At 45.4% G+C, this 142344-nt stretch overlaps 3 protein-coding genes across 4 annotated transcripts in view; all 3 read left to right on the top strand.

Annotated features, from left to right (window-relative positions):
* Window positions 1-7220, top strand: part of PPP1R2 (protein phosphatase 1 regulatory inhibitor subunit 2) — a 15258-nt gene extending 8038 nt beyond the window's left edge. Inside the window, exons 6-7 of one of the 2 annotated variants that reach the window (XM_059822519.1) lie at window positions 2385-2435; window positions 3781-3818. In XM_059822519.1, coding sequence (XP_059678502.1) covers window positions 2385-2389 — 5 coding nt within the window. In that variant the 3' untranslated portion in view covers window positions 2390-2435; window positions 3781-3818. Of the gene's footprint in view, window positions 1-2384; window positions 2436-3780 lie in introns of both variants that reach the window. The other variant, XM_059822518.1, reaches the window with a different exon arrangement.
* A 2651-nt stretch (window positions 7221-9871) lies between these two features.
* Window positions 9872-78081, top strand: ACAP2 (ArfGAP with coiled-coil, ankyrin repeat and PH domains 2). The gene is made up of 23 exons (XM_059822613.1): window positions 9872-9924; window positions 29764-29821; window positions 32499-32618; window positions 34000-34053; window positions 37569-37627; window positions 38128-38311; window positions 40529-40573; window positions 41621-41716; window positions 46170-46244; window positions 53017-53129; window positions 59590-59641; window positions 61049-61149; window positions 62369-62474; window positions 62889-63097; window positions 63313-63382; window positions 64733-64827; window positions 66139-66323; window positions 67138-67230; window positions 68539-68726; window positions 69066-69175; window positions 69471-69581; window positions 69829-69890; window positions 74713-78081. The coding sequence occupies exons 1-23, from the start codon at window positions 9872-9874 to the stop codon at window positions 74814-74816; spliced, it is 2343 nt and encodes a 780-aa protein (XP_059678596.1). The 3' UTR covers window positions 74817-78081.
* A 1119-nt stretch (window positions 78082-79200) lies between these two features.
* On the top strand, window positions 79201-117494 carry XXYLT1 (xyloside xylosyltransferase 1). Its single transcript, XM_059822767.1, has 4 exons — window positions 79201-79638; window positions 85737-85884; window positions 101294-101426; window positions 116291-117494. Exons 1-4 carry the CDS (start codon window positions 79201-79203, stop codon window positions 116685-116687), a joined length of 1116 nt encoding a protein of 371 aa, XP_059678750.1. The 3' UTR covers window positions 116688-117494.
* Window positions 117495-142344: the final 24850 nt, after the last annotated feature.

The following is a 142344-nucleotide window of genomic DNA, read 5'->3' on the forward strand; positions in this document are numbered from 1 at the left end:
ATGGGACTTTCAGCTGAGAGCTGTTTCTGGAACCTGCTTCAGGGTTGTCTATTGATAGGAAACTCATAAAACTATAGAGGCTGACACCTTCTCTTTCATCTTTAAGCTTCTCTCTGGGTGAAAAGGGTAGACTGTGTAATAAAATTCTTTGATTTTTGTGGTGCCCTTCTGGTGAATAACTACAGCTGTGCACTGTCCACCTCTGTGTGTAACAGCACTTCAAACAAGTTTTTTGCATTAAAAAAAATAGACATCTGTTGCTCATGAGACTAGTGGCAATGAAGTTTGTAAGCCTCATTCATCTGTTGCTTGGCAAAGCTATGAGAAGTTAGCACAATCTGCAGACTTGGGAAGATGCTGCATGGGTTAACTTGGTTCACATTTGCTTTTCACAACCATGTGAACTAGGAACTCTTCTAAAATTAGTTTAAATTCCAGACAGTAAAAAGGTGACTTGCAACATTCCGTGTTTTTAAGTTCTGTGGATTGCACATTTTAGTCCCATTATTTATTACAGGAGGACTAATGCCTTCATAATTGCTCCGAAAGGGTCATTTGGTATGTGTCTGAGACCCATTAATGGACTGACCTTATCCAGTAATTTACCATAGGCCTTATAATGGCTATTTACTAGAACTTCACTCTCCAGGGGAAAGGAGGGCTCCAGTAGGCAACCTTATGACCTTTCTCCATGGCTTGAAGCTGCCATCTCTCTGCACTCTGCTGTAAAACAGAGGCAACTCCGCTCCCCAGCTGCATTCTCCAGTGGAAAGAAGGCACACCTTTGCAGCATTTTTCCATCTCTATTGTTGAAGTCCATTCCACCTTGCCTCATAACCAGCTTCAGAGCCACAACTGGTAATTATCAATTTTAGACTGCTCATGGCCAATAGATTCCATAAATGTTACTGTTTGCCAGTTTATCCACCCATTAACTAACTAGTTCACCTCCACATCACAGCATGTACAAATACTTTCAATTAACTTGATGTAGTTCTCAATTCTTCATTTTTGTTTCTTATCATTCTGCCTAACGAACCTTGATGTTTCATTATCTCCTAATCTCTGCATCAGTTATCATAGCTTTTGGTCTCTGTACTTGATCGGGTTTTCTGAGGTTAAGTACTGGTCTCACTTTTGTAGCAGTTGGGGAATTGAGTGCCCTCAGACTGATCACGTGTGATTCTTTGTGGCAGGGTTGGTCAAAGGATGATGGAATATGGACAAAACTGTTAATAAACCTGTCTTCTGCCACTGCCCACGTTTTAAGAAATTCCTACACTGATATAAATGTTCAGCAACATAGCTGTGTTGAAGTAATGTCAAAGTTTACTGAAATAACTTTTTTGACATGACATTTCTTTATCACTCTCATCTATATTCTGAGAGCACAAAAGAATCTCCTTATTCATAAATGTTAATTCAACAGATACCAGAGCTACGAAATGTTTTTCAAATAGCTGTTTTTAACACTTACTACTTGGTTTTTTTGCTAGTCTGCTTTTGGTCACGCCATGCTTTTGGCCATATTAAGCAATTGGGTATTTAAAACAGTATTTCAATTTGGTTGTTTCCTTCATGGAAGTGGATCAAAATGCTATTAATATTCTTGTTCCTGAGATTCCTGTTAGGACTCTAAGCATGTGGAAAGATTATTCATATGGATAGCTTTCAAAGACCTTGTCGACTTCAAATCATTGTATTTTAAAGGGCTTTCTTATAAAGCAGAAAAGGAGGGTTTTCTTTACTTAGTGTATTGGGTGATGGAGGAGCTGATTTTTGTGATGGCTTATTTTGGCTTCAGTCTGTTAAACTGACTAACAGGTCTGATGCTTGCTTTTAACTGCACAGGAAATGTCTGTCTTTTTGTGCACATTTTATTGTAGCTACATTTTGATAACTTCTTCCATTTGACTTCAGTTCTTCTGAAGTTGTGGAGATCATCTGGTGATGTGGCTACCACTCACCTAATATGTCTGAAACTGTCAATCTATGTAAGTGAGAGCTGGCATGCAGTGTCTTTTTATTCCAGTAACTTCTATAGTACTGATGATCATTCCAGGTAAAGATGTGACGTAAGAGGCATTTTGTAGTGGTCTGTTGTGACTCGAGGGCTCCACTGGCTCCTGGGTTGGTTTTCAGGCAATTTGAGACCCTCTTCTCACTTGGATTTTTTTTTTTGTCCTTGAAGATCCTTTAAAGGTTCTATGCTTCTCTTATCCAATGCTCCTTTCTACCCTCTAATCCTGTCTGTTTCATATTTGAGTAAAACTAACAGTATTCTCCTTTTGAAGAAGGAGCTAAAGACTTAGGACAGGTTTTTAAGAAAGCTTCTGTCAGATACCACCAGGTCTGCTAATATGAGTTGCGCTTCTTGGTTACAGACTGAGATTTCTTGCTGATTGAAATGAAGATGGCCAGTCCAGTCAGTGATGGTGAGAACTGTTTGTATATTTTTGCCCCTGTGTTCGTTGTGGGCTACCAAGTGTTTTAAGTGGATGGGTCATTCCTTTCTTGCCTCAAGTAGCTGTATCTTATCCCATGCATATGGATTCTAGCAGCCAAGCTTTTTGGTGGAAAAGAAAGTTCAAGTTGTAATAGACTGCTTTCGGATTGCTTGCTTCAGCATTTCAGCTTCTCAGGAATTTCTCTGGCTACTCCCTATTTATGACTCCATGAATGGCGTAAATAGACTTTGCCAGCGAAATAGTGACCTTTGTTCCTCTCCACACTTTTCCTTTAAAAATTCTCTTTGAAATCACTGAAGGAAAGATTCCTGATGTAGGTAGATGTAAGCATGATGATTTCAATGCAGACGTGTCTTCTGCTACACAAAAGTATCACATACAAGGGTGTGATCTATAGCAGTTCAATTGACAAGCAGTAAAACTATTGTTCTCTCCTTATGGTTCATTTAGCATTCATTGCTGTGATAACCCTGCTCAGATAGTGCTGATCAGCTTAGCTGTCAGCTGACTGGGTGTGCTCTTTTGGCCTTTGGTAGATACAGAATACATTGTGTTTTCTTAACCAGGGTGAGCATCACCCTAAAGATGACTTAAGTGAGAAGGCTGGGAGCATACACAAATGGTTCTACTTGTTAAATTGCGCTTGCTACCAAGTCTAACTTGTGCTGAAGCCTAGCTGGCCTTTTTTAAAGAAGATTATCATCTGGATGTGGTTTTCTCTGATCTTTGCTTTATGCCGCTGAACTTTCAGGTGCGCAAATATATACACCTTTTTATATACACACATATGTAGTGGGCTTTTTCATATGAAAAGCACTAACGAGAACGAGCTTTCTCTGACTTCTTGCTGTTCTTTGGCTCAAAACCATGAGTTTAGCAACTTCCTGAAAAACACAACAGACTGTCCTCCTTCATTTATAAGCTTGCTTTGTTTTGAAGTGTCTCATCTGGGATTGAAATTTGATCTGAAAAGTACTATGCCTGCTTGTGTTTCAGGAACCCCATATGTTAGTTTTGCAAATTGATCTCTTTCTTAACTTGAGGGTTAAATCCTCCCAGTTCCAGGGGTGGTGAGCATTCAGTGCTTGGTATGCTGAACAATGATGTTAGCCATTTCTTCAGAAAATGACGGTGAAATAACTATTTTGGAAGTTTCTGCACTCTCAAACTAAAAGCTTGTAGGTTGCTAAAATGGGTTGGCAAACTACCTTTGGAGAAGCAAAGATGATTTCAGCAGGATTTTTGTGTGTGTTTTGAAAATACTCAATGAGTGTGACGAATTACCTATTTTTTTGTGATCTTTCTTATGCAGCACATGCTACTCGTGACCAGCTGGAAAGTAGAGCGCACAGCATAGAAGAAATCTGTCCAGAACTGTAACTGCTTGTCAAAGACACAAATATAAACATTGCTTCATGATTTTTGCAATTAAGGCTCTTAAATATTGAGAAGCATATCAGTTACAATGTTGTATTGCCAAGAATGTTAATTTTAGACTTGTCCATTGGGCAGAAAAACCTGTCTAATTGATTTATTCTTGTGCCTAGTATTTCATGGAGAATACTGCTTCCTAATCTGTTCAACCAGAATGGCATTCCTTCTGTGTAATGCTGATTATCTTGCGTAATGTACTGTTACTCTTCATGCTTTGAAACAGACAGTATCTTTTGGTTTTTCACTATTTATTTGATAGTGTTCTAGGTGTGGTATCTCTTATGGAAAGGTTTGGGATTCAAAAGCCAAACGGTACAGTATATATCAGATTCACATGCAAGCTATTTATCAGGTGTGTTAAGCAGTTTAAAAAGGGATTATTTAAGTCTTAGAACTTTTTTGTAAAATGTTGACCTGTTAATCTAAACTTCAGTATGTCATTACCAGTACTTTCCCAGTCTTTACAAGAAGAGCTGTATTATTTAAGAGTGGTGTTTGGAATCAGCTGTTAGTTTCTGACTAAGGCAGTACTAATGTCTAGTGGAGGGAATGTTTTTACACTGGAAATGTGCTAACTTGAACTTTGCATTTAACTTTCATTGTCTCTTCCATCGAGACTGGATGTTTTGTGGAGCTCTCTGGCTTATCATGAGAACATGGAAGTTCCCTCCAACTTTTCTCTTAAAACCACATCCACTGTCACTCTCCCAGCTCTTGTTTCAAACTTCTGGTCCTTTCCAGTTGCATGAAGAGTGCTTGTGCTAGTAGCACCAGAAGAACACCCAACCATGAGCAAATCCACATCAGGACTGTGAAGATGAGCTGAGTTTAGGCTCTGGCTGTTCTTTATATAAAGATAACTGCTGATGAGCTCCTACTTGTTTGGCATTGGTAACCTGCATACTGAAAACCACTGGTCTAAATCTTCCTGTATCCATTGGAACTTACAGCAGCTGCTTTGGTAAAATGAAGGCTGTTGGAAGAATAGAAGGGAAACTGCCTAATTCAAATACTTGTTTACAGTGTGGTTGTATAGCCCCTGTAAAGAGGGATTCTGAACCTCCAAATTGCTGTAAACAACTTCCCACTCGGTGGAATTTGACTGGTGATTGTTCCAGTATTCAGAGTAGTTCCTGGATTTTATTACAGAAATGAAGTATACACTTAAACTTTAGCTTGGTTATGGAATACAGTGTATATCTTAATTTTGATCTGAATTTGGTATGTTGCAAAAATCCATATAATTATATGGATCTATTTTAAAATGTCTTTTTGTCCACTGTATATGTGAAGTTTGAATAAAGGAATGAACGTTATTTTACAGTTATATGCATTCTCAAGTGTGAGCTTTCCTGAAATCCCAGAGAGATTGAGCGTGAATAAGGAAATAGATGCTGTCCTTTGAAAAACTTATCCATTCTAATGAATTACTCCTGTATGCATTGCCAAAGATACCTGTGAGTTGTGCTAATTGGCTGTTGTAGTGTGCCTTTCCCAACTACTCCTCTCCTTAATAGGTAACAGGGTTGTCAGTTGTGGTATACTTCTTCTAAAGGCCTGAATCAGGATTAATAGCATCTATTCACAAGAAAGTTGAACTCTTGATTCAGTCCAGTGTGGTGATGCTAATTTTTCAATATGGAGAATGCTGTTTCTTCTTAGATCAAACGTGGTCACCTCTATAGAATAAACAGGGGCAAAGAGTAAGCATTTAGATACTTCTGATGCCTGAAGTCACTCACTGTAGCTTTAAATTTGGCTCCCAAGCATAGGATTTCAAAACTTGAAGTTTGCACCCTTTATGTACCAGCTTGCAGTGTTCAGACTGTTGGAATGCCTGCCCTGACCTGCACTGCAAACTGACCGGCTGATGGCCTGGTCCACCCCAGCTAGGGCAGTTAAGTCCTACTGAGAGAGTGGCAGCACTCGGCAAAGCTGTGTTACTTTCAGACTGGAGCATGCATCAAGATTTGACCAGTATGTACGGGTAATGCAGACGTTTTCTGTGATGCTGTAAACCAGATTACCTGTACTTTGTGGTAAGTACTAGTGGGTACTTCGTACCTGCAATTAAGGCAGAATCCATCAGAAGCAGCTCTTACATGAGCTAATGTCCTGCCCTCCTTCCCCCGCCACTTTCTGTGTTCAAGACCTCATGTTCATTTTGGTGCTCAGCGGGGGTACTTTATACCCTACAGTGCCTGCAAAGCATTTTGTTTAACAAACAAAAAAACCTTTGCTAACTTCCAGTAAAGACCTTTCCTATAACGGCTTCCAAAATCCTGGATGAAATAGGTATGTAGCTTTGAGGGAGGTACAGCTATGTAAATGTGTGAAGATGGTTTTAAATGAACCTCAGAATGTATAGTAGGTCCCTTTTATCAGTCAGATGGTTTTGTGCTGTCTGGGTGATCTCCCTTCTTCTGTGCCACCAAGCCCCCAAGTTTTAGTTAAATGCCATTTTGGAACTTGTACTGGTTTTAGTTACGGGTTGCACTAAAGGCTTTGTTCTCATCTTCATTCTCTTCAGTGCTAGCAAAAATTCTGTTTGTGCTTCTTCATCTCACCTGGAGTGCAACCTGATGTACCTGACACTGCTTTTAACTGAAAGGCTGGTTTACTTGATTTTATTTGGGCTTACACCTTCATGCATTTTAAAAGGTAAAATGGGCAAGTTTAGTTTGCAGTAACTACAGATGCTCTATATAGCTTTTTTTTTTTTTACAAAGGGATGTCTTATTTCCTTCTATTTTGGAAATATCAATCATAGTTCCCTGCTGAATTGGGGACGAGAAGAAATGGCTTTTCTCTTTTTACATTTGATGGGGACTTAGCTTGCATGTACATCTTAATCTTGGGGTGCATATGGTAAAGGCTCATTCATACAGTAAAGAGTGGTGTAAAGAGGAAACAAAAGACACGCAGCCTTTACTAATGTGGACATTTTGCTCCACAGCATTATAATTGTGAAGCTTCTTGTACAGGTTTAAATTCTCAAGCTGCATCCTGTTTAGAGAAAATATTTTCGATATGCTTCCAATAGGAAGATCACTTGCAAATAAGAGCCTTAACTCTGTCTTTAAAGGTTTTTTTTCTGTCCTTAAAGTTTCTTTCATACTGAGTTGTACACAGTTCATGGAAACTGCAAATATTTTTTCCACAGCTTGCTCTCGTGTTAAACTTGTGTACCTTACCAGAACTTTTTTGTTTCTGTAACATTGTTTTTGTGGTGTTTATTATGATACCGCCTCACAAACGTAATTATTCTGTTTGAAACCAGTGTTAAGTGTCACAACACAAATAAAACCATTGTTTTCATTACTGCCTTATAGCACTAATACTAGATGTATTGGTTTGACTTCTTGGAGGTTTTTAGAAGAAACTGACAGCTACTGTAAAGTTTGCAGGTGTGTTCATAGATGAATACTTTAACCAATATTGCAATTTCCTCATCACTGCAAACGAGGAAGTACTCTTTAGTGTAGCTTTGATATACATCTGTTTGTATACACTTCCACATTTTGTGGTTGCTTGGCTACCTTGACATGAGGTTAGATCTGGGAACCTGAATCATTAATTTAAGACAGCAGCAACACAGAAGAGGTTGCATTTCTCAAAGTAATTTTCTTTGTATGTTGTAGGATTAAAGCAAGACAGGTCTGTCTCTTCATGGTCAGCATTGAGTAATCGCTCAGTAGCATTGAGTAATGGAAAATGACTAACACCAACTACTCCTTAGGAAGTAAAACTATATTCCAAGAAAAAGAGCTGGGCTCTTTTCAGTTGCACACTTCAGTTGAAAAGTGGATTTCACAACACAAATGCAGCTTAAGTGATACAAAAATTTCTTAACTTGCTGGTTTTTCTATGTGAGTGTGACAGATGCACTTGACTCCTTAACCAAACTAGCACTAGTTTGGTTAGTTTTGGTGAGGAACAGCTCACAAAAATACACAATTGTTGCATCTGTGTAACTTGTAGTTTGGATCCAACATTTCACCAGTCTTAAGAAAAACCCCAAAACCATAACTGACTGAACCAAAAAGCTTCCCTTTGCTTCTGTGAAAAGACACCTTAACAGAGGGAGGGACAGTAAGTGTACAGCCGGTATTCAACTTCCTGGAAAGGAAAGATGTCTTACATTGCTCTCCATCCTTCCATGTTGAGTGTTTCTCCTTGAGAGGCCAAAAGGAAGTCAGGGGAGAGAGATTGGGTAGGATAAAAAGGGAAAGAGATAAAATAGAGGTGAAGCATGGTGCAGGTGATGAGGCACTGGAGGGATGGAGGTGTGAAGACTGGGGGGGGTAAGCAGGCTCACTGGGAGCAGGTACAGCGGCTCCTCAAACTCCTGGAGGAGCTGAAAGTGAACATCAACTTATGTCAGCTTCCCAGCACGGTGTCTGTGTAACTGCAGGACAGAGCCTGTGACTTGGTGTGACATTGCTTCATCTTTGCCTAGTTTAACTTGAAGAGTATAGTAATTTGTACTCCTGTCGCTGCCTTTGAAGATGAGTGGGAATGGCTGATGCTCCTTTGCCTTTGTCATTTTTTTATCTGGGAACACTAAGCAGTGCCAAACTTGTTAAAGCTCTTTTTCTGGTTTCTCTTAAGGGATCAGAAATCCACTATGCTCTGCAGTCCTTCACTACAAAGTGGGAGAGGACCAACATGGTCCTTTTCACTCTATAATACAGCCCTTTTGCTGTTCTGAAAAGTCTTCAAGAAGTATTCTCAGGCAATCATTCCGTACAAAACCCAAACACGCACACTTGATATTCTTTGTACAGAAAGAAATCCGCTGTTCACGTTTCTCCTTCAAAGACAACTTTCAATCTCCCCCAAGTAACACAAATCTACAGTTGTTTCCAAGATCTATAACTGGAACACACTGGAGAGCATCCGGAGCTGTAACTTCTCCGCGGTGGCTCAGAAGTGCTGCTGCACCCTCAGCACGCGACACCGGCTCCCCGCGGGAGCGGGAGTGTGTGTGACCTCCCACCGCAGCGGCTGCCTCGCTTTCTGCGACGCGACATGACGGCGCCCTGCCCAGCGCTCGGCGGGGCCGGCTGCACTCCTCAGCCGCCTCGGCTCCTCCAGGCGGGTGGCTGAGGGGCCGCTCGCGAGCGGGCCTCACCTGTTCAGGTGGGCGCCAGGCCGGGCCTTCCCGCGCGTGTCCCATCCCCGAGGGAAAAGTTCCCCTGCTTAATTAATGGCTTTAATTTAAAAAAATTAAACAGTTAAAAACGACTAGCTGGGTGCGGCCTGGCGACCTCCTCACGCGCCCGCCCGTCGCCACACGGCCCCACCCGCCAGCAGCAATTCCGACCGCCACTGCCGCGCCCCGCCCCCGGGCAACGTCATCCGCCGCGAGCGACGGGCCGACCAGCCTATCGCAACGCTGGAGCGGCCCCCTCAGTGTTTTTGAGCGCTGGGATTGGTCTTCCGGGTAGCCGTGGCAATGGAGCTTGCCAATTGGTGGGAGGCCAACGGCGGTTTTCCCGTTGGCTAACTACGCTGTCAGTCTGTAGGACGCCCAATGAGGAAGTAATCCCTGCGGCACCCGGCGGTTGGCTGCCTCCTCTGAGTGGCCCACTTATTGGGCGGTCTTCCTGTTATGCCCTCGCCTTGTGATTGGCCAGGCCGCTCCCCTCTTTCTGCGACTGGATGGGCTGGTTGCCCTTCCCCCGCCCTACGCCGATTTGGGGGAAGCTCCACCTACGCCGGCGTCTTGTTGGCTGTTTCTGGCGCTGGCTCCTGTCTATTGGCTGGCTGGGCCGTCAGCCGCGGTTGGGCGGAGGTGTTGCTCGGCGCGGCGTTCCCGCAGCAGCCGCTCCGCTGCCAGGCTCTGCCGCCATGAGCGCCGCCCCTGCCTAGCCCCGCCCGGCGGCCGGCCTCGGCTCGCCTCGGGCTCGCTCCGCCGCGACTAGCAGCAGCAGCGGAGGCAGCGGTGCGTCCCGCAGCAGGGGAGGATGAAGGTGACCGTGGACTTCGAGGAGTGCTTGAAGGACTCGCCGCGCTTCAGGTGCTGTTGGGGAGGGGCCGGGCCGGGGTCGTGGCGGGGGACAGGCCGTGGTGGAGCAGCAGGGTGCTGGGGGCCGCGCGGGGGGGGCAGGAAGCGGGGTTGGCTGCCTGCAGGGTGACAGGCCGCGCAGCAGGGTGGGGAAGGGGCTGCTGGGGCGGGCCGGGCGGTGGGGAGGGGGCTTGTGGAGGCCCTGGAGGGTGACAAGTGGCCGCGAGCTGTGGGTAACCGGCTCTGAGGAGAGTGGTGGGCTGGGGCGGTTGTGGGGAGGTGAGGGACAGGGTGTGGGGAGTGTAGGGTGGCAGGGCAGGGGCAGCGTGTATGGAGGGGGTGGCTGTGAGGGGCTGTGTAGGGAGGTCAGGGGGCCATGTGTGAGGAAGGGGCTGTTGTGGGGCTCTGAAAGGACGAGGGTCTTGCTGGGGTGTGGGGGGGCTCCGAGGAGAAGGGGGATGTGGGAGCTGGAGAGTGCAAGGAAAGGGGGCAGCATGTGTGGTACGTGGGAGTGGGTGGGCAATGTGCAGGGTCTGGGATTTATGTGGAGGCAGCACAGTCTACGGTGATCACTGCTGGGGTCATCTGCCTTTGGGCAGATAGGGGGGTGAAGGATGGCAGGCAGCTGGTGCAGAAAATGCTTAGCAGCCACAGCAATGCCTGCTCAAGCTTAAGAGCGTGAACTCCCCGGTGGTCCACCTCTGATTCTTCAGAGCTGTGCTTACACTTCAGCTCCCAGTGTCTCCTGCCTGCGTCTGCTGCATGTGTCTGTACTCAGTCTGCCCACTATTGGGGTGCCAGTACTAAACAAGCTTGATATAATATTACTTTCCCTTGTCAGACCAAAGCATGTACTCTTTTGTTTTTCCCCACTCAAGTGACCACTTGCCTGTCACTGCTGTAGGCTTACTCCTGCTTATGTTGGGCAACTTTCCCCTTCATTTTTCCCTGCACTTTTGTCCCTTCTATATATACATTTTGCACCATTGTATCTACTGAACATAATTCTGCCTCTCTGTTGGACGTGTGGCTGGTCTGTGCACACAGGCTCACTTTCTGTGCCTGGTATCACCCCGCTAGCTGATGGAGAGGCAAACAGCTCTGTGACTTGATGTGATGTGTCACTGCTGTGCCCCTCCTGTCCCATGCCGAGCCTGTGTTTGGAGTGCCTGTGGCTCTGTGGTTGGCACAGGCTGGGTGAGGTCTTGCTGTTGAGGGAAATAGTCCTGCTCTTCCTCTGGTCTCTGACTGTGTTCACGCCTCCTCTTTGTGTCAGCTGTAGCAATTGCGTGGTTCTGGGATGTGGAGGAAGTTGAAGAAGGTTTGAATGGCTTACCCCTGGCAGAAGTTGGGTTTCCTGTTCTCTCCTGTCTCTGCTGCCAGCTTCTCCCTGGCCGCTTCTGCCACGGGTTTTTCTGGTGACTGTGACATGTATTGTTGGATCCTTCAGTGAGCTAGCTGCCCTGGCAGAAGAGGCTGGATGGTTTTCTGCTGGATTAGTGAGTTGAGTCAGCATTGCAAGAGGTGTGAAACCCACTAAAGCTTATGGGGAGGAGGAAGAGGAAACTTCACTGCCAGAAGCAAGGTTGGAGGAAGGCAGTGGGGAGTGAGACCTCCCCTAAGGAAACAGAGAACTTTTACATTGGCTTAGCTGTTCCACAAAGCTTTGCCCTGAGTGGGACATGCTTGCTATTATATGTGCTTTCTGGCACAACTATGTTTAATGTGGGTCCATCCCATTTGGTGACAGTGCAGTCTTAGACTGGCTTAATTTAGCCAAAGAACTATACCATTAAATATAGTTTGTTTGTTTTTTAATTACTGATACACTTGAGAAAGCAAGAAATTGTGACCAAAATTTGTGAGTGGAAGTGTGCTGCTATTTCTTCAAGTTAAGACATACCAGTTCGTTTGAATTCTCATCCTATCATTTTCCTTTCTGCCCTCTTGATTCCTTTGCTTCAAGGAGAGAAACTGTGGAAAATACTTTGTCAGGGTCTTCTAGCACATTATGGTCTTTCTGACAGTCTCTGATGCTACTACCTTTGAAGAAATAGCAGAAAACCTTTGGTGTAACCACCAAAACATCCTTCCAACCTTTAACTGATAGGAAGTGGTTAAAATCATGAAGCAAAAATCCTGTAGTATTTCTGAAAAATTTGCTGTTATAACTATGGTCATTTTTTGGTGTTCGTATGAGTTACCTAAACCAAATGCTAGAAACCTTCTACATGAAATTTACTGCAGTGGTTTTATTAAGGGATGGTAGAGACACTAATGTCGAGCAAAGTCATTACAAAGTCCTAGTGTTCTTGCAGGGAGTAGTGTGGACATAAAGCACCTTCCTGTGCTGTGTTCCTTATCTCATAGCAAAGCAGAGCTGCAGCTTTCTCCTGAGCTTGCTGAGCAGGTGGGTGTAGTCTCTGTCCTTCCCATCAGTGTACCTGTTGGAGCAGTTAAATAAACGTGTTGGGAGGCATATAGTGTATAGAAATGTCATAGTTTATTTTCTTATAGTCGTGGAGAGAACTGGGAGGACGTGGGTGAATAAGAGTTCCTGAGTCACCAAATCCCTGTTTTCACAGGGAGCTATTTAAATCTTTGAAAACATGCTACTACATACAGCTTCAGACACATGGCTTTCTTGCTTATCTGTTTCACATGAAGTTCATGTTGATATCTTTTGGCTTTGAGTTGTAATTGGGAATATCATAGTTACCCAAATCAAAGAAATAAAGGTTTGTTTGCTTGCTTAAAATGCATATGAAGGGAGCATGGGTTGTCACTGTTGAGTTTGCTTATATGTGATTAGATAATAATGGCTGTAAAGATTCATGTCAGAAATATAGTGGGTTATTTCATAGTAAGGCATGCTTCTCCCCCGCCCTGTAGCTAAAGAAATCTTTGAATTATAAAACCTGAGGCAATGATGGCCTATTGCATCACTAGGTTTGAAAGCTTATGACATACCAAATCAGTTTGGGGTTGGAAAGTTGATGTTCAGAAACTGATTTCTAAAAGAGTAATGGAAAAGGCTGTGAATTCAGGCACATTTTTGTAAATTTGCAATCATGTTTCTTTTAAATCCATTCTTCCTTTGAAAATATTCTCGCTGAGATCACATGCTTTTCCTTCATGACTCCCTCTTGTAATGGACAGACCAAAGATCTAGCAAGGAAATGCATTTGCAGTTCTCCTACAGTGTGTAGATGACTTCCCATCAAATGAAGAAGTTGCTTGGGGAGGGGCCTTGGAGCAGTCCTTGAGTAGTAAGAACTGAGCTGTGCTGGTGAGTTCTATGTATATAATCAGGAATTCCTGGAGTGTTTTTTTGGTATGCAAAGAGTATTGTGAAATAATACTTTCTCCCTATCTAATAAGATTTCAGTTTCAGAGTTTAATGGACGGGCTTTTAAATTGCTATTTCATTTTCACGTTTTCTTTTTGTAACTAAAGAACATTTAATGAGTGAGATATGCACTGTAGCAGACACACTGATCACTCTGAACCTAAATTTTTCAAGCAAGCTTAAGTGATGTGGAAATATATCTGCTGTAAGTAACAGTTAACAATCTTGACAAACAACAAATAATAGAAAAAACAAAATTCTGTTGTTTGCAATGCGTGCAGTTATAAGAACTCTGGAAAAAACTTCAGTGTGTTCCAGTCTTTAAAAATGCATCAGTAAAAAGCTGTGTATTTTTGAGATAATTTCTCTGTCCTTATCTGTCACTGTTGCTGAAGTTAGAAATTTTTTTTGTGCTCAATTTTTTATTCACTTCTTGAGACCCCAGCTGCAGAACAGATGATGGATGAACGAGCTGGATGAAAGAATATAAATGAAACTGTTGCCAATTACCATTCTTAGTAAGGTAGTTTCTGGGTAGAACTGGTAGTTATAGTGTATTCCCTTCAAAGGGACTTCTCTGAGGAGTCTTCCATTTAGATCGAACTAAAGCATTGCTTTGTGTTGGCGGGCTTTCAGTGTAAGGAAGACTGTCTTGTCACTGAAGTTCCCTGGTATGTGAGTTGGTTTTCTTCTTCTATGGCTTTGATTCTGGTCTATCAAAATGGGGCCAGCTGAGATGCATCTCATGCCTATGTGGGGGATGCAGGCTGAATAGGTCACTAGTAAGCCATAAAGTGGCATGAGATTTATGATTTTTTTTCCTCTCCTTTAGTACAGTGTAACCAAAGTTTAGTTATTAAGCATCCGTTTCCCGGGTAACCAGCAGAGTTTTGCCACTTTAAAATATGAGTAATAAGAAAGTGACTTATTTAACTTATTTGCAATAGGTCTTGTTCAGTAGTCAGAGAAATTAGCGTACGTGCCTAACCTGTATACTTTAGTCTGCTTATTACTTTTGGAAGAAAACGTAGAAATCGGAGTATCAGTAAACTTGTCCCTTCTGTGTTGACTTCCAGTGGGTACAGTGCTGCAGTGCAGCCTGCTTCCTGACCTGCTGCGTTGCAGTACTGCGTGTAGCAAGTAAACTCCTCTTGTTCGGCATGGGTTTATGGCATGGGTAATCTGTGTGTGGTTATGGTACTGTAGAAATCACTGAGGCTGCTCACGTGGGTAAACTCAGCCACATTTAAGGTGTTAAGAGGTATGTGACCAAGAACTCTGTCTGCATACAAAATCTGTTTGTTTTGCTCAGACTTACCTAGCTGTTTTAGGAGGAATTTCCAACGAAATATTTGGGCTGGGCTTGGTGTTTAGGACTGAAAAGCAAGTTTGTAACTTACTTGGCAAGGCAGGGTGGAAAGTATTGCAGAAGAACAGAAAAAGAAAGACACAGTAAGTCAAAAGAGAAAGCTGCCAAACATTTGTTTGTAAATTTGTGTTTACTGTTTTTCATACCTATGCGGTTGTTATGTTTATAATTTCCAGTATGTGACTGTAGAACAGCACTTTTCATAGCTGAAGTGTAGTGATGTGGAGGAGAATCTCAGTGCGATGCTGGTGAGCTACATGTGTACAACATCTGTCCATACTGCTAGGAGTCGTCTGGGGTTAGGTAAATTGTGTGCTTCTAGATTTCTGATTCTTTGCTTTTGTGGAGATTAGAGTGAATGTGCTGTTCTGCTCAGTCTCTAATCAATGATTTATTTATTTTTAAATCTGTGACTACATCCTTCAAATGTACATTAAGAAAATAATTGACCTAAAGAAAGGGGGATGTATTGGAAGATAGAACCCAGTGTTAAAGCATTTTCTTCCGGGGTAATCATACTAGAGTAAAGAAGTTTCATCGAATATCCCTCTCAAATAAGTTTCGTCAAAATCTCTCACACTGAAATCTTTTAAAGCCTTTTCAAATTTAATAGTAAGTTGTTACAATCCGTCCTAATGGAGATGAGAGAAATGTGTCCTGAAATCAGGTTGTCTTGATTAGGTTAGTGCACCTGAATTGTTTTAATTAAAAATTATGTATTACAAAGGTTAGGGTTTTTTAATGGTGATTCTGATTCTGTTGCTTTGTTTGATTATGATTCATGTTAAGTAACAGCAAACTGAAATGTCTTAACTACATCTCAGATTGCTAATAGGAACTTAAAATGTTAACTTCCTTGGTTTTAGTCTTTTTATCTGGGAATGTTTAAAAAAAAAACCCCAACTGAGAAGGTAGCTTACAGTGGAAGTAAGTAGCAAAATCTGCTAGCGATCATAATGTTGTAGCACAGCAGCAGGATCAATTGCTGAAGAACTTATATTAATATGTAAGCCTGTGCAACTGATCTTTAATGAGTACTTGCAGAATTAGAAGGACAGCTTATTTATGTGTGTGTGTGCATGCAATGTGACTGTAATTATACAAGCTCTTACAGTCATTGAAGTTTTAAATATAGATTTGAAGAGGTTTGGTTCCTTAGCCTGGAGGGTCTCATTTATGTTGGCTAAGCACATCTCATGTAATTACATTAAGAACTGAAATTATGGGGATGATAGTTTTACATTTTGTGAGGGAAGGAATATCAATGTTAAAATTTCTGGAAATCAGGGTTAGTAAATAGAATATTCATTAGGAAGGTGACAACTAGGAAATAGAAATCCTGTCTATCTTGGGCTAGGTGGGCTTTGGGTAGCTTTGTTTTTTCCTGTACATGTCTCTGAAATCATTGGCCACGAAATAGCAAATGTGCTGATTTAGCAGTGTTAGTGATGTCCTGTGATCTCTTTTCAGGCTTAGCTTCTTGACAACCTTGTCCTCAGAACTGTAGTATTTAGAGTTGGCATTTTTCTCGTTATTACTTTGTGCAGTGAACAATATGACTTAAGTTATTGGTAAATTTCTACTATGGTAAATCATTCTAAAAAGTCCCCAAAGCAATATTCATCCTGCTAACCTGCTTTGGGAGAAAAAGGAAAGGAAAATATCTAATTTTCATTGATGACTACAGAAACATTCCTCCTGAAATTACGGTTTACAGAGCCAAGAACCCTTTGCCTGGGTCTTGATGCAGGTCTTTCTGGCTAAATCAATTAGTTTAGTATCTCAAGGAGATGCAAATACAGATGTTTCTTGAGGGAGTGCAAAAAAAAAAAGCAAACCCACCAAAAAACCCCTTGTGGTTACTTAATGTTATATCTTACAGTGCTTTATGTTTATGTGGACAGGAAACAGAAGAATAAATTCTGACTAATGTAATTTTTTTTCCTCTCACTTGTACATGCAGAATTCAGTTTAAAAACATGTATAGAAGTTTAAACTGTGTAAATGCATTTGTGATCTTTTTGAGCAGGTACTTGCTGTTTGTTTGCAATTTAGATATCCCTGTGACTTTAGGTAATAATTTAGGTGGTTTGCTTTTTGATAGTGGCAGTTTCATAACAAAAATGACAGCGAAAGTAGCTGTCTGCAATGGAAGACCATTATGAGGAAATACACATTAGCATGTGGACTGTAACATTATTTTAATATCTGCAGGAGCTTTCCATACTTCTCTGCATGACAATATAAATCCTGGTTTTATTGCCACCCTTTCATATGACTAAAAGATTAGATCGAGAACATGATAAATAGTAGATATTGTCATTATGATCATAAACTAAACAATTTTAAGCAGTGCAGTAAAGTAGACTAAAACATTGTTTTGCCTTCCTGATGATCTCTTCAAGAGGAGTCCTTGTATATGCTGCAGAATAATTACTTTACAGCTAATGTTTACTTTGTAAATATTAAAAGTAGCCAGGCCTCAGACCTACGGTAAATAAGTTGTTTTGTTTTGATGCACTGTACATAACTTATGCCTGCGTATACATTTTCCAGCTGACAAGACACAAGGATAGACTAAGAAAATAATTTGCTGCAAAATAGTCCCTTCAAGCGTTTTGTGAATGAGAGGAGGTTTTGAACAGAGAAAATGCCTGTCGGGTGGTTGGCAAACGTGCTTGTGTGGCATGAATCTTTCTGTGAATCATGCTTTCTGTTTGATATTCTAAGTCTTCTGTTTGAAATTCTAAGACTCTACAATATGCAGGCATGATGGTCTTGAGTAATTTTTAGAGTTCGTATATCAATAGTAAAAGGGATTTAAATAGTTGTATTGTGGTTTTGCATGAGAGAGTCTAACGGTAGTCAGTGCACACGCACAAACTACCTTTTTTCTTTTCATGAATTTATGATATGCCTTCAGTAACAGTCATTAAAGGAAGACCTCTGCTGACAATTTTGTATGGATAAACATAAAGCAGAGCTAGTGATCAGTTTGCACGATGTGATTTTGAAGTTTCTAAACCTCCAAAATGTACTTTTTTTTTTTAAACTGGATATAATACATAGAGAAATTGGAGAAGCCATATTGTAGTGAAATGTATTCCATCTCACAAAATTTAAAAAAAACAAGTTCTTTGCAAGAGAATTCCAGATTTCCATCTTTCTGGGTGCCAGATGTTAATTTAAGTAGGAACACATGGATGTCAAACACACTCAACGTTTCTGTGCATTTTAAATATCCTAGTCTTCAATTATTAGTGATATTGTTATTATTTTTAAAAATATATAACTTATGTAATGCTGTACATCATGTAGCAGATTTTTGTGTGCTGATGCTTGGAATGACATTTTATGGATTGAAATTTCAATCGAATTCACTCCTTTGGTACAAAGGAAAGGCATGTTGTATTCAGAGTCTGACTTCTGGCCTTGAATGTTATCCCTTCTGCCTGACAAAACACAGGTGTGGAATTTGAGCTGGGAGATGGGGTTTGGTTTTCTGCTCTGTGGTCTCTACCCAGGGAGGCACTGAGTCTCTTCTGTCCCCTTCCTCACTGCTGCAGTGACTTGAGCTGGGTTCAGGGCTCCCTCAGCTGCTTTGCACAGTGGTGGTGGCTGATGTGATTTGGTGCTGGGAGACCCATCCCACTCTCTGGCACCTTCCAAGACTCCAGCTCTCCAGTGAGTCCCTTGCTGCTACTGCTGCTCGTCAGTGGGCAGTAATGGGAGACTAAATGTTGCTTATTGTTAAGATAGAAAGATGCAGCTTGTGTGGGGTTTTTTGTTTGTTTAGAGTACTTTGTGAAAGTAGACAGACTCTGCATTTGACTGGGTTCTTCTGGTGAACTTTAATGTAAAAAACATGTGGTGTTATTATAGCATCATTAGTTTTATGTAACATGCTGTTGCTAATATACTTCAGGTTTAAGATGACCTAGGTAAAAGCTGGGTAGGTGAAGAAGAAAAATCATGTACGTGGAACAGTGTTTGGCCTTGTGATCTTAACTGGGACTAGCAAAAGGCATTAAAAAGACTCACTGCTCAACTGGAAAAGTAGGTTATGTCTTGTCTTTCCTAGACTTGTAGTGTTCATGTGAATTGGTTGGAGCTCCTGTCTGTATAAAGAGTTCAGTAATTAGTGAAATAGGCCCTTTCTTTCTTAACTTCCTTAAACAGGAAGAGTTCATATCATCTACTGTGTAGCCATCTCTCTTAAGGCAGATCTTAGGCTTAGGCTCCTTCAAACCTTAATGAAGATTAATAGTTGTATCCCAAATGCCTCTTGATTTGTTTTAGCCATATGTATCGGGATAAGGTGAACTGCACCCTGGAAATAGTGTGTTTCTGTTCTATTGTTTCCAAAGGTGATTTCGATGAGTAACTCGGGTATCTATGCATAGATACCAGTATTTGATCAGATAAGGCACACTGCAAGAACAGAACAAATGTATTGGCTTTGCCAGTCAAGGTTGTTATTGAGGATAAAAACTGTTTTAAGATGACTGAGGAATCTCTGATGTTTCATTGAGGATGCAACTTCTGGCTGAATTTGTGTGTTGCTAAATTGGAGTCTGTTTAAAAAGTATACGCACACGTGTGCACACCCTATCTACAGGATTATCCTCCAGAAGAATCTCCAGTTTGTGGAGAATGATTTTTAAAAGTACTCATTTAACTTCCTGGAGTGATTTCTTCTGTCAAGTGTCTGATTTTGAAGAATATATCTGCCTGTTTATTCTGTCCTACTTGATATATCCCAAAATGAATGATGAAAAATGACAAAACGAAGTGTTAAATGTGTCTACTATTGCAAAATATCCACTATATTGTAAGTATCGGTCTTGCCATATTTTGTTTGAAAATATTTGCAGTTGATTTGAGATGAAAAATCTTTAGTATGTAATTAATAAAGGATATGTAAACTTCTGTTTGGCTGAGAAATAGCTTACCTGCAATTAGTGTCGATAGATGAAGGAAAGCCCAGGGTCTTTAAAATCTCCTGATGACTAAAAGTAGTGGGAGAAAAGATACTAAATGTACCCAAAGAATATTTAAACCTTTTTCCAGGGCTGTGGGTGTACCATATGCATTTTGTAGTTTTTATAATATTCCAAATGCTTATTTTCTTAATAGATCATCCATTATTATTTGAGAGGGATGAGGAGGAAAGGAGACTGGCTTTTCCAAATGTGAAAACAGTAGTTTGAGGAAAAAACCACTGCACTGTATTTCTGTATTCTCTGTTATCTTGAGGTTGGATTCATTTGATTGGCTGCTTCAGTGCAAAGGCATATAGGGCAAACAAAGACTGTGCCTTTTCAGTATGAGGGAACAATAAAACTACACAATAAAACTATTAATCTACATGTAAAATATACTTATGGTAACTGAGATACATATAAGTGTATACACCTAACTGCGAAACAAAAAATTCAAGTTCAGAATTTGTCTATTGCTGCGACAAAGCTGCGACCTCCCCTCTGATGGTCAAATAAGAGTATTCTGATTTTGTGAAAGCTCATTACCAAAACATTCAGCTTCTGAAATGAACAAAAAGGGTAAATATTTGCTGAGGAATCAGTCTTTGTAACAAATCTGAAACTTTCCTCTGGTTTTGGTAAAGAAGATCCACCTGATGTAACTGAAATTTTAGAGAGCTCATGGCCCTTCGCTCTTCTGAAACATGGTGAGCTCTTGTTATAAAAGCTTTGCCATCTTATGGTGGTTTGGACACAAGAGTACTTTTCTACTTGTAGTAGGTATAAGTTAGCAACTAAGGAAATTACAAAAAGAAAGGGAGAGATATTGCCTTGTTTTTTCTGAAATTGAAGCAAACACAAGACTCATAGTAAGCTTATATGATATCTGTAAAGAATGCTCTTTGGTTAATTACAGAGTACTCTGATCTCCAGTTGCCTCTACTTTATAGGAGGTTTTCTGTACAGGTGGTTAAGTCTTGCTATATCAGTTCTGGACATATTGATACTGAGAATCCTATACTGGGGGAATCTAGTGGTATTTACTCTTTCTGTTTTTCAGGCACTGCTACCCTGTCTTTTATATTGGCTGCATTTGAGGTAGATAAGGAGTACCTTTCCAAATCAGGGATTAATTTCTTCATTCTTCCTCAGATTGTTATTACTTACAGCTTTTAAAAGAGAAGTTGACATGAATCCTTAGCATCTGACTAGGAACTCCAGGTCTTGAGGCTAATAGTTAGGGTGTAGTTTTTAGATGGAGGGATGTCCTATTTTGTATCCTTTGCAGTTTGTTGCTTGATGGTTATATTTATGGTTCCACTTCCTGACCTTACTACATACTTGAATTTTCAAATGTTGAAATCCTTAATTCCTTCTGTTGTTTCTGTGTTCAAGCTGTGTTTGGGGTAGTTGCTGAGATTTAAAAGACTTAAACAGCCCTGTGATGTTTGCTAGTTATCAGCAACAAGAAGTTTCTTGAGCTTGTTTCTGCTGCCCTTTTTTGTTGCAACATCTTGATACTATAGTCTTACTTCCTTATCTGATAGTAAGGCCTCCTAAAAAGGTTTTACTCATTCTTGAGATGTTGGAGTTAACTAGTCAAAGCTGTGCAGGACAGGTATTGTGATGTGTTGCATTCTTATCTGAGTTTATGTTTAGCAATATAATCAACTTCTTGTCTGTGAAGCTTTCATGGTCACCTTTGTGTCCCTGTCTTGTTAACAGCTGTCCCATAATGAACAAAACATTTAAGTTGAAAGATGAAGAAAATCCTAGTTATCAGAATCTTTGTGGAAGAAAAGCATTGCTGATTTCCTATTTAGGCTTACTACCAGGCTCTCCTGGGGTAAAAAAGCTTAGGGGAAAAATATCAGGCAAAACTATTGGGAAAAGAACACTGTTGGACACTTCTGGCAATTTACTGCAAAAGAGTAATGAAAGAAAAAGCTTGAGAATTTAGGGCCAGCAGGTAGCACAGACGTCCTTACAGGCTGTGTATGAAACATTAAATGCTGCTGCAAGTTTAGTGGTAATCAGTTTGACTTTCAGCCGTGTATATTAAGTGCAATAGAACTTGGTTCTTTTCGAAGACAGATTTGTTTATAATGTTCATTATCTTTTGAGCCATGTGTAGTCTTGCAGTAAGGAACAAATCAAGTGAAGCATGCATCTTAAAGGGATTTGTCCTGTTTCTTTGTTATATTAAAGACCATATGAATTACTGAGAATTAACTAAACTTTGTAGGTGAAGAAGACCTTAAAACTGTTACCTGCAAGCAGACTTTTGCTTTAATGATTAAGTGAATTCAGTAAATACCTTTGTCTTATTTAATTTGATTATTTTAGAAGAGGAGAAGTCTGACCTGGGAGGAATACAAGAATGGTTCTTCTAATATTGAGGACTTGATTCTTGTTTCTTTTCTCTGGGGAAATTTGATATGCGGATAGTGCTTGCTATGGACCTGAGGAAACTTGGCTTATTCATCAACATGGTAATCTTCAGTTCAGGAAATGTATTTCCATATTTCAATCCACCAAGCTTATAGAAAATTTCGAGGATTTTGGAGTGGGGGTGAAGAGAATGTCACATTTCTAATTCGAAGTCCTACTGTTCATGTTGTGAAGCTTTTCCAAGCTATTGATAAAATGTTTTGTGGCAATGACTGAAGAATTAATAATGTAAGGAGTACTAGCATGACTGAGGAAGTTTATCTCTGCATGTCAGGGAGCATTCATCATCTGTTCTTCAGCATGGAGGGGCTCTGTGCCAGCGGGGAAAAATCTCTGCGGTGCCAAACCAGGACTTCAATGGGCTCTGTGACAGGCTGCAACAGTGTTCTTTCTTCAGACCATGTTAATGGTTATGACACATCTCATAAGTTATAAAACTCTTCTTGTATGTATCTGTGCTGTTACCCAAGGTTATTAGGCCTTATTGTTCAGTGTATGACTTCTTTGTCCCTCAATATGTCATGTTTCTCTTTTAATCTGTGGTTGTCTGATGCCATTATACATGTGCCAAATGTATTCCTTGTTCACATGTTGGTTAAGATGCTTCTAGATATCATTTTATATCTAACTATAGATGAAGGAAATCAAATGAAGTACACAATGATTGGAGGGAGCAGTTGATATGCTGGAAGGTAGGTCCGCCTTTCAGATGGGCCTCAGCAAGATAGAGGAAAGCACTGGTAGAAAGCTCCTGAAGTTTAACCAAGACAAATATGAAGACTTCCTCTGACAAGGAATAACCACATGCAACAGCACTGGCAGACAGGGACCTTTGTGTCCTGGGAACAGAAAATGGACCATCGATCAGCAGTGTGCCTGTGCAGCAGTGAAAACTGGCAGGTTATTGGGCTGCATTAGCAAGAGCATAGCTGGCAAGTTGAAGGAAGAGATGATTACCCTGTTTTTAGCTGTCATGAGGCTATGTCTGGAGTGTTACAACCAATTGGGGGCCCTGTCGATAAAAGAAAGATATTAAAATGAAGGATGTGCAGCTAAAGGCAACTGGAATGGAGTACGTGGTGCTCAAGAAGAGGATGAGGGCTGTGGCCTTCTTCAGGCTAAGAAGGCTCATGGAGGGTCTAATTGCTGTCTTCAGTTACCCAGTAGATTATAGAGTACAGGTAATAGGTATAGGTGTGGGGTTTTCTTTTTAAGGTGTACAGTAGAAAGAGATGATGATTGAAAGATGCAGCAATGAAGATGACATGCACTGAGGGTGAAGCATGGGAACAGGTTGCCCAAAAGGTTGTGTTACTTCCATCCTCCATTCTCATTCAAAGTGGAGAGGATCAGGAGTATTGGTTATAAAGTGGTTACGACTTGTTTTGGGTGGAACAGCATCATCAAGTTATTCCCTTTTTTGTGATTTTGCTATAGCTGTGTTATGTTACAGCCTCTTGTAGGTGAAATGTGTGGTGATCCTTGGGTTTTTTAGCAGAGAGCAGACAGGGTACAGAGACTTGAAACATGTTTCCAGTAGAAGTGACTGTTCACTTGTTTGGTATGGTATTGCTATTTTGTCTTTTCTGTGATGTTCACAACAGATTTCTGTTTGGAGGACTTTGCTGTCAACATTGTATTTCTCTATACAGTGCACTAGTCAAGGTGTTGTGTGTGTTCCTTCAGCCTGATTTCACCTTCAGCAGTTAGTCTGTGGCTGTTTCTAAACTAATCTGTAAGCAGTTGCTTAGCGTCTGAAGTGTGATACCAAGGTGCAATGGCTATGTGTGTGGGAGAGAGAGAGAGAGCAGACCAATTACATGAGCAAATATAATATCTAGTGTGGTATACTTACATTTTAATTTGCCTTTACATCATACTTACAGCTTGTAGTCCATCCTCTGATTAACATCTACTGGCCTTTTCGCTGTCTGTCACCTGATAGGCCCTGGCATAGAGGACGAGACATTCCTGTAAATAATCAGGTGCATATTCTTATCTTGCGCTTCTGTATCTCCTCCTATTTCCAGTTTTTTACATTCAGTAGTACTTTTTTTTTTTCAAGTTGTCTTTAAGGTGCTTTGAAGTTATCTTGCTGTGAAGTCTCTCATATCATTATAAGAAACTTAGTGACTGATTTACTCCTATTTCCCTCTGTCACTGAGGATGCTGAATGCAATCACTGTCAGGAGTGGTCCATAAGTAACTCCATGGCTGATTTTGTTTCAGTCTGATAATTGGGATCAAAAGGATTAGAAGTCACTATCTTGCTGGCCTTTTCATCTGAATCTGGGCAGCATGGGTTGAAACCTAAGTCTGGTATCACAGAAAGTTATAGCATTAGTGCTTTGTAATTTTGATACAGTTTGATTTTTACACAAATCTAGAACTGTGATACCACTGTGGGATGCACAGATAGCTTGCAGCTAATCTCTACTAGGGTCTGTATTGGGTTTGTATTTAACATGAGCATTACAATGATCAATTGGTTTTACTTTAGCCAGTTACGAACCAGCTTTATCCAGCTTTGGCCCTTGCAATTAGTAAGCTGTATATATATATTTGTAACTGGTTTTCAGTTTTCCTAATGTCCTTAATTGAAGAGGACAAAGGGGAGTTAATCACAGGACCATTTGTTGGTTCATGTTCAATGTTCTCTGTCCTTCAGAGACTGAATTGTTGTCCACTGGCAGTGGAGCATGGTAATGTTTCGCTATTCTCTCTTCTGATATGCAACCGGTCTCATGAAATTATACTGCAGTAAATGAAAGAAAATGTGAACATAGTCATACTTGAATATGTGTACTCAAGTACTTTGATTTAGTTGTTGATAATTTGTGGTTGGTCTTGCACATCAACTTTATGCTATTGAATTGTAGTGGATGTTAGTTGAAAGGACATGTTGTCTGAAGTGAAGTCAAACTTGTGCATTAAGGGGCTATTCTGCATAGAATATGTACAAGTAGGAGCTGTGTCTTTACAAGATTTGAAGACAAGACTTTAGCAGTAATACTACTGAAATTGTGATGATGAGAATCTGTTACTCCCATTTTATGAGTCCAAATACATTAATGTGTTCAGAAGTCCCAGTCTGAATAGCAGGTGATTTTGTGTACTTGTTTCTGTTCTTCTGAAAGTATATTCAAGAGGTGAATCCAAGATTTAGGCTTTAAACTTTCCTCAGTTAAATTAAAAAAAAACAACTCAAACTATGGGAAGATACTTTATTAATGGGCTTCTATTCTTTTGAATTTTTTCTAGTGGGACTTGTTAATTCTAGAATTAACAACAATTAATTGTTAATTATCCATGCACCTTTGACTTCTCCAATTTGTTGTTTGTCAGCATCTAATTCATGACTACTGATTCCAGCCTCCTCACTTTCAGGAGGAGCGCAGTCTAAAAAATGCAAGCTAGAATATGATGAATGTGGGAAAGACTAAAGGCAGGATGTGGCTTCGATGGCAGTTAAACATCATTTGAAGAATAGCTTGCTTTAAAAGCATTGACCATTGCCACCTTTTACACTATAAGAGTAAACAGGCCAAGCAGACACTTCTCTGTGGCCACAGTGTGCTTGGCATTACAGTCAGCAGTGTGTAGTGGTTTAGTCCAGACTGTTATTTCCTTAGCACGTGTCTGCAGCTTGTGGCCTAAGAGTGACCGATTCTCTATCTAGAGGAGAGTTTAGCTGTCATCTTTCTGTTTTGGTTCCTGGGATTCTTGGAGTCCCATAGTACCTTAACCTGGAAGCAAATCTTTCACTGGTCATTTAAGGGGAGTGCTGTGATGGGCACTAGAGGGTTCAGCTTTCCTTCGTTGTATGCTGGGCTAGGTAACTGGTGACATTATCCTCATTTAAAAAGGCTGCGAAGTCAGGTCTTGAGTTTTTTCCATCATCTCCTATGTTTTTCCGGTATTGCAGCTGCAGCTGTGCAGGAAGCTGTATCTAGCAAACTGAACTGTGTTTTAGGAGCTGGGGTGGAGGAGAGGAGGAACAGCAGAGGAGAGAAACACATTCCTGAGAGACCTCCTTATGGGGCATGAGGGGTATGGGAGACTGCTCATTTACAAAAGTTGTCCTCCACCCTTACGCAGTTGTTCTGGTTTTGTGCGTTGCCACGCAGTGTTTGAACCTCTTGGGAAGCCCCAGATGTTTGACTTTGATTCATATACTGAGGCAGATTTGATCCTTATTCCTAATGCCAGAGCCTCCTGGCTAAGATTACCCTGACGCAAACCCTGCTCCCAGCTCCCACTTCACTAAGGAGCAACATTTTTGGTACATGTCAGGTCTGGCACTTGGTCCTCAGCTGTTTTATGACCACTTCCTGTGTTTATAGCTGGAGCTTGGGTCTTGGCTGTGGACATGAGATTTACGCGGAATTACGACAATTTTCTGTGAAGTTTAATTCCTGACACAGATGTTTTAGAGAAATGCACCTTTGTATTCTGTGGCTTCGAGAAGTATTAAATTAAGAAAAGTAAAGATAGCATTAGCATAGCACAGCTCAGATCAGCTGTTCTTAATGTGTTCCCCAATCCAGTATGAAAACAATTTTTGTGACTAGGTGGTGTTAATACATTATTAGATATATGTATTCTGATAGCCTGAGGGCATCCTCTCTGTTGTTCTTCTGCTTGTAATCCCGTGTTGGTCTAATACTATGAATACGTTTGCATGAGAAGAATTTTTATACTAGTTTTTATATGATGGGAACAGTGAAAGTAGCCAGTTCTATGCAAAGAAACAAGGAGTTGAAACAGGGTTTGGCTGGAACCTAACAGCTGTTTGATCCATATCCAGCTGTAGGGCCCAGATGTGCCTTCCCTTTGTCATGTGGTGGTGGGAAATAACCCGGAGAACCAGCCTGCTGCTTCAGGGGCCTGTGTTCATTCAAAGATCTGCAATGAATCCGGTGGTGGAGGGGCTGTGTGTCTCCCCTCTCCCATGATATCTCTTTCTGCTTTGCTTTAGACTTCTTCTTTCTTGACCTGCCCCTCATCTCTTCAGTCTTCTGATATTCTGTTGTTACTTCTCTTTCAGTTGAGTTTATTCTGTCTTAAAATTTTCCCCTTGGAATACAGCTTTAATTACTGAGCAGGTGTGTTGTATTGATGCTGCCTGCTCTAACTGCCTCTATCTCTCTCCTTCATCTTGAATCTTAGACTTTTTAGCTCATTAAGTCCTGTGGAGCTAGAACTCTTTGCTAGTTAAATACACTAAAAAAAACCCCTAAATTCTTATCAGATCTTGCTGCAGTTCTGTAAACAAGCTACTTAATCATGGTTTTATGTTAATGCCAAAGAAACAAATACGGTTGCACTGTGGTTATAAACAAATGAATACAAAATTGCAGTCTAAATATTGAGATACTTTTCCTTCCTTTTTGTTTTTTTTCCTCCTTAATGCTCTCAGAAACAAGATTTAATTCTAGAGACTTAAATGAAAGTTAGATATTTATGGAAAAAAATAAAGTAAAAGAGAAACTGATGTTGCCTGAAATCTTTCGTGGTCTGAACTTAGAGAAGAGGCAGAAGCCAAAATGTAACTGTGCAGGAATGTGCTTAGATATAAAACCTAGGATATAACTGTGGGAATGCCTTTAGATACAAATACTGGACTGCAACTATGTGTTAGTGAAATCTGCAAAAAGCTGGGAATGTCGTGTTCAGTGTTTGAGAACTGCAGGCAACTGGCAGTGTTTTTCAGAACTATTCTTGTAAAAACTGCTTTTCCTGAGTTTGGGGCCTGATCCAGTCTTTTTTTTATTTTTTGTTCTTGGCTTGAACTCATGTGAACTAGAATGGAATTAGCAAGAGACAGTAAAGCTGTGGGCCTGTGTACTCTCTCCTCAGTGGTAAAGCTGGCTTAAGAAATTCCTGCTCCAAATCGTACTTCCCTGCCTGTCTCACTTTTTCCAGGAAGAGTTTTTTGTAGGAGTGAAATGATCTGATTCAATTTTCCAAAAAACATTACAGAAAACTTCCTATTACTTTTTTTTCCCCCCAAGGCGGACTACTACTGGTGAACAGTGTGGCTCCGTGAACAGTTGTGCTGGAATGACTGAAAGAGTGAAGCACCCTGTGATGGGAGCAAGGGATGGGAATACAGCTGTTCCTACCAACTTCTGTGTAACATGAAATCCCAGCCTCGTTGAATAGGTTTTTGTAGTGTAGCATTCGTTGCCAGAAATCAGTACATTCAAGCTCTCAAGGCAATAGCCTGATGAAACAGCAATGTTCATGACCTCTCTGAACAAAGCATCATCCTTTCTCAGTCTTCTATTTTTTTTAGGTAGCAATAAAAAGGAAGGATGTGTGAAAGGAAATATTGTCTCTTAATAAAAAAAAGGTATGCTTTAGAAATGCTTCATGAAAGGAATCACAGAATCACAAAATGATAGGGGTTAGAAGGTACCTCTGGAGATCATCTAGTCCAACCCCCCTGCCAGAGCAAGTTCACCTAGAGCAGACTGCACAGGAATGTGTCCAGGGGAGTTTTGAGTATCTCCAGAAAAGTAAACTCCACAACCTCTCTGGGCAGCTTGTTCCAGTGCTCTACCACCCTTAAAGTAAAGAAGTTCCTCCTCATATTTGTGCCCATTACCTCTCATCCTATCACTGGGCACCACTGAAAAAAGACGGGCCACATCCTCCTGGCACCCACCCCTCAAGTATTGATAAGCATTAATAAGATCCCCCCCTCAGTCTTCTCTTCTCCAGACTAAAAAGACCCAAGTCCCTCAGCCTTTCCTCATAAGAAAGATGGTCCAGTCCCCTAATCATCTTTGTAGCCCTTTGCTGTACCCTCTCCAGCAGCTCCCTGTCCTTTTTGAACTGGGGAGCCCAGAACTGGACACAGTACTCCAGATGTGGCCTCACCAGGGCAGAGTAGAGGGGGAGGATAACCTCCCTCGACCTGCTAGCCACACTCTTTGATGCACCCCAGGATGCCATTGGCCTTGGCCCCAAGGGCCCATTGCTGGCTCATAGTCATCCTGTTGTCCCTCATGACTCCCAGGTCCCTTTCCACAGAGCTGCTCTCCAGCAGGTCAGCCCCAACCTGTACTGATGCATGGGGTTATTCCGCCCCAGGTGCAGTACCCTACTGCACAAATTTACTGGCAAGTAAAATTTGACTGGCCTGAAAGTTGCAACCAATCTAAGCTAGAAGCAAATGATATAAAAAAGTGTGCCATCTGAACTTACTGCTAAGTCAGTTGACTGATGGCAAATGCTACGTTTTTCATAATCTCATTGCAAGGTCATTCATTAAATAGCTGTAGGTTTGTAGGTTTGCAGGTTTGAGCCAGGAGAATCACCAAAAGAGCTAAGAAATTTCACTCAGACTTTTAGTTTCTTTCCTTTGTTACTACCTTCAAACATGTAGACTTCTGGCTAGACAATAATAGAGGAAACCTATTTCAATCTGACAAACATTAGGATTAATAAAATTTCATCTCAAATCTTTATTACTAGGCTATATGTTTTGTCAGTCATGTAGTTTTTAGTCTTTTTACTGTCAAATTTTCTGCAATTCTTGTCGTTCTCTAAAATCTATGCTGTTTTATAGTTGAAATTTAAGTGAAACTGTGATGGCAATAAATGGGTAAAATTAACATGTCCCTGCCCCTTTCCCCCAGTACCAGAGTATTTTTGTGTAAAGTTTTACAGAAAAACATTTTTTAACCATGCAGGGCAGCTTTAGAAGAAGTAGAAGGAGATGTGACAGAACTGGAACTGAAACTTGACAAGGTAAGCTTTTTAACTCAACAATGTCTGTTCTGAAAAATAAAATAGATGTGTTTAGGTTTTGGTTTAAAGTTCATAGCTGGGAAGTGGCAGTGGCTGCCAGTGAAGCATTCTGCTCTTGCAGAGGGAATGGATCTGGGTCGAGTGCACAGCTGGGCCCCAGAGACCCAAACTTGAGCAACAGCCAGTGTGAATGAGCTTTCTCCACCAGCTGAGGGTTTGGATTGTGCAATACCCTCCTGCCTGTATGGCCCCCTCACACTCATGTGACTCAGCCCCACAGTGGGAGCTGCATGGAAACTAATTCAGCTTTCATGTGAGTTAAAAGCCAGGGGTTGGCCGTTTCTGCAGTGAGAGTTCATGTTTTATGACAACTGCATGCTGCGAGGATATCTGGATACTCTTTGTTTTAGAGATTTACAGTCAATGCTTTCTGTCTTTGGTAGTCTGTGGCACAGTCACAGCAGGATAGGTATATATATCCTTCACTTGTGTCTGGAGGACTGAACTACTGTAAAATCCATCCTGCTTTTTGTCATACTTTGCGCATGTATATAAAAGGATGTATGTAGCATCTTTTTAGTGCCTTACAATCCATTTATTGGTTTCCTAACCAGTAGTATTTGGAGGCTTTTGTTCTTTCTTTGCTAGTATTTTGAGAGTGGCTTTTTTTGGTTTGCATCCATAGAAAGTCGTCTTTCCTTAGCATTTTATGCCAAATGTTTAAAATTATTTTTGTCTGTGTTTTAACGTGGTAGGCAGCTGTCATTTGTTCACCTCCTTAGCTGCTTTTTGAATATGAACTTTTGTTCGTGCAGCTGCAAGTTGGCTACAGAAAGATAGAAACAAATAAAGTCAGTGTCAAGTGTACTGTTAAGTGTGAAGACTTTTTGTTACTTCTTGTAATAATATTTCTAGGTTTTGTAGTTAAAAATGTAACCGTTTGTTCTTTCAAAATAAATTTAAGATACTTAATTTTGATTTGGTGTGAAACTGATGGGTATAAGACACATTTTTACTGGAGGGGTGATGAATTTGTTTTCGTATATTGAACCATATAAGTATTTAAAGGATCTGAAAAATATGTCTTGGAAGTTTGTGTTTTCCACCAGTCTAAAAGGGTCATTTTTGGGGAAAAGCATTCTCAACTTCCTTAAGGGGTGTTATTCAGGGCCTTGCCCCCAGCCTCTTGCAGGAGGCTGGTGCCAAATATACCATTCTATCATGTAAAAGCTGTAATAATAGTATTACTCTTTTGCCCTGAGACAGTATCCTAGTACTGTTTAAATCAAAACCACCAAACCCATTTGCTCCCCTGACAAGAAAGCAAATACACAAGTTAAGTATTTAAGTAGTTTAATTGTAATGTGAAGGATAAGTGATCTAGCATAACACTTAAGTTGAAAGCCAAGCTTCTTGTGTGAGCTGAAGTAACTATGGCCTGAGGGTAATGGTTTGTCTAGACTTGGCTGGTAACTTTTTCTGCTCAGTTATTCATACTAAACTTAGTTTTATTGTCCCACAATTGTGACTTTGGGCTACATTATCTGCATTTTTTTCCCCCTCTGGAAGAAAGGATGCTGGCTTCAGGATTGTGAGCCATAAACAAAAGTGAAGGAAAAAAAGGATCATGTTGGTAGTGATTTTTCTGTCCATTGTTCAAGCAACTTGGCCACTCATCAGAATGTGGGAGATAATGATCAGATTTCTTCTTTTTTTAGAGGATCTGAGTCAACATAAAAGTTACTGGGTAAATAAGACAGGAAGGTCACTTGAGTGGTTTCCTTGCCCCAACATAGGATCACGTACTTGTATGTTGTTCTTCATGAAAATTTGTCTAATATCTTGCAAAATCCTTCAGAGACGAAGGTTCAATCTTCTGATTTTATTCTCAGTTTGGTTTAGGGTGGAGAACTCAATTATAATATGCCTTCTCTCAAGAGAACATATCAGTGATCACACTAATCATTCTTTCTTTCATTAATGGCCCAGTGCATAAATGGTTCAAAAAGTGGGAAAAAATCAATCACAAGATACTACTGGTCTTCATATCAAACTCTGCAGTACAGTGGTAGCTAAGGTGCTGATCTAAGCAGTGAGTGGTAGGCATGAAAACCCGTAAGAGAAAGACTAGTCTGTTGTATGAGTGAAAACATGATTGATTTAATCTTCTGAGATGTAACTATCTCTCTTCAGTTGTGCTTTGTGCAGACAGCGTTTTGCTTTCCTGTGCCTGCATTATGAGTGTCTCATGATGAAACAACTGGTGTGGGTTTCTCTTGGGACTTTTTGGCTCAGAAACCACAGAACACTTATTATTTGCCTGGGTTCTAACCAGTCATGTTTTAGTTGCTGGGCTTTTTGTCCTCATATAGCCCCCTCTCCTGAAATATGTGCAAAATCTCAGATAACAGTAAAATAAATAAAAAATAATTCAAAAAATTTATAGAGAGTAGTAACCTTCTCAATGGCATATCAGTTGACCTAGAGTAGTATTTTTATAGCTATCACTATACAATAGAAAGCTTTTCATAGAATGGGGGGCTTTGTAAATTTAGAATGTAACTTTTGAAATCTTTTGTTTCTTAGACTTAATTAAGCTCAGTGTGTTTCATGTTTATATGGTGGTGTAAAAAACAAAACTCAAAACTTTGACTTCGTAATTTTTACCTCTTTTTAGCTGGTGAAGCTTTGTATTGCAATGATTGATACTGGGAAAGCATTCTGTACAGCCAACAAGCAGTTCATGAATGGAATTCGAGACCTTGCACAGTATTCCTGTAAAGATGCATTGGTTGAGGTAAGCTCTTTAAGAGGTGAAAATGGAAGGAGAAAAGCATAACTTGAGAAGGATAAAATGTAACAGTTGGCAAGAGAAGTAGTTGAAGTTTATACTATTATTTGCCTTTTTGCTCCTTTTTCTTTGAGATGTCTTAAGGGTGCGCTTTCCTGACTGTGGTGCACTGCAAGTGTATGTGCTGTTTAGTTTCAGCTTTAACTTGCAATGGCAAGGGTTCTCCAAATTCCAGAAAATACTAGGTTAGGAATAGTCATCTTCTGCAGAGTAGGGAAAGTCAGGTTGAAGCTGTGAACAGCTGCCCTGTTTACTTTGCTTAATAAAGGTGTTCTAGTCATGAGATCTTAAGAGGTGGTTCTCTGCAATTAAGTTCCCGGAGCTGATACCTTGTGTCCTGGAACTGGCACTCTCTAATGCATAGAAATTTAAATTTTTAAATAGAAAGAGCCCACTTTGATGGTGTAATCTCAGACTGATGTCTTGTTAGGCTAATTTGGACCACCTAATATTTCCTGTCTATGTTACTTTGAAATGAGGTATGAAATAGTGTAATATGCAGGTATAATTACGTGCACATCTCCGTATGTATCAGCTATATTTAATGTGTGTTATGTAATAAGAACATCAATTGCATGTATGCATCTTCACACACTAGCTGAAACAGATAATGCCTGTGAACTTCAATATAGTCTGTGTGCAACTGAAACTGTTGTTGCCGGGAAATTTACTTGCTAGAAATGTAGTGCAATGGCAAACTAGTAAAACTTACATTGTTTGATTGCAAATATTCAAATAATCATTACTTGGAGTAAAACAAGTAGGTTTTTGTTACACTTGTTGTGTAAGCAAGTTATCCAAATGTGTAGTTATCCAAATGTATGAGGGATCATTATTTTCTAACTGTTTGAGAAGTTGATTCTACAGATTGATGTCGATGTTGCTAAGCCTGTCAGCTGTGAGGCAATAGTTCCTACAGTAAATGTGTGTATACTGATGATTACATGTTAACCAGGTGTTTGGAGTTAGAGTATTAAACATTAATAAGTATTAAGTAGCGTAATATTTAATATTGTAACTTAATGTGTTAAATTATGTGGCATTACCATAATTTAGTCAACTTAATTTGCATTTTTCCTGCCTTGCTTCAGTTTGGTGCTTTATATATAGGTAGGTAGCAGTAACATTTTTGTTGCTTGTAGCTTTAATAGATTTACTTGATACTACCGCCATACCTCCTTCTAGCATAATGGTTTTAGTTTAATAATCATGCTAAGGAAAATCAATTCCCAAGTTCCTTACTGAAAGGCTGTAAACCTGAAATGTTGCTTTCATGCTGTGTATTTGGTAGGGTTTAACTTAAACCACTTTGTTTTTCTCTTTACAGACCAGCTTGACAAAGTTCTCTGACACCTTACAGGAAATGATCAATTATCACAATGTAAGTATTTCTAGCTGAAACATGACACTGATAGCTTACCTCCAGTTACATTTCATAACAGAATAATGCTAAAGCTTTTCTTGTTGATAGTATTTGCAAAGTCATGGTTTAAGTGGTATTGAATACCTCTCATTTTATACTTGTAAATACTTTATATTTTGTTCATGAAATATTTATAAATATTCCCTTTCTTGCAGATTTTTATCTCGCTTTATTTTTTGCTTGCAATTTGTAAGCTTTGCTAAAACCCAGTGCTTTAAGACAGAGTAAATACTGGATTGTTTCATCTTCTTTAATCAAACTGATGGGCAGCAGTGACAAACTATGAACATAGTTCTTTGCTGGACTGAAATAATGGTTACCTTTTCCATAATTTGTACTTTTTTCCCCTCATCTTCTATAATGCACAAGATGAAGCACCTGTGATTTGTGTGTAGTTTTTTTGGATGTATGGCAGATTTAGACAAGTGTAGAAAAAAGAGAAAATGCGAGGATTTAAGACTAATAGTGATTTCTAGCATGTCAGACTTCATCAGAAAGCTCAGTTTTGCCTGGATTGAAAACTGATTTAATTTTCTCCTCTAAAGAGTTTATCCTGAAAGCCAAAGGGTTGTGTTCATTCTTCTATTTTCTTCCTCTTCCTTTGGCCCCTACTTAAATTTTTTTTTCATAACACTAGGAGTTTAAAATGTAATGAAATACAGAGAATGCAGTTCAAACAGCTTCAGCTGGAATTAAGTTTGTTAGCATTAACTTAGCTTCCTAAAACTGTCTTATTAGGTATTTTTTTGAAAACGCATGCTTTTAGAAGGGAAGGGAAACAAAGCAAAGCAGGTTAATACTGTTGAGTTGGATTTCCTTTCCATTACATGAGGTGTACATATCTACACCTAATATAATGAAAACTGTAAAGAGGGGGGAGTAAGTGGACAGTGATACTTTGATGGTAGAGAGAAGCTAGAGCAAATGTTCAAAGCAGCAGTAGTGGGAGAAAGTGTTACTGTCATGGTGGTGATTTCTGCAGGTTAAAATGAGCAGACAGATCCAGTTGGCTTGTCCCTGTTTTACACTCTTCATCACACTTCTTGCTTTTTAACCATGTCTTTGCTATATGTTATGCTCTTTTTGACACATCTGACCTAGGTCCTATATTCTTGCTGCTGTTAACTGTCTACGTGATTGTGGCTTGCAGTGCTTTGGTAATTTGGCACAGCACAACTCTACTCTCCCTTTAGGGCAGTTTGAAGGCAGAAAGCAAAGAACGAGGCACAAACATAAGTGAAGCATGTTACGGGGTTCTGATGTAGAACTTTTCCAGGCGTGTTGTGGTCTTGTATTGCTTTTTGTAAATCTGCTTAGTTCAGGAGGACTTACTAGCTCAGAGTGTTAGCTCTGTTGTTGACCAAGTTGGCAGGAGAGCCATCATGACTGAGAAGAAGCTAGAGGAAGAAAGAGGAGAGGCAGGCATCCTCCAGAGGAAGGAGGGAAGGTGTAGGAGATGGTCCCACTGAGATCTGGATGACTGTCAATTTTCTCATATGAGGCTTTGCTACAGATAAGGCTAGGAACCAGATTAATGCAGCATCTTCACTGACTCAGCAGTGGGGGAGTAGCTCTGACAGCTTATAGCAAATAGCAGCTTGCTTAGACTTGGTTTGGAGTATGTGAAAGGTAGTGTGTTGGAAAGGCTGTAAATCTAGTCAGACCATGGTCTGGGCACTTTTTTTCTGTTCTTTTAGGGAAAAAATGTGTATATATTTTTCTGCCTAGCACTTTTTTCCTCTTTACTGTAAGCAAAATTGCAATGCTTGTATTTCTGGGAGTCCGCTAATCAGTTGAGTTCCCATCTGGTTATACTCTTTCTGTATTGATCTTGATTGGTGTACTCCTCAGGCACTGGCAAGCTTAAATGTCAGCAGTGGGAGTAGTCCCAGCATGACTTCCAGCTTGTCAAGAAGTTCTTTATCTATTCTAGTTGACTGTTTTTCTGGTTTCCCGAAGTGGGAATACAAACTGGATCTTCCATGTGTTACTGTTAGATGTAGGACAGTTCAGGTTGGAAGGGGCCTCAGGAGATGTCTGGTTCAACTGCCTGCCTAAATCAGGGTCAGCTCTGAGGTTGGAGCAGGTTGCTTAGGGTTTTATCCCATTTGGTCTTGAAAACCTCCAAAAATGGAGACTGGATGGAGGATGTAGTACCACTGTTATTGGGTGACTTAAACTCAGTAATGTTTTCTTTCCTTCAGTGTTTCTAGAAAAGAGAAACAAGCTGGTAAAGTTTTGTTGTCAGTACTTGGCATTGCGTGGCTTTTCCCAAATTTTGTGAATAGTGAAAATAAGACTGAGAATGTTTAAAGAAAACATTGTTTGACCTGAAACTTTGAGTTCTTGACTTGCTCTTTCAATAAAATTATTTAACACTTAAAGATCTTTACCTTTTGGAAGAGATTCTGTTCAGTTGGGCCAACTACTACTTCCTTACATTCTTTCACCTCTGTTTTTTGTGATTGTGCCTTGTATATTTCCGTAATGCAGAATGGGAGGTGTAGAGGAGTTGGAAATGAAGGCATCATTTGTGGTCTGCACAATGATAAGTGGCAAAAGGATTTGTCCCATAGGCATTGACCTGTTCCATTCTGTCCTAAAACTCAAAGGGCAGATGTGAAGCTGAAAGAATGTGTGTTTTCATTCCTCAGTTAGAATTTCTAGGGTCACAAGAAAAAATACAAGTTGTCTAACATTCAGGTATGCTTTGGCCTTGGAAACTTAACAAATTTCTCAAGCTTTACAATTTGAATGAGTAGATTATATTTTGCCCCCGGCCTCCCCAAATCATAAGAAATGTGAGAAGCATGGCTTAGAACACTTAATCTTAGAAAAAGAAACAGCTGTTCTTCTTAACCATTCAACTAATGTTTGTTAGCCATTCAACTGGGTGTTTTTTTCAAATGTGTTATGTAAAGGAGATGGTACTAATAGTTACTCATGTATATTACATTTCCAGCATTAATTTCAGTCTGTGGGGTTTTGCCAGAAGTTAAGGGCATGTTCTTTCTATGGTTTCATGGTTTTGTCTTTTAGTTGTTGGTTAAATTGTGAAAGTCTGTGAGAATCAAAAAAAGTTGTTACTTAACATTCAAAGTTGTTTCTTCAAGCCTGTTTGTACGGTAATATTCTTGACTAATTAACAATCATAATAAACATGTTCTTTGAAAGTGGGCATGTCTTACATTGTCAGGATGAGAGAATAAGATGCCAGGAGCTCTTGTCTCTCCTTATAACCACAGTCTTTAAGAAAAGACCAGCAAAAGGTGTTGGGTTTGTGTTATTTTCCTTATTTTATTCCTTATTTATTTTTTATTTATTTCAAAACTACTTTCTATATTGATATTAGAGACACATTGGTTTAATAATAATCCTCATCTAAGTCTGCGTAATAACCATGTGTATGTTTAAAATGAAAAGTTATGAATACCCCATAGTTATTGACTTAGATAATAATGCTTTTCTTTCAGATCCTGTTTGACCAAACCCAAAGATCAATTAAAGCACAGCTTCAGACTTTCGTTAAAGAGTAAGTTAATTTGCACTTGTAATGGGAAAATTATAGGTAAAATAGAATTTTAAAACATCTGATATGAGTGGCTTGGTGAAACATCTTTCCTGAAAATCTCCAGCCATAAACTGAGAAATGTGTATTTAAGCCTTGTCAAAAATCACCCTAAATCAGTGAGGCTTCAGATCCAGCTGCAGAAATGTTGAAATAAAATGAATTACTGATCTTAATTATATGTTGTCATTGTCTAAGCTTAGGGAAAAACGTACTTACCAGAGCTTTTCCCCAGTAAGCATGAGATACATTTATTTAAATTTCAATTTTGTCCTTTCCTCAGAAGGGAAAGACAGAGAAGCTTCTATCATATGTGTATGATTTCCATTTGATCCAAGCATTTATTGAAGAATATGAAAACAAACTAGATATAACAGTCACGAGCATGGTCTGTCTAGTGTATCTTTAAACACTGTTTTCATGCTTTGGAATTAATTTGTCATCCATCTTTCCTTTTACTTTAGAGATATTAGGAAATTTAAAGATGCAAAGAAACAGTTTGAAAAAGTTAGTGAAGAAAAAGAGAATGCTCTAGTGAAAAATGCCCAAGTTCAAAGAAACAAGCAACACGAAGTAGAGGAAGCAACGAATATTTTGACTGCAACACGGAAGTGTTTTCGACACATAGCTCTGGATTATGTTCTTCAGGTAAGTGCAGCAAAAAAAGTTATTTTGCAAAACCATCTGTTACATATAGTTAGACATCTGTCCTTTAGAAGTTCTTATTGTAAGCTTCTCAGAAGCTGTGGAAATTAAGTAAAAAAAGGAATAAAATTGTCTGCAAGTAATTTCTTGATGAAATCTGAGCGAAATTAATTTACTTGGTGCATTCTTACTGCTTAATGCCTTGGTATTCAGTGCCGTTGCTGTAATGACAGTTAAATTTTCATTAATTTTGAAAAAACAATATTTGCCTGATGCTTACCTAAATGTATATTGTGATTTGGCTATGCTGTAGTACCTTATATATTTGAAGTAAAAACTATAACCTAGCCTAGGAAATACAAATTACCTGAATAATTCTGATATAGGATGTTGGCTACTTGTCTGGAAGCCTCTGAGTTTGGCATGGTGCAGTAAGGGAAATCGAGAACAGAACTAGATCTCCTGTAGCGTGTTGAGAGGTGTTCCTTGTCCTACTACTTTGAATCCTGTCAAATAATAATAAATTTTCTGTCAATACTTAAAATTCATCTGTTTCATAGTTACCCACAACTACAGCAAAACAGGATTATTGCAACTCAGATGGTACGAGGGGTTGGGGGCTCCTAAATGGGTCTGAGGTTCTCTGATCAAATGCAGAACAGCCATTTAAAATTATGTTAGTTTTGTATTAGGTGTTATCATCTTGATTTGTGACAGTCCAGTCAGTTATTTAAAGCTTAGTTAACTGTTCTTTAAATTGCATGTATTAGCTATAAACTGAAGTGGAATCCATCTAATCAGCCTGGGCACATGCACAATATGGTAGTCAGTGGTCAATGCTGAACTCCTGCCTTTTGAACACTAAGGACAAAGTTAATTTTTATGTTTAAAAAGTCATGTGAATTATGTACCACTTGATTATTTGTACTAACATCAAATAGTAGTGGGGGTGTGTGTAGGGGGGAATCTGACAGTCATTACTGTAGGCCAGTTCCTTGTATCTGCATTGATTTGCAGATAGTTTGCATCCTGGAATTTGTTCGTTCAAAGTATGAACAGTTCCTGTGATAAGGATGCATTTAATGTAACAGGGAAAAGTTTCAGCATCTCTTAATTAATGCAGGCAAAAATGAATTCAGCTTTAGGAATTCTTTCTGCTCGGGTGACTCTTCTCTTCTGGAAAAGTGGCTTCACAACTGTGGTCTCTTTGTAGCTATATTGGCTTTAAACTGTATTTCAAAACCTTTGCTTTCCTTTTATTTTTTTTGCCTCACAAGTTGAGGGTTTGTTCTATACAAACAAATCTTAATTATTTTTGCGGCAGAAGGTTTTCGAAAATATCGACTATTTAAGTGTAGAAGTACAATCTGGTTTTGATTATAGCTTTAGTAAGTTTATTTCTTTTGCTGGAATTTTAAACTGACATAGGGGTGTTAAATTACAAAATCATGCATGTTTCTGCTAAATGGGGCTTTTAAAGTAAAATCTGTAGTTCTGGATGACAACCTTAAAGATTAGGGGACAAAGAGGATAGAGGAACTAGGTCAATGTGAACAATCAGTTATTTTTTCTATATAATGTGAAGTTCTTCAAGTTCTGGGGCAACACCATTGGTCAGTGACTTCAGCTAGCTAAAAACTGCAAGTATACATGAAAAGTTACTTGTTGAAGATACTACAATTGTGCTTTTCTCAGAGACTGGGGCTATATCCCAGTTTTGGGACACTTTAGACAATGTCAGCCTGAGGGGAAAAATAAACATGCCCCCATCCTTTCCTTTCCTCTGGCAGGAGGTGGCAGTAGTGCTGGGTGCAGCTTCTGGAAGAAGTTGGTGGGCTGGGTTGGCTCATACTGTCAGAAAGGGTATTTGAAACACGTTGAATTCAATCTCTCAAAAATGGGTACCAATTTGTCTTGCTTGAAAGGTGTATTACTTCTAGCTAACACGTTATGTCTTGTATTTTCCCTTCTAATATAAGGAAGTTGTGGCGATCATTGTGAAATTCTAGCTTCGCAAGCTTTTTCTGATTGCATCACTTTAATATCGTGACAAAACTAGCATGCATCTTTTAAAAGAAGTGCTTTGTGAAGTATGATATTGAGTTATGTTCTTCCAATGTTTTAAGCTTTGATACGACTATTTGGAAGTAATTTGAAGTTTATTTCTGTGGGGAAAATTTGCAAGTAGAATAAAATAAATTGCTTGTTTGTTTTTTCTAGATCAACGTTCTTCAGTCTAAAAGGAGAGCAGAAATCTTAAAATCTGTAAGATATATTTTAATTTCTTTGTAGAAAATATTTAAATAAATCTGAAATTAAAAATGTGACTGCCCAGCAGTATATTAAAAATTTAGTCCTCTTACCCATCAAAACATTACCAGTACATTTGGCACTTTGGTGACTGTCAGTTTGGCCTTTACTATAACTGGGCATAGATGCTTAACTGTTTTTGCCCTTTGGTTTAGATTTGAACACTTAAAGGTTTTCACTGCTGTTGATTCTCTGGTGTTTCATGGTTAAAACTGAACTTTGTCTGCCAAGAATTCTGCTGTTTAGGTCTGCTGTATTCATTTATAAACAATAAGAAATTCTTACAATCTATTCTAAGATGTATTCAGCTCTTTCTACAAAAATGGTATTTTTTAATATAAATAGCATATTGTAATAGCAAATATACAATATGCTTTAGTATGGTATCTGCTAAACTAATATACAGCTATATCTAAAGGCTAGTTTTCTTCTGATTGTGTTCCCTTTCCTGCTTCATATTATCTCTGTAAAAAGTTTACCGAGGTAGAGACTGCCAAATTAAATGATGCTTTTCTTTCAAAGGTCTAAAGTTGCACTCCCATAGTTTCCTTAATTCCTTTAAATAGCAAAAACTTTAGTCTTTCCAACTTGTTTTCTTTTTTAAGACTGGACAGTCTTCTCAGCTGTGTTCATAAAGGTTATGGGTTTGCATGATTAGTAAATGTATTCTGTAGCCCCTCTAATTTACATGTCCTAGTTAAATGGGACATAGCAGAAGTTTCAGGTTACATGAATTAGAAGTAAATTTCTGCCCTTAAGTGCAGTTGTTTTGTTAATATCTGAGATTTTTGCCTTGGTTCTTTGCTGTCTTTACCTTGTATGTTTATTTACCACATTGGAAGCTCTGTAAGATATTGATGTAAAATTGCTAGGATGCAAGAGAGCAGAAATTAACCCTGGAATTGTATTTTAAGTTTGTTCATGTGGATTAGTTAAGTGATAAATTTATGTGATAGCTGATAAATATTTATCCTTTTAAAAAATACACTTTTTTCCTTCTAGATGTTATCATTTATGTATGCCCATCTGGCTTTTTTCCATCAAGGCTATGATCTTTTTAGTGAACTTGAGCCCTACATGAAAGATCTTGGTGCACAGGTAACAAATTACTTTAAAAATTCATAATTATATGCTGGAAGGGATGAAAACTTGATGTATGCATACATATCAGGTACATCACAGATTTGCTCAACAAAAAGGAGCTATAGTGTGATAAAGGCAAAGCATAACCCACTGTTAAGTGGTTTGAATGAAAAGAGAAACTGAAAGTTGTGTGCTTAGTAAAGTTACTACTACCTTTAGGATTTACATACTTAAACATAGCCATGTAGTGTCGTTTGAGGTACTCTATGGTATCCAGGACACTGGATTATTTTGTTTTAAAAATTTTTGTATATGACCCATGTTATAAATATATTTAATAATAAAGTAGATTATGTTTTTTCCTTCTACTTGTATACATTATATACTGCATAAACTATGCAGTGTGCCAAAAATAAAATTGATGTTAGCAACTTAGACCGTAAAACAGAAGTCTGACTTTAATAAGTAGTGCAAAACTGAGTTCATACACTGAATCGTTCTTGCCCAGTTTTGCTGTTTAAGAACACACAATTGCAGCTTCTGGGTTTTCAGTGAGGGACTCATGAAAAGGTTAAGTGGACCACAGCCAACTACACGCAGGAGACATTGAAAATGGTTATGCAAAATAGATTAAGAACATAGAATATTCAGCTGAAGATCTGTCTGTGGTGCAGGAAGAAGACTCAGCAACATCTTGACTTGGTTTCAGTGCAAGTTGAATGGGCCTGGAAATACTTGTACAACACTTCTTCTCCCCCCACCCGGCCCCAGTCCAAGGACTTGCAACAACTGCACTGATGCAAAACCCTCTATTGCTACTTTCCAGCCTGATCCTCAAAACAAAGGCAACCCAAATTCTAAGTGTCTATACAGATACAAAAGCAAATAAATGACAGCAAATGTTTATTTGCATTCATCTCAAGTAGACATGTCAGTCAATGTCTGAGAAATGATATTGTTCTAAGCTGGTTATTCCTGCCACAACACTGTTGTCATCTGTGTCCCTCAACCTGCTTCTGTGTTTGTAGTGAAGCAGATTGGGAACTGTAGAAAATAACTCCAACAATCAATTGTCTAAATAGGGGTTTTTTTCTGCTTAACTAGTCCCCAGTCAGGTTACTGTGGGTCTTAATTACATGTACAAACACACGTCAGGGAGGTGTGTGCTTGTGTGTGTACATGCGTGTGGCTAGCAAGTGATGGAGCTGAGAAGAGAGACAGGCTGCTTGAGCTGGCATTGCCATCAAGAAGGGAAGTGGCTGTACAGCTACAGCCCTCTGTGTTTGGTGTAAAAGCGGCACTTGAAACGTTCAGGTGCATATGACTCTGTCCTTAGTTGTGCCTTTTATTCTTTCACATCCTGCCATTTTGGGTTGTAATTGTTGAACTGTAGTGTTTCGATAGTATCGAAAGTGTATCCTGTACCTCTGCAGAAGAGGGGATGGGGAAAGGAGACAAAAACTGTGGAGTTGGTAGTGGTTTATGCTACCAGCTAGGCTTTAATATTTCTATTTCTTTGAGGTTATTTGAGCAAGGAACACAAGGTTATTTTTGAATGGCTGGTCATCCTTTTGTTTAATCTGGTAAGGAGCATGGTGTAACATTCATTTTGGTGCTCATATCATAGCAACTGAAGAAGTTGAATTTAGAAAATTTGAAGTTGAGAACGTTTAAAATATCTTGCAATTGGAGGAAAGACAGAATGAAGACCGTAAAGTCGTAAAACTTGCTGAATTATTCTTTTGTGGCAGACCTTGGCATTTATGTAATGGATATTTTTCATCACAGAAGCAGACTTGTAAATAGCTTATGAAAGTTTAACAGTCAATGGCTTTGCAGTTTGTATTGGTTGAAGCGTCTGCCTTTAACAGGTCAGAGGGAAAGGTATGTTGTAACATAACAAAAGAGGGATTTGCTAGATTTTTCTGAAAATACTGTCAGATTCTTTTTGTTGGTAAGTGAATTTTCATTCCCAGGTAAATTTTATGTATGATCTTAATTACAAGGTTTAACAGCACCTGAAGTATTAGAATTGAAGTGATATTAAATAGTATAGTTACAATCTTTATTTTGTTTTGCATTTTCAAAATAACTGGTTTACATGACAGAATAGGATTGAGTAATTTTGCTTTCTGGATATTTTAGGGCAGGGTAGGATTACTTATGAATCAGGTCATTGTAGGGAAATCTTTAATGGCACACAAGTGTAGTACAAGCTTTTGGCATGGAAATTACGGTATTTGGCATTTTTCATGTGAAATGTGGTATTAGTTTAAAAAGAGAACCTACTTGAATTTTCATTCTGAGATAACTGTTCAAAAAGCTGAACATTTTAGTCTTAGTTCTCTACAGAATACCACTTATAGCACTATATGTTTATAAAAATACGTTTATCAGTAAATGCAGTATTTTGAAAAACCTAATTTTTTTGAAGACTACCCAGTAGTGGTATAAAGACTGGGACTTTGATAGTTTAATTGTGCGATTGGTCTTTTTTTGTTTAAGACTGTTGATGTGCTGCTCACTTGAGTGAGAAGTAGTAGTTCTGGTCTGAGCCTGGAAACTGGAATGATGCAATGCTGTCTTGATAGTAAAAAAGTAAATGATGATGGAATGAGCTGCTGTTAAGAACTTTGTTTTGGCACTTATGCTGTGGTGAATGTATCCTCAAACACTTGTATGCAAGATAAATTAGATGTAATTGCCCTAATCTGAATGTGGCTACCTTCTGTTTCATCTAGCAGGGTAGGAGGAAGAATTTCTTGGGGGCCAAGTGCAAACTCCTGAATCTGAGGTTTTAGCAAGAAACCTGATTCCTATAGAGTCTTCAATAGCCCTTGGACCAGTTCTCATCTTTATCACAAAAAACGTGTTTGCCAGGGTTTTTAGTGCAAAACAGTCTTTGAGCACAATAGCAGCCCAGTCTCTGTTTTAGAGGCTTTATCATTTTAAAGTCATACAGCTACATAAATATGACGTCAGGACACTTCAGTCTTTAACGTGTTCATGTTCACAACAGCTCTATGGTGTGAAAGGGCTGATGTAGCCATTTGAGCCAGAGAAGAAGCCAGGGAGAGAAGAGTTAAGAAAAGTAACAGAGTATGGAATTGATCCAGATGTCCCAACTATCTGACGGCTCCTTAATTGTTGCAGACTGTCTAGCATAAGGGTGTAAGAGCCAGTTATTGTCCCTTTTTTCTCTCATTTATATCATTTTGAGCAGGGGGAATACAACAGTGGGGAAAATGACCAGAGTTGGCAGTGGTTCTCACTTGTGGTTATGAGAGTGGGTGGAGGCAATCCTATTTGTGTGTGAATTGGAGGTTCTGTTAGTCATACTGTGCCCTCTGCCATGTGACTGACTTCAGCTGGAAAACTGGTGTTGCACACTGTCCCTGGTCTCCTCATTCTAGGCCTGGGGTAGAATGAGGTCTGTCACACAGATGTAAAGCTGCGAGCTGTACCGCTGTGTTCAGTATTGCATCTGCATCGTTATTCAGTGAGATGCTGTGACTGGGGTTAATGGCAGTCTTGTATTACAGGCTGGGTGAAGGTGGAGTTCATCAGATTCCATAGCTTGGTAGTTATGTGACATGCTAACTGGTCTTTCAGGCAGCATCTGCTCCTCCACTTCACTGTATTTCTTATTTAAACATCAAAGTCTGTTTAAAAAAAACAACCAAACAAAAAAAAAAAACCACCAAACCTTACTGTCTTACAGAATGTCTTAAATTTCCTGCCTTTTTTCCTTCTGGTTTTAAAAGTAAAATGTTTATATAGTAATGCTATAAACATGCTTGCAGCAAGTTTTTGATAGTGTCTTTTTTATTATCACAGACTTTGTAAGGATGCTAACTTAAATCCTCTTTGTTGTGACAGTCTCTTTTCTTTGCAAAATCAATTGTTGTTATTTTCAGAACTAGAACCAGTTTGAATGGTTCTACTTAAGATTTCAAGGAATCTTGCTCAAATGCTGCTTGTGACCTGATCAAAACTATCAATACAAAAGCCAAGTTGAGGCAGTTCCCCCCCCTTTGCAGAGGGGAAAACCCACTAGCATTCACTCCTTCTAGTTTTTGCTGCTAATGCCAGTGCTGCTGCATAGGCCAGTCAGCCAGCAAGAGCAGCTAGAGCATGAGTCATTCTCTTCGGAGACTGAGCACCAATGCGGTATAGTCGCATATGCTTGGCACCATGCTGTTCTTTGAAACATTCCTTCTAAGGCTTACAAGAAATACACACCTTTTGTAGAGGTTAATTCAGGATGGTAGTGCAGTGCTTTGAACAAGGCTTCAGTGGTTATTCAAGGTAAACACTTTGTGACCGGAGAAGTAATTATACTATGTAAATAAAACAAAAGTCATGCAATGTCTAGACATAATGTGTTCTTTTTTGTCAGCATTATGAAATCTACTGAGCCAAGTTTCTCTTGATATCTAAAGATCCAATTTTCTGTTTCTCTTTACAGCTGGATCAGTTGGCTGTAGATGCTGCAAAGGAGAAGAGAGATATGGAGCAAAAGCACTCCACTATTCAACAAAAGGTACTTGAGAGAATGTAAAAGGCAGAGTGCACACACATTTTTGTATCTCTACCATCTCTCCCCAGCAGTGCATCTCTGCATCAGAACTGTGAGGGGTGGTATCTTTAGTGCAGAGAAACAGACTTACACATCATTAAGCGTAGGGTTGGATTGCAGATACTGATTTTGTATTATAGAATAGAATATTATGTTTAGTTTTGACTGAAACAAATAGAACAGTAGAATTGATTTGAATACTGGGACTCTAACGTTTCATTAGAAGTCTTAATTACTATCACATCTTGGATTCAATATAGTTGTAAAAGTTGCTATCTTTCCCTCCTGTGTGTCTGTAGAGGAGATATATATGCTGCACAGTCCTACAGTCTTATGTATTGCTTTCTGGACTGTGCCAAATATGAGTGCAGTACTTCCAGGTAGTGTGGTAGCTGCTATTGCACATAAAGAGCAAAAGTAAACTTGTCTAAAGGCTGTCTAATGAATGGTGTTCAACTGTACACAGATATGGAAGTGATAACATTGAATTGCTGTTTTGGGAAGATTTGTATGTGCAATAATTCTTACTTTTGCTTGTTGAGAAAAATGTAGATAATTCATGTTGTGGGGGGAATGACTTCTGTTGTTTGGATGTTTCAGAAGCTCTAGATCAGTATTGGTTTTGCAGGTGTAATGCTAGAAGTTAAAAATATTTCCACTGAACTCTCCGGTAGTGAGCTAATACTGCAGGTACTTTTGAAAGGGATTAGATACCAATTTAAAGGTAATGCAACACTTCTTACTCTCATTCAAATACATTCTGTATCTGTTCAGGTGGCATAAATTAAAAAAAAGCCTAATGTAAATGGTATCTGATGAGTAAAAAAATTCAGGAATGAAAACATGCTAAGATTATAATTTAGGTAGCCTTAGTAGGAGTCAATATTAATACTAATGGGAAAAGGTAACATTTTTGGTTGCTGAAAACATTTTTGTTGCTTCATGTCATTCCTGCAGGAGTTGGTTGCTGTAACTGTGAAATTGAGTAGGCACAATGATGGGTTTTAGGGCAGTGCTGATGTGCTGTGTTTGGAGGCAGACAGGAGATAACTACAGGAAAGGAAGGGGAGGAAGGAAGGGAAATGGGAAAGGGATGGAACTTGAGAGTTAACATTGATGTTCAAATTTTAATTTGGGCTCAATAGGCCTCGTTCCAGGAGTGGGCAGTAGTTGAGGGTTTCGCTGTTAGAGAACAGTGGTGCTTGGTGAAGGATGTAAGTTATGGGCAATTATCTTTCAATTGGCCATAGAAATAATAACTTGTGACTGAATGATGGTCATTGCTGTTGCCAATGGTGTTTACAGTCTTTGCTTTTTCTTCAAATGCTGCTTAAGGCTGCTTTACAGGTAAACTATTTCTAATAGCATCAATGGTTATTGAAACTTTTAAGCTTCATGAAACTTGATAAGCTGTACCTGTGTGTAATGCAAATATTCTTGGTTTCTAGTACAAATGGCAATCATAATGAGGTTATTTACGTATTATTCCTTATTTTAATTGAATGACAATTTTATGCTGTCTCTAAAATATGATCAAGGCAGTCAGATTGTCTTTTATGTTGTCTAAAGTTCTGTGTTTCAAGTTGTATATGTTGTCTCCTGTCCTTATCAGTGAAGTCGTTGATGCATTTTTGTGATGATAATGCCTAGATTAATACATCTAGGCTTTGGAGGGCATGCTTTATTGGAGATTGCTCTTATAGTTCGTCAAATTTTCTTAGTTTCTTACTCATCATGTTGTCTGTTTGTTTTTTGTCTTCTCCTACTTGCTTTTCCCAACCTTCCTGCCAAGTTTGCTTCTAGCTCATCAGGACTTCAGAATCTTGAACTGCCTTGGATCTTGTTCTTTATATCATCATTTGTCACCTGGTCAACCTGACCAGAATGGCAACCTTGTTTTCTGTTCTCTTCTCATGGCTTGTCATGTTGCTTTCCACTGGGCTGCCTCTTAGGCATATGTTCCCAAATCTTCCAGTGCCAAATCCTTCCATGTTTTATAACTACTGAAACTTTTGCTTTCTTGTGTTGAATATTCCATGCGGTATATATGTATTTAATATACTGAAGTTTTAATCTAATGCTTCAGAATGATGCCTTTTCTTCATTGTGTGGATAAAGAACAGTTCCTTTTCTGAAGTGTATAGGTAAGTGCACATGTGCACACACCTACCCACCCACTACCTGTGTTTGCATATATGTGCATATGCATGCAGAACAATTGCACTAATTAAATAACTCATCTCACTTTTCTTTATAGTCATCATCCTATTTAATTAGACTGTTTGAGAGGCTAATACAGAAGTTATGCAAGGGCTTGGTCACCACTGTAGTTTGATTTCTATTTTAAGAGAACTGATGTCTGATTTTTAACTTTTGTATTCTGTTTACTTGGGAAATACAAAGGAAACAATTTTTTTTAGTGTAAAATTATTTTTTCCACATTAATCTGGAGCAACACAAACTATGAATTAATCTAGAAATGTCATGATCATTCTGGGAACTTTTTGCAATATATTTTTATAGGGAAAGATTCATATAAAGAGTGGTGTCGCAGTGTCAGTATCACTTACGACTTACAACTCTTGTTTTCTGAGCAGTTTGCCTCTTATTGCTGTAGTAACATATTGAATTAAGAAATAATTTAAAAGTTGGTTGGACCTGTAAACAGCATTATGGCTTTTTGGTTTTGTGACAGAGCTAATAATTTTTTCTAAAATTAAGGAAACAATACGGGAAAAGTTGTATTTAAATCCATTTTTCATTAAAAAAACCAACCAAACAAAACAAACTGCATCTGAAGAACTGCTTAGGAAACAGCTGGAGTGAGAATGATTTGAAAATTTTTAACATCTTGAGTAAACAAGGTGATAGGAAACCAGATGCTACCACAGTCATAAAGCAGGCATAAATCAGAGCTGCTGTTGAGAAGCAATGCAAACTAATTCATGTCTCAAAAAACAAAGATGTGCCAGTATTTCAACTGACTCTTATGCTCAATTACTATCTCACCTTCTTTCACTTTGTCTTGGACTGTAAACCTTGTTACTTGTTGTGTCTGTTGTTGTTTTAAGCCTGTCCTCAAGGGACTTTCAACTTGAGCATGACAAACATCTCTTTTGCTGATGGGATGGGAATGGAAGCAACTTTCTAAATGGGGGGGTGTGGGGTGTGTGTGCACAATTAGTGTCTTCTGTTTAGTATATGCTGGACTAACTTTTCAGATTAGTGTTTTCTTTGGTACTTATGCTCCCCCATTTACTGCCCTTTTAAAAAAACTTTAAAAATTCTGCTTCTCTAAAGTAAAAAAACGTTGAATACATATTCAGTGCTGATACTCACACTCCCTAAGATTTACTGGTAAAATGGCTTGAATAGCTTTCATGACCTGTTAGCAATCTTCATATTGAAAATAAATTGAAAACTCTGCTGCCGGAAAGTATGGGGGCTTATGTTTTGGTAACCAGAAAATTATATATGTAGAGAAACAGAGAACATGCAAGCTATGAAATGAATCCAGTATGCGTGATAAATGGATAAGTTGGTATGAAAATGCATTCCCTGAAACTCTGTCAAGAATAGTAAGTATTCTGTGACCTGCCAGATGAGTATTAATTGTGGAGAAGAAAGTTGTTTTTCCATTGCCAGCTGCTTTGCTATCTCATGGACATTTAAAGAAAAAGAAATTAAAAAAAAGGCATGAAAGCATGCTGTGTGCTTCACTTAAAACCCACTTGTACATGTTTCTCTTCCAGTAACTGGCCAACCTTGAAAAATGTGTATCAGAATCAAAGCCATAGATGTTATAGATGTTCCTTCCTTCAAATCTGATTGAAATGGGCAATATAGCACTTCAGTGTAACTTTCACAATACTGGCTTAATTTTCTTAGTTCTGATTAGGTGAAATGTACGTTAGTCCTGACACCTAATTAGTAAATAAATGATGTTTAAAATTCAGTCGGTATCAGCTGTGTGTTTGCTTAAGGAATGCAAAATTCTGAATCACATGAAGTGACTGGGTTTATTAACATGTGATTCTCTTATGCAGGACACTGGAAGGATATGGATGTATTTCTCCCCACCCCCTGATTATTTTTTATGATTCACTAAACTTTTCCATGAGCCAAGATAAAAATAAACTATAATGTGACTGCTTTTCTCCTATTCTTTAATTATAAAATAGCAGAGCATATAAGATCAGACATGGCTTATCTAGTCCCTTTTCCTACTTTTATCCTTTTAATTGAAATGAAGTGTGGGGTTTTTTTGTTTGTTCATCTTTTTCCTGACCACAGCTTTATCAATGAAATTTTACGGATGATAGAAGCTTTACTCTCTTGCCCCCAGTTGGTAGTCTGCTACGTATAGTTAGGAAAATATTAAACATTTGTCTGTATACTCTTTATCTGCTCTATAAAGGTGGAAGTCAATCAGGGAAGCCATTAAAAATGACACTAAATGTGCTTCATGAGGAAGGCTCAGTATTTTAGACAATTTGGACTGAGAGTGTAGCATGATAAATGATCCAAAGTTTTCCTGTCATGCTTGTATACGTCTTCAAAGCGTAAATTTAAATCATTGGAAAAGGCAGATGCATTTTCTGCCGCAGTTCTCCAAACTTGGAGGAAAATGTGATTACAGAGTAGTTTGGACAGAAAAGACTGAGGGAATGTATGTTGTCTTTCACTAGACAAGGAGTTGCAAGCATCACTGAGGCAGGAAGATGCAAATCTTTAGCAGGTTTCATTATGTTTGGGAGCTGGTAAGTTAGAGTAATTTATCAGTTTTTTGGGGAGGGAGGGATGTGACATCAGCATGTCTAAGTCTGTGCTTACAGGGGTTTTCTCTCTTCTTTTTGGAGGGGATAAGAAAAAAACAGAAAGGACTCTTTAACACAGAATGTTTGTGTATGTCATATAAGTTGTGAAATACTAAGTTAAAATTGTACTGTGATATTTCACTGTTCTGTGCTTACATGAAGTCTTTAATATTCATTGTGTTCTGAGCTAGAAAACAGGCAGAAAATCAAAATTATTAAATGCTGAATAATAAATGCATGAATTTGTGATTTTTGAGAAGCTTTTATTTGCAACCTATATGTTTATTCAGATCAGTATATGGTAGTGGTAAGATTGTTCCATTTTCTTTTGGAACTCTTAGTTTTGCACTGATCTTCTGCCCGTGAATTAACAAAAATCGATTTAACATGTCAGATTTAGTTAATCTATACAGATCGGCAATAGCTGAAAACACTGAGTAATTTTATTGAATTTGATGCTGTGCTGGCCTGGGAGTGTAAAGGGCCCGTTTTGATATTTGTAACCACTTCACTGTCTTGTTTAATTAACCTTGGATTGGACGAAACCATCTGCATGTATAAAAGTAGACTTTGCGTGTAGCCAAAAAGTTGTGTGCAGGCTGGAATATTACATAGGGCTAATGGTATTGTTTTTGAGGCTGTTTTGTTTGGGGTTTTTTGTATAGCCTCTTTCCCCATATGTATGGACAAATTCCTAAGGAGCAAAGTACAAAACAGATTGACAGACATAGTTTTCAAACAAAGCTGATGTTTGCAATTTACAACAAGTACCTGCTGAAGGTATAAGAGAGTGGCATTATGAAAAGTCCTGCATCTTCAGTGTTTAACCTGGTTTTTTTTGTTCTGATACTTAATTTTCAGTGATGTCTTTTCTGCCCTAGTTAAGGGGAAGAAGCCATATGTTGCTAGTCTACTTCAGGGATACATTTTACTGACAGTGAAATTAAATAATATCATGTATATTATTTTGATCTCTGGACATAGCTTATGATAAATGATGTCATTCCATGTGTGCTTTTTTCATGCACTCCCTAGTAGCTGTTAGCCTCCCACTCACTGAACACCTAAGCTCTGTAGCTCCTTGGGAAGAGTCTATGCTGTTTCAGGTGAAATAGGAAAGCAAATAATCACCACATGTATTACTACTTATTCTACTCTACCTTTGCTGGCGATGTGAAGCAGTTAACCTTTCTAAAACTTGTAAAGTTGTATTAACTGTTATTAGCTCTTATTATTTGTTATTAGATTGATTGAAATGTATATTCCCTTGTCCTACTTCTAGCTTCATATTCTTGTCAAAGATCATAAAGAAAAAATTACTGCTAGTTCTTGTCATCATTGCCAGCACCCTGACCACTTTAATTTAGATATAAGTGATAGCTTCATCTTGATTTGGTTACTTGTCTTCTATGTTCTGATCTGCCTCACTTGTCAAGATGACAGAGCTGAAGAAAATGCTGAAGCTATGACTGGCTCTATACAGTCATCTGGAATGGGCTGCAATTGCTTTTCAGTTTTGACTCCTAATTTCCATTGGCCCTTTTCTTCTACCTTACTCTCCATTTTCTTTGGAACATATGTGAGACTATTTGAGCAGACAGTTGAAGCATCAGATGCTCTGTCAGTAATTTTTATCCTCTACTTGGCCATAGAGGTCACCAATACCTAAGCAAGAAATTCCCCTTGTGTGCAGGTAAAGTAAAAATCTTCAGTATTCTGATCTCCTAAAAATGCTTTTTTAAAAAAAAAAAAAATTGTCAGGGGCTGAGAGTCATGGCTTGACTAATAAGTGTTGTAAGCAAAACATTATTCCTAGATGTTTACTCTTTTTGACACTAATACTGCCCATATTTGAAGTTTCATTTGAAGTCTCATTTGAAACTGCAATGTCTCTTTCTTGTCTTGTTCCTTTTTACTAGGATTATTCCAGTGATGATACTAAACTAGAATACAATGTAGATGCAGCCAATGGTATTGTTATGGAAGGTTATCTATTTAAGCGAGCCAGCAATGCCTTCAAGACTTGGAACAGGTAATTATTCAGAACCTCTATTTACTACCTTATTAAGATACTGCTTGTTAAACTAAATTCTAGTCTGACTGATTCCGCTCACTGATTCCACAGTTTTGACAGAACACTTGGACAACTCTGTTATTTAACGTAGAGGTGACACTTCAAAGCCATTTTTTTATTTTTTGTCCTAGTTGTTTGTAAGCCTTTTTCTAAGAGTCTTAGCTTGCTTTGTTGTGTGCAGTCCAGCTCTGTAATTGCATTTTGGCCTTACTTTGGGGTTGAAACAGAGCAATCCTTATGATTGTGTACAATAAGCTATGTGAATGTATATGCTGGGGAAATAAGTGTTAGAGGGCAAAGTAAAATGGAAGTTGTATAGCCATGGGAAGCAGGGAGACACAGTGAAGGACTCAAGGACTCAAGTTATTTTTCCTGAAAGATACGCACATAATTGTCTGTTACAATGCCTGTCCTGTGCAGTGACTCCTGTGTAGTAGTTTTGATGGTCCTGTTGAGAATTCAAAATATATTGTTAGTCATGTCTCTTTAACAATGTATATTTTACTATTGTTTAAATATTTTTCTCCCTGAACAGGATTTCTTTTGCATTTCCATTGGTGTGTGTGCTTTTTTCAAGGAAATATTATATATGCTGGAGCATTTACAGTATAGTTGGATACAGTTCTTGAATTTTAAAGTTAATTTGTTGTGATATAAAGCTCTTTTTACTATCACATGCTCTGTAATTTTTGCTGTGTTTCAAAGGCCAGAATGTGAATTTGGATATGTGGTCCCTTCCAACCTTAATTATTGTATAATTCCTTGAGCATCTCGGAACATCACAAGTCTATAACAAATTGGGATTGCTTCACTTAAATCCGTAGACTGATGCAAGGGTCTCTGGCATAAATAAGACTGTATCTATATTAGCAAGTCACGTGCAACTAGTGAAAGGGACTTTGCTTTGGACTACTTCTAGTCTGGTTCTGTGGTCTGATTATTCATCTGTAATTGTAATGTACCTTCTAGGTTAGTTTCATCCAAGCAGAATTCAGAGTTCTCCAAGACAGATCTGCAAGGCATCAAAGGATGGTGAAGGGAGAAATCTGGGAGATATGCTTCAAAAGCACGTTTCCGGGTCTGAAGGAAAATGTTCCTGTAACCACGCTGAGAAAAATCCACAGTAACAGGGCAGGAGGCTGTCCTTCAGTTGGATTCTCAACAGGCTGAAAAGGGTCCTTTTTGCGAGGTGTTTTGCAGGATTCACTGCAGCCTCTTGATAAGTGACTGAAGGCAAAACTCTTGACTCGCTCTCTGGGTTCTTGTTTTGGGTAGTGTAAAGGCCTTGCTCTGTAGGGAGGGAGCAGGACAGGAGTGTTGGAAGGTAGCTGAGAAATACTATTATTCCACATGGCATCATACCTAGTAATACTGTACATGTATCTTACCTTAAGGTGGTTAGGGAGTAGGATTCAATTAAAATTAACTTCTGTATGTTAGAAATTTAAATGGACACAAAATAAACATGGGGAAGTTATAATTAAATTAAGATACACAATGACATTCTTTCAGGTTAAGTTACAGGTTTGAACATATATAATAAAAACATATCCAAACAATATATTATTTAAGAAAGCCAAGGTATTTAAGAAAGCTCAGTAATGAGTCAGAGCTACCTACTTTTACTAGATAATTTATATTTGCTAATAGTTTTTTCTTCTGTTTGTCACAGGAGTATTCAGTGAAGCTAAACCTTTAACCTTTTTAAATCTTAGATTCTTGATAGTTTATCTCATTGTGATAGGCTAGTTGGATGCTTCAGAATTAGGCAGATAATAGCATTGGATATGCTGTCTATAAACACTGTTTAGAAATTGAATCAATTTTAATTTTGTACTTTCACAAACCATTACTAATTGTTATAAAACTGCTACTTCTATAATAATACACAAAATATACATCTAAGACCTTAATGAAGACAACTATTAGTTTCTGAATCTAGCCCTATTTTTCATGTTTTAATAAAAATACTTCTCTATTTTTATCTCTATTTCTGAATACATATGTAATTGCTTGCTACATTGTAGGCACTGAAGCGGTCATTGACACTTTCCGGTGCCTGTTTCCCCTGATGGAATGCTGTACTTAGGTAGTATTGCAGTCTCAGCTGCAGGGAGATAATACTGATTAGAGTTTATCATATATTAGAGGTGAGAGTGTTTTTCCCAGTCACTAGGTAGAGTACAAGAAAGGATTGTGTCATTGCATTAAGCAGTTTTGTGCGTAAAAATGTACAATGAAATACCAAAGGAGGAAACATTTAGAGAATTATGTGGTTTTATATGAGAGAATTCAGAGCTGAAGTCAGAGACCCCAAGACAGACAAGGTATTTTCAGTGCTTTTACTGGATAGGTAGTTTGCTGCTTCATTATATGCCCATCTTTGGGGGAGGTGGGTGAAAAATCAACCAGCTGAAACGAAACCAGAAGAATTTGCCTAGAAGGAAATACTGGAATTTCCTGATGTTCTGAACCAAGGGTGATGGCACTGATCTTCCTTGCTAACTGCTGATTGCACTGTCAGTAGTAATATGTATTTAAAATGGTAGCTTCTCTTTTCCCTCTGTTGGTATCAGTTGGTATTTTGGTGGTTCTAGGCCTTTTCAAGTACTCCTTTAAGACTGAATTAAAGGCACTATAATTATTACAATTACCACTATTAAGTGTATACTTGCCAGCATTAAAAACCTTAGAGAAAAGGAAATGGTACAGTTGATCTTGGTTTGACACACATCAGTATGATTCTAGCTAACAAATTAGATAATTGTGATGCTTCTGTGTGCATGTTTTGGTCAATAAATTCATGGATGCCATAGTAGATTATCCTGGGAGAATTCTGGTGGCTGGGGGAGAAAAAAACAAAAACTGTATAAAGCAGCCCTTTGAATGGGGACAAATCTGTTCTAATGAATGAAAACTTGTTTTGTTTCCAATCCAAGCTAGGAAAAATAAGTCCATATCAAGAAGACAGACATGTATGTAGGGAGAAAAGCATTTATTAAACACTAGTATGTTCTGAATATTTTTTAGGTTGGATGCATTAAATGTTTTCCTTTTTAATTCTGCTGTATTTTCAGATCATGCTAATTCTTTGCTTATTTTGCTCATTTTGCATTTTTCATTCCTTCTCCTCCTTTCCCTTATGTTTTAATCCTACCCCATTTTTTCACATGACAGGAAAAAGCCAGATCACATCAGGTACCAACCAGCTTCTTTTATACCTTCCCAATGTTTCTTTGGCACGCAAAAAGCTCTTAATTAACCCTGCATTTAATTTTGATTACTTGCAATGGATGTATAAGTGGCTCAGTCTAAGAAAATAACAGAAGGATTCTGCCTGGGATGCCAGTATACCTGCTGCTCAACACCTTTAAAAGAATTAGAAAGATTGAGCTAGTTTTAGCTAAAAAGGGATTAAAGTACAGTTTATGTACTCAAACTTCTGAGCGTACAAGATCAGTGTTTTGACTTTTTCCAATTGAAGTTGGTGAGATTTTTTCTATCAACTGCATTGGAAAGAGAGATGTAACTTTTAAATGTTGTGCATTCTTAATCACTCTGTTTTATTTGCATGCTGGTAGCAACTAGTGAAGAAAATTGTTTCTTTTTGAGAATCAATAAGCATGATTAATTTTTAATATAAAACTCAATTTAAATTTCATATTTCTTTTTGGTATTACTCTCCGTTCTCAGAAATCTGAAATGTTTTTCAATGAATTTTGTATTGTTTCCTATTTAACAAATAGTCTTTTGAATTGTGTAGGTATAAATGATGGAGAACATTCAGTTTCTAAACCCAAACAGCTATATTTAAGCACTACTGAGTCAGACAGTGAAAACTACTTGAAGATTCCCCAAGTATGTTTTCTCCTTCACCATGCTTCTCTCCTATTTTTGACAGAATGACACATTTAAAGAAACTTTGATAATGGTCAGTACTTACTGCACACATGTTGCCTAAAGGTTTATGAACATTAATTCACAGGATACCACAGGATAGATGTGGTATACCCTATAACAGCACCTTCAGTACATATACTGTACCTCAGAAGTTCCTGGCTGTTACTGCTGTAGACCCCCAGCAGTCTGCTTCCTACAGTAATGAGTCTATTGATGATACTTGGTTAATATGAAATAACTCAAAGTTTTTGGCCGCAATAAAACTGCTGTGGTGCTGACGTGTTGGAGGGGAGTCTGCCACTTTGTTTTTTCAAGCATACAATAAAATGCATTAACTTTTGTTTTCTGTTGACATATACTTCAAAAGTGTGATCTACAAGTTATACTAAATTGTTGATCTTGTTCAATGAAAGTTTCTTTTTAAAAAAAAAAAAATCAAAACCCCCACAATTTTTGGCTGGACTGAAAAGTTCTCTTCAACAGATTCGATTTCCCTACGAGGAAAAAGAGGCTGGAATACTTTGAAAACTTCGGGACTAGGCTTTAAAGATGACACAAATTTGTTTTACAAATTGTGTGCTCACTTATATCCAGTTGTTCAGATTGGAGCTTACTTACTTTAGTAACTTACTAAGTATTTAGCTGTAGAACAAATGAAGCATAGCATTAGTGAAGTTAATTACGCTACCTAAGGCCATTATTAGGGACTTGCTCCATTGCATGTGATCTTGGGGCAAGGCTGCATTTATTTTTTTTTTCTTTGTCACTTAGGCAATGTTTTTCATGTTTTTCTATTTGGTGTTATGTTCAAAAAAGCACATAAAAAAAGCCTGAGTCTTTTCCTTTTCTAGTCTGCTTTTTTGCTGAGTTACCTATTTAAATATTTGCAATGACCTGCCTTATGCTCATATTTGAGGCTTAGTTACTGCATCTGTGTTGGTTTTTTTAATAGATGGTAAATCTATTAAATAGATTGGTAAAGATGGTAAATCTTTTAAATAACAGTGACCAAAACTACTGCTGTTAATAAATAGAAAAAGTAGTTAACTTTTTGCATTATTCTGTTCAATTATCTAAACCCAAAAAGATGACTGTTACTATGTTGGAAATCCAGTATAAAAAGATCCTGTTGTTGCTTTTTAAATTAAATATATCTGCACAACATTTGAAAAGATTAATTGTTAAAAGGTAGAATCTCATCTGTCTACTAAGTACTAACTTTTCTAACAAATACTAGATTTTCTGATTTGAATCTAACTTTTTTGTATATCTTAATTTTTCTTAACAATCTTTGTGTGCTTCTTTTCATGAATTGCTTGTGGTGGTTGAAAAAAATATATGGAGCCCTCTTGTTACTAATTGCAGTAAACTATAGCTTGAAGTTCAACAGCCTGTGGAGAATAACAAGATATGTTGCAATACAATATTCTGTATAGTGTTATCATTCAAACTAATTGGCAGTGCAGAAAAGTGATGTGTGCTGTAAGTGGGGTATTTGAGATAATTGAAGAATTACGCCATGATAAACACAGGTTCACATTATAAGCCTGAACAAAACAAAAAAGTGAACATTTCACTGGAGGACTGAATTATTTTATATATTCCCTTCATTTTTGTCAGTTCAAAACCAGTGATGATTGGTTAGCTTTTATTTTGTGCATCCTCAGAAGAGCTGGAAAGGGATGGTTATATTTGCTCGTTTTTAATATTCAGTGGTCTCATAAAACGCAGTTGTTAGATCTGAGGCGCTCATAATTTTTTTCCAAAATACGAATGATCTTTCCATTCTCTGTGAATTGTATCCTATCTGAGCAGTGAGTTTGACAAGGAAGGATACAGTTCAGAGGAGCTGAAGTGTTACGTTATCTTTTGGATTTTATAGGATGCCTTCATTAAATCTTTTATTTGGTATTTTCCTACAAAGCTGAGGCTTAAGTTAGGATCCTACTTAGGTTTTCCTTGGTTTTGCTTTGTTTTCATATGCAATCTTTTCATTTCAGCATCTAAAATATTAAGAAATGCCAAATATAGAGAGACATTAAACCTACATAAGATAGCAGCACTGTAGTATTTTTAGTGCCTTAGTAAGTTATTTTTTAGTTCTATACTCAATATTCCAGGAGTGAGTAGTTTACATAGTTTAGGTATTGTTGTTATTCAAACTATCTGAATTTGTGTTAACAAACAATTACTTAAAATTGTAGCTTACTGCTAAAATACAGAAGTAAATGTTCTTTTGAAATGAAAATGTTTTGTGTGATAGCTTAACTAATGTTGTCATAACATGAATGTGTTTGTTAAGGACTCAAATTATTTGAACCTTGCTTCCTTTTCTGTTTTTGTCTCTGCTTTCCCTTTTTTTATTATTCTCACAAAATACTTGCCAAAACTGACTGCAGCATTACTCTTGTGAATTCTTTTATGCAGTCTCTCTGTAGACTGTATGTTAGCACACTTCAGTCAAATAAGCACTGTAAAATCAGTTATGTATTCTCTGGATGTCTCTTTATTTGAATAGGCGCTGGTTCTCAATACAAAATAACCAACTTGTGTACCAGAAGAAATTTAAGGTAGGTATCAAAAACTGGCTTGGGATAGTTTGGGGCGTGGGTGATGGTTTTCCTGACTGATCAGGGGAAGGAGAAACAGTGCTGATGTTGGCATCCTGTGTGGTCTTGAACAACCTACTGCATTTTCTAAATTAGTTTCTCCCTTTGTAAAAGGAGACTAATAGCTGCACTTACAGATTTTGAGATTCCTGCACAGTGGCTTGTAAGCGCGTGCTTTATTTGCTGTGGGTTTTGTTACCTTGTTGCAGGGAAGGTTTATGAAGAGCCTTAGAAGTTGTTGGTCCCAAAAGGCTTGTACACACCTGGTGTCAGCAAAATATTCCCTGCTGTTCTTTGGGCAGTTGTGTTAACTCTTTCAGGACTTGCTCTCTCCAGTTACTTACTGGGTTCACATACCCGATTTAGCAGTTGGGGAGTCAGGGGTTAAAAAAAGGCATGAAAGCATTTGTTATGAAACAGTCAGGTATGTTATGCACATGTATTTAATACTGAAAACATAAGGTGGTTCAGCAGTCAATATCTGTCTTTTTGCTGGTGGGAAAGTACAGTTGTTCTATATTACAGCAGCAAGTGCAGCTCTGCCCCAAGCTGTAGTAGAAGTCAGCCTTTTCAATCAAGATTTTGGGCCTGTACTCCTTTGTTTACTGTTCTAGTATCTGCTTTTGCACCACATAACTGTAACTGTTCTTCATGTTGGAAAAAAACTAGAAAGCTGTATGGAAAAAGGAAAAAAAGTGAGGGTAGAGTTTATGACAATTCACTTCTCTTCAGTGTTGACAGACCAGGTTCAGAGGCTATTCCCTGTTATCTAATGCTATCAAATCAAGGGTCTTAATTTTTGTAGGTGGAAAGGAAACAAAACAGTTGAGTTAGTGTGAGCACATTTGAGTTGGGCATTTTGTGTTTGTGAATTCCAATTACATTTTTGTTTTTTAAAAACACACCTTTAAAATGCTGTTAGATTAGAATAGAATTCTTATGAATGGAATCAAATTTGCAAAACCACTCCATCCAGCTTCTGGTTTTTGTACTTGGCACTTATAATACTGCTGATTTAGGTATAATCTTTCTGATTTATTTGTGAACTGATTGCATCTCTTAAAGTATCTTTGAACTCTTTGAATACGGTTGTTTAAATTTAAGGTGTTGATTATTTAGTAGATTGGATTCTAGGTAAAAAGGAATTCTCCAATGTTTGTATTAAATTTTCATAAAATATAACAAAACATAAAATTTATCTAAATATTTCCTGCTAAATAGCTCTGATTCCACCTATTTAAAATTTTGTTTTGGAGGAGAAATTTGTGTGAACAAGCAAATAGAATTAAATTATAAATAATTTGGGATTATTAGCAAATTTATTATCTTCCCTCTTTGTGACTTGTTTTGTTAATTTTTGTCTCTTAGGATAATCCCACAGTAGTGGTTGAAGACTTGCGGCTTTGCACGGTTAAACACTGTGAGGACATAGAAAGACGTTTCTGTTTTGAGGTGGTTTCTCCAACAAAGTAAGGAGAAAAGGAGAAGTGATGGAGCATGTTTATTGAAAACTAAAAAAAAATAGTTACATTTGGTTGTCTTGAAATGCAAGATTAACATTTCTCTTGGGATAGATCAAAACAGGAAAAGTATCTGAACAATTCTGTTTTCTGAAATTTTGGCAAAGAGTAAGTGATGCTGTGAGAAGTGTTTCTAGTATTTAGTTTACTTTTGGCATTAAACATGCATTCTTGTGCTTTATATATACATGGCTTGTGTTTGTGGAGCTGTTCTGTCTTAGTAGTAGCTGATACTATCAAGCTGTTCAGTAACGTAGAAAACAGATCTCAGTTTCTCCAAATTCCTGATTGGTGTAGTGTGAGAGAGAAACGTGTTAACAAGTCGTTGCCTCAGTAGTGTTAAATTAGGTTTCAGAATGCACTAAATGAAACTACCAAATAAAAGTATTTTTCAGCTCTAGCAGTGCAGTGTATTGGTTATATTTGGAGACATATGGCAGTCCTGCTGCAGCCAGGGCGCAGGACATGGACTTCTCATTAATGATTTTGAGATGTGACCATACTTAAATTTTCCGTATAAGGTCAACCTGCTTTTAGGTTTGGATGTTATCTACACTTCCCCACTCCTACTTAGTTTCTCTTCTTAATAGATTGCTGTCCTAATGTTAGCATCCTCAGTTGTGGTTCACTTTAGACAAGCAGGAGCAAAATGCATGTTATACTTTTTCAGCCCGTAAGTGTTGGAACAGTTTTATACTTCATGACCTGTTTTCTTTAACTGTTGATGTGAAAAATAGTTCATTCTTTGTCAGAGAGCTTTAAAATTGTTTCCTCTTTATCTCAGTGAATGAACTGTGTTTTCAAGGACCACTACCTGTATCTTGTATAATTAGTCATGGACGTAAATTGCATGTGAGGGTATAAAAATGAAAAATTTGGAATAAGAAAGTGAATGGGAAGCTAAGCTATTCTCTGGGTTATTTGAAGAGTCATATCTATATGTTTTAGCATTACCTGTAAATAGTTTTGAAACAAGGAGTTCGCAATTCATAAAGGGTCAGCTGCTTTGTTACCTCAAAATAAATGGGTTTATTAGATGATGCCTGCTCAACAATATACTTGTGGTGATAGCAAGAAACTTTGTCAAAAGTCTGTATTTTATTGACCAATGTGTTGTTTGTTAGCTGCTTGTCAGCTCTGAATGTGAGTACACCTGTATTTGTCACAGAAGCTGCATGCTTCAGGCTGACTCAGAAAAGCTGCGACAGGCGTGGATTAAGGCTGTTCAGACCAGTATTGCTACAGCATATAGAGAGAAAGGGGATGAATCTGAGGTGAGTTTAAAAACCAAACAAACGCCAACCCCCCTTTAGATTCTGAAAATTAAAAATAGAGAAAACCTCTTTTCATGAGAGGGGAGGGAAAAAGAATCCATTGTTTGTCTTCCAGTGGAAATGCAATTAAATTTTGAAGGCTAATCTATCTTTCATTCTATCTTACTAATGTTACTTTGGCCTATATATTCTGATGAGTTTTTTCTGTAGCGTGATTAAAATTCATAGGATTGTTGGATACTCCTGTATTCAGTTCTATATTTCTTCTAAAAAGCTAAGCATTTTTTCGGATCTGTGGCTTTCCTTGGTCTTAAATGCAGAAGTTACTTTTCTAGGCTTCTAGTGCACAGTCAGTATCTGTAGGACTTCTATTTCTTTAATTTAGTGTGTATATTGTTTTTTTTCTTTTCTTAGAAACAGGAAAAGAAATCATCCCCTTCTACTGGCAGCGTAGAATCTGGCAGTGAGACAAAAGAGAAGTTGTTAAAGGGAGAAAGTGCTCTACAGCGAGTTCAGTGTATTCCTGGTAATGCTGCCTGCTGTGATTGTGGTTTGGCAGATCCTCGCTGGGCCAGTATCAACCTAGGAATCACGCTGTGCATTGAGTGCTCTGGGATACACAGGTTGGGGAACTCTTCAAATTGTATTTAATTTGTGCATTGACTTAATTAGGAAGGGTGGTGTTTGCCTCTTCAAATGTATATTAAAGCAAGATTAGAGACCCCTGTTTGTAAACAGAATTAAGGTAACTGCTTTATTTGCATAAATTAATGGTAAAGCTGTCTGAGGTAAGACATAGCACGCAGTTACAGGTTATCATTTTTTTCATGCTGTTTAGAAGCTTGGGAGTCCACTTCTCAAAAGTAAGATCTTTAACGCTGGATTCATGGGAACCTGAACTTTTAAAGGTATGATTTTTGAAACACATTTCTATTTGATACTTAGATTGTTGTTGTTCTAAAGCCACCACATCAGAAAGTTCAATCCAGGAAACACTTGCATTTGTACCCAGTGCATGTCTTAAATTTTCTACTCAAAAGTGTGTATAGTTGTGTGTTTTTTCTAATTCACACTTCCTTATAATACATGCAGTAGCAGTAGTCATTCTTGCTACAAACTTGTGAGTCAGAACAATTTAGGACACTTTTGGGTTCACAAATGCACTTTGAGTAGTAAGTTTCATCTGATACTTTCAACGTGTAAAAATGGAAACTGATTGTAGACCAATAATATAGTGGGCTGAAAAATTTTGGAAGTGCTATATCAGCCTAAAGCATGATCATACTTGAAGATTCAGATGCCAACTTCTACAGTGAGATCTTGATTTCATACTCCTACTGGCTTACAAGAGAACATTCATGCAACTGCTCTTGTGTGCTATTTGTGTGTCAAAATTCTAGCTTGAAACATGCTTATGAAAATCATGTAGCATTGAAATACAGAAATAGGAACTCAGACATGGATGCATGTGTGCAACTGGATAACTGCTGCAAAGCTTTTGTTTCTAGCTGGATGTTCTGGTACTTAGGTATTGCTTCACTATTCTGAACAATCAAAAGACAATGTGAGTAGGGGTGTTTCTTTTGTGGTTTGACCTTAAATAATTTTAAAACTAATGTGTTCATGCAGAGGAAACAAACAAAAAAAACCCCAAACTACACCCCTTGTCCTGTTCATGTAAATACTAGAGCTGAATATTCTACGTCGTATTAGAAGCAAGAAGTCTGTTCATTGCCATCAGTAAGTTGGACTTCATAGGCCAAATTCTCCTTAAAAAAAGCCTGCAGATACTACTTTGTCTTTGATCTTTTCCTACAGATGTAACAGATTATAGCTTAGCAAAAATGCCTGTTGGACAGGATGGAGTAGAATTGATTGAATTGTCTCTTGCCGATGGGATAAGAATAGCTACCGGCAAAGCTAGTGGAAAAGAGTACCTTTGTTAATGAGGCCTGCAGATGTCATTCTGATTGTACAAAAAACATTCTTGAATGACAGATGGTCATTTTTGCAGTCATTTTTCAGAAGGGAATGTCACTTTAAGAGTGACATTTTTTTTGCTATCTTACTCTTAATTTGGTCTCTCTATTCACTGATTGTTCATTATCATGATATAAACCCATGCTTATTTCTGTCAGTGTACTTTTACTAGTGAAAATACCAAGTTGTATAAATAGGCTGAGTGAGGTTAAAAACAACTAAATAGGTAGATAAAGCTTTTTGCAACTGTATTTGAATTTATTTATTTTGCTTCATAGCTTATGTGTGAATTGGGAAATGATATTATAAATAGAATATACGAAGAGAAGTTGGAAAAAGTGGGAGTAAAGAAGCCACAACCTGGAAGCCAAAGGTAGTAATTTACTAGCAGTGCCTCTTACTTCCTTTTCTTGTTGCTTCCTTCAGCCTCCAGCTTTAAAAGATGCTGCCACTTAGCTGTGTAATGCTCCCTTTCATTTACTCTTCTTTTCCCCTTATCGCCAGTATATTTTGCTCTCCCCCTTTTCTCACTCTCTGTCTTTATTGGGTATTCCTTCTGTTGGTCCCTTTTGGCTTCTCTTGTTCACTTGTTCTTTTTCTGATCTCACTCCCTCCTCTTGATGACAACTCTATAGCATCCTGCTCTGTCTCATCAGCGTGGGCATGTTGATTTAGTTTCCTGTCTACTTTGTACCATCTCAGCCAGCTGTACTTGGGCAGGAGCCTGTGGCTGTGCCTTTTGTTTACAGTGCCTCTGTTCTTGAGTTTGACTTTTGTTCCCTCATCCTCAGAATGCTCTTTTCTTTCGACCTACATTGTACATGAGCTCTGCTGCTTTACAGCAGCCTTCTAATGATTGTAATGCTGTCTGCCATTTCTCTTATGGTAATCTGAGTTTGAAGGTAGTTTCCTAATATTTTGTTCTGCTGTATAAGATGTCTTTTGAAACTTTTTTACCAGCTTTCCAGTTCTGTGCTGCTTGCTGTCAGGCAGTTTTATGGTATAAAAACAGCGCTTTATCAAGTGTTGGCAATTTGGAGACTGATAATATAAATTATGAGATTTGTTAGATATTGCTTCTAGTGGTAACTGCTTTTTAGCAGTTTCAACAGTAATACTTTTATAGCCCCTTCATCAGTTTGTCACAACTGAAGTGGCGGCTGTGCCTACCTGAGGCTTATTATTGTTATAGTTCTCTTGTGCAATCTTGATGTTCTTTTAACAAATGTTGCAATTTATATTTACTTAAGAAACTAAATATATGCTATATTAATTAGTTAACAATGTAAAACATGTATAAGGGTTTAATACCAAGAAGTGGTAGTTGGACTAGGGGATCATTGTAGGTCCCTTCCAAATGAAATAGTCTATTCTAAGTAACACGCAATAGCTAATGCTTGTTTCTTCCACATACTACTTTCTGTAGTCTCTGCATGAAAGAAAATACGCATATATGAACTTAACAAAATTACTTTCTTTTGAGCCTTATGCAAAATTTAATTAAGAATCCAGAAAGATTAGACAGTGTGCTCTTAAACTTTCTGAAAATGTGTCATAAGCGTGTCTTACGTGCAATGCGAAACTACAATTTTGGTTACTGGCTTTAGTATGAAATGGATGTTCTTTTAATACATGAAAATATTAAATATTAGCTTACTAACTCCAGGGATTTTGTATATGACAGGCAGGAGAAGGAAGCATACATCAGAGCAAAATATGTGGAAAGAAAGTTTGTAGAGAACCAGCCTGCATCAGTGTCTCTGCTTGAATCTGGAACAAAAGTTTTGCCTCAAAGTCAGGAAGAGAAAAGGCACAGTGGCCCTGAAAAATCCCTTTTGGCAGGGGATCAAGGTGCGGCATCCCAAAAAGGTATTTACACACTTCTCTGCTTAGCTACATTACACATGTTCTTTTTAAAGTAACATATTTTTGTATTAATTGATTTCCTGCCTCATGCAGAGAAATTAGAATCTGTCTTTTAATGGGTCATAGCCTAGTTTAGAAGCATAGAGAAGAAAAGACTTGGTCAGAAATGTGCATTTTTAGGTGGGGAAGAATTTGGAGTGGGGATGCTTATCATTCAGAAACATATTAACCACCTTCTTTCCTCCGTATTTTCATCCTTAATTTTTCCAATAACGTTCTTTCCTGCCCTATCCCTTCCTTACTGCCTGCTTTGTGCTTTGCTAACTTGCATGTCCCAGCGGTTGCTGTAAGTAGCGACGAGGCGAGGCGGGAGTCTCTGTTCTGTCCTGATGAACTAGATTCACTCTTCTCCTACTTTGATACCTCTTCAAAACTACGTAGTAGTAAGTACTACAGCTATGGCTTGTTGAGTATTTGCACTAGTGATCCATTGTGTGTTGTGGCCATCTCCCTGCTTTTAATCCATTGTTTCCAGGCTGCTGCATTGCTTAGTGTTTTCATGAAATAATTTAAGCTTTTTTACTTATCCTGATCTTTTCCTTTCTAATAATCTTTGACATTTATTATTATACATGTTATGGTTGCAATATGTGACTTCATATTTTTCTATGGATACATTATAGAATAATTACTAGTCATTTAAAAAAAAAATCATGTATTCAGGACCAAGTATAAGAGCTTGCTTTATTATCATGGTATCTGTGAAGAGTAGGTAACTTATGGTCTGCATAGTAATTACTGTTTCTCCCCAAAACAGTACGAAGCAGTGACAGTGGGATCCAGCAGAGTGCTGATGACAGCAGAGAACACCTTGCCTCTACTATATCAGCTAACAGTTTGTATGAACCAGGTGTGTTAGGCTTTGCACTTTAAGATGAAAATTTAATCACTTTTTTGGTAGCATGTTCTTGTAAAAGAGATGAGTGCTTGGTGATACGATCATGTCTCTTCTATCCTGGTGGGCTGAAACCTTTTTAACAATGGTGGTTATTGCTTGAGTAACCTTTCTGTCTTCCAGACTTGGTAGAAAGAATGGTATTGAAGCCTTCTAAATGAGTTCAGAGAACTATATTTTTTCCAGTCAGATGATACTGAGCCAGAACTTTGGTTTTTTTGCAGATAGAGCAATTCTGCGTTTTGATACAGACAAGTCTCCACAGAAATGCATAATCCTTTTATAAAGAGCTAAATCCTTGGAGATGGAATTCCTGTTAAGTCACAGATAATAGGCTTTTATGTGTTATTTGAGCATTCTTCATTAATTTTTCTGTTTTCTACTTATGTGGAATTGACCATGTCTTTAAACATTACCCCCTCTTTAGTCAAAGTTTTATAAATTGATTGATGAAATTATTTGCAATCTAGTATTAGCATCTTGGTCTGACAGATGTATTCAGTATGGCTTGTCAAAATATCCAAAACATTTATTTATAAAGCAAACTTATTCTTCTACATTAAAGCACTCTTCTGAGGTATGTTTTAAATCCAGTAGTTCACAGCTGTGGTTTGTAGGCAAGCAGCATGTGGCTTGTATCCTTTCTTTGACTGCATTGTAGAAATACTTACGATGCTGTAACTCATGAAAGCTTCTATATAGCAAGTCTTTATCTCCCAGACTTCATTCTGTATAACTCTTATTGAGATGAAAAGAAAGAATATGCTTTGGTCCAAGAGATTATAGCTACAGCAAGTAATTGGTAAATGACAATGGTATCTTTTAAGCAAAATTATGTCAGAACAGTATTAGCCTCATAGTCAGGTGTATCAAGCTGTTGCAGATAAATATGTATTTGTATGCCTACATCTCTGTAGGAAATTGGTTTTATTCATATCTTGCAGTATAGGATAAAACACAGTTCTAACTGAAAATAATTTCTTAGAAATGACATGGAATATGTAGCTTGAAAGATATTCACAGGTGCCAGTAACATGGAGAGAATGTTTTCTAGGCAGTAGTAATTTTGTGAAGTGGCCATGCCTGAAGGCTGGGACGAGCTAAAGGCATCTGTGACTTGTCCTGGCAGAATAGGGCAACAATGCATGGCATTCTGCAAAACCTGAGCTACCTTATGCCAGAGAAATGACATTTTTGGTCAGAATTCCAGGAGGTACCTTATAAAAACAGGGGTTAGATAAGCATTTATTTTTTTCTTTTCAGAGGGAGACAAGCAAGAGTCTTCTGTGTCCTGTGACTCCAAACAGCCTAGTCCAGGATTGCAGCTGTATCGAGCTGCCTTTGAGAAGAATCTTCCTGATATGGCAGAAGCATTAGCCCATGGAGCTGAAGTAAACTGGGTCAATGTAGAAGAAAACAAAGCAACACCACTCATTCAGGCAGTGCGAGGGGTATGTAATATACAGCACCGAATGATGTGGGAGGAGGGGAAGGGGAATAATAGGGATATTTCTGTGTCACTGTTCCTTTTGAACTGCTTGCTTTGCTAATGAATGATAATGTAATGCTGAAGTTGTCTTTACAATGTCGTCTCAAAGTTGTTTCTGAACTATTTTTTTCCTGTTAGTGCTTTGTTTGGAATTATATAACCTAGTAATGTTTAAATTTGATACAGAAGCAAATCCCTTTTGTTTTCTTTGTCACATGACTTAGTAGTGAGAAGGCAGAACAGGTTTGGCTCTTATTCTAGAGATCCAGTGCTGAATTGTTTCTTTGCTTTTATTCCGTAGGGTTCGTTGGTTACTTGTGAATTCTTGCTGCAGAATGGGGCCAATGTGAACATCAGGGACATAAAAGGAAGAGGACCCCTGCACCATGCCACAGTTCTAGGACACACTGGGTAAGACTGCTGCAGAATTTGTAAATGGGCATCCTTTAGTATAGTTATTAATGTGAAGCTTCTTCATTTCCCCAAATATTCCAGCATTTTAATATATTTCAGGTGATGCAGGCCTTTCTTAAAGGTTGTGCTTACTACTATGTTAACATGTTAGTTGTTCTAGATGAACAGCACTGTTTTGATATGTTCAAGAGACTTTGGCATTTTAAGCCAAATATGTTGCATCCAGCTTGAGTTTATTTGCTTTTTTCCTTTCTTGTTGTGAAAATTCTTCTTAAATGCTTTTTCTAAACAGACAAGTGTGTTTATTCCTAAAACGAGGAGCAAACCAGCATGCCACTGATGAAGACGGGAAAGATCCATTGAGTATAGCAGTAGAAGCTGCGAATGCAGATATTGTAACATTGTAAGTTGTATGTTCTGTTTTTAATTAGGTAACTAGGTTTTCCTATTCTGCTTCAAGTTAAAAATATAAGAAATGTCAAAATTCCTTTACAAAACAACAGGGAGAGCAAAAGAAAAATCAAAGAGTGTGCACTATCCATAGATGACCTCCCTGGTGTAAGGTTCAGGAGTGCATTGTAGGTCTTGAATTGTAGTCTTTTTTTAGTGTTTTAAAGTTGACATTGTTCTTCTTGTTTCCTAAATCATAGGTTGCGTTTAGCAAGGATGAATGAAGAAATGCGTGAATCGGAAGGACTCTATGGACAGCCAGGTCAATACTCTACTAATAACCATACTGAAATGCAGTATAAGAAGTGTATTCAAGAATTTATCAGTTTACAATTAGATTCTTAGGATCTGAGGGAAATTTAAGATAGCTTCATACAATAATGTTTTTTTATAAACAGCCGACACATGTTAAAGCTTCATTGAAATTTACTGGTGCAACTTTGTCAGAGTATTTAGGGGACCTAAAAGGAGAGTGTTTAAAGTATGTTATTACGGTAGTGTATGTTAGTACAGCCATTACCAACCTGTTTTGCTGGTAGTTGTCCAGAGTTTTCTCCTATTGATATTCTACTGAAATTCATGTAACGTTAGGATTTACCTGATGTTATTAAATAGCAGCCTTCTGACTCCGGTTGCTCAGAGACAGTTGAGGAGTTCATCTTATTACAGGATACCATTCTCCTTCTGGTGGAAGGGTCCTCTTTTTTTTTTTTTTTTAAGAAAAAATGCTTGCACACCGATGTAAAAATGTATGTCGACTATTTCAAAATAACTCCAGACAGAAATAGAAAAGTATTATTTCCTCAAATTTTATTTTAAAATATTTTTATTTGTTAAGATAAAAATAAGAAACAAAACAGTCATTCTTAAGTATGTATTTTTGTATGCATAGTATCTTACCCTTTGATTTAAAAAAAAAAATAATTGGCAGACATTTGGGCCAACTGGTACAAGAAAGTAACAAATTATATTTAATGAATATGTGCAACTTTATCCTCGGACACTCAGTCCCATTTACGCTATGTTCTGATGTGATATTTATGCAAGCCATTTCTTCTATTATGGTATGCTTCCATAGGAATCTAATCTCATCCAAATATCAATAATGAAGACACACTTGATTGTCAAGTTAGATAGCTAAAAACATGCCGCTATACTTGGCAGTAGTGAAAGGCAAACCTTATTTGAGTGCTGAATACTCTTGGCTTAAACCTATAAAGCCTTTATGTATTTTCCACTGATTCATAGGACTGTCTGTGCTTAAGTCTTACATCAGATTGGGGCTGGAATATACTCAAAGGGCAACATTTGAGTCTCGTGTCAATATCCCAGATGAACTCTATTAAATAAACCCAATTTATTTATTTCATAAAGTTTCTCCATAAGAATAGATGTCTTTCAGATTTATTTTTAAACAAATCTTCTAGGAAATTCAAATTAAAACAATAAAAGTGTACTGTAGACACTCAGACATTCAAATGCTTTCTTTGGCAGTGCAACAGATAATTTAGAAGTATATACTTGATTATGAGCTTAAATGAGGAAGAATTCCCCACTCAGAAAATGCAGCAGGCTACATATATGAAAAAAGTCAGTTTGGCCATTTTGAATGTAAAGCTGTTTTCTGCTCTGATACATACTACTTCACTGACAGGCTGAAGGTAACAAATACTGAAGTATTTTTGACTCTCCTCGTGTTTCATTTTAAGAGGTAAAAAGAGTAACTGTCAGTTTCAAATAGTAAAATGCCTTTGTTTTAAGGGAAGTAGGTATTTTGAGTCAAAAGCTTTGTGCTAAATCATAAATTAATATTTTAGATCATTTAATGGACCTGCCACAAATCTGAAATTATTATAAACCAGAAAATGTTTCTATAGTTTGTACAGAAAGTTGGTTACTGAATGTTACATCTAGTAAAATGTTTCATTCATAACAAATACAGGCACTACTTTCATGAAAATATGAATGTGTTTAAACTGGAGATGGGGGAGACTATTTTCCCTGACATCTTGTTTAGAATATTTTTTTAGACAGATTCTTCACTTAGCCAGCTTTTTATTTCAGCTACCTAAGGCTTTAATTGAAAAGATCTTGACCTTTTTATCAGTGTGTATTATGGTAGAATCTAGAGACTGCAGACAATGCAATCTGATCCAGATATTTTATGGATAATATCTGATCCTTGTAAACAGGCGAGATTGACAATGGAAAGTAGAGCTGCTACAAGGGATAGAGATTGCCCAAAATCAGGGGGAGGGTATCATTGGAGTAATTTTTGAAATTCAGGTCACAAGCTGTAGCACAGTGTCCCAACCAGGAGATCTTGCTGTACCTTTGGACAGCATAGTTCTGCTCTCCTTGATTCTTTACTTGCTGAAGTCTCTTTTAAAAAGTTGAAGTAAGTATTTGAGTGTTTTCAGTGTTAATGTCTGCTAGCCTGCTAGAAGGGTTGTGTAAATGTGTAAGTGTAAGCACAAAACCTGTCTCTGCTGTCACAAGGTATGATACTGTTACATGGTTATAGAGGAGGCAGGTCTTTTTCACTGTGTATAGATGTTAAATTATCTATGCTGCCCTTATTTTAGAACTCCTCCTTTCCAAAATTTTTATTCTAGAAAAAAACCAAGGATTTCCAAGACATTTGTATGTTTGCTGGGAACTATGTGAGAGTAAATATTGATGTATGAATTTGCTGTCATCAAGGTGAAGCCAACTGCATATTTCTTTGCTTCAGTAATGAGGTTGATAAACAATTACTAATGTAGCTAATGGCCTCAACATTTCTGATTTAAATATACCTGGCTGTTTTGAGCTACTGAGAGAATGTATATATTGCTTTGCAAGGTACAGTTGGTCTTCCAAAGTATTTCTAGAATGGGAACTAGCTGAAACTAGCTTGTTCCACAAAAAGTTCATTTCTGGTGGTAGAAGCCATATGCACCATTGTACTGTTTCTCGTATAAAACTTCAGTGCTCATCTTCTGGTGCTACAGTATGTCTGCTAACTATCTGATATTAGTATCGCTACTTTTTCTTCCTATCGTTTCTTGAATGTATGATGTGTGCCTTTTGAGTTACTCTGGCGTTAAATGGTAAAGCAGTGTTATAGTATTTTTGTACATAAAATCTGCACTTTAGGGAAAACATTGCTTGGAAAGGGAAATTCCAGAATTAAATTTTGAAGTAAGATTTTAAAATAATTATAAGGTTTACGGTACTAAGTATTTTAATGCAGCATACAAACTAAAGGGGCACTTTATTTTAGTCTATTTTTGTATGTAGTATTTTTGTTATTTAATAGAGCCAAAACCAGAGCCACAATGTATCTTGCAAAAACAGCTTTTGTTTTTTCTTTCAAGTTAATGTTAAAGAACCAAATATGGCAACCTGAACTATAGTACTAGTTCATCAGTGGATCCCACTTCTGTATTAAAAGCATAATTGCTTTTATCATACAAGCTTGATTCCCATTTGTGCTCTTCATAGCTGTTCTTTCGGTGAATGTTACAACTCCCTTCGTTCTGTGCTTATCCCCCAGCACAAGCAGTTGTCAGAAACTGTTACAATAAAATGTGTCTGGTGCCTGCTTCATCTCTAGAACATACTTGAAACTAAATCTGAAAACCAAAAGGGAATTTTACTAGAACTAACTTTTCCTGGTAGAGCAGTATTGAATGTATTTATCTTAGTCTGGGAAGAATCGTGTCATTACATTTTTATATAAAACCCATGTGCCATGCATGTTAAGTATTTCCGGAAGGTCAGTTATAATTTCTTAAAGTGTTTTCAAATGAATGGAGTCTCATCTCCAAAAGTTCTAATATTGGAAATGTCCATTAAAAGATGGAAAAACAAAACAGTAACTTTTCACTGTAGTGCAAACTTTTAAATACAAAAATACCCTTTTTTAAAACTACCCTTTGGAAAACAAATGGTGTAATAATACTTTTCTTCTGCAATTGTATTGGGGGGGAAAAAGTCTTCATGTTCAACATACACGATGAGAGAGGTTTTGGGTTGATTCCTTTGTCATGCTATTAATCAAGCTGTCAGCAAGGAACAGTAGTGCTGGGATCTTGTGTCCTGTGTGGTCATCTGTGTTGAAGACAGTAAAATTTGGATGGCTGCACAGTTCCTGACCAGACCAAATGTTTTATGCATTTAATTGCCTTTGAAGGCAATAGGGTATGGTTAATGTTTTAAAATGAAACCTGAACTCAAGGCCCAAAATGCTGCAGCAGATGAAACAATGTGAAAATGTCCATTTTAAAGTGGCAAAAGACTGACTTGGCAATGACTCAAGTAACCATTCCTGAATGTGTTTTCCTGTGTAGGCAAAGAGGGGGAGGGAGACAGGCCTGGTGGAAATTTCTGCCATCCCTCATTTTGGAATATGTACTAGTAGTAGGGTTGTGTTGAAGCACAAAGGGTGAAGATAAAAAAACAAATGAAAGATGTTTAAGGAAAGTATCATCACTCTTATAGATAAAACTAAAAGTTGTAATGAATGTTTAGTAATGCATGTAAAAACTTATATTTGCCGAAGTAATAGACCAAAAGGATTTATGAACAATAATTTCTCTACTTAGGATTGCTTTTTTTATGCTATTGCTTGCTGATTGTTTCTTTCATGGAGAGTTCTGTCTGGCTGTAAGACTTCTGACCTCTGTTTCCAAGTAAATCTTTATTTATGCCATAATTCTACTTTTCTGAAGAGAATCTTGGTTAGCACTTCCTTGCAAAAACAGGGATTTTATTCTTTAATAGCTAATAAACATTTTGCTTTTTACATTGCTTTAAAATGCTTTCATTTTTCCTTTCTAACTCTGAACTTTCCTCTGTGTGGCTGCCTGTGAGGTACTATTTCAGGTATAGTTTGGCTTTGTTTCATTTGCTTCTACAGAATGTGCATGCAAGTAAACAGTCCTAAAGAGTTCACATCAGCATCATTCCATCTATAAGCAATCTTTATATATCAATGAGTGTTATACGGTAATTGGTAGCATAGTAGGGCATTTGTGCAATGGTGGGTGATGTTAACTATCATGATGTTTAAAACCATTTCCCTTTTCTTTTCTACCTAGGAGATGAAATTTATCAGGACATTTTTCGTGACTTTTCTCAAATGGCATCAAATAATCCAGAGAAGCTAAACCGTTTCCAGCAGTCAGATTCACACAAGTCTTAAGTGTCAAGAAGGAAAAGAAGCTGATCCTTCTAGTGCAAGTCTTTTTTACTTTAACAGAATGAATTATATGCATTTTGTTAGGTAGTTCGGATGAAATGACCACTCTAATGTAGCTTTAGATTGTGGTAGCTGGGGAAATGTATGAGTTTTATGTTCTACAGTACGTATACCTCAGCAGCTGAAGAAAATGTTTAAACAAAGGAATACCTGCTAGCTCAGTATAAAAATAGTACCTGTTAGGAAGTACGAAGTTTGTCTGCAGTTCGTACATAAAGTTAGAGCGTAGCTGTATGCATTGCAGACTCCGGATGGCAGGATGATCAGACCAGCTTAGCTATTTAGTATCGCCTACTGTCATCTGTCTCCTTATTGCCATAAAAAATGTGCCTCTGACAAGGAGGTCTGGATTGCATTTTCTGAGACTGTTTGAAAGGGAAATCTGGTAATGACTTGCTGAGTTGTCCTTCTATTTGTGGGCCTATAACTTAACAGATTCTCTTGTTCCTACACTGACTCTGGTTAAAGGTAGGCTGTTAATAACAGGACGTGGTAACTCCTGCTCTTTTGCAAGCTCTTTCACAGTAGAAGCTTTAACACCAGGCTGGCCTTTAGGCTGGTGACTGCGGGTCAGTCACAATAGGTGTATACCCTGGAGGACCAAATTTCTAAGAGCAGTCTATTTTCCTTTTTTTCTCCTAAATTAAACTTTCTGTGCAGCAAGTATACTTTTAAATGAGCATGTGGAACCTTTCATGAAAAATAAACTTAATCCTTCTGGACATGATGTGGGGTTTGTTTGTAGTAAATTTCAAGTTTTGATGTCAAAATGAGACATGAAAGTAAATATTGAGCCAATGGAGTTTGTGTAGAGCAGTTGTACAATGTCTGTTTGTTACCTTTCCTTTTTGCTGTTCTCACTACTTGCCCTAAGCTGAATATATAAAATCTCATATGTAATGCAGCTGCCTGAAATTTAGGGCAATCAATTCTTTATATCAGGAAGCAGTATGCCTTAGATAATCTGCAAAGATATGTATGTATACATGCTGTCTAAACTAAGGTGTGCACAGGAAAACCTAGGAATTTCACTGCACATTTCTGCAAAGTAACAAATGAGTATAGTCTCCAGCTGTATTCTGAGGGCAGCAACACAATTTGCTTTATTCAGTAGTGAGCTTCACTCTGGTGATGTGCATACATAAATGGTGTCTGTAGATACCTGCTTATGTGTCAGTTTATTTAATACCTGGAAGTAATCACCTGAAGCCCCAAACCACAGATGCAATTCTTTATGTTCTATTTGTCTGCCCTATGGACAACTTAAGGAGATTTTTTTAGGTAACATAGTATCAATGTGAGTTTTTAATATTCCGAATAGCCATGGCCTTATGCTAACCTGCTGTTTAAATGTATTTAGGAAATGAATTGGCTTTTCTCCAAGCTGGCTAAGATAAGCAAAATTGGGTAAAACATTCTGTAAGCTGTGGTAAAATTAAACTTTCTGGCATGTTAAATTTTAACAAGGTATTTCAAATATTTATAATTTTGCATCAAATGTGTAATAATGCATCAAATCTGGATGATTATTACTGCAAAGTTAATAGCATTTTAGAATTGCCCAATAGATTCTTTTTCCAAGCAGGCTTTGTGTGTGGTCTAATTATGTTAGGAAAAGCAGATTCTGCCCATTTAAAGAGTGCGTTTAGTCTGAATAATAAGAAATTTAGGAATATCACCTGTAAGCAGTAATTTGTAGTAAGTTGTTTTTTATATAGCTGACTATGAAATGATAATATACTTCCTAATCTGTGGTATGTAACAGCAGTGGATGTTTTAGTAGATCTTAGAGAAAGTAAAATTCCCGGTGTACAGATGGGACAATGTAAGATACGACTATGTATAGTATACACTTTAGACATAGGTTTTTCTAAAAATTTGTCTTTTGCAGCCTACATGACAGGCAGATTATAGAGTGATTGGCTGTAATGTAAAGCTACCTAAAGCTTAATGGCATAATTGCTATCTCAGTCCATGCTGCTGGAAAAATGTCCGAGACACTTACTTCAAATCTCCACTGGTATTTTCCTCCCTACCCACAAAAATCTCTGTGACAAATATTGCAGGATGACTCCCTATAGACAAAAAAGTTTCTTCCCTGTAGCTCTGCAGATCCATGTGCTACATTCCTGACTCTGATCTGTCTGGGAAGCAGTATCAGTCTATTTATGCTGAAGGACTAATAACACACCTGATCCACAGGTTGCATTGCTCTTGTCAGGAGCTCTGGAGTTCAGGGAGTAGGTATGTCACTTCTGATCTTGCAGCCTTGTTCCGCAGTCCTTTTAGGTATGCTAGGATGGTCCAGTATAAACTGCATTCATTTAAAGCTTTTTTCAGGTCAGGTGCAATACATGTGTTACTAAGTTGCTCATCAGCAAAAAAGAATATGCGGTTAAGTTACATGAAATGTATTGAGGTCTCAGTCCTGCCAGCTACTGGCAGGCTCAGTGCTCCACGGCCTCTGTAACTTGCAGGATTCAGCCCTCAGTAATACAAAGTATGATTATCGCCAGGACTGTGAAGATATGGATTCTGTATTGAGTTCTGAATCAAGTGCTAATCTTCTGCTCAGTAATATTAGGAAACTTCCCTTTTTATTACAATTTGAATCTGAGTATAACAAGAATAATAGACAATAAGGCTCCATTGTGGGTTAACATCTTGTACTCTACACCAGATAATGGGAAGCTACAATTCCAGTTCATGTTTCTCTGTAGGTATGAAATATAGTAAGTCTTAATTGGTGAGGTACAAAGCAGTAGATTGCTAACACAGTTTAAAATCAGCTTTCACATGGTTTTTTAGTCATTTACTAGATAGCCCACTGAAAGATTTTTATATTATTTTTCCTAGCCAGAGTTAGACCATGTGTTCCAAAAGTCTCTTGGACAGACAAATGTCAAGGAGCTCAACGTATATTCTAATGCATTGTGATTTCAGAGGTGTCATTTACTTTGCATGTTGATTAAAATGATGTCTGTGGTCTCTCCTTAGTGGTCTGTATTGTTTTGATTGTTAATAAGGTTGTATGTTAATGTCAGTATGGTGCATATAAACTTTATTATCATACTGAATTATGCCACTGAATTAATTAGACATGCTGGAATTTGTTCCTCTAAATTTGGGTGAAGGTGGCAGATGGTAGAAGTCTTTGCTTGCTTTCACAAGCTGCACATACTGCAGCCTGAACGCGTTTCAGTTGTTGTTGTTGATTAGTACATTGTGGACTTCAGCCTCCTTACCAATTAGGGCCTAATGCAAGAAGTCACTGAAATTGGTGGCAATCTTTCTGCTGATTCAGAGGCTTTGCATTGTACCTTTTGTGTCTTCTAATGTTAGGGCGTTAAAGGATCCTGTATTAATACCACATTTTTCACTCTGGGATTTTAGATTTTACCTGTTTATATACTGAGCTGAAACAGTTTTAGAAAATGCAACCAGACCTTCCACCTGCTGTCAGCAAATCCCCCCATGAGAGGAAGTTTCTCCTGTTTTTGCAGTATAACATCAATACACACATGTTGTCCAAATTATTAGAGTTCTCCTCAATAGAGCAAAAACTTGGTAGCACTAAAGAAAAAAGGAGAACTAGAATAAGCATAGGTTTGGCTGTGATGTTTCCAGGACTTTGGTGCTTCCCTGCAGCCATCTATTTTAAAGTGTGGATGCTAACTCTGCTTCTTGATCATGAGAATCTCAAATGACACAGTGACTGTAAAAGGACCATTTGATGGAATTACAAATAATGTGTAAGTACTAAGGCTGTAGTATTTTTACAGTGTCAAAAGGCTTGAGCTGATTATTCTGATTATTTAATAGACTGAAACTATTTTGAGTCAGTTTTGCAAACTACCCTCTCTGCCCATTCACAAATGGACACTTCCCAAAGGCCACTTCTTTGTGCAGCCTGATAGCTGAGATGTCTTGCTCTCTGGCTTGCACAAGAGCACATTTTTAAAACAGGGATGACTCCAGAAAGGCAATACTGGGGAAAAGGATGAATGTACCACTCTGGTATATCCCCTTCCATACGCTTGCTTTATCTTTCTACATACAGTATTTTCTTGTTTCTCTTTGTATCTAAAACTTGAATGTAGTTTTCCTGTAGTTTGCCATTGTAAATGAGAGGAACACATTATTACCCTTGTAGTTCATCGACTGTACATGCTGTAAGGATTGTAAATACTGTACTTGATTAAACCTTTCTACACTGTCATGGGCCTCGCTGGGCGCGGGGCGGGCGCGGGGCGGGCGCGGGGCGGGCGCGGGGCGGGCGCGGGGCGGGCGCGGGGCGGGCGCGGGGCGGGCGCGGGGCGGGCGCGGCATGGCGGCGATGGGCCGCGCGGGCCGGGGCTGGGGCTGGGCGCGCTCCCAGCCCTGCGCCCTGGCGCTGGCCGCCGCCCTGGCCGTCTGCGCCTTCTACTACCTCGGCGGCGGCGGCGAGACCTTCTCCAGCGCCACCCGCCGCCTCCGCGCCACGCCGCCCGCTCCGGCCCACCGCCACCCCCAGCGCGGCGGCGGGGAGGCGGCGGCGGCGGCGGCGGGGGGCCGCGACCTGCACCTCCTGATGATGTTCACCAAGGCGGAGCGGAGCCCGGCGCTGCGCGCCAAGGGGCAGGCGGCGCTGCGCTCCCTGCTGCGGCACGGCCGCCTGGGCGGCGGGGACGCGCTGCACCTCCACCTCGTCACCGAGGGCGCCAGCAGGGACATCGGCCTCGGCCTGCTGCGGGACCTGCTGCGCGGCGCCGCCTTCCGGCACCAGGTGCGGCGGGCGGGGGCGCGGGCGCGGGCACCTGCGCGGGCGGGCGGGCGGGGCCCCGCCGCGGCCGTGCGCTCTCCCGCGGCCGGCCTGCCGCGGCTGTGGGGCGGGCCCGCGGGAGCCGCGGTCCCGGCCTTTGCCGCCCGTGTGCTGGGGTGCTGCGGCGGGCGGGTGCACTGCTGCCGGAGCGTCTTCTGGGGCTCTCCCTCACCTGCCTTCCGGCCAGGCGTTACGAAGGAAGCGCCCGGGGTTTCTGAGCGACGTTCATCTTCCCGTAAGACAAAGGCAGCAGCCGGCCAGGGAAAAGAAACTTTCTCCACGGACAGCCCTTGCTCCGGCTCCCTACAGAGGGTGCTTGCTGCCCGTCTGTGCTGGAGGAGGCTGCGCCTCTCCCCAGTCTCTTGAGTCTTCCGGAGGGCTTGTTCTGTGTGAGCTGAGCCCCCGCGCTCCCTGCTGCTGCTGCCGCCGCCTGCGGGGAGCTGTCCTCCGCAGCTCAGTGATTATCTTACCCAGGACTGGGTGGCTGCGTGGACCGGGAACACCTCTGGCACACCATTTCTGCTGGAGAAGAGCAGTTGCTCTGAGCAGTGCTGCTCCTCTTCTGGAGACCCTGTTGTTAGCCCCGGTTCAGCAGGCCAGCACAAGGACCGCGTGTCACCCTGCTGCTAGCGGCTCTTGAAAAAGGGAATGGAGAGCCTGTAACAGCTGGAGTGCTTCCACGTGCGAATGTCCATCCTGCTACCTGCCTGAGAAACAGTTCTGTCTCCCAGAAATGTAGTCGGTGCAGTCCATGTAAAGTCAGGCTTTCCTTCGCATTAAACAGGTGTCTGAAAACTGGAGGAGTGTTAAGTTCAGAGAGTCCAGGTAACTTGACTCTACTGTCCTGAGGTGCTGCTGCAGAGTATTGCTTGGAAGTGTCCTCTACTTCTGATGTAACTTTTCGTTTCTCATCTTTCAGATATTTGATACTAGCTGAACTCTGCTGAGATGTAACTAGAGATGTAACCTTAATGTTGTTCATACAAATCATTTTTTGGTAAATAATCCCACCTTTCCTTTTTCTTAAACAGCACTTCACTAGTGCTGGCACTCAGTCAGGTCAGGTATCTGTGGTGGGTACCCTGCACCGTGCTGGCAGTGCTCAGCTGGCTGGAGGGGGTGTGCACAGCTGCCTTCAGGAGAATTCCTCCCTGCCACGGTGGGGTGGACTAGCGGTGCCCCATGATGGTGCAGTGCAAATGTTCAGTGTGACAGCCTACCTCAGGTTTGTGGTATGTGTCCCCTGGAGTGGGGGGACCCCCGGGCCACCATGGCGTGCAGATCCCTTGCAGACACCTCTGTGCATCTGTGGCTGCCTTACTGCCATCTGCTCTTCTCAGAAACCAAAATCCTCTGTGGGCAGCCTTGCCAGCATTGCTTGCGCAGGGGAGCGCAGGCTTGTGAGTCGAACGTTGCATGAAGTGGGGGCGGAGGTGGGGGCCTGCAGTGATGTGTCTGTTGCAGGGTGGGCCTCCGTCTGTGGGTGCTTGTGGACTCGCAGTAAAGCCTGGCTCACGGCTCGGTGTAGTAGGTCTTGCGCCAGAACTGATCTCCTGGGTGTAAGCAAGCAGCGTGGTCTGGAGGGCTCAGGTGAGATTTCGCTGGGATCTACTCAGTGGGACAGCTGCTTCTCTCTCCTGGCAGAGCCTGACGTATCCTGGTTTCATTAGCTAGCCTGTGGTTAGCAGTATACTTCAGAGCTATCCACTCACCTGTTTTTAGGTAGAGTTCCTAGTACAGAGCAGAGGCTGTTGCCTGCTCCTCAAGCATACAGCCTTGCCCCTAATGCTGCACCAGTTTCTGGTACGCCAGCAGATGACAGCGCCTCTTTATTCTTGCTGTAGCCTACCCCATCCCTCCTCTTTATGTGCAGGAAACATCATCTAAAATATTGAAGGTGGTTGATCCTGATGCTCAGGTAGCTCCAGCAATAACCCATCGTCATCCTGAGACCTCTCCTTTCCTGGTTCTCTTGGTGTCCGCAGAACCCTCTCCAGGTTCTACGCTGTTTTCCTAGAGCAGGCCCAGAGACAGAGGCTTGATAAAGTGCTCAGAGGGCAGCTTGAGCTGCTGAGGGAGGATTGATAAAAACCCCGAACTTTACTTTTTCTTCATGAAGATGTGATTCGGACAGCTTTTGGAGCTGTCCTTGCCCTCCCCTCCCGCGAGAGCTGGGATCGGTTGGGTTCTCTGTTAGAGTGAAGCCCAGGAATCAGAAGACCTGGGTCCCAACCCTCGGGGAAGGTCATGGGCCAGCTCTCGTTTCTCCCTAATCAAATTCAGGAGTTTTCAAAATCTCCTGGAGCCTGAAGCAGCCGGCTGCAGCCTGCCAGGGCAGGACGCGAAGGATGGGGGGGGGCTTTGGGATGCGCTACGGTGGGGTGCCTGGGAGCGCTCAGGCATGGGACCCTCCCTGCTGCGCAGGGCAGGGCGGAGCTGGGCTGTCCCAGTCACGGGACAGTCGTGACATGGCATCACCGGTGCCACAGTGCCTGTACAGATGTGTCCCAGATGTGGAGCTAGGAGCGCAGCGTGCCGACAGTGAGCGGCAGATGGAGCTGGTGCTCCGCCATGCGGTGCCTGCGTGGCGTTTTGGCGTGGGGTGGAGAGCGGCGGGGACGGAGGAAGTTGGCCGGGAAGCACCGGCGGGCAGCGGGGAGGGAGGAAGGACTCACCGCACGCCGGCACCCAGCCAGGGCCTGGCCTTCTGCCCGTGCCGCGACCTCCGAGCCCCGGCTTGCGGGGGTTCTGTGGGCATTTACCAGGGCTTGTATGCTCGCAGCTGCAGAGAGCGTGTCCTGGCCCGCGGGTTGCAGGGTGATCTCCGCAGCCTCTCCCGCTTCCCGGCGAGCAGGAGGTGCCCCGGAGCAAGCCTGGGCCTGTCTCAGCAGCTGATGCTGTGCTTACAAAGAGCCCCGACTCGCACCGTTTCCTGCAACTCCGGGCTGCGCGGTCTGACTCCTTGTGCTGATTCATATCGCTTATTTATTCCGTTCCCTGACGAGAATGACATTAACTGCCTGCTCTGCTCGTTGCTCTTCCTGGTTGCTTGTTTAGATCAGCCCCGCAGAGGATGCTGCCAAACACCGACTCCCCCGTGGGTCTGGTGCTGTGCGAAGACATGCTGGGGTGAATGTAACTGAGCTGCCGCGCTTACAAGAGAGCTGCAAAGATACCCGGCACGAGAAGGAGGGAAAGTTAAAGAGAAGCGAAATGTGGGTTGTTTTTTCCTAGTGAATCAATTGAAGGGGTCTTTTCTTGGTGCAGGACGCGTGTTTATAAAACTGTGCTTGCACAGGAAACCCCTGGAACTCACTTTTCTTAATGTCCTCAGCAAACGTGGTCAGATTTAGCTATGGGGATTTACTGAAAGCTGCTACACAAATAAATAATGAAGAACAAAATTAGCAGCAGATCAACATGCTGTGCTAAAGTCAGCAGTGGGGAGAAGAGAAGCCCTCGCAGTCCTGGAGAGGCTGGCTGGCCTGTGGCTGCGGAAGGAAGATTCAGCTGCTTAGGAGCTTGCTTTGCAGAAGTGCCTAACCAAAGGGTGGGCAAAAGACACAAATTGTCCTGTTTTCTTTGGCAGGGGAGGGAAGGCAGATGATGCTGTGTCTGGAGTTTCAGGAGTATGTTTCCCGTGATTTTTGTCCAGCGGTGCTTGGCACTCTGCTCGTTTCAGAGGTGACTGGAACTGGTTTGACTTTTTTTACCTGCTGCTCAGCTGTTTCCTATGTGCTGTACAGACCTCAGGCTGCCTTTGTTGAATGGAGAAGGGTGGTTACAGGTGCTGTATTTCTCCTCCATGCCTCTCCAATCCGGCCAGACCCTGAAGCTGTCCCTACCGAGCTGGGCTGGGAGCAGAGCATCACGCATCCCAGTGGTGGTGGTGCTGGCAGTGCTCAGCTCTGTGCACAGGCGGTCAGTGCCGTTGCACCTGGACAGTAGTGGTGTTTTGCTGTGTTTGGTCACCCAGGATCACTGCCGTCAGCAGCGCTTGGTGCTGCCGATCTGCTCCCTGCAGCCATGCTGCTCTTCCGCCTGTTCCTGCAGCACTGCTGGTGCTAACCGTGATGGTGAAGACGGCTGCGCAGCTTGGCAGGGCTGGGGCGAGATGCTGCCGTAATGTTCCTGGTAACAGAGTTTTCTCCCCTGTGGTGTCTCTGGGAAGGATTATGTATGCTGTGCTATCCAAAGCCAGGTGTGGCTCCTGATGAGCTCTCCCAATGCACTTTCCTGGTACATGTTGTTCTGTATTTTTCCTGCCGTCCTGCTGCAGGCGCTTGGCCCTGAGCCCACCAGCTGGGACGCCAGCAGCGTGGCCGCCCCGCCGAGGGACACGCTGGTCGCAGAGCCTGCGTGAGGGCTGTCATACAGCGCCCAGCTGCTGGCAAGGGCCAGCATCGAGCCCTTGGCCGAGGGCAGTTGGTTGAGGTGCCCTCCCTAGGAGGGGCTCCGTGGGGACTCCACTGTGACTGTCCTCCAGCGGTACCCCACTGACCACCCCGGGGTCAGGATGGGCCCATCACCTTGCCTTGCTCGACCCATGAGTGGATCCCTGCCTCCAGCGAGCTCTGCTCTGACGTAAGAGCACTTTGATCTGGGTAACATCTTCTGCAAGAAAGCGGGGGGGGAAGAAGCTCCAGACTGCCCACTGTCTCTGCCTTTGTGCCAGAGGTTCCAGAGCCCCCTTTTCCTCTAAGGCACTTGACTTGGTTTAGGTTTAAAAAAAGCAAATGCTCTACCTTGTATGTTTAAGTGTATAGTGCAGGGCTCCAGATGAAGTTTCAGTAGGAAAAAGGAGTGAAATCATAGAACCGTTGAATAGTTGAGTTTGGAAGAGACCTATGGAGAACATGGGGTTGCGATCCCTGCTGAAGGCTTAAGGAATTGTCTCTGTATCCCTCAAACAAGGGGTATAGGCTCCCCTTTCCAAAATTCAAGTACTGCTGCAAAGTTGTGTCCTCACCGGCCTTCAGTTCCTGCGGGGCTCTTCCTGTTTCCCCTGGCCTGATCAAGGCGGCGCGACCTCGAGTCTCCACACTCGCGTTCCTGCATTACCCTGTATCCGCACCGGCGTCGCGTCCCTTGTCTCCCTTAATTACCCTGAAAATCCCTCCTGTTATCTTGCACGATTCAGTGACCTGCGTCCTTCTGTATGTACAATAAGCATCAGGCTGCATGAGAGTTCCTGTTTGTCGGACTTTGACCAAAATTAATTATAAGCTTGTAAAATTTCAGTAGCTGACGAGGTACATTTGCAGTTGCTCCTGTTTCCGGCCCGTAGCCCCGGCCTGCGCGGACGTGCCAGGGCCGGTGCTGGTGCATGGGCTCCAGCAGAGCTGGGGAGCACAGAGCATTGCTGGCTGAGGGCGAGCAGAGCTCCAGCACAGGCGGGCTGAGCTCCATCTGGAGAAGATGCTCGACTCTGCTGTAACTGCTGATGTTTGGATTTTTGTCGGCGTGCTGTGGCCCGTCCTCCCTTTCCCCCTCCAGCTCTGGCAGGACGTGCTGCAGAGCTTGCCTACATGCCGGGCTGAGGTTCAGGAAATCCGGGCTGTGTCCCTGGCCCTGTCACAGCCTGCCTGTGTAGCAGGGAGCAAGTCTTGGTCCTTGGGGTAAGTGACACGTGGTCTGGCCTGCCGCTGGCAGGGTGCCAGAGCCTGGAGTGAGCAGTCACCTCTTCTGATGGGCTCCATATGGGAGACCAGATACGTAGTTGCATTAGGCAGTGGGAACAGACCAGAAAAAAACCACAAAACATTGAACAAGCTTGATTGTGTGAGTGGATTCGCATCTCTGCCCATCTCACAGTTACGAAATGGCTGTAAAAATCCTTCCCTCCTTTCCCTGCTGCACTCAGCTGGCTCTCGTGGCAGGCGGATGTGTGGGGGCCGGGGCAGTCGGGTCCCTTTGTGCAGCTGCGGTGCCAACCAGCAGTCTCTGTGCTTTAGCAACCTCTCCCGCCTCGCCCTGTGCTGGTGCAGGCTGAGCAAAGGCTGCCAGTGCTGGGCCAGACCCCAGAGGCGGCAGCTGAGTGGTGTTTCTGGTGTTTCTCCTAGGTAATAGTCCATGATGTGAATGAGCTGACGGAAAAGCTGTTTCCAATCGTCGAAGCCATGCAGAAACACTTCAGCGCTGGATCAGGGACCTACTACAGCGACTCGATCTTCTTCTTGTCGGTTGCAATGCATCGCATCATGCCCAAAGGTAAGCCTGCGCTGAGCTGCCGCAGCAGCTGCCTCCGGCAACACAGGCTCTCTTTTTCTTCTGCATGGAGATTTTATTCAGCGCTATTTCAAATGCAAAGAAAGCTAACAAACTTTTGGGGTGGCCTTCTGGGGTTCTGCTCCTTCCTGCAGAGCGACAGACCCTTCCATCCAAGACTGCCCACATGCAGGTCTCTGCTGGCACGAGTGGCAGGAGGTTATCTGTGCCGCATGGCAGCGGGGCCTGCCCTCGCGCCCTGAGGCGATAGGAGAGGCGAGACAGGAGCAAGCGTGCATGCCCTGTGTGTGTTTACAGCCCCCTTCCCGGTGGGGTGTCAGTGGAAAGAGGTGTCGCATGTTCGTGGCACAGCTGCCTGGCTGTGCGCTAGCAAGCGTCAGCAGAGAGCGGTTGTCAAGCCTTTCCTCTTGGCTTCGGTGAGCTCTTGGAAAGCTTTGGTGATTAGCAGCCACTGATCACTTAAGTTTCCTTTTTGTGCCTTCGCTCTGCTGTTATTGAGTGCGAGAACAACAATAAATCTGCAGGAAAATAAGGCAGCTGGCAAAGAGGACTTGGCTCAGTTGATGCCATGTTTTCCTTCCCCGGCTGCGCACGGGTGCTTCTCGTGGGACCGGCATGCTCTCTAGCCTTGGACTGGTCGCACAAGGAGGGTGTTGCATCCCTGGGCTCTGAACCCTTTCCCCAGAGCTGCCCCAGCCCTGCCTGTCCCTTCCCGGCGTTGGTCCCTGGGTTCTCCCTGCCGGCTGCCCCGCTCGCCTGACGCACCGGTGAGGGCAGCATCCTCTCCCAGACCGGCTGCTGGCCACGTGCCCTCTGTGCCGCAGCAGGGTGCGGGTGGCAGTGGCAGCAGGCAGCCCTGGGGTCCTGCCTGCCCGTACACCTGCCCCGGGAGGAGGTGACCAGCCTCTGGAAGCCGCTTGTGGATGGCACACGGTGGTGGGCCGTTCCCACATGTGCGTGTTATTGAAGTAGCTGTTCCCATGGCTAGCATTGCCGGCACCGGCAGCTTCCTTGGCATCTGGAGCCTCTGCCCAGCCATAATATTCCCTGCAGACTTCCTACCATGGATGTCGGGTGCAGTCTTGCTGGGGTGTGAGCAGGTGCGACTCCTCTGTGCCCCTGCTGAGCCCTGTCCCAGTTTGGCTCTGCCTAGTAGCTCCTGCCGCTGCACTGGTTCATGAGGCTTCCTCCGGACGTGTCCCTGTCTGGGGAGCACAGCCATCCCACGCTAGCTCGTTAAGCGGTGGGGCAGTGGTGTTTAATTTGTGCAGGCAGGCATTAGGGAAGAGCAGGCAGGGAGGTGACCTGCTTCATCCTCCTTGGGGCTGTGGGACAAGGTGGCTCCGAGGGTCCCATCCAACCCCTGCTGATCATTGAGGGTCCCATCCAGCCCCTGCCGATCATTACTCTGTGGTCTCCAGGGAATGTGCTGTACTTTGCTCTCCATTAGACATGGGTGATTTTTTTTTGTCTGGTGATGTCTGCATTGCGAGTGCTTTGAAGTACGCTGAATACAAATGACAGTATTAATGTTGGCTAATTCACTTGTCGTGATTCCCTACCCTGTCTTTACCATGTGCTAAAGATATCTGTGTTCTGCCGCCTGCCAGCAAGAAGCTGCTCAGTCTGAAATGCTTTTTCTCAGTTCGTCAACCCGCCAGTTGTCTTGTCTCTTGCAAAGCTTGTTTGCTCTCCCTCAGCCCAATGGGGCTCTCAGTGGTCTGTTCGGGGCACAGGATGTTTAAAGAGGTATTTTTACAGTTTCATAAGCTTAGTTTTTGTTTCAGAAGCTGCTAGTAAAGCTGATTTATATTTCCCTTGCAAGGGAGGTCAGATTTACTGCACTGGGTGCCTGGTGATTTATGGGGCTGGCGGGGCTCCCTGGCCCCTTCCCTGCTTCCCGACGCGCAGCCGGCACCGGACGGGAGGCAGTGGGGGAGGCTGCAGCTCTGCTGCCCACTTGTAGGCTTGCAGGTGGCGTGGGAATGGCAGTGGGCTCCTGATGCTCCCCTGGCTCTGACAAACCAGCCTCTACAGGTGTGAAGAAGCCACTTTGCTAAGGTGAAGGAGAAAGGACCAAACCTTCTTTTTCAGGCAGTATTAGCATTTTTCCGGGTGCATTTCTGTGCCATTTCATCTGCCCTGAACGCTGCATCTTTTTATGCACCTTTGCAGGCACACCCGGCTCCCTAGTGTTAGCACCATTTTTTTGTGGAAGCCAGATTTGACTGGAAGCTTAAGCATTCTCCAGAAGAAATGAAGGCCCTGATCTGAATATTAAGCTCTCTTGTGTGTGCATTTGCATTTGTGCTAATAGGTCTGTAGGGTTTTTTCAATGGCTAGCAACCTTTGCGTTAAAGTTGCCTGGCTTTAGTTTCCCAAACTTATAATTTTTTGAAGGGAGGCGTTTCCGTAGTATCATGACTTAGTGATTTGTTTGGAGCCTTGGAGCTGTGATGGAGCACTGACTTTGCAGACTGATGGCACTCAAAACTGAACACCGGGGTTGTTGGTTTTTTTTTAAAAAGACATGTGGAACACATGCTGGCTGCATGCATATTGCACCGAGAATAAATGGGTTTTGACACTCAGCTGCTCTGTCTTTCACTGCTGCTTGGGATCCTTGCCCAAAAAACTTCAGATCTAAAACCTGCAGCTGCCAAACTAGAATATAACAGCTTCTTAGCTGGTGTAAATCATGGAACTCTCTTGCCTTAAATGTCTTACATCAGTGGAGTTAATCTGATTTAAACCAGCTGGGGACTTGGTATGCAGTGTGCAGAAGTGCAGACTGCATAACTCTTGTCTGTGCTTGAGGCTCATAAATCCTGTTTTAATGTGATGTGGCCAGGCCCAAGGAGCTGGAGGAGGCCACGATGCATCGCAATGGTTTTGCAAGGGAGAAGTGATGGGAAAGTTGCACAGAGAGAGGATGAGCAGGGTTCAGGTTTAGGAGGAGCTGCCAGGATGAGGACAATACCAGCACGAAATGGTCCTGGGACTTGCAGAGGAGTGCTAGGAGGGGAAGGGAGGACAAGGACGCGGACCTTTTTACTTTCCTTTTCAGTATGCCAATCCAGAGGTGGCCTCTCACTTCCCGACTGGCTTCGATCCCTCTAATTAATTGTCATTTTAGTCATGTAACTTCAGAGGACCCAGCAAGCTTTTTATAACCTTCCTTACAGATACATTAAGGAGTAATGTGTGGGCAGGTCTGCCTGGCAGGCAGACTCCTGATGCCATGGGCGAGGGGAGGAGGAGATGGGGTGGCAGAGGCGCGGCCAGGGGAAGCTGTGGGCTCCCCAGGGAATTCTTGGCACCCATCCTTGGCCCAAGTCAGGTAGTTTTCAGGGAGAATTAGTTTAGCAACTAGGCGTCCTCAGCAGCTGGTGGGCTGAGGGAGAGATCTCAGTGTCCAGCAGCTTGGGCAGAGCTTTGCAAACTGCTGTTAGTGTTGGACCCCGTTGGTTTTGCTGACCGTGCTGCAGCAGGATGACCCTGTGGGAGAAGAGAAGGAGCAGAGGGAAAATGGGACAGGATGAAGAAGCAGCTTTGTGGCTTATCTCTGCCAACTCAGACAGAGGAGTGGAGTCCATTAGCTCAGGGGAGTCTCTGAAACCTGGCTGGAGGTACTGTGCCTCGCCTGGAGTGAGGATATTTAGCAGAACTTGATTGAAGACGATATTTGACAAATTGGAGGCAGCAAGGTTTCCTGGCTGGTGAGAACAGCTGGCAGGCTTCCTGGGGGGAACCATCTCTGAATGTGGTCCTCCTCCCCGCCTGGCAGCATGTGGGGGAGCTCTTGGGGTTTCTTTCCCACTGACCAACCCAGCATGAAGGCAGAAGCCCTGCCGAAGGGTGGGAGATGAGCACAGGGTGCCTGAGCTCTGCTGTGCACAAGGTTAGCCCTCGTACAGCATGCTGCATCTTTCAGGCACTGGCAAAGCACTAGCTCGTTTTTCTTGGTGCCGCTCTGGGTGGGCAGGGAGAGGAACCGTCTCTGCTCCCCTGAAGCTGGTGGGATGCAGCTGAGCAGAGCCACGGCTGGGATGTCTGCCTGGAGAGTGAGTGCCAGTGAGGATGGGACCCTTGCTTGTGCTAACACAGCTCTGTGTCTTCACATGGGCAGTGGAGGGATGAGCGCAAAGCAGGATGGCATGTGACTGCAGTGTTTAATTCCACTAACGGGATCTCTTACAAGCATATGTATAAAATTAGACTTGGAGATCTCTAGGAAGGCAGCTCAGCAGGATAGTTCCTCCTCGTGCCCAGCCTCTCTTCTGCTTTGATGCCTGCTGCATCCCAGAGATGACCTATGTGCCTGCAGAAGGCTCTGCAAACAGACAGTGAGAGCCATCAGAAGGTGTCTAGCTAACAGCCAGGGAGAGAGGCAAATGCTGTTCAGCTTACCCTCCACCTATTTTAAATACTTTGAAAGCATGGGACCAAGAAGGAGAAGAGAGCCAATTCCCTGTCTGGTTTATTCTGGTGTTAGGAATTGGGGTAAGAAAGTGGATGTGTTGGAAAATATTTGGGAGAAAATATTTGGTGATGAAATACTTGACATAATTATCACTATTGAGATCGGTAGGGTGAGGTACAACTAAGTTATTAAGACTACTGGTTGCAGTGCTTATGAGAGGCGATGGATAAGAGAAGTAGGAGCTGGGCAGTACTCTACCGTGAAGACGCACCTGGGGACTTGCTGACTGAAAACTCAGGAGCTTGGTCTTGGTCTAACATTTGGTGAGGTTATTCATCATGGGCTTGTAAGGGAACTAAGCAGCAGTGGGAGAAGTGGGTGAGTTTCTCTGTGGCTAAACAAAGATGAGGAGCTACGAAGAAGGATAACAGAGCGGGACTGATCATTACATATTGCTGAAATTTATGGCATATCAACATGGTCTGTTGGGAAAAACCTGGAAAAGGTTCAGAGAAGAGCAGTGGCTTCTGTACAAGACAAACGTGGCTGACTGGGACACTCCAGTCTGGGAGAGGGCTGGCTGAGGGGGTTACGGTACAGTCCATGAAGTCACGAGCCATGCAATGCAGATGTTTTACAAGAACTGGGGGGCATCAAAGTTGGTAGGAGCTAGGTTTAAAACAGAGAGTGCAGTGATTATTCACACAGGTGCGGTGATCTGTGGAGTTTCTTGCCGTGGGATGTTGTAGATGCTGAGCTGCCTCATGGCAGAAGAAATCATTGCAAGCTGCTGTCTGATAGACACCGCCTCTGCTTTGGGATCTCCCAAGCTGCAAGCTGTGCAGGAGCATGTCAGGGGGGACATGGCTGTGTGTGGTAGGGGGAAGCGCGGCCGGCCGTTGCAGGTGAATAAACGGCACCGTGTCCAGGGAAGTGGCCACCAACAGGGAGCTGCGCCATCGGCTTCATAACGGGTGTCTGGACTTCATGGCTGTGACACACCGGGATCAAACAGGAGGTTGAGTGGTCTCCCTGGCCGCAGGCTCTGAACGGGGTATTTTATCCAGCTCATTACCAACAGCTGTACTGATTATTAAGCATAGACCAGATTATAATGATGTTTGTCCAAGCTGCCTGTGATGACCAAGCCCCAGGCCGCTTGGGGTTTGGTTCTGTTTGCAGCAGGCTCCAGCTGCTGGCTCCAGCTTGGTCTCCCACGAAACTGATATCAGCCTTTGCCTGCTCTGGGAGTCCCGGCCCGGAGAGAGTGGCCTCTGTGAGCATCAGCTTATGCCTTTCCCACTGAGCGGAGCCGGAGGGAGGGCAAAGGCCAGGGAGGAGACGTGTTGGAGTGAGCGCTGAGCTGCACTCTGCCTTCTCAGGGACCTTGCCTGCGCTGAGGCCAGGCACCCAGCGCACTCCTGCTGCTGGCCATGGGGGTGGAGAGCCTGGGAGCCGGGGGGAATGTGTTAAGCACAGGTATCAGGAAAATAGTCTGTTTACTGGAACAGCGCCTTGACAAGTAGCTGTCTTCTGCTAGTGCGCTTCTGTAAAAACAGGCAGGCAGCGTCCTGAAAACGTGATCTATTGCATTTGGGAAAACAGGAATTTGTAGGTGTGCGTGCGTGAGGGTTTGCCATTGCAGCTGCAACTTTCAAATCCATAATGCAGGGCTGCCTGGGTCGGGCTCTGTTTGCCTGCGGGGTGCCAGGTGACATGCGATGTTTCCCCTCAACAGCACCAGTGTGCAGTGAGTTATGGTGCATTAATCCTGTGTCACACCACGAACAAAGAAATGTGCATCAGAGGTCTGTAAGGTGAAGCCTGGCAGAGGGGCATAGGGGAGCACCACCTCCTCTTCTTCCTCCTGTCAGCTGCAGAGCAATTCATGGGCCACGGTGCAGCCACCCACAAAATTCAGCGGCTTAAATTGTAATAGATGAGCATTTTGGGAGTGCGTCGTTCCAGATCCTTTCCTGCTGGCTAAGCTTTGCCATTGTCGCTGAGCCCCACCACATCGGGCGTACGCAGAGATGCCGCGGGTTGGGAGAATGCTAGGTTGGGAGAATGCTAGGAGGAGGGCACCTGTGTCCCAGATGCTCCAGGCCTGATCGTGCATTATCAAAGTGGAGATGTTGCGAAGAGGCACAGAAAATTGGGGTCTGCAGTGGAGTCGTGGGAGATGGCCCCAGAGCCACATACTCCCAAGGGATGCTGCAGTCACTGAAGGGTTTATTTTCTGGCAAAAAATGTTTCTATCTTTATAGGGATGGAGGGAGTGTTAGTAGTTTCTGCTGTGCTCTCATAACCTCCCTCCCTGCTTCATGCCGCAGCCACATGAAAAACAGCCAGATTCCTTCCCCAGCCTGTCTCTGGGCTGCGCTCATTCATGTCAGATCCTGTGAGGAGAAGAGAAGAGGCTGGAGTGATGGATTTGTGAGCAACAGGGAGAGCGGTGCCAGCCATTGTTCCTTCCTGGGGCGAGCCCGTTGTGCCATGAGAGTTGTTTTCATGGTGCTTTTTGGGAGCAGGCAACAGCAGACCTCTAAATAAGCCCACCCCAGGTAAACGCTGGAGGCTGTGGCCTTGTAGGGGGGTCCTCACCTGCCAAAATGAGACACTAACCCCATCCAGCTGCCTGCACGATGTGCCTCTCCTTGCAGGAGAGCCCCTTGGCCCCAGCCCTGCTGTGGAGGAGCCATCGGGAAGGGCTGCTGCAATGAGAGGGATGCGGATGCTGCTCAGCAGGTGCCTGGCAGCCCCCCGGGAGCTTCAGTACAGCGGAGCCCCTTCCCGGCGGCACCGCTGCCGTTGGGGGCCAGCGCGACCCACTACCCCCAGGGATGGTGTCGCTTCTCATCATTTCTGCTGGCCGCCCCTCACTGCGGTGCCACCATCGATTATTTTTGGATGTCCTAGATCTGTCAGGCCGGGGCAGGCACGTGCGGCTGTTTCCCCCCTCCCCGCAGAGTGGCAGGGTCTTGGTGCCCAGTGCTGTGGTGGGTGCCGCCTTCCTCCCTCCCCAGCCAGCCCCGCTCCCCTGTCCCTGAAGGGTGGGAGCTGCTGGGAGTCACCCGGCGTTGATGCCAGGGCTGCTCTCCCCCACGGCCTTGCTCCCTGCTCTGCCATAGCTCATTAGAGCTTAGCAAGAAGAAATAAGGACAAAATCTGCCTGCAGCCCCACAGCCCCTTCCCTCACCACGTGCAGTTAATCGGGATGTGAGGTCATCTACCTTAATGCATTTATTTTCCTGTATCTCTTTTTGGTTTCCCTGTCCATCTCATCCACTCGCTACTTCATAGCTTTCCATCTGCACTGCTTTGTAATTTATGGCAACCTGGAATTAAACCTTATTTTGTCTGATTACAAGGTTTCCTGCTGCTCTTTCTCCAGCTCCAAAAAGTGTCTTCACACTCCTCCCCCAGTGGCACCGTATATTAAATACATGGCAAGCAGCACTTAAGAGCTCCATTCTGAAAGCTGTCACATGCTCAGCGATGTCTCTGTCTTGGAGTCCAATTAAGAGCCAAGGTGTTGAGCACCGTTAAATATTAGTCCCTCAGACCTTGATGGATTACAAGGAGACACTTGGATGCACAGGAAAAATAAATTCCCTGGAACAAAACGCATCCATCTCCTGCTGAGTCTTCCCCATCCCTCTGGGGGTGGCTGTGGGGTGTGGAGCAAGACGAGCAGAGCGAGACTGCTGTCAGCAGCCGGGGCCATCGCGGCTGCACCAGACCCCTGAGCTCACCCAGCTGCCTGCCCTCATAGGTGGTAGTGATGGTTTGTCATCTGTCTCTGGCAGGCAGCCTAATTTTTTAATTAGCTGATGGGCTGGAACTGCTGTGCAGAAGCCACTGCTATGCTCCGCTGGGCGCCTCATCGGTGCCGCAGAAACCTGCATCACGGCGTGGTTAGCAGCTGGGGCACTTGGGCACGTCCCCCCTGGACTCCTGCCCTCCCCTGGCACCCTGTTTGCAGGGAGGGGAGGCCACTTGATGGAGAGGGGGGCTGCTAGGCTGCCCCAAGGAGCGGAGGGGACCCTCGGCTGCATGGCAGAGGTGAGGACCTGTGTTTAAGCGGGCAGCTGTAAGGTAAGCTGTCTGCACCTTTGCAAGCCCTGTCGGTGCAGGACTTTGTAGGATCATCTTATCTTGGGAGGGTGGGCTCCGGAGCAGCACCAGGTCTTAGGAAGGGGCACTGCAGCCCCCCCAGTTGCCAGCACACTGGCAGCAAGCTCTGTGGAGCGTGTTGTGCTTGCACGCGCGCATGCCTGCCCGTGCCTTGGCTGCCTGCCTCTGGGCGAGGCTCTCCGGTGTTGTTGGGGTCAGCTGTGCAGGCAGCGGTGATTAATCCTGGAAGCAGAGGGGGAGACTTTATCCGTGGAGAAAATAAGGCCTGGCAGGGGGAGCACACAGCTGGAGAGGAAGCTGCTCGCAAGCCCTGCTGACAGCAGAAGGGAGAGTGGCCGGGGGCAGCCGGCAGCAGGAGGGGGGCGAGCCAAACATGGGAGCCTCTGACGAAGGGTAGGATGGAGAACCCTGCGTCTTTGTGTAAATAAACCATGTGTATCCACGCTGGGCTTGTCGTTGTGCTGGCATCACCGCCCAGCACCGCAGCTGCACTCGTGCTCTGCTCCCTGCTGCAGCTCAGGCTTTCGGGGGCGGCCGGCTGGTTCTGCTGGGCAGCACCCTCCGGGTTGCACAGGGACCCTCCAGAGCCTGTCGCCCACCCTGTGCCCACGCGCAGCCTCGGTGCTGGCCATGGGAGTGGTGTTTTTCTTGGCCACACATCTCTCTGAGCCAGCAAGGGCGGAGGATCCTGGGTTTGCAGCCAGCGTGGGCAACTTTGCAGAGCTGCGTGTTGGTGCTGGCAGGCATGCTGCCCACTGGAGCAGGGGCTGCTGCTGCCCTGGTCCAGGAGGTTTGTTGCCTGGGGCAGTGATCTGAAAGTCACTGCTGGTCCTTCACAGCTCCTGCTTTCCTGGGGATGTCCCCCTGTCGTGATGGGGACAGCTAAAATACCTTCTGGCTAAAAAAAATCATCCGTAGTCAGACCCAAACTCAAAGCGATAACCTGAGCCCTCCAGCCCCGCTGACCCCAACTTGGAGAGCCTGGGCCACCCGGCCCTTTTCCTTCTGACGGTTCAAATCAAGTGGCAAAATGCACAGCTACCCCCTGTCCCTTCCTGAGACCCCCAGCCGCAGCCCCACGACACCCAGAGCTGCAGTCAGCAGGGGACACTCCCCTCCCTTTGCTGCATGGTGTCACCCGTGCTGGCTGCAGCCACTGCTGTCCCTGCAGAAGGGTCTCTGAGCTGCTCTGCATCTGGCAGCTGTCTGTCCCTGCCCATCGCCCTGCCCTTGCGAGGCCATTGCCCCCCGTCCAGTCTCCAAAGGATGTAAGGGTCTCCTGCCTCCTTGTGTTGCAGGACTCGCTGCTGATGGCTCCATGGGGAAAGGCGAAGCGGTGTGCCTGGGTCGCGCAGTACGCGAGGCGTGGTTGGCAATCCTGGCGCATCCTCCTTGATCTCACCTCTTGTGCTCTGCATGGGCACAAGGTGCCAGCCTCTGGCCCCAGAAGTCGCTGCTGTGATGCAAACGAGGCGTAGGGAGGTCGGGGTGTTCCCATCTGATCTATGTCGGAGGAATCTCTCCTCATTGGCATGGTGCTTAGGTCCTTAAAAGCAGGTTTGCTGAGACAGGTAGAGACCCTGGTGCAGAGGATGGTGGGAGCAGAGCCAAATCGCCACCAGCGTTGGTGACAGGCGTCTGCCTCAGGAGCATGTCTGAGGTTTGGGCACAGTGCAGCCTGGCAGGGTGGTGGCCTGTCCCCTCCTGCCATCCCACAGTTGCCTGCAGCGTCTCCACTGCCAGACCAGCTGCAGGCAGGATTTTGTACTCTGAGGAGGGAACTGAGCTCATGCCAACACAAGCCTGTCGATGGGCTGGAGAGCTACACCACCTCCAGGAGGCTTCAGTTCTTGCTTCTCCTAGTCTAGAGCTGTTAAAACACTGCTCAATTAACAGTGATTAAGACCATGCCATTTGCTGGACAGCTTCTGCCCTTTGCATTGTGATGGCAGCTCTCCATTTCGCTATTTGTTCCTGGACACAAGTTGTTACTATTTTTATTCCTTTCCCCTCTCCACAGAGTGATGGTGGCTGCTGGTGGTGGCATGCCTCTGCCCCAGACCTGGCGTGGTTTGTACACAAAAAGAGAGTTTGGAGCCGAGACCAGCACCTACACCCCAGCCCTGCACCTGCCGTCTGGGCTTGGCTTTGCCGGGGTAGCAGCCCTCATACAGAGAAAGTTGTTGGGATGAGCGTAAATGAGTTTGCCTGCAAAACAGCCTGTGCTGCCTGCAGACACCAGGCTGTGGGGCTGCAGGGTCTTGCTTTTCTGTCTTGTCTGACTATTAAGAGCCCAATGCACAGTTGGTGAACTACCCTGGGCTCCCCACACCTGCACCCAGGGGTGCCTGGTATCCAGGACATTCGTAGCTCATGTAGGAGCCTTTCAAATTGCTTGTCGTACTGCAGAGACTAGTTTTGGCCATCACTAGGGGACCCGTGGATGCCCCAACTGCGCATGGAGGGTGTCAGCATCGTCTGTTCCACTGGGAGTGCACGCTGCTGCTGCCTGCCTCTGCCCTGGCTGCCTGCAGCACTGGAGAGGTACTAACTCAGTGGTGGCAAAGGCGCTAGAGCAGGCAAAGGCAAACAGCCAAGTAGGAGATCTCCTTTGCTCCCATCGGGTTTCCATCCAGCAGCTGGCATTCCTAGAGCAGCCAAGGGAGTTGTGCCCACAGGCTTATGTGCTTGGCAGCTTCCCCCAGGCTCCGTGCAGGCTTAGGTGTTCGCATCTCCTGTCATCCTGATCCTCCATCCATCCCCTTTCCTGCAGTTTTAAATCTACTGTTTAAATCTCTTGCAGGCCATCCCCTCAACTCAGGCCAGGGGAAAGTAGGCCTAGCCTACAGGCAGGCTCAAGGCTGCCCATCTGTAGGCTGCTCCAAACAGTGGCTGCGGGTCAAGAAGGGCTGGAGGGGTAATAGCTGCTGTGGGATTGCTTGCCGTGCAGCATCCCCAGAGCCCTGGCTGGGCTGAGCAAAACAGCGCTCCTCCTCCCTGTGCCCCCCACTGCTGCTCACACTCCCACCTGACTCTTCTGAGAAGAGCAATTTGCTCCCAAGGCTCGCGCCGCGTGTTGGTGGGGTGGTCTGGCTCACTGCACGCCTGCTTGCTCCCGTCCCGCTCTGTTCCTGCTGCGCCTTGGGGCAGGCCGTGGCGTTGGTTCCTCCTGGGAGGGGCCATCAGACTTGCAGAAGCTGCCCCCTGCCAGAGGGGCTCCTGGGCACCGCTCAGACTATCCGGACAACCTACCCAGCCCCTTGGCATGCATCCGCGGTGCCTGCCCACATGCTGGCATTGCTCTGCTGGGTCCTGGCAGAGGATGCTGGGCAGCAGGGCACAGGGAAGTGACCTCTGCCTGCCTGTGCACCCTTGCTGGGCTGAGGCTCTTGGGGAAGGAGGGAGCTCCCGCGTGAGAGGGGATCTGCACTGGCATCTCTCTGGAGTTCTGCTCTGGGATAACCTTGATTCTCCCTCTCTTGCGCAGCTGAGCCCCGGTGCAAGGTGGCTTGGGCACTGGTGCTGGCTTTCCCTCCTGGTTTGCAGCACCGCAGACCCTGCTGCGGGGTCCTGCATCCCTTAAGCTGGTCTTTCTCCTCTGGGAGGGTTTGAGCTGAGCCTGGACAGCAGCCCTGCTGCAGCTGCTGGTACGAGGCTGCAGTAAAACATTACGAGCGTTAAACGGGGCCAGCCTGTGGCGTAAAGCTGTCACTGCTAATGGAGATCATCTCCGGTTTGAGTGGTGTAACTCCCCTTTACGTGCCGTGGCTGGAAGAACCAGAGTTGAACGGAGCCGAGAGTAATATACAGTATAGCAAAGTTAGAAAACTCGCTTGCCGAGCAAAACACTCTCAGCCTTTTCCCGCATTTCCAGCTAGACCCCTCCAAGCAGTTTGTGCCTAAGAGAGCACGTGATTCCTCCACCGCCACATGGCAGCCAGGACAAAGCGCTTGGTAAAAGGACAAAAGAGCATGATACATCATAAATATTAGTGCCTGGCCCCTTGCCAGTTGCAGGCAGAGAAATCATCTTGGCCATTAATCTACCTGCACAAGCTGCATCTGGCAAAGTGGTGCTTAATGTCACCCGTGCTCATTTTTGTCTCAGCGTTGCAGTTCATGCTTGCTTTAAAAAAAAAAGGAAAAGTACTTTGCGCTCACTGCGTCTAATTTATTAGTGAGTTTTTCCTGGGGGGCTTTGCCAGCACAATGTGGGACCAGTGCGGGGTGCTGGTGCTGGGGAAGGCAGGTCTGGGATTGGAGCTTCCCCCAGGCTCGGTTTTCATTCTCCGCTGTGATTAATTGCAGTTAGCGCTCATCTGTAATTTTAGAGAACAATCGGATGACGTGCCTTGCGATTGATTTAATTGAAACCTGATGAAGCATCAGAAGGCAGATGTGCACTGGGGTGAGCTGTGCTGGGATCCTCCTGGGAACCCCAGCCCCTCTCCCTGTCCTCGGCAGCACCTTGGCGGGCTCAGGCTCCCCCCGCTATTTCTCTTGGGCTGAGCTTGTGCTGTATGTCCGGGGTCTCCTCATCCTGGAGTTTTGTGACTAGTCTGGATATTCTCAAGTGCAGTAGTGTTAAGGATTTGGGGTTTTGCATCGCTGTGGTATGGACCACTGGGGAGGTCTGGGGTATTTGGGAATACATGTCTCCTTCCTCGTTGCAGAAATCCTCCGTTCTGCCTATTCATCTGCTTGAGTTGCACTAGCAATTTCTAAGGCGGTTAGGAAGGCTGAGGGAGGTTGCTTTCAGGTCAAGACCTGCTTTAGCCTGTAGTGAATTACTACGCCTTGGTTTTAAATCTTTGCAAACAGAGGATTATGGTGGTGGTAAATACTAGGTAGGCCTGGGGATTGCCATACTGCCGGCTGAAGGGAGTGTGGCCTTTCCCTTTAGCAGATAGAGAGTGATGGATGTTAAAAAAAAAAAATTGAGATGCAGCCTGGGTTGTAGCTTAGAGACTATTTCTCCTGGATTTATACTTCTGCTTGGATGCTTCGCAGAGTAAGCAGTACATTTCTTGCTTAACCTCACGAGGCTTTTTCCTTCTTAAATGAGGACAGCGTGGTAGTTAGGACCAATTGCCAAGAGTCCCGGATTAGTGCAGGATCTGCAAAAAATTCAGAGCTGCTGTACAGCCCAGCGTCTTCTTGAAATACAAACACCAAGTGACGAATGCATGTGAAACAGCAAAGCTGCATTCCTGTGCCGGAGGATAGCTGCCCGTGCCTGGCTGCTCTCAGCATCCCCGGGTCTCTAGTCCTGACGGTGGCTTTGGGGGCTGAAAACAGAGTGATTGCCTCCTGTTCTCAGCAGACCCAGGGTAGCCAGCGGCCTGTCCTGAGTATGGCGGGGCGAGGGTGTGAGGAACCATGGTGATGTGCAGGCTGGAGCGTGGGCAGCGCCGCAGAAACGCCAGCCTGATGGGAAGCCCTGCCCGTAGCCAGAGAGGGTGCAGGCAGCGGAGGGTGGGGGCAGGCTGGGCTCATCCTCCTGCCTGCAAGTACTGGGCAAGAGGAAGGCCGAGGGCCTTGTTTGCTGATTGCTGTGAAAGCGGTGGTGACACGCACATCTAGCCTGCAGGAAGCTGTAACGGCACCTGTGCGTGATGAGTGGGACCGAAACAGGTTGACACCGTCTTTATAAGCCAATTAGTGCCAAGTGCTAAGCAACCTGGCCAATTTGCTCTTGCCTTTTATAACACATATAAATAGTGGTGGTATTACATAATGCCATGGGGGATGGCTCTGCTCTGCTTGCAGTCTCCGAGTAGGGCTGAACTTGGCCGGCCAGAAGATGACCATGGCTTTGCTTGGGGCTGGGGAAACCCATCCGATGGTCCAACCTCTTGTAGCATTTGTATTTGCTGCATTCCACTTGTCCTGCTGCAATCTGTGCAACATCCCCAGATCTGCCTGGGACAAGCAGTCTTGATGAGGCACGTCTCCTACACCCTCTCCCAAGCAGTATCTCCATCAGTTGGTCTCATGTGCTGCAGAGGAGACTATGACAAATGCAGGCAGGGGCCTGACCCTATTAACGAGCTCATGCCTGGCCTTGATAATTATGTCCTCCAGCCTCTCCTTGCTCTCGACTTTTCCGCTGCAACTGGACGATGCGTCAATGTCTGCACGACCCTCCTTGTCTCTGACAGAGAACCACCAGCAATAATAAAGTTTTCCAGGCTGCCGCAGACCACAGCAGTTCTGTGCAGGCGGGGGGCTGTAACCTCTGCCCTCGGGGGAGCCCATGTCAGGCTGCGAGCAGCTAATGAGCTTGTGCGGGTGTTACTGAGGGTGTCGTGTGGCTGACTGAATTATTGATGTTGTTCATGATGGGAATTGCTTTGATACTTTGAACCAAGGATGGATGCTCCGTGGGCTGGAGCTGGATAATGCTTGTGGGGTTGGTAGCTTTTCCCAGAAGTGGGTAGCAGAAGGTGAGAATGGGGTTTTGTGTGGCTGCTCCTGCACTTCCAGAAAGGGAGAGGTTGGGTTGAAGCTACATCTTGCTTTTGTCAGTCATATGGAAAACCAGTCTTCTGGAAGGAAGGAGGGAGTGGATAGAAGCAGGAGGTCACCAGAAATGGTTTCTGAAGTAAATCATGCCTAAATACACAGTGGTAGATGCTGTCGTGATGGTTGAAGGTTGGTAGCTTTATGTAGAGGTTGCAGCTGGATTACGTTTGCCTTGAATTGGCCAAGTCTTTCCCACAGGGCTGATTGCTCCAAATCCTTGTTGGGTGTAATTCATCAAGTCACCGTTGGTAATCACTGGTTACAATTTTGTCTTATATAGCTGACTTTTACTTTTTGTGTTTTCAGAAATAACACAGATCATCCAGGTAGACTTGGACCTGAAGTACAAGACCAACATCCGAGACCTGTTTGATGAGTTTGACAACTTCCCGAAGGGAGCAGTCATCGGGATTGCCAGGGAAATGCAGCCAGTGTACAGGTACAGCCCCCTCCCCGTGGGGAGCAGGGGGTGGGCAGCGGGCAGCTGGTATGTCTTCTCTTCAACTCAGATTGGTCTTTGGAAGAAAATCTAGGGGGAAGCAGTCTGCCTGCTTTAATCCCTGCAGGGGGACATAATCTGAAACTTGTAGGTCGGTATGAACGAAGGGTACAGTGTCGCTGTGGTTTCCTTGCTCTCACACACCATCACAAGGCTTCCAGAGCCAAGTTCCTGGTCATCAGTGCCAAAATCCATACCGAGATTATAGCGTATCTGCTAGAGGTGTGTATGCCCAGCCATGCCTGCTGAGGTGCTGTGATTGCATTCTGGAGCATCAGTTTGTATGTTGGGGCTCAGAGGTTTTGGCTGTGAATATTGCAGAGGGTAGGGGTTGAGTTTGGGCAGCAGTGAGGTTCTGCGTCCATGGAGTGTCAGTGCACCTTCTGCTGAAGAAATATTCACCCAGGGAAGACTGAGTGGGCAACTGTGTTGGTGACCTGGCCTTGCAAGGATGAGGATAGCCCCATGGTCACTTGCTCTTCAGACCCTTGGTCCACCAGCCAGTGCCAACTGTGGTGGCAGCTAGTGGTGGGAGCCACACACGGAGGGGTGGCCCAGCTCTTCCCACTCACGGGACACCAGTGGGCTTCAGGGAGACAGATATTTCCAGGCTGGTGCCTAAAGAAATTGGTTTAGTTTAGCCTGCATTGTTCCAAGGATGAACCTCAGGTTTTATTTTAATGCAGGGTGAATCAGATCATCAACTCAGCATGCCTTAATGGCTTCTCAGGAGAGCACAGTTTGAGCATCTGAGATGGCTTGGCTAGGTTTGCTAATCCTAATGGAAATGTTCTTGGAGAAAGATAAAAAAGCTTAAGAGCTCTGTATGTCTTTTCCTTCCCTACTGGAAGCCTTAGTAGTGAGATCAATAACTGAAGCTCCTAAGACATGTCCTGCAGCACTCTTGGGCAAAGACTGAGCTGCAAAGATCTGGAGCAGCAATTCCTGCTGCATGTGCATCCAGATGGGACAAGGGTGGAGACAGAGAGAAGTTCACCAGCAGGGGATTGATGGTCATTAATCACCGCTGATTGTTTCCTAGAAGCCCAAGCCAGCTGAGAACATGCTCACGAGAGCATTTCTGGTTGCTTAAACTGCAGAAGTCACCACTGTTCCTGGGCTGGAAAAAGATATCTCTGTGCCTGTGGCAGAAGTGTCACCTCCCCTCCTGGCTTGTGCTCTTGGCAGAGAGAGCTGGGACCAGAGGAACGCAGATGCTGAGGTCTCGTCTCCATAGGCCAGCACCGTGCTTGGAGTGTGGAAGGCTCCTGTATCCGCTTTGGGTGTCCTGGCAGGATTTTTATGCCCAGAATGGTAAATCCAGCCCCAGTTAATCATATCCAATTGTTAGAGCTTAAAGCAGGATGGAGAGAGCAGCGACAGCTGAGTGTGGCCGCGGGGCCGTGTCAGACTGTATCGGACTGTGAGCCTCAGTCAGCGCTCCCCAGCAGGGCAGATCCCGTTTGTTAGCAGTGCAGCCTGTAACGGGATAAATTAAGCGTTTGTTTGCCTGCAGTTAGTCCACGGTGGAATCGTCCCATGTTTCTGTCTCTGCAGGGATCAGTTTTGCATTATTTCCACACATAGCTAGGGAGTGGCGATAGTGTTCCACTGCCTGGATGTGGTTTGTGGGACTGGGCGTGCCTGGAGGGGACCGAGTTAAGCTTTGGTGTGCTCCACTGGAGGGAGAGGTCTCTGGCACGGCAGGGGACAAGGCATGGGACTGCGGGGCTGAGTACTGTATATCTGACCCGAGCCGAAGCCGTGTTCTCCCCCTTCCTGCCGCCCGCAGTGGGGACAAACAAGCCAAGCCTCACAGTCTGCATTTTTGGGCTGAACTTTCTGTTGTTGCAGTTTTGACATTCTGGGTCACTTTGGGCTATGTTGTGCTTTTCTTCTTGTGCTGTTTTGATCGTCATGTGAAAACAAGTTCCTGATCCTTGTCGCCAGATCACCCGGTGCGGGGCAAGCTGTGCAAACGCCAGCCTGCCCTCCCGCCGAGCCCTCCACCCTGCAGGGCTCACACCTTGCTGCTAAAAGGGTTTCCAGATGAAAACGAGAGCTGACGAAGCCTGAGTGTCTTTGTAAAAAAAAAAATCTTCGCTATTTTTATACTTTTAGCAAGATAAAAATGCATTCTAGGTGTGAAATAAGAGGTGCCAGCTCCAGCCGTGTGACTTGCCACGTGTGCAGGCTTGAAGCATCAGATGGGAAGGTGGCTGTGGGCGTGGAGGAGGGTTACAAGGCGATGGTGGGGTCTCTCCATTGCCATTCATGTTTTCCTCCCACCCTCAGGCAGCTCTGTGCCACACCAGTGCTGCCCAGGAGGATTTATCCCAGCATTGCTCCTTTGTACTCAAAGCATTCCCAGCAAAGGCAACAAGGTCATGTGGTTGGATTTGCAGCCGAAGGAGATGCCAGCATGCTGGAACCTGCTCCCACAGCAGACCAGAAGGTGTTTTCCAAGCAGGACACGGTGTCTGGGGCTGTGCGCTGGGGCTGGGACTCTGCAGCAGTGTGGGTGCACCCTTGCTAGCAGTTGTGTGGGTGTGAACCATGGCTGCGCCAGCAAACATTCAACACCAAGGCCTTAAAAGCAGAGTATCCAGCATGGGGCAAAATGTGAGAGAGCTTGGGGAGAGTCAGCAGAGCTTTCCTGAGCTCGCTTATGGAGCTGGTGTTCTCAGGGCAGGGTAAGCTGGTCTGGCTGGGAAAGGACTGGGTGCCATCTTCCCATATCCATAGCAATGGGGAAGATGGATGGAGATCAATCCACTTAGCTGTGCTGGATCCTAGTTACCTACTTGGCCCGTCAAAGGAGGTAAATGGGTGTAGACCGGTGTATTTTGTAAATGATGCACTGTTTTCTGGGAGGCAGTGCTGTTCCTACTGGCTGCCTGTTGCCTGTCTGGCTGTAGGCTGCACTTCCCAGGCACGGGCCGGGACTGCACAAAGCTCAGGCTGTTGCGCTGGTGCACCGAGCAGTGCTGGGCACAGGCGCTTGCAGGAAACAGAGGAGTAAGAGAACAGCAAATAGGAAACGTCCCGGAGCTTGCCTGCACATCCTGAAGGTAGGGGGAAACCTCCAGACAGCAAAACAGGATGGCACAGGAGTGTTTCCACTTGTTTGACTCATGCTGAAACAATGCCCGGCCGCTGTTTGTCTTGGACAAATGCATTTCTCCGAGCAACAGGATCTCCTGGCCCTCCTGCAAGGCAAATGCTGGGCTTTAACTGTTGCGCAGCCCGGGACTGGCCTGTCCTTTGGGGTGCCTCAGGGTGAGTTGAAGTGGCCTATGGAGAGCGGTAGCTCCTGCTGAAGCTCTACGTGGATCACCCTGCAGATCCACCTCCCGTGCCCCGCAGGGCAGAGGCTGGCAGGGGGTCCTGGGTGCTGAGTGGGGAGGTTGCAGGAGCTCATGGTGGGTGCAGGAGTCGGTCTGAAGCCATTGACGTCAGGTTTGCTTCTCCCCAGCTGCAGTGGAGGAAGCAGTGCTCTGTCTGTGGGTCAGACATGTTCTGCTTCCTGCAGCTTTTGGATTCAATATGTGACATGGGGTATGGTCAACACCTCTGTGGATGGGGTCACAGGTAGAGCTTCGTCCCACAAAGGGCTGCCCCCGCTGCCTGGGCTGTTGGGGACCCTCAGGACTATGCACTAGGCTCTTAGACGCTTGTGGGCTTTCTGTGACAGCAGTGGATGCCTTCTGCCAGGTTGACGTTTGCATGCTGGCCTGCAGGCAGAGCCTCTTCTCCGCACTGACATATGCCTGCTCATGTGTCTGCCTGCACAGGATCCACACCATGGCCAAGACCCTGAGCTCCTGCTTCAGTGAGAATGATTTTGATGGAAAGATTAAAATCTGCATCTGAAGTTTGCCTGGTCCAAAAGGCTTTCCATGCAAGGAGTGCTTCTGCAGAGTCATAACCTTAATTAAAAATCCTGTCATCCCCTGCAGCATTTCAGTTACTCAGGTGTGCTGGCAGTGTCCTGTTCACCAGGCTACAGAGGGTGGGCGATGATGCTTTGTATAAATATTTGTGTTGCCCTGGGCCTTCCATGCCAGATCCCGGCCAAACTGAGAAACCCAGGCCCTCCTGTGCTCTTAGCTCTGCTAAGAAACATGGAGGCAAGCATTGCAGATGCAGCCTGCAAGCCAGCTACCAGGCTGGCAGGCAAAGTCACTGTCCCCAGGGAGTGTACGGGGTGCGTGCCTGGCCTGGGGAGCGGTGTAGCCGCCATCGTGGCTGCGATGGGTCTGAGTGATGGGAAGGAGAAGCACGGCTTGCTGTGGGTCAGCCTCCTGACCAGGCATGAGCAGCAGAGGCTGCATGGGGACACAGTGGATGTCTCCATCGGGGCACAGTGAGGGCATCCGCATGCAGATGCTGCTGCAGCCTAGACCTCCCCAGGGGCCTTTGTGCCAGCCTGGCTCGGCTCAGCACTGCGAGGTGCCGAAGGGAGAAGCCTCCCCGTTTCGAAGCAGCCTTGCAGCTGAGGTGAATGGAGTGGGGAAACACTGCGGCACTCCCAAAAATGTCCTGAAAACTTTCTGATTGCAGAAGGCAGAGCTTAAACTCTATTCTTACCGAGTTTCCTGATTATAGGTCCCTCTAGTCACACTGGTGGCGTGCAGGAGGAAGCAGGACAGCTGTATGGATTGCACAGCTGCCCTTAGCAGCCTCAGGCTGACCCCGGACCAGTGCGCCGCCCCGTGCTTCCCGCTCCCATCCCCATGACCATCCCGGCCTCCTTGCTTCCTGCATGGTGCCGGTGCTGTTATTGGCACTGTGACATGGCGGTGGGTTCTGGGTGCCCGCCAGTGCCGGCGGTGCCTGGGGCCCTGAGTGCTGCCCCCACATCGCTCACCCTGGAGGTCTTGTCGGAGGGGAGCGGTCTGCTGGCAACAGGGAGGATCTAAGCCATAGGTCCTCAGATGGGTGCTTTTACCCTCTTGCTGCAGCTGGGAGGAAGGTACCTGGTGGCTGCCTGTGATGGTAGACCTCAGGAGAGGCCCCAGACCTCCCCAGGTCCGAGGGTGCATGCAGCGGGGGCTGGAAGGGTGGCTGCTGCCTCCATTTCTGCTCTTGGGTGAGATCTTCACTGCTGTCCCCTGTGACAAGGACCTAATAAAAGCTGGAGACATCTTGGGAATCCAGTGCTGGAAATGATAAAAGTTTGTCCTGCAGGAAAGGATATCTACATCAAAGGGACAGCTGCAGACTACAAAGGACCAACACTTGAGTCATCGTATGTCTGCAAGGCCATTCGTCTTTGCTTCTGCCTAAATCCTAGGGAGGGCTCAAACAGGACATTATTTCGTGGAAAGGAAAAGCTTTGTTTCTGCTTGTGATCATGTGGGAGCTGCCGTAGGTGTGCTGTGTGCTCCATCACATGGGTTTTGTTTGTTTGAGAGCTGGTAAAATAACCCTGAGAAGGCCATTAATGAGTGGAAACAAGCCTGTGCAACCTCCAGACCCAGAGGCATGGCACTTGCGGTGCTAGATGTTTGCTGGGAGCTCAGTGACAGCAGTGCTAAGTCAGTTTGTCAGATGTTTGGAAGAGGAACGGAGTTATCCTGGGCTGTGAGCAAGCTAATGCTGAATCCTCAGCCAGGCCGGGCTGTCGGTGCATCTGGGCTGAAACGGTACATCCTGTACCTTCTCTTGGGATTTAAAAAAAAACCCAAAGTACTGCTGACAGCTGCGAGCAAGGAGGAGCAGCTGGATTCCCTGGGTATCAGCTGAGACAGTGGTGGTGGTAGTTGTAAGATATAGCAGAGTGCAGGTGGGCTGTTGCCTGGGATGGAGCTTTCTGGAGTTGGAGATAACCATCTCCCGCAGGCAGGTCCTCCTGCCTGAGTTCACCTGGTTTCCTGGGCTCTTCATGCAGGCAGGTTGCCCTGATTTGGAGACTTTGCTCTTTTCCAAGTGCTTTTGTCCTGGGGGAGCAGGGAGCTGCCTGCCACGACCTGCTCTGTGTTTCCCAAGCTCCTCAGTCAGTGGAGGCAGGAGACTTTGCCTTGCTTGTGCCCTGCCAGGCATGGTGACACCGCTGCTGCCTGCCCACAGTCCTGCAAGCCGGACCCTGCGCACTTTGGATTTTAAACCATTTCAAGGCTTTGACTTGATTTGTGGCAAGTGCTGCTGCTTAATACATGGGGGGAATGGTTCTAGGAATTCTTTGGCAATGGCTGCCAAGAAGCAGCCAAAATTACAGAACAAGCAGAACCTGCAAGGAACTGGCAGCAGAATTGATTTCAGGAATTCAGCATTACTTTCTGATAAAAAATTATCTGAGAAGGTAAAGGGTTTTGTTATTTACGTCTGTGCACATCATTAGTATGTAGGACCCACTGCTCTTATTCCCCTTACCAACCAAACCTGAAACATCATTTAAACACAGTGAATAAATTTGACAAGATCTGACAACCACAACTGTGCATTGATTAGCATGAATACTATTAATAATATTAATACTATTAACTATCCCTTTTGAGATACTGGACATTACAAACATTATTTTTTCCAACAACCAAGACACTTGTGTGTGGGTAAGGCAGTCAGGACTCTCCAAGCATGGGTTCAAGCTTTCCCTCCGAGGACTTTGCTGTCTTGCAGAGGGCATGCATGGGTGGTGGTCCTCGTTTGCAAGGGCTGCCTGGGAAGTTTGCTGTGACTGTGCTACGTGTTTTCTTATTGGTCATAGCACCCGGTCCAGATGTGTGTGTCAGGTGAGCATGTATCAGTTACCGTACCTACACTTGTCTTCAACTCCTGAACTTCTCAATTTCAGCTCCTGAACGTCTCAGTTTCGGTGTCTAGAGGTAGCTGTCACGCTGGTGGCATCTTCCAGAGCTGCTGCGCTTGTCACAGAACTTTCAAGAAAGGCTCTTTCTAGCGGTGAGATTACGGTGCAGTTTGCATGGCATGAACTCCCAGCATGGTTGTCTCTCCCCACAGGCAGCTCCCGCTGCTCATTCTCCAACCTCTGCACCTGCCCTGAGCCCATGATCCCAAAGCACTTTGGTTGGATTCATGGTCTTGGAAAAGAGGCAAACCCAGGTGTTCTGCAGGAAATTGATGTTTCCTGGCAGACCAGGAAAGTCCTGCTTGTTTGGGCATTTGGAGAATTGCAGCCCAGTTTGCCCCGTTAGATTTACATTGCCTCTTCCATGGCACTGTGGTGCCAGCTCTGTGAGCTGCTGGACCAGTTTCTCCATGCCCAGTAGCACAGCTTCTTGCAGGGTCTGCACCAGCAGTCTCTTTGGCCTTTTCCCCTCTGATGCTTCGCTTTGCAAACCCACACAGCTGCCTTTTTTAGAGGACCCTGTGGTTTTCCAGCTGTTGTGGCTGTCCTGACTACCCTCTCTGGTAACCAGAGTTGGAAGACGTCCTGCTGTCCGGTGGGGAGGTTGCAGAGGGCAAATCAGTTCCTCCGCTTTGTGCAAAGCGGTGTTAGCAGAACCGTCGTGAGCAGGGTTTCTGGGTCTGTTTCCCCATTCCGGGAAGCACACTGTGGGGGTTGCTGGAGTACCTGCCCTGGTAGATCATCAAACAAACAAACAAGCAGCAGGAAGTTGAGAGGCTTTGCTGCATAGCTGGGATGTGTTCTGGAGCGATGCAGTGCTGGGGCTGCATGGGGAAGCTCCTGGCAATCCTCTGGAAGGGCTCCCTCAACACCCTCCCACTCTCCGAAGCTCGGTGGCGGCTCCCCTTCATGTCGGGACTCCCCCATGGCAGCACAGCGTCCTACAGCCGGGACTCCCGAACGGGGATGGAGGGATAGAGGCCTTTTATTTCTCCTCCCCACAGCAGCAGGTGAACATCTCTGAAGGGGGAACATCTCCCCTGTTCCTGAGAGCCCTGTTGGGGGGCGAGGGTCGCCTGTCGGAGGCTGCCTGCACCTCTGAGGCCGGCAGGCAGCAGAGTGCTGCCAGGGCGGTGTCTGCTCACAGTTGTTACAGAAATCTGCCATTTTGGCAATAATTAGGCCTGCAGTGTTTGAGTGCCCCCATGAACGGGCTGCCCCCATGAACGGGCTGCCCCCGTCCTTCCCCAGCGCTGAATGAGCGGATGGTCTGATGCCGATAGCTCTGCGCCGCCGCTTGCACCACAGGCATTTGATCTATAGAGGGAAGGAAACCCATGTGACCCAGACAGAGTGATTTACGGTCCCACCTCTATTCGGAGGGTGATTTTAGCACCGGTGTGGAGTGTGAAAATTTGGGGGGGGGGGGGGGGGGGGGGGGCTGGCCTTGAAAATTCATGTCCCAAGGAAAGGTTTCGCTTGTGAGCTGCATTCCCAAGTTGCTACTAATCATCTATTTAAGTGTGCACATTTTTGGACTGCTAAGTCCATGCAGCAGTGTAATCATCGAGAATCAATTTGCTGCTCCAAATACAGGCCTTTTAAAAGTTTGGCATGCAGACCATGCTCTAGTAGAGACCTGTGCTATACAGACATAATTTGTGCATTACGTGAGAAGTTTATTAAGGAATTACTGATGGCTTCATTGAAGACCTTAGTCCGTTGGTTCGTCAGCATTTTCCAGGGGAGGGCTGGAGGTTCTGCCTGAGCTGGACCCACGCCCTGAACCCATCGGAGGAGGGTAAGGCAGTCCTGGTGTGCACACCAATGCATCCTGCCGTTTGTCCTAGGAATTGGGGTTGCTTTGCCCCAGGGTGACTTTTTCCCCTGCAGAGTGCGGGATACTCCTGTGTTGGTGATGCCATTGCACATCGCTGGGTGCATGGTGCTCCCAAGAAGCCCGGAGCCAGGATTTCCTGGGTTACGCAAGCTGCTCAGCCTCAGCTAAGGCGCTCGGGGCCAGGCTGGTACTGAACCTGCCGCCCAGCTCCGTAAGGGGTTTTTGCACATGGGAAATAAGCAATTAGCAACAAGGGCCGCTTTGTTGCAAAGCCTCCATCTGCAGCAAGGCTGAGCTCGCCTGGCTGAGGTCTGGCAGTGTTGGGGTGGGAAGGGGGAGCGTGGGTCGGATGCAGCTCTGGGTGCAACCCCAGGGCGGCTGCCTCCCTCCAGCTGCAGCAGAAACTCGGAAGGAGCCATCTTCACTGCAGCAATGCCTTTTGCAGGGCAGGGGAAGCTGAAGGAAGGGGAGATGGCTTTTTTCCGAGGGTAAATCTTGGTCAAACAGAGTGGTGGTAAGGAGGTGGGAACTGCTTGCCACAGTGAGGTTTAGCCAAGAGGAGGTGAAGGGTGCAGGGAGGTTTCTTGGCTGTGCTTTTACGTCATGCTGAGGATTAGGGGGGAAAGCCACCGTCATCCTCTGGATGGATGACACCGTCATCCCCATGCCATCACTCTTCCCTCTCCACCCTCCACACCCTCTCCTCCGGGTGGGAATGAAGCTGCTGTCAGGGGGTCCTCCAGGCTGCTGTGGGAGCCAGGTTGCTTTTAAGCCTGTATCTGTTGTCCCCAGAAGTCTTTGCAATTATTTACCCCCACTGTTTGCTCTCTCCCCCCCTCCATTTCAAACATGTCCCCCTGTCCTCATCAGGAAGCTGCATACTTCTCACTGGGGCTCCCATCCCGTCCGCCTCCTCCGCTGGCTCACCGGGGCCCTCCAGGTACTGGGCACCAGCAGATGGGCAGCTCAGCCAGATATTGCTCGGCAGGACTCAGCCACACGCCACGTCCTCCTGCCCGCCCCAGGGGAGTGCTGGCAGCAGCGCCGAGCGGAGGAGCGCAGCGCACTCACGCCTCGTTGCTTATTGCACAGGAACAGCGGTGTTTGCCAGCAGCCTGGGATAACGCCGCCAGCCGTCTGTTTTCTGGCTCAGGAACTGAAAAGCATATTTAGAGGTAGCAAGAGCGTGCACTTGTTTTAGTTGGTGTTCGGGCTGTCAGGGCTGCTGTTGGAGTGGTGCAGAGAGGGACGGCAGCCCGTGCTTCTCTTCTGCGCCAGGAACCCTGTGCCCAACTGGCTGGGGATAGGGCTCAGGGTCCCCCCAGCCCCTGGCCCCCACAGGAGTAACTCAGTGACAAAGAGTGTCCTCGAGGCGCTGGACTGCTGCTGCTGCCATCCTGCCCTCCCAGGCAGCTGGCCCAAACTCTGCCAGTGCTGGCAAGAGGCAGGAGCAAACTAGTGAGCTCCAGTGAGGAGTTTACTGGCCCAGGGATGTTTATTGCATTCAGAATCTTGCAGACCCCTTACTTTTGCGGGTTTGTCCCGTGGCTGTTGGCTTCACTTCCCCCTTTGATGAGGGAGAGGCCATGCATCCTTCCTCCCCGGGTACCGCGCTGCTCAGGCTTGTGCAGTGCACAGTGCACAGTGGCATCAGCCTTCCGGGAGCATCCTCTGACCGCAGCCACCCTGGTGCTGGCCTGGCATCTGCTTTCACTTCATGTCTTTTTGACCTGGCTCCTCAGTTCCTGGCTGCATGGGGGGATCCCGCAAGCTGTCCACATTTCTGGAGATGTGGCCGCATACAGAGAATCCACATCCTCATCAACAAGGCCAGCGGCTGCTGTGCAGCTGATGTGGCAGGGTTGCAGCCTCTTGACCATCTCAGGTGGGTACAGGGACACAAGCCCAGTCTGCTGCCTGTGGGGCCAGTACTTCGGGCTTGCTGTTTGTCACCCAGCTGGCAGTGACTCCTCCACCCTGCCTTTCCTGCCCGCAAAGGCACCCTGCTGCTTTACCAGCAGTTTCCAGCTCATCCCATGAGGTTGTCCCATAACCCAGAACTGAAGTAAACAAGTGGAAGTTCATGGGTTTGGACAAAGTCTTCCCCGCACCCAGTATTTGCCCCTTGCTGTGCACGAAAGCAAGAGAAGAAGCTGCAAAATGCAGCTGATAGTGGAGCAGTCCCTTCTCCCCCTGGCAGCTATTCCTAGCGAGGCATTTTAAAGCGTGTGATGGCAGCTCTGCAAGCCGGGGCTCCTGACCGCCGGCCTGTGAGGCAGGGGAGGTGCGGCCGGAGCGCCCTGCACGGGCCAGCAAGGGAAGTCGTGGTGGAAGCAGGGTTTTTTTTATCTGGGCTGCCTGGGCCTGGCATTTGAATGCTTGGAAATGCTCTTCTCCAGATGTTTCCTAGCACACGCCGGCTCTGTTTATAAACAGCTCCTCAAAGCAAAGCCCGTCGGGGCTGCAGGCGGGCGCTCACGGCAGCGGCCCCGCATGGCTCCCCCGCGCCCCGCTACGGGGTCGGGGGCCCGGGGTCAACTCTTTCCCCTCCTGTCTAGAGGGGCCAGGGCTGTTAACAAAAGCCCAGAATGCCTCCTCTTCCTTTCTCCTCCCCTCCTCCCGGCTAACCGCTTCCTGCCCGTTGCATCCCTGCGGTGGCCAGCATCTCCGGGCTGCCTTCCTGCCCCGGCTTCCGCTACCGGGGGGACAGGGAGGAGGGCACCCCAGAGCCGAGGCTGGTGGCATGCTGCCCTGCCTGAACGGCCTGTCCCAAGGGAGATCCCAGCTGCTCTAGGGGTTTGGGTCAGGGAGACGTTTCCATTGCATCCAACCAGGGTTCAATTCCTTAATGGTTGTCTCGGGGGGGGGGATGGGGCTGCACCCCCAGCACCCCCTCTCTGCATCCTGGCAACACGCTCATCAAGCCCCTGGGATTTCCCCCACCCCGTTTTGCCAAAATTTGAGGTGGGTGCCAAGGGGCAATGTCGGGCAGGACAGAGTGGCGCGGGGTGCAGGCTGGGTTAGCTGTTTGGCTGGTTGCTGTGCTTCCCTCACCCCATCTCCTCCAAAGAAAATGATGCTCTCATACCCACCGCTCCTTCCACTTCCAGCTGGGTGGAGGTGCCTTTCAACCATGCTCTTCTCTGTCCTGGCCCCTGCAGAAGGACAGCGCCAAAACCCTCCATTAGAAGGACAAAAGCCAAGCAAAATCCAGGCTAAACAGATGCTGCCAGCGGCCCTGCCAGAATACCTTTCCCTTGGTTGGCCCGAGCCCAGCACTGGAAAGGCTGCGGTGCAGTGCTCCGAGCAGGTTCCCGAGCCATCGGCGCTGCGGAGCCGCCTGCAGCTCGTCACATCCTGGATCTTGCCCCAGCATTGCTCCCCGGGGACAGCCCTGCCCTCCCCCCCAGCCCCTCTCCCCTGCGGTCCCTGCGCGGGGCCGGGGAGGATGGCTCTGTCACGCCAGCACCGGGAGGAAGGGCTGAACAATTGCTGCTTGTCGGTCTGTCTCCTCTCCCTGCAGAAAAGGGCACGTTGCTCTCTTCTTGTTATCAGCCGTCACCACGTAATCCACCGGGGAATGGCGTTGCTGGAAAATTGAGTCATTTGATACAGATCTGTTTTCGCCCCGCCACGGCCTGGTGATGCCGAGGGCTTGGGCACTTGCACTTTTCCTATTTTAGCTGCTTGCAGGGGCTGTAATCTTGTCCCTTAGCTTGGGCAGTGTGTTTTTGGAGGTAAGAATGGGAAAGGAGTCAGCTCCGCTGCTGTGGAGCTGGAAAGATGCCTCTCTCCACGGCACTGCTCCCCCTCTCCCTCTTGCCAGCTTCCAGCATCATTTTTTGGGCACGGGGATGGTTTTCCGAGCACTGCTAGGGAGAAGCAGAGAGAGCAGAGTATGCAGAGGTCGGCTTGAGCCAGTCTCGGCTCAGACCCCTGGACATGAGCACTTCGGGAGGCTGATCGGTGCAAGGCTGGGTCTTGTTTCTGCAGGTTGATCTTCCCTCTAATGTTGCGTGGAGAGCACTTTGCCTTCCTTTTCTCATGAGCATCTTTGTGGTGGCCTGGTGCCTGTCCCCAAGACAGAACTGCTCTTTGCAGAGGCAGAGCCCTTTTATCCCTTCCTTGCCCTTTAGATCAAAGGAGCGTTGCTGCCCGCAGGCTCCGATGAGGCAGCCAGTCCTCCACTCCCCTTCCCCAGGAGGCATGGAGAAGGCTGCTCAAAATCTGAGTCTTCCTTCCATAGAAAACTGGCACCTGGAAAAACCCTTTCCGTCCTGGATCAGGCGAAAGGGAGCAGTGTAAAGACCCTTGATGAAATGAGAAATTTCAGAGGTTTGAATCTGAAGCATCTAAATGGAAGGTTGTAAGGACGTGATGCTGTGTGATGGTCGTGGTTCTCCAGATCAGGAAATAAAAAAGGTGCTCACAGTTGACATTATTAATAGATCCATGTTTTCTGCTGGGATAATTCTGTGGTGGCTGCTGAATCCCAGCTCTTGCCTTGGCTGCTCTCATCTGGGCAAGGCACCTGGGCAAGGCTCTTAGCAGTCCTGTGCTGTCCTGGCTCCTCTCAGGATCCAGGGGATCTAGATGACAGGCCAGAAGGGTGGATTTAATAGTCTGATCTCTGCACAAGCTGTATCCCTGAGCAAGTGCCTGTTGGAGCTGAACACAGCTTCTTACAAGAAAAATTTTAATTTAAATGTTTGCAGTGGGGGAGTACCCACCATGAGTCTGGAGCTGTCCCGGGGGCTTATGTCCCTGCGTCTTCTTGCATCTGAATTAGCCCAGCTTCAGCTTCCAAGCATGGGACCACTTTAAACCTTTGGGTGCTAAATCCATGCCATCTACCCAGAAATTCTTGTTTCCTGTAGGTGCACGGATACTTTGGTCGGTGTCTGACAGATTCAGAGAGGAACCAGTGGCAGGCTTGTCTTACTCTTTCTAACAGTGTTTCTCCCCAACACCTTCACAGCAAGGTGCAAAAAAACCTGCTGTAGCTTTGCCTTAAGTGTTAGTGCTGGAAGGAGAGCACAGTGCGGGCACTCCTGGGTGCTGTCAGACGGTGGGGTGAGGGCCGCGGGTCCCTCTTGCCCTCCTCCAAACTGCAGGCTCAGCCACCTCTCAGCTGCCCGGCTTTGGAGCAGAGGATGCTGCTTGGGGGCAGAAGACTTCCAGTCTGAATGTGAGCGATTTTTTGGGACGGATTCAACCCCAGCTGCTTGTGTAATAGCATGGGATGAATTAAATTCCTGCAAGTGGGAGCAGCTGGTGTGTGTATGGTGGGGTGTGCTCACTGCCCCAGGGCTGAGGAAGGAGCCGAAGACATTTTGGGGCTTCTTGCTTAGGTAGTCTAAATTTCTCCCATTTGAATCACTCTCTGGAGTTAGTTTTGTATATTGCTAGCCTGGTACTGCTCTCTTCTCCTTGGCAGCTGGAAATTAGCTGGTGAAGATTGTGTCTGCCAGAGCTGCTACAGCTGAGCCTTCCTAGGGCTGCAAATGCTGAAGGCAGTGCTTGTTTAGCTAATGAGATGTTGCCATTGGATTTCTTTTTTTGCTTTTAGTTTGAAGAAATATTTCTGCCACTCAGATTTATTTCAAGCCTTCATTTTGCACAGCCTCAAACTGGGGCCTGTCTTTGATCCGGAGCTTCCCCATAATTAAATAATAATAGGAATGATACTGCAAGCTCTGCTGCCAAGATCCCATTAACTGCAGGATGTTTTCCTGGCATGTTCCAGCTGTGGGGGCACTTCTGGGTTCTAGGTGGACTTCTAGGTTCGCCCTAGGCACTGGGGATGTGGTTTCATCTCCCCGCACAGCCATGTGAGCAGTCACGCAATCCTGTGTCCAGTTGGCTCACCAGAGCGATGCTGGTAGAAACAAAAGGGGTTTAGGAGAGAGCAAGAAGAGTGGCTTGAGGACTGGGCAATATCCTGTGCAGGGGGATGGAAAGAGACGCAGCCCGTGATGCACTGGGCTGCTCTGGAAGGCTGGGTGCCTCCAGCCAGCAGAAGACAAGCACTGCGAGATCCCTTGGGTGGGTGGTAGATCCTGTGCTGTGATCCAGACCTACTCAGACTTGAGGTGGCTGCTCTTCGGGCTGCGCTCCTTGACTCCCCTTTTCTTGTTTTTCCTCCCTTTGCAGGCACACATTCTGGCAGTATCGCCGTGAGAATCCCCAAACCAAAGTGGGGGACCCCCCTCCTGATGGGCTGCCCGGCTTCAACAGTGGCGTCCTGCTCCTGAACCTGGAAGCCATGAGGCAGTCCAAGCTCTACAACCAGCTGCTGGAGCCCACCATGGTGCAGAAGCTGACAGAGAAGTACCACTTCAAGGGCCACCTCGGTGACCAGGATTTCTTCACCATGGTGGGGATGGAGCACCCAGAGCTCTTCCATGTGCTTGACTGCACATGGAACCGGCAGCTTTGTACGTGGTGGAGAGACCATGGATACAGTGACGTGTTTGACCAGTACTTCCAGTGCGAGGGTGAGGTCAAAATTTACCACGGGAACTGCAACACCCCGATCCCTGAAGACTAGGGCACCCACTGCCCCTGGGAGCAGCTCTGACTGCAGCAAACCCTGCAAAGCCATAGTGACTGCCCCAGCAGTCCCTCGGGAAGGGTGGCCAGCCCTGATCCCTTGCATCCCAGGGGGATCCCTAGGGATCCCAAGAGGGTTCAGTATCCCACTGCCTGTAGCCTTACCTGTCCAAGAGGAAGTGCAGCCTGGTAGTTGGAGCGGGACATCCAGTCACCATGCGTGAGGCTCAGCTCCTGGCTCTGCTTGGGGCAAGTCCATATGGTGCCCTTCTGTGCCACAGCCACTGGGGTATGGGAACAGCTGAGGGGCCATCAGGTGACCGCTGCTTTTGCACATGGCAGGGTGCCGCTCCCTGGGTGCTGTGCAGCCTTGCCTTGTCTAATGATCAGCAGGAGGCCACAGCTGGGCAGTTGGGTTTCGTTTTGGCATTCCTCGGTGGCCCATTTTTGCACCTCATGCAGATCATCAGTCTGGTCCCTCTGGAGAGCAGACACCATCCTCAGGTCATCTTCCTTTTGAAGCATTCCAGAAAGGCGAGAGGGTTTTAAAGACTGAAAAAATGCTTTAAATTGGGTTACTTACAAACAAAAATTGAATGCTGGATGAGCTTTAAAGCATTCTGTTGGTTCTTCTTAGCAATAGAAGCTTTACTGCCCTATCTTGTCTTAAAAGCATTCAGTGAGCATGTACCAATAGGTTAATTTTTCTAGCTTTGCCTTTAACCTTTTGTACGAGAATAAAACTGCAGATGTAAAATGCACTCGGCTGTTTTTCTGCGGCACAACTGAAGTCCTGCGCAATAGGAGGTTTCATGCTCTTCTTAACATGATTAAAAAGTAGTTGATGTATATCTGTTGGGCAGTTGAATGTGGTGCCCCACATACCTTATCGCTGTGATTATCCCACGTCTGTCCCGAGTGAGTGATGCAAATAAACAGGCCGGCACATAAACTGGGTTTTAAGAGAAGTTCATCATCACCGTAGCTGGGGTTGGTTTGGAAGGAGCCGGCAATTGCCTGTGCTGTGAATGAGCAGGCTTCAGGCGTGAGCCCTCTGCTCCCTAAATAAATCCTGTCTCGGCTGGCCTGGCTGGCACGTGCAAACTCCGGCGCAGGTCTTTGTCAGAGGAGGTACACACACACATTAACCCACTTTCAGCCCTGCTTTTTTTACACGGAGCTGGCATGTGCCTGTGTGTGTGTGTATGTGTGCATCTGTGTGATGTATACGTGCAAGAGAGAGGGATGGGGACTTAATTATGGCTTAACCTAGTAACAGCCCACACAGTGTGTGGCAGGAGTTTCCTGGGCTCCTTCCCCTGTGTCCATGAATGAACTTTTGTCTTCACTGAGGGAGAGGCGAGGCTCTCCTCCCTCTAACTGATGTAAGAGGAATGGCAGGCTGCGATGCGGGCTGCAGCCCTAAACCAACCCTCTTTGATTTGCTGAACTGATCCACTTCCAAATAGCACACAAGCTCTGCTTTTAAGTATTTTCCCATCCCCAGGGAAGGAACTGTGAAAAGGTGATTAAGGGCTAGTGAAAGAAGCAATAGCCTGCTGTATTAGATTCACATTTGCACCAAAAACCCAGCTGAGAGGCCTCACTGTGCAAGGCAAGGCAGGCAGCCAGGGTGCTGGAGGCTGCAGCAGGATTCAGGGCAAGCGATGCGCCATGATGATGCACCCTGAAGGACGAGGAGGGTTTGCAGCGGCTCAGCCAGCCAGAGCTGCTGTCGTGCCAGGAGAGCCCACACCCTCCAGGGAACTCTGGAGGGAGACTTTGCTTGGTCAGTTCCTGCTCTGATTTAAGGTGTGAGCTGGGTGGGGACGTCCCTGCATTACATGGCCAGGAGCAGCCCTGGGAGCCACCCACCTCACCCCTGCCCTGGCAGTGCCACGCTGCTTTCCTGGGCATGCCGAGCGAATCAGAGAGAGGGCAGGGCTTCCTGGTGCAATGTCACGGTCCCGTGGTTGGCATCGGCACTTTGTCACCACCCTGGCATGTCCCAAGGCCCCTGCGATTGCTGGAACGGCTCCCAGGGCTGCCCCATGTGCACAGCCCGTGCCGTGCCCGGCTTGCTGCTGCGGGGACTCAGTCCTGTGCTTGCCGGCTGGGGCACGCCAGTGGCACCGGTGACACACAGGGCCTCATGTGCCAGGGCAGGACCTTGCCGTCAGTTTGGAAATGGCCATGCTGGAAATACAGGCCAAGCGGCTCGTGTCACCAGCCCTGGGGAGCAGCAGGGCGATGAGCAAATCCATCTTTTCCCTGGGGCTGAACAGCTCTGGGTGTTGGGGCTGGCCCTAAAGCACCATGATGGGTTTGGGATGGCACTGCCACAGGGTCTCACTGAGGCTACTGGCTTTGGGAGCCAGGGCTGTGTGGGGCTGAGTACCCCCTTGCCCTGCAGCCGGGCCTGGAGCTGGGCCAGGCACTGGGAACCCTTGGCCTGCAGCCGGGAGATGCTCTCCACAGGGTTGGGAGCACCTTCCCGTCTCTGTAGGGTCCTGGGGCTGCAAGAGGGGGTACGCCTTCATGTGGCCACCCCGGCCCCCAGACTGAAACTTTCTGCTTACATATTTTGCAAAAAAAATGTTTCCATTTTTTTCTGGGCAAAATGGCAGCACTGGGAAACTCACTGCATTCTTTCAGCTGGGAAAAACATATTAAGTTAAACATTTAATTCAGCCTGGAGTGGTTTTCCCCGAGCACCACAGATGGCCCAGCGGTGCAGCTCCGCACGTGCAGTGCCTGCACCCCCCAACCCGCACGGTCCCTGGGGCCGTGACTAAGCACCGCAGGCAGCACGGACCTGCACGGTGCTATATATAGACCCTGCACACAGCCGGGGCCATGCTGCCTGTGTAATTATCTCCCCTTCATGCCCTGCTGATTGCAGGCACTAATGAGCTCAGCTGCAGAAGCCGCTGTGGCAGCCTGGGGGCGAGCAGCGTGGGGCTGCTGGCTCGGCCTTTTCGAAAGGTGCTGCCGCTGGGTCCACTTTGGGGCAGAAGCAGAGCTTGCTGTGCTTGGCCGGGGTGGCAGCATCCCTGGAGGTACCACCTGCCCGGGGAGCCTTCACCCCCCACAGGCAGTTCCTGCGCTTGGTACCCAGCCGGCTGGCGGCTGCTGGGGCATCCCATGCCCTCCCTTTGGCGCTAATTCCTGGAAGAATGGGGACTTTCCGTCCTTGTCCCTCCTCGTGCTCCAACACCCTCCTGCTGCGCAGTCCAGCCTTGGGCAAACGCTGCTCCAGGCGCATGAGGTCAGACCTGAGTACCCCTCCTGGTCCCCGTGACACTGGCCTGGGGCATCGCAACCAGCACTAGCAACTGCTAGCACAAGCACCATAAAAGATACTCAGAAAGCATTAAGCAGCATCAGTTTGCCACTGGGCAAGGTGACCCTGCAGCAGCAGCTCTGTGGGTGACAGGCAACTCCTGGTCCCCAAGGGCTGGTGCCCTGTCCTTGGGCCAGCGCTGGTCCCCTGCCTAGCACAGGGGATCTGCAGACTCCAGAGTCTGGTTTTGGGTTGGTTGGGGCCCCTCTGGAGATGCAGCGGGCAAAATGCAGCCCTGGGTGAGTGGCACATGGGGACACACTGCTGTGACACATAACAGTGGGGGGAACACTGCTGTGGGGAGCAGGGGACCAGCCCTGCCAGCACGGGCTGGCTGCAAGGGATGGGGCTGTGCCCCACGAGCTGTGGGCATTGCACCCCACAGGAGACCTGCGGTGGCCCCAGTCAGGGCCCGTGAAAAGGGACTGCGGGTTTTACATCAAGGTTGCTCAGCCCAGAGCTCCTCCGTCACGCCTGTGGGCTTCCTGCTCCTTGTCTTCTCACCCGCTTGCTTACAGGGAAGTGCTGCTAGTGCTGAGACCCCCACGCTTTTCCAGGACGGAGAAGGAGGTGTGAGAGCAGAAGGGTGTCCTTGAACTCTTTCTAGAAGATCAGGCTGTGGAAAGTAACCCTGTAGTTTGAGTTTAAGGAGAAAATTCAATTTCTTTCCTTGTATCGTTCAGCATTCATGAGAAATTGCAGGTAAAGCAAAGAGTATCCCCTATTTTCTGACCAGCTTTGCTTTCAGCCCCGCGCTTGAGCTGCATGGGATTTTTGCTCTCCTCTCCTGCATTTCGTAACACTGTCAGTGTTTATTCTCTTACTCATTTGTACTTCTTTCCCATTTGAAACGATCAATTGTTGGTATAAACTCACCTAGGGAGCAATTACTGTAAGCCTAACCCAAACAGGCACTGGGGGTGCTCCATTAAGCAATATAACCACCCTCCCCTCTCTGCTGCTCCCAGAGGATACAATATTTACTTTTCAGCTCTCTGCTATTCATACCGAGCGCACTTCGGTCAGCGTGCCAAGAATAACACAAACCATAACAACGGGCTTAAGCGCTAAGATGGAGTTCCTGACTTTGCAAAACCAAAAAAAAAGCCAACCTATTATTTTGCCTCTCCTAAGAAATGCCTGGCTGCAGCAGAGCAAGCAGGCGCCCGAGCCACCCCCTCTGCCTTCAGCAGAGCCAGGGGTAGCATGAAATCTGCCCCAAGGGAATGCAGAAAGCGGCAGAAAAAGAGCAGTAAGCCTGGGACGCGGGTTGGCGACTGCTGGGTTTTCCTTTTAATGCAGACTTTTATTAGGTTGCTGCATTGTTTTGTGAGCTTTTCCTCAAAAGCTTTGCAGAGCCACGGAGGGGCACCTCACTTGTGCTAGGAACCTACTTTCAGACAGGTTTTTAGTAGCTCCAGCTCTGATCGTCATGAGCCTCCGTGGCTTTAATTACTAACTGCAAAGAAATTGCTGACCGGTCCCGTTAGTCTTTTCAGTGCCGTCAGAGTTCGGTTTGTGCAGTTCTCCTCTGGAAATTATTTATTCGCTAACCAGCTGCTAATGGGGGAAGCACTTGGAGCAAATTACCTTACTGAGATATTTCACAGGAATTAGCTATATTGTACCTCAAGTCTCAATGTTAATTTAGACAATTTGCCTGTCGGAAGAAAAAGCTGAAACAAAGCAGAGTTTGGAGCTGCCAGAATGGGCCAGGGCCTGGCCCTGGCAGGAGCCTTTGGCATTGCCCACCTGGGGAAGGGGATGCTCAGCGGTTCGAGAGGCATTCCTGAGAGCCAGGTGTGGTTTTCCTGGGGCAGATGTTGCTCGCACTGCTGTTGTGGCAGGTAGGAAGCCACACACTGGGGCTCCAGCTCCTCTCCAAACAGACGGGCACCTTTGAGCTCTTTCTCCTGCCTCGCTCCAGACGGATTTGGCACCCTGCAGCCCTGGCAGGGCGCTTGTCCCCAGTGCCAGCCTTCGCCAGCCCAGCCCCAGCACCAGCTTCTCCTCCTGCTCCCACTCGGCCATCATTTAGCAGCAATTTGTGACCCTACTGGGACAATCCTAAAGCCGTGCAAACCACGGGCTGCACACAGAGCCATGTTTGCAGAAGGCACTGCATGAAGTATCTCCATTTATCGCCTACAGACTGCTTGCTCTCAGTGCATTTTGCAGCTATTTAAAGGTTCGGGGCTTTTGTCGTAGTGCATCCCCTCCTTGGAGCTGGTCAGGATAAATAGACCCTTTTAAGTACTGAGGAGAGTCTCAGTTTAGGGAACAAAATGCTTGCAGGTGCCCTGTGGCACATGGGGCTCTAGGCAGTGTGTCAGAAAGAAAAGGTGTATTTTCTTTTTCTGCATGCTTTTTACTTTTAAATTCATCTCTTTTCTATGCTGGAGGACTTTTCTGGCTACCTGGGGAACAGAGCAAAGACATACCCTTCCAGCAAGATCTGCCATGCTCAAGAGAGAGGGAAGGTTTATACGGAATGCTTAAAAACACCTGCAGCAGTAGGGAAAAAATGAACAGGCATGTGAGGTTGAGCCCCTTGGCCGTGGAACGGGGGCACGGAGAGCTGGCCATGTAAAGGATGGTCAGCTGAACCAATAGGCCCTATGGTCCTGGGGCAAAACCAGTCAAGAACCATTATCTGGAAAATGGAGGTGAATGGTGACATGGCAGAACCTGCCACTGATGCTGAGCTATTCAGGGGAGGGAAATGTAGAGCTGATGTGAAGAGCTGCGGAAAATGCAGGTGATATGGAGCAGATAGATAGGTAATGAAATGAGAACCAAATTCATCATCGACAGATGCCGGCTAGCACAGATGCGGAAGGGCATAACCTGAGGTTACAAGGAAGAGCCAGGGAGAACAGGAGAGCGATCTGGGAGACGGCGTAGGCAGCTCTCTGTTGGCATGTCCCCGGATTCCTCACCTTGCTGAAGCGAAGCACCCCAGCACTGGTGGGGGGGCTGGGATGGGATTTCTCTCTGCTTGCTGCCTGCACCAAGCCGTGCCCCGACGGGCTCACAGCGGGACCTGCTTCGGCAGCTGCTCCACGGGCACCGGGCAGGAGAGCCACCGCCTGCTCTGCACCAGCAATGGGCTACGTGGCTGAAGCTGCCGGCCCGTGCCTTGCCTGGCTGTGTTTACAGAGCCCCAGCTCCGGCCTTGAAAACAGCCTTGGTCTCCGCTCCGTTAGCCCGCTGGAGCTGGCACAGAGGCTGTCTTCTGGGCAGGGCGATGTGCATCAGCTGTGGGTGCCTCCTCGTGTCACACCGACTGCAGTGCCTGCGGCAGCAGTTATCAACTGATTCTGCCAGGAGAAAATCTGCTTTTGCAGGGGAAATTCTTGGGCTTTCAGCACCATCTCAGGGAAAAAATGACCAGGATTGCTCATGATGCATCTGCAAGTCCCCTGGCAGGGACCTGGGCACTGCAGAGCCAAGGTCAGGTCGGAGAGTGGCAGCGCACCTCTCCGGGGATTAAAGCAGCATTCAGGTTATGGACAAGGATGGTGCAATTGAGGAGAATCAGCAATGTTTGCACCCTCTCACGGGAACAAATGAAATTTTGCAATTATGTAGGGTCTCTGCTCAGTGGTTTGGGAAACTCTTAGTGCTATAGAAAAGGCCGAAGTGTCCAGCAGCAATTTTTGTCCAGTAATTGGAAAAGATGTCCTGGCGCTGTAAACCACTGCACACAGCAGAAGCGAAAAAGCAGTGCCTGGAGTCCAGCGGGGCTGGGGCGTATTCCAGTTAAATAACGGTAGTAAACTATAATGCCTATGCAGAAGGCAAGGAGGATGCTAGGTTCAAAGGAGAACTCCGAGCTAGCAGCTTGATTCCCAGTTGGGCAAAAGTATGGGAAAACTGGTGTAAGATTCACTAGATAGATAGTAAATTTTCCAGGTCAAAAAGGTTTGACCTGGAGCAAGAGAGGGGTGAGCAGGGCTTTGGACACCACATTTTTCAAAGATGCTGTAACTGATCTAAAAGAAAATAGCATACATTGGAAGCAAAACTGGAGGCCAGCACGCTGTGCCCGTGCTGACACACCAGTGTTTCGCATTTTCAAAGCAGCAGACGTTGCAAAAATAGGAAATACAAGAAGTCAGCGCTATTAAACCAAATGTAACGAAATATCCTATCATGAGTCATTAACTTGTAAACCTCAAAAATTTTTCAGCAGATGCCACTGGATTTCTTTTGCCAGTCATTGCTTCAGTGAAGTTTTTCCAGCAAAGAACGAGGATATGAAATGCACAGTGTTTCATCTTCTTCTTCTTCCCTCAAGAGCTCTGTGCAATAGGTTGCATTATCAAATAATAATAATAATAGGGGAAGCATTTAAATAATGCTGGGCTGAGCAGGGAGTGCCAAGGCAGTCATACACTTGTCATAAAAACAGAGTACCAGGTTCTTAATGAATAAATGTGTCAGCTGAAGTTGGGCAGGAGCATCAGGCAGGCTGAGTGGGTGCCGGCAGCATCACATACAGAGTCTGAAAATGACTCTGTGAGCTCCAGTACAAAATTACTGGTGTTTGCAATTCTGCAGCTCCTCCTGCCCGTGGGTTTCTGCAGCCTGTGCTCAGCCAAGCCTCCCTGCGAAGGGACCATATTGTCCTGATTTTACAGGGGAAAAAGAAGCAGAGGCTGAGAAACCACTGCCTGACATGGAGCTGGAAGGGAATGTCTAGATTTTCTGGCCATCCTTTCACCTGCCAGTGCCAAATGTCCCGGACTAGAGGGGACAGGACGCTGACCTGGGAACCAGGTGTCCTGGGGTGATGTGGTTCCTTTTCCCTGTTTCATTTTCATATCCCTCATGGGGGAGTGATGCCCACCCTGCTCCGGTGGGATGGGCCGGTTCAGCAGGTACCCAGAGCATCGCATGCCTGCTGGGAAGGACGCGGTGCAGGGTGCTGGGGACATGCCTGTAGAAGCACCAGGGCTGCAGCAGGGGTGCGTGTGTGCGGCATGCGAGGGTGGCAGGGCATGCTTCTGGGGGGACCTCCTGCAATCAGAAGTCCTCTTGGGGAAGCAGAGGCACTAGAAAGCGAAGTCCCTCTGCCCCCAAAGTCACATCTGGGACAGGACATGGAGTTTGAAGTGCCACTGTGCTCAGCAGAGCAGGAATGCTGTGGGTGGACATGATTTATATATAATGGTCTCGGCTACATTTATCCTTCTCGAAATAACTTTGCTTTTTGCGGATCAGTTGTCTGAAAACCATAATTGATGCTCTCCGAGCCCTTTATAGTTGCTTGTAGAATAGCGACCTTCTGGTAATGCAAGAGCAGGCGTGGACCTGACCAAAGCTAAATCAGTGCTGAGGCCAGCAGCAGGGACAGGGCTGAAGGAGAGGACATTTGTGGCTGTCCCACACCTGCCCAGGGAAGATGTTTGTCTGTAAGCTGCAGGGAGGGCACCAGGACGTTAGCGATGTCCTGGGGGTCCTGGAACCACTTCTGGGGCTGCCCACCTGCACACTGCCCATCGCGTGCACATGCACTGGGCTCTCAGGGTTCCTCCTTACGACTGTCCAGGTTCAGACTGCTGTCAAATTTCAGCAGAGTAAAATGCATGTTAGCTCCTCCAAATTCCAGATGTGGGGAGCACAAGTGAACTTGTTCATTTTGTTTGCAGAAGCCAGGGACCTGGGCACTCCGTGGTGCCGATACAGAAGGTCCCCTGGCAGAGTGGTGTGCCCCACTGCTGTCTGGTTTTAGTTAAGAGCCAAGTTCGTTTGCATTTTTCTAATTTCCCCCTCAGAGAACAGATGTCACAGTTTTTCACATACAGAAGATCAAACCATGTTATTTTTAACCAGGCCTTGTAAAAAAAACGTATGGCGTATTGTGGAAGAAATTAAGAGTCATGTAAAGCCAACGGAGAGTGAAGAGGCTCGGCTTGGCCTGGGAAGGGGCAGGTGCCTGCCCCAGGAGAGGGGACACTCTGGGACACCTGCCTGGGACGGTACAAAGAGAGCTGCAGCATTAGGTGAGATAGCATTTCTGCTGAAATGCTAAATTATGCTAAAAATGATAAAGCGGTGAATTCTGAGGTTTGTAGCATAGGAGAAATCCATTGCCAAGGTTGCATACACAGTGCCTGAGCAGTAGCAGGACTGGCGCAGTGGGTAATGTCAGGAGATGTTGCCCCTCGCCCATGTGAGCTGCTCTGAACAGGGATGCAGGGAGCTGCACCAGGCTCCTTTTCTTTAGAGTTGGGTTTGGCTCCAGTTGGCAAATGGGTGTCCTGGGCTAAATGTGATACCAAAGGCCACCTTGCTTCCCGCTGCCTGGTCTTTGCAAGCATGCCCATTGCAGGGGGTGCAGTGCAGCGTGGGCTGGGCAGCGGCACCGGGGAGGATTCAGGCACTGGCAGCTTCTCTGCCCGGTTCCCACCATCCCTACCCCGAACGATGCGGCTCAGCAGCCCTCACTTCATGCACGAGGAAATGTCTCTGCTCTGGGAAACATCTCAACGTCGTCACAGATGGCAAAGCATAAAGATAACTGGCTTGTCAGGGCACGCTTCTGCATTTCCATGTACTCAGAGCCAAAAAAATGAAATCTCCCCTGTAATCCCGAAATTCTTTTGATGATGAGAAAAGGCAATTGAAAAGTTTTGTTGCACAACCTTCAAGATCAAATGATAATTTATTTAGAATGCACTTTGTGGTATTGCACATCATACACGCTCAGCAATTAGCTGGAAGCAAATATTCCTCTTCATTTTCCATGAGTGTGTCATAGGATAGTGTCTCGCCAGTTTAACATTACCATTATAAACTGCAAATACTGTCAAAGTTTAAACCATTTGCTTGTAATTTACTGTTTATACTTTCAAATATTGTTAACTCTGTTTCATTGCTGCCTTGGAAGTAATCAGACGATGGTTTCTTCTTTCAAACTGCTGTTAACAAACAACTGTTGGAAATAGTCTGATATTTCTACAGCTGGAAGTATCAATGGCTATCAGAGAAAATTCCCCTTTTAAGCAAATATTTAATAGTTTATTTTCCAGCTGAAGGAACTAAGGTATTGTATCCAATGCATGTAATTTCAGTCTGCTGCTCATCTCTGGTGTCTCCTACAACCTTTACAGCAGCCCAGAGCCACCGGCAGCCACACTGCTACAAAACCTGGCTTGATATTGCCTTCCAGCCATTTGCTAAACCTCTGCAACAAAAGGGGAGGATTTGCGGGGCAGATATATGCTTTTTCCATAGTTATGAAGAAATATAAATCTTCGCCATGCCATTCCCCTGCCTGGATTGGCAGTGTGAAGAGCAGAAACCTGGGGTAAGCTCACTGGGTAAGCCCAATCCTGAACACGATGTTTCATCGTGGGCTCTCCCTGCAGAGAGTGGCTCAGGGTGCTGTTAGGACAACGCAGAAGGAAAACTGCCCCCAGGGTTTGTGTTGGGCTTGTGTGCAAGGGTTTGGGTTTTCCAGCCTGACTCCCGTGCCAAGCGCAAGGTTCCCCTCGTGCTGTTCGGGATTGCTCTCCAGTGGTTCCTCTGCTTGTGCCAGCTTCCTCCTTGTTCAAACAAAGAAAATTACAGAAGAGGGGGATTTTTAGGAACGTGTTCCCCCCCTTTTCAGCCTGTTTCCCATGGATAGTGTGGTGTGGGGAAGGCTGTGGGGCTGCTTCCCTGCCCTCTGCAGCATCCCACCACAGGGCAAAGAGGTGGGTCACAGCCACCCCTTACCCCTTGTGAACACACCGTGCGTGTTTTACTCTTTTAGAAGAAAATTTAATCTCAGCACTTTTGGCTCATTCTCAGCCCACCAGTGCCCGTGCTAAGCCTGCAGGACTTCTTCTGAGCACTGCTGTTAGAAAAGGGAGCAGGCAATCTCCTGGTCCCCAGGAGCATCTCCTGGGAAGGTCCATGATGGCCTCCTGGACCGTGGGGCAGCTCTTGCTGGGCAGTGCTGCAAACCCAGGCTGAAAGCATGCCAGGGAGGTCCCCAGGCCTGTGGACCCTTCTCCTGGAGCTGGGCTCCTCTGGGCACCACGGAGGAGGATGGAGGCATCACCCCTCACTGCTCCTGCGTCCTCCCTTTGCTTCAGCCTCCCCTCTGGGAACAGCACGTCGTTCCCCACAGAGTATACTGGACCAGCAAAACTCCTTGCCCAGTTGATCTGGAAACTGCAATTTTCTAGCAAGATTAAATTTGTATGCACAGGGAAGCGTTGCATGATCTGTGCTTGATGGGGAAGAAATGCTTTCAGATAGGGCAAAGATCTTTGGTCACAGGCATCTGATAGAAATAAAGATTGTGGAGAGCTGTATGAACAGTGATACATGTTTTTCACAGAAAGGGCAGTTAATCCCAGAGGCCTCAGCTATTTTTCAGAACGATGCTAGGTGAAAATACCTGCCAACAGTGTCGTCTTTAAACCTTTGAGAGCTTGAAAGGAAATGAAAAACCTGCTGCTGTTCCTATTAAGTCCAATAAACAATTTCAGCCCCAAAGAAACACTTCCCATGTGTGTTGCATGGGAAGCTTTGCATCAAGAGTCTTTGGCTATAAATCAAAAAGCAAAATAAATCAAGATGTGGTGCTTTATTCTGCCTGTTCAGGTGAAAGCTTCAAACATTGGCCGTTCCTTGCTCCCAGACCATGCTGTAGCCAGAGCTCCCGTTCTCCACAGTGTATTCTGCATTAGGAGAACATCAGCTGGGCTTTCTGCATGGATTTATGTTCACACCTTGTGAACCTATGCCTCCAGAGGGAAAAATGATAGCAGGAAAGATAATATCTGCTGGCAGCTTTCACACCCGCCAGAAGGAGGCATGAATTATCTCCAGTCGTTACTGGTCACACTTACAATGCAAGAGGCTTCTTTCAAGATGTGGTGAGACTCGGGCTTTTTGCACATCAAATGTTAAAAGGTAGTGTCAGCTTTCAAAGTAATTTAAGGCTGGCATTTCTTCCTGCTTTATTCTTGCTTCCAAAGTGCACCAAAGGGCATCTTTCATCTTTTTAGGAGGCTTATCATTATTAGACATCATAAGCAAAAAGGCTTTAAACACTCTCACCGTCTCTCATAGCCTGGCTTCATTCAACACCTGGCCTGAAATGCAGGGTGTCCCTTTCGTCTGTGCTACAGAACATTTGGCCACAGGGAACGAGTGTCTGAGGGAGAGCGAGCGCACGTGGGTGTGCACTTGTGCATGGGCATGTGAAATGTTTCATGTCATCCTCTCCAGCCTTTAAAGCACAGGCAGCGTCCCGCAGGAGGGTTGGACGGTGCTTTTCCTGGCACACGGGTACGTGTGGCTGTGTTGCAGAACAGGAGTGTGGGTGTTTGCACATGCGCGCAGGCGTTTTGCTGGGGGAAGCTGAGGCAGGAGCCCCAGGGCAGAGCTGCAGGTGATTTGGGGAAAAAAATAATTAAAAAAAGAATTTAAAACTGAGGAGGGCGGTGCCAGTCGTTGTTAAACACAGGGGCAAGCAGCAGCTCACCACACGGTTGTGGCCCTGCTGTCTCAATGCACCTTGAAGGAACTTTTTGGATATTGTGGTCTTTGTTTTCCTCCAGCATGTGAGATGCAGATGTGAGGTGAGACGCAGATGGAAATTTTGAAGTGTTTGGCTGTGTTTTTTCAAAGCCAATGTCAATCCATGGAGTTTATAAGGGAATCACCCTCCAGCAGCAGGGTTTTTCCAGCCCTGGAACTGGTGGGACCCCTTCTCCCCAAGCAGGGCCTGATCCCTCTCCCACTTCACCCAGCCGGTCCTGCATGGAGGCTGCCCTGACCTCCTTCTTCCCAGAGAATGACCGCCCCGACCTCCGCACTGGGCTCTTCCTGGCAATTAGCAACCAGCCAAGCTAATCAACACCTCCCAGCAGAGCACCGCTGCAGCCAGGAAAATGGACTGTGTGCTTGATCCGGTGCTGGGAAGCACCACGAGCTCCAGCCAAGTGGGCACTTTGTGGAGCAGGCTCCCTGCTTGCCGGAGGCTGACTTCCCAAGTCCCCCGAGAGCAGCGGCCGGGGGAGGAAAGCCCTCGTGGTTTGCAGCACATGTGCCTTTTGGCAGGTTACACTCTGGGGCGCGGGGAGCAGGATTGCTACGCGGCTTCTGAGAAGCGATAAGCAGCCGTGTACAGGTCTTGCATAATGTCACAGCCTGATTTCCAGCATTGCTGAGCTCCTCCATTGGGAAGAGGAGCCACCGAAACTGGGCTGTGGGCCAGTCTGTGCCCTGTTGCTCACAGAGCACAAAGTCTTCTGCCCTTCAAGTTACAAAATATGCGTCGCGCCCTCCTGTCCCCCTGGGATCTCTCACATCTTCACGCCTGTCAGTGCTGCTCTTGGTTTGTGCTGGAGCAGGCATAAGCAGAGCAGAGCCAGGTCCCGCTGCCCCTGCTTCACCACCCCACCGTCTTCGTGGTGTGGGCAAAGCATTGGCAGCAGTTGCTGTGGGCAGGGCAGAAACACCTCTTCCAGCTGCTCCCCCATGCTGATGGCTGAGGATGTGGGTGAAAGGAGAAGCGCCTGCTATGTCAAAGGGGGTCATGCCAGAGCTGTTGGTGATGTTGGGGACCATGAGGCTTGCAGAGAAGCAAGGAGCCAAGGTCTTTCCTTGCCCATGCCCAGAGAGAGGCACTGGGACAGGTCTCCATGTCCCATCCCCAACTGCGACGGGTGGCTGGGCATGGTGCAGGGGCTGCTGGCTGGGACCCAGCTCCCTGACCTGTTGCTCTTAGCCATGGGCTTTCCCATCGTTGTCCCCACCGTCCAGGAGCTGTCACACCACCATCCCCACCACCCAGCACCAGCAACATCCCTGCAGAGGCTGGAGCAATGACCTGCCTCAGGTGAGCACCAGCCCCAGGGAGGGAGCAGGGGGACAAGACCCCTGGGTACATCCCCACTGCTCCGGGGCAGGGGCCGGGGCAAGGCCTGCCAGCCGTCCTCCCTGGGGAGCACAGGGAGAGCCCCAGTGGGGCCACGGGCATCTCCCGTGGGATCTGGCGCGTGGATCCCTGGCAGGAGGCACGGAGGGGGCTGCCAAGCATTGAGCCCACCTGGTTCCCCCCTCTTCCGCCTCATGACAGAAAAACGGCCTCTGCCTTCCTGTTGCGATTGCAGCCTGCCGGGGGGGTGGCGAGTTTCACTGCTCTGACGGTTTGTTATTCCGAGGGGCCGGATCTGGCCATGTGCCGCAGGCCTGGTGTTCAGAGCCGCGAGCTGCCCCGTGTCCTTTGCAAATCACGCTCCTCGGCTTATGTTCCCATGGTGGCAAATAAATGTCCTTGTGTTCCCCTGGCTGGTGCGTGGCTTCCCCCATGATGCTGTGCCAGGGAGCCAGGACTGCGGCCCTTTGACCAGCCGCTCCAAGGCTCGTGTCCGGGAGGTGCCTCGACGGGATGCCGGGGAGGTTTGTCAGCGGGGAGCGCCCAGCCGCTGGCCGGGCAGCGAGGCAGTGGAGCTACAGGCTCACTGCGCCCACGGAGCTCGTCTGGGGCCTGGCCACCGCCGGGAACCCAGCCGGAGGCAGAGGGCTGTTCAGGAGGGATGTGCTGAGGCTGGAGCGGAGGGAAACGACCCGGAAGGGCAGCTGCCTGCTGGAAGGGATTAGCTGTGGCTCTGAATGCGGAGCAGGGATTACAGGCAGCCCAGCCTGCCAAGCAGTGCTGATGTGGAGGATTGGGGGAAAAGAGGAGTTTGAATTAAATGATTGCCGGGTAATTAATTTCTGGGCACTAACGCTACCGCCAAATGCGCTGGGCTGAGGGACTCTCGCTCCATTCCCACAGGCTGGGTGTGGGGGCCAGCACTGCCCTGCTCAGCTCTGGCCCCGGGGGCATGGAGCTGCCCTGCCTGCCGCCAGCTTGTTCGCTTGTTCGGCATCACACCCAGGTACTTCAGAGCCACTTACAAGTTGCTGCTACATCACCAGAGAGAGAAACAACCCGACACAACGTTCCACCACGCTCCTTTGGGTGAGCTCTGAGTCATTACTCCAATTACATGCCGAATTACAGAGAAGCCGGTGGCCTCCACACCGGGACAGATTGCAGGACCCATCTTTAATCATGTCTCAGGTATTTTGCTCTGCTGCCTCCAATTTGAAGTGCACGTTCATTCCCCCTTGTGAGTCTCTAATCACACTGCGTATTGTCACCTTTTTATCCACTCCTCTATTTCTAGCATGCATGTCAAAGAAGACAGTATATTAATCAGCCAGGTTTTCTTTACTGCTTCTTGTCAGCAGCAAACTGTCTTCTGAAAAGGAGCAACCAGGTGTCTTCACCTGGATTTGCCTAGGAGAGGTGTTTGTCAAAACCTGGCAAGTGACAAGCCCACAGGGACCATGATTTGTTGCTCCAGGTAAATGATGAAGGATGGGGCTCAGCCAGGCAGGGAGAGGCCAGCTGTAAAATCCGGATCCCTCCCTGAAGCTGTGTTTATGCCAATATCTATGAAAGTCCATCAATAGCTTCTCCGTCTGCCCGCAGCCCTGGCACACCCAGCTGAGTGGGGCTGGCACAGGGGCAAGCCCCATGGCAGGGGGTCAGTCCGTAAGCACAGACTTTGTCCATAGCGGAGCTGTGGGGCTGTGTCACACTCCTTGCCCCACCTGAAATGTGTTCATCCCGGTTTAACCTAAACTCAGACCGATGAGGGCAGTCATGCTGGGGGCCACCATGGTGCAAGGATGGGGGACCACGTCACACGGGAGTTCATTGCTGTGCGCATCTGGTTGCTTCACAAAGTTGGGCACTATGACCTTCCCAGGGTGCCCAGGGGACATCGGCTGCTCCCGCTTCGGTTGCTGTCCTGCCCTCCGGCCGTGTGCCCTCCATCACCTGGCATGCAGAAGCAATGTGCCCCATCTGTCAGGAAGCAGCTGTGTCCCCAGTGGGAAAACGAGGGGCCAGAGTTTCCGTCCAAGCTGCAGTACCTGAGCGTGGCCGAGTGGGACATCTCCTGAGGGCTGGGGCTGCTCAGGCACCGCAGGCTCTCCCCGGCGTGGAAATGGACCCGCTCCTGATTTCTCCATAACACGTTTCTGATGAAGACCTGTCTCATGCATAGGGACCTCACGTGGCTCTGGAGACAAGCTGGCAGGACAGCCAGGTCAGGGGCACACAGGCTGAACCTACCCAAACCTCGGTTACAGCATTGCCAGTGTTGGGGAACTCACCACAGGCTTTGGCAAAGCATTTCAGGGGCCAGCTACCCTCACCCATTGTAATCCATGCCGTATTTCCAGCTGCAGTCTTCTTTCATCCTTGTCTGCCAAACAGAGGCACTGCCAGAGATTTAATCACATCAGAAAGAGCTTTAATAAGCTGGGATCAAGTCAGCCCTTTAACCTCTTTTTCTGGCCCACGCGGATGGTGTCCCGGGAATTTCTCTCCATGAAAAGTCTGTCTTCCCATCCCTCTGTCGCTCCCCAGCTTCCTCTTTGGGCTTTATCCAGCTTCCCTGCCTCCTCCTGAAATGCTGACCCCATGCTGGGCACGGCTCTGTGGGGGAAGCTGCAACCCCCTCCCAGGTGCCTGCTTCAGACGCTTTCCTAGGGAGGCATTTTTTGAGGGGGGTGGGAGAGACCACAGCCTCTCTGGGTGCAGCCCCCCCTCGCTCAGGTGTTGGGTGCTGTACAGCCTGCTCCTGGGGCTGAGTGTGTGCCAGGATCGCTTCACCGGGGCCTGGGCGTCTTCTGCCTTCGCCAAGAAACCGAGAAGGTGTTAAACAATGGAGGGACGAGCATTGATCCCTGCCAGAGGCCCCTGGAAACACCCGGCTGAGCGACAGTGCTGTGTTTGCAGCAAGGCTCTGGGACCTCTGGAGTGTCTGGATTTCCAATGCACTATCTCCGTGCACTTGCTCCAAGCGGCTGGAAGTGCCAAACGCCTTACGCAAGCTTCTTACATCAGCACCGTCACAAGTTTGACGGATAGGGTCAATCTCAAGAACATAGATGTGCCAAGATCTCTTTTCCATAAAATGGTGCTAATTGACACTAATGATATTTCCTCGCTTCAAACCTTTATCGATCGAATCCGGTCACGGCTGTTTCACCCCTCCGCACAGGACTGATGTCAGCTGGACCGGCCTAGGACATCCTGTTTACTCCATGGAGGTATGGACAGCGTGCCAGCGCTGGGACCCCAGGGGAAGTCCCAGGGACCCGCAGGCGCTTACCCTGCTCCTTTACACTCGCCGATGTGTCAGACCTGCTGATTTGAAAATCTAACCTCAGTAGCTATTGTTTAACATCTTCCTGAAGCCCTCATAGGATGGAAAGTGTTTTGTAACAATTATATTTTATTTTATGAAGTGCTGTGTTGCTTGGCTTTTGCCTCCCAAATGCTGAACAGGAATATTTATCAAATACCTCTCCTTTTCTGGGTTGCTGCCTACATGATTTGTCACTCTCTGCCTTTTTGGGAGGCAGAAGTTTCTCCTTGTGCTCACTGCTTCTTTCATCAGTCTTGTGGGCTCCTGATGTACATGCAGTTCTTCACAAACTTATGCTTTTTATTCTGGTCTTTATTTTTGCAGCTGCCGTCACCTCTTGCAAAGCTTATGACATGCAGACCTGCACTTTCTCCCGGTTGCACTTTGGGGAGCCAGCCAGCGTGTGCTGGGGCAGCTCTCAGACACCGCTCCGGGGTTTCTATTTGCACCCCCTATTCGTGGCCGATAGTTTCCAGATTTCATGATGTGGGCCTTTCCACCCCACCGACTGCTCTGCTGGGCTGCAGCACCTGCGGCGCAGTCCTGCTCCCCGTCCTCTCTGTGTGGGCACCGACCTGCGGATGCTGCTCCCCTTGGGCTCTCCAGCCATCGCGCTAAGGCAGTGCCCGGCAGAGCAGAGGTGGAGGTGGGTGGTTGGGCAGGTTCCTGCTGGGTGGGTGTGATGGCTGCCTTTCATCCCCAGGAGAGGCAGGTAAGCCTCTTGTGCTACCCCCACACATGCTTAAAAGCACAAGAGCCAACACCCAAAACTGGGCCCTCATGCAAAACATGGGGAGAGGGCTCCTCTGGGAGTGGGAACGTGAGCACCCTGCAAGATGATGCTCCAAAAGAGTAGTCCCACGGTGGGGTGAGTGGCTCCTCACCGCTGTGCTATGCAGGGATGGGGGTCCTGCACACCCCTCTCTGGGGAGCACTGCTGCTGGGTTGCTAGGACTTTGCACAGATAACATGTTTTGGTTCCAGTAGCAATGAGAAAATACAAAGAAACCTGCTTTCAAAGGTGTGTTGTGGCAGCCTGAAGAGCCGAGACTTCAGCATGATCTCACGCTGGGACCTGTTACAGCTCCCTCCTGCTCCAAAACAGAGCACGGCCAGAGCAGACTGAGCAGACTGGCGGTTCCCTGACAGGGGCTGTGGCAGATGGAGGGGCTTTCTGCATTCGGCATCTAGGAAGGGTCCTACCCCCGCTGCAGGGAATGGGTGGTGTAACCTGAATATCTCTAACCACAGCATGCTTGATGCACACGTGTGCATGGCCATGGCCGAGGCCGTAGGGCGAGCAACATCTCTCATCGCTGTGCCGGGCTCCCGCGGTTCCCTCCCCCAGTAATTACCCTTCCCTGGAAGCTCCTGAGCCGGCGTGTGCGCCAGTCATCACAGCAGTCAGACCAAGGCAGAGTGCAGGTAGCAATTAATTTCTTCTCTACAAATTATCAAATTGCAAACTTGCTTTTTAATTGTACACTCTTTGACGGAGGCCACTGTGTGGCTGGGACATATTTCTGGCTATGGCTCACCAAAAACTGTGTGGCAGCTATTTTTGGTGGTTGGGGAATGGCGAGCTCTCCAGCCAGGCCAAACAGCAGTACCACCAGGCTGCCCCCCTGCTCCTGCCTTGGCCACCTTCACCCCAGCATATGCACGGGTTGCTCTGCACCCTGAACACCTCTTTCCACCTCCCCAAGCAGAGCCTCATGCAGAAGCAGAGGCCAGTGCAACCCATGGGCTGCCCATCCACAAAGTGGGGACCAAATTGCATGGCAGCCCCCGGGCTGTGCATCCAGCATCACTTGTTTCCCAGCTTGCTCCCCCGTGCCCTGAAAAGCTCACCACCCATCCCAACCCTGAGGCACCTCCCGCAGGGCTGCAGGCCCCGTGCACGAGCTCGCGTGCCTGGTTCACTGTCATCGTGCTGGGCTTGCGCAGGGACTGACTCAGTCGTAAGAAGGGGGAAGGAAATGGGAAGATGCCCACGGGAAGGGCAGCATCCCAGAGCACAGGGCGATGTTCCCCCGTCACTGCCCCACACACCCACACCCTAGGAAGCTGCAATGACAAATGTCTGTAGGTATGAGCAGGACAAAAAGGCTAACAGAAGTATGATGGAAGGCTGATTTAGCTGGTACAGGGGCTTCTCACAGCTGCACGTCAGCAGCTACCTTAGGAGGGTTCTGACAGATGAGTAAGATTGACAGCTCTCCTGGCACCCAACCCAATCCCATAGTACAACACACCTGTGTTGCCCTCACTTGCTTTTTTTATTGGCCATCCACGGGCTTTGTGCACCCCAGCTGGTCCTGGTCAGGCTATTTAGGTGATGCTGGCAGGCACAGGTGCCTCCCTGGGCATGGAGGAGGGCTTGCTCTTCCTTTTGCTTGAGACCTGCAGCAGCAGTTCATTTCCCAGGTCCTGGTAAGCTGGTGAGTGTTTGATCCATCTCACTGTAGAAAAACTGCTAGTGATTTTGAGGGGGCTTTTGTTGAGTGTCATATTTTAGCCCTGAGGTGCTCTTTGGTCTCCCCTCATGGTGATGGAGGGCTCAGTTCCCCTTTCCACGTATCTGTGTCCACCAACTGTACCTGCAATGTCTTGCCCTTCACACCATTCCCTTTGAAGGCTTGTTTTGCTGGTCAGGCAGCTTTCCCTCATCTTTTTGTGCCAGGAGGCTGGTATGGTGTTGGACCAGGTCACTAGAAAAGTGGTTGTGAGGGGTCTTTGTGCTTGGAGGTCTCCAAAACTCAAACGTTTTGATCCAGTGTTTGCAACAGTCCTGCTGGGAGCAGAAGGTTGGACCAGAGACATCCAGATGTCTTTTCTAACCTGCGTTTTATTTTTCTCTGGGTGCTGTGTCCAGCACAGGACAGCCATTTATCAATGGTCTTGCTATCACAGGGCAGCCTGGTGGCTTTCATCAGCTGTGGCCCCCTGGTCATGTCCTCAGCCACTGCTTCCCTGTACTGAGTCTCTCATCCTGTGCCCTCAGGTCCCAGCCTGACCTTGTGTTCATGGTTTCAAGGTGTATTTGGGGCTGTGGCTGTTCTCTGGGTGATTCAGATCACTGGCACTAGCAGCATGTGCTCCTTGTTGTTTATGGCACCATCAGCCTGTCATCTGCTTGTCTTACCAGGAAAGATTTTTCTAGTCATTTAGTTAATTGGTTAAAACATTAAATTATGCAACATGAGGAGTTGATCCCCTATGAGCTACTCGTAATAGCCAAATGGCATCTCTGATTCTCTCTTGCACTTCAAACGTGGTCAGAGCATCTGTTTGCATGCGATGTTTTTGCTCAGCTTGTCAGGTGGTATTAAAAACCTCGAGGAAACTGGATTGCAAGGCAGCAGCCAGTCAGGCAAGGCTATAGTCTTCTCCAAAAAAAATAAAGGGACAACAGCTCTGTTCTGCAAGTCTCTCTCAAGAGCCATGCTGGCAGAGAGTATAAGGTGCTTAACTGTGCTTGGACACCACCTTGTACCTTGGTGCCTTGGCCATTTGGCTGTGGGGAGAATTGGTGGCACCGGGGTGTTCCTTGCCCTGTCTCTCTCTGAGCTGAGGCCCCAGGCTCTGCCTGGTGCTGGGTTTGCAGCGGTCCTTCCTGCAGCTCCTGGGAACCATCCTGCATTGGCTTCTCCATTGCACAGGCTTCAACACAGCAAAAAATCAGTGGCAATCAATTAAAAACATTAATGGGAATTGCAAGTTCCCTCTGGGGACAGCAAGGACTGTTTGCCATCTGCCATTGGTTCCTGGTGGTGCCTTCCTGAGCATCCCTGTCTCATGAGGCTGTGCCAGGGCTCACTGATGGTGTGCGTGCACAGGGTCACTGCTGTGGCATTGGGAGAAATGGCATGGGCAATGACTATCAGCAGCTCAATGCCTCTGCCCTGCCCATGGCTGGGTCTTCCCTCCCTGATGGGTAGGTCCTGTAGCTGGACATGCTTTGCTTGGGTGTAGGTTAGAGGCTCCAGTGCTGGGGCAGTGTCATCATTCCTGGGGCCGATAGACTCATTTCCAGGTTAAACAGCTGAGTGGGTTGATGCAGAAAGTCTTGCTGTGCCTGCAAAATTCATCATCCCAGTGGGCTGGGGGAGAGGCGAGAGACGCCTGCCGCCCCGGTGTGAGGGAGGATGCAGGCTGGAGCCGGCTGTCCTACCACTGGTGGGATGAGAGCAGCGGCTCATGGGATGAGCCAAGTTATTGGATCCCAATGAAATCCCATGTGCCAAGGACAGAGAGCTGCAGCTCGGATTGCGCTGCCTGCGCCGGGAGTGCAGGGCAGGGCTCCAGGCAGGGGCTGAGCCAGGGCCAGGCAGCTTGTGTCCCAGGACAGGCTGAGCCCCATCCTCCCGGCCGGTAGAAGCGGAAACGTGGCGCACGTGCAGCTTGTCCTGTGGGAGGTGTGGAGGCACCGCGGGGGTGCTGGCACCCAGAGCCCCTGCTTGCGTTAGCACGTTCTGAGAAATGAGTCCTTGCACCGTAATTCCTGCTGCTCCGCACAGATGTTTGCGGGCTGGTTTAGTCTGACTGTAGCTGTGAGCGTGTAACCTGCCTCTGGGAGGATGCCGGTCCAGCAAATACCGGCTGGTTTGGCTCTGCAGCCCATCCTGCAGGTACCACAGGTGGGGCAGGCGGCAGCGGGGAGGGTTTTACCCTTCCTGGCTGCCCCTTTCTTGTGTCCTTGATTGGCATGTAAAGCAGCACTGGAAAAGCACAGGCTGTTGGGGAAGTCTCTGCTGATGTACTGGGGTCCTTTTCAGTGCCCCGTAGTTAGAGCAGCGTGCCAGGGAGCTCTGCAAGGTCTGGCGTGTGCATGGTGCAGGCAGGGGATGACATCTCTGCACCCCTCTGCCAGGCCAAGGGCTGCTCTAAACTTAGACCTTGGTCCCTATGCAACTCGCTTTGCTTGTGTGTTATGGGATGGGGTCTCTCAGACTCCATTCTCAACTCCACTTTAGAATATTTTTCTAAAGCAGTGGCTGTTTGTGGGCCTGCAGCACAGGGCCTCCCAAAATCAATCCTCCAACAGAGAAAACCCCTTGCAAGTACTTCTTGTCTCTCCTCCCTGGCAGCTCGAACACCCAGAGGAATAAGCTGCACAAGGATGGCCCCAATCTTGACGTAACATGATAAATTATGTAACACAAAGTCACAATTATGCATTTATGAAAGAGAAGTAGGGCAGGGAGCTGCCAGAGACGGCTCTGCTCTCCGGGTGAGCAACACCCACGGGCCACTGCTGAATGAACCGTAATCTGGTGGGGTCACCTCCCTCTGCATCCTTAATGCCACAGTTCACTGCAGAATTGGTGGGAGCTTTCAAGACCCATTTTTTTTCTCATTCACAGGGCGGGGGAGCAGGGGGGGGCTAACAAAGGGAATAAGTAGGTAATTTCTGCAACCAGCAGCAGGCTGCCTTGCATGACGCTTGCACAGCCCCTTGGCAGCCCTCAGTAAATTGTTTAACCAGGGCCCTGTGCTGGGTCAGGTCAGAACCTTTCTGGATCCTCTGACCATGGTATTTACAGCGCCTCTCTTCACAGTTTCTATAACAAAACACTGAGCACTCATGTTTCATCTTCCCTACTGCACCAGGAGAAGTGTAAATACATCGTGATCTTTGCAGAGCTTGTCAGCAGTGGGCAAAGAAATGCAGAGACTGAACTGAGTCAACTGGTTTGGGCGATTCGGAGCCTGCAGGAAGAGTCAGCAGCCTGTGTTTCATCTCCGCTTCCTCTGCTCCAAACACAGATGGGAAAAACAGGAGGGGGAGGGAGGAGAGGCGATGAGAAAGTGAGAGACAGGAGGAGCAAGATCTGGTACAACACTAACAGTGTTTTTGGAGCAAGCTAAATATTTTAGAGCAAAACAGTGCTTTGCAATAACACAGAATTAGGAAAACATTTTTTTGGATTTGCTGTCTTGATCTGAGGGACTGGAGTCAATTGCAAAGTAAATAATTCAAATACTCTTTTTCTTCTTCTAAGAGTAAGGCATGAGCTCTCTGGCTGGGGCTGTGCTCCTGCAGTGGGCTGGCAGGGAGGCTGTGCTCCTGTGGTGGGTTCCCAGCTGCACGGGGCTGTAGAGGTGCCAGGTATCTGTGTGAAGGTGTCTGGAAGCAAGTGGATCCCAGGGCACACTGCAGCTGCCTGGTGTCCCTGCAGGCAGTGACGTCCCCCACATTATGCTTCAGGGTGGGCATCTGGGTTATGGACAACAGAAAGTGCATTGCACAGAACTGAGGTATCTGCGATGAGAAACAAACCAGTACCTGCACTGGGAGAAACTGGGGAGCTGGATTTCCATTCCTTATTCCCAAGAGCAGAGACAAGCTCTTTCCCAGCAGTTCTGCCCAGTGCTTTTCTTTTGGACTCACCCAGGCCATCTACATCCATGTCACTGTCCCTGGGAGCTGCAGGCTGGGTCGTGCATATGTGCATGGGGCCAGAGGAGCAGGGCTGAGCACACATACTCACACGCCATCACATACCTCCCCCATGGCCCTCTGCATGCCTGGAGAGGAGGAAATCCTGCCAGAGCTTGCTGGACACAGAGGGGAATGACCCAGACCCCCAGCAGACATGACCTGTTCGCATCCCGCAGAGGCACACTGGGCTGCGCTGTGCACGTGAGCTCTCGTGTAATGCCAGTGGAGGAGTAGAGGCACTCATGCGCGTGGGTATGTCAGATCAAGTCCTGAGAGCATTTGTTCAGGGTGGAAGAGCCTGAGCCATGCTGCTACTTTTCAGACTCCTCCAAAGGCTATCAAAGTCCTCTGCATAAAGCAGGGAAGTCAGGACATGACAGCTCTAATGTAAAACTGCAGCAGGAGGAGACAGCTACTTTCAAAAACAACCTTTGCAAGGTTGTCTCTGAGCAAGGCAAAGCAGCAGCAGAGGGCTCGAGCGCTTTTCTGCAATTCAGCTCAAAAAGACTGGATCTTGCCCTTTCTTTATGGGAAGGAAAGCATGGGATGGCAGGTCCCCAGAGCTTTTATTTTGAAGCCAAATGCTTAGAGTGCATGAAGACAGCAAAAGCATTTTCCTTCAGGCGATACAAATCAAATAAATGGAGACAACGCACTACAATTCAGTGCAACAGTCAATACGAGCTGCACTCATATCTTGGCATTGCAAAGGCAGTGATGGCAGGAGGTGCCTGGGACCAGTGGCATCAGCAGCCCTTCTGCCCCTGACGTTTCCTACCCAATGGGTCAGCATCTCTGCCCTGGTGTAACTTTGTGCTGAAGCTTTAACAGCTGGGTTTTCCTGCCTACTTGTTAAAGATGGGTGTTTGAAGCTGTTGGTAGTGTTTAATTACAGCATATAGAATAAGGCTGGCTGGTTTAATTGACTCCCCATTCAGTGTGCAAAGTTGAGTGGAGTTCTGATTGGAATATTTTTTTATTGTCCTTGTGTGCGAGGGACTAGGACTGGGATGGGGCACTGCCCCACTCTTCCCACCCCTAGTGCTATCATAACCATAGCCCAGGCTGCTGCCCCATACAAGAGAGGAGCTGCAAAGAAGGGACTTGCCTTCATGGGCTGGACATTGAAAGGTGCCCTGAGCACTGTGGAGATCGGGGGGGGGGTGGGGGGGTGGGGTGGGTAAAGCCCAAAAGATGATGCTGGGGTTCTGCAGAGCTGCCCCAGGCACCTATGAGCACCCCTGGGTGGGGGTGGGCTGCAGAGGGACAGCTGCCTGGTGTGACCCAGGGGAGCTGCCGAGAGCCCAGCAAGCAACGGCTGGGACCATGTGCACCAGTGCTTGCAGTGGGGAGAGGCTGTGGGTTGGCCCCTGTCCTGGCAGGGGGTCGCAGCTGCGCCCTGTGGGTCATGCAGATGGGCTTTTGGGAGCACGCAGTCATGCCTTGGGAGTGAAAGAGGACTGGATGCAGATAGCTGGCCTTTGCTGTACTAACATCTGCTAAACAAATGATCCTGAGTGCAAATAGAATTGTAAGCAACACTAAAGGCAAGAAATGAGCCAGTGGATTTCATAACAGCTCTAGAGCTCTTATCTTCTCATTAATGAGGTTTTACAGCTGTCATAAGTGAGCCATCTCCCTGGAAATA

Source organism: Gavia stellata, chromosome 11 (genome assembly GCF_030936135.1).
Source record: "Gavia stellata isolate bGavSte3 chromosome 11, bGavSte3.hap2, whole genome shotgun sequence".
NCBI classification, from domain to species: domain Eukaryota; kingdom Metazoa; phylum Chordata; class Aves; order Gaviiformes; family Gaviidae; genus Gavia; species Gavia stellata.

Coding starts and splice junctions, on each gene's coding strand:
- ACAP2 (XM_059822613.1), top strand. CDS start 9,872: ATGAAGGTGACCGTGGACTTCGAGGAGTGCTTGAAGGACTCGCCGCGC. Junction 41,717..46,169: donor TGAAAGATCTTGGTGCACAG/GTAACAAATTAC, acceptor TTCTCTTTACAG/CTGGATCAGTTGGCTGTAGA. Junction 46,245..53,016: donor ACTCCACTATTCAACAAAAG/GTACTTGAGAGA, acceptor CCTTTTTACTAG/GATTATTCCAGTGATGATAC.
- XXYLT1 (XM_059822767.1), top strand. CDS start 79,201: ATGGCGGCGATGGGCCGCGCGGGCCGGGGCTGGGGCTGGGCGCGCTCC. Junction 79,639..85,736: donor GCGCCGCCTTCCGGCACCAG/GTGCGGCGGGCG, acceptor TGTTTCTCCTAG/GTAATAGTCCATGATGTGAA. Junction 101,427..116,290: donor GAAATGCAGCCAGTGTACAG/GTACAGCCCCCT, acceptor CTCCCTTTGCAG/GCACACATTCTGGCAGTATC.